This window comes from Sorex araneus, chromosome 1 (assembly GCF_027595985.1).
Source record: "Sorex araneus isolate mSorAra2 chromosome 1, mSorAra2.pri, whole genome shotgun sequence".
Taxonomy (NCBI): domain Eukaryota; kingdom Metazoa; phylum Chordata; class Mammalia; order Eulipotyphla; family Soricidae; genus Sorex; species Sorex araneus.
In genome coordinates, this window is record NC_073302.1 from 98,143,656 (window position 1) to 98,272,279 (window position 128,624).

At 38.7% G+C, this 128,624-nt stretch overlaps 1 protein-coding gene across 1 annotated transcript; it reads left to right on the plus strand.

The window, feature by feature from the left end:
* Window positions 1–586: 586 nt before the first annotated feature.
* On the plus strand, window positions 587–118,146 carry TYR (tyrosinase). Its single transcript, XM_004619043.2, has 5 exons — window positions 587–1,405; window positions 19,074–19,290; window positions 48,674–48,821; window positions 103,096–103,277; window positions 117,859–118,146. The coding sequence occupies exons 1-5, from the start codon at window positions 587–589 to the stop codon at window positions 118,083–118,085; spliced, it is 1,593 nt and encodes a 530-aa protein (XP_004619100.2). The 3' UTR covers window positions 118,086–118,146.
* Window positions 118,147–128,624: the final 10,478 nt, after the last annotated feature.

Consider the following 128,624-nt stretch of genomic DNA (forward strand, 5'->3'; position numbering starts at 1 on the left):
ACCTAGAAAAGCTACTTTTCTACTGATAATTTATATAAGAAAAATTTTAAATAAATAAATTGTCATATAATCAGATATAGTCTCTAGACTTTGGGAAATGATCTCTAAGCTTAACAAATTTTTTTCAAAGTTGATTCTACCAATTCTGAGGCCTATTTATGTCTCTGAGAAACAACCACTTTGTTCCAGAGATGTTTAACACTGCCTTATCTTTCTAATAAAAGAATCCCAGTGCCTGACTTCCCATTTTCAGATTCAAATAGTTGATTTTTAGTCAGTTGGATTAGCTCAGGTCAGGTTGATTATTATTGCTACTATTATTATATCAACAAGAATTAAGCCATTCTTAATGGATATTGCTTTTTGTATCCTATCCAACTGATGGGGTACAGGCCAGCTCCAAAGAAAACTTAGTCATGTGTTTTCCAGAGAATGAAAGCTTAAGACTGAGTGTTTGATGTTGAAAATGGGAGTGGTGTTATATAGGTCTTAGCCAAATCATGTGATAGTCACTGTAAGGAAACGGGACACTGAAGTGTGTGGTTCAATTCACCAGCCGCTGCAGACTGTGAGGAACTGAGCGAGAATGCTCCTGGCTGCTGTTTATTTCCTGATATGGAATGTCCAGACCTCTGCGGGCCACTTCCCTCGAGCCTGTGCCTCTTCCAAGAACTTGGTGGAGAAGGAATGCTGTCCAGCATGGAGAGGGGACGGGAGCCCTTGTGGCCAGCTCTCCGGCAGGGGGTCTTGTCAGGATATTCTTCTCTCCACTGCCCCGCTTGGCTCCCAGTTCCCCTTCAAAGGGGTGGATGACCGGGAGTCTTGGCCCTCCGTCTTTTATAATAGGACCTGCCAGTGTTTGGGCAACTTTATGGGATTTAACTGTGGAAACTGCAAGTTCGGCTTTGGGGGAGCAAACTGCACAGAGAGACGACTCTTGGTGAGAAGAAATATTTTTGATCTGAGTGTCTCAGAAAAGGATAAATTTCTTGCCTACCTTACTTTAGCAAAGCACACCATCAGTCCCGACTACGTCATCCCGACCGGCACCTACGGCCAAATGAATAATGGATCGACGCCCATGTTTAGAGACACCAACATTTACGACCTCTTCGTCTGGATGCATTACTATGTGTCCAGGGACACGTTTCTTGGCGGATCGGAAGTCTGGAAAGACATTGACTTTGCTCACGAAGCCCCGGGGTTTCTACCTTGGCATAGACTTTTCCTGCTGCTGTGGGAGCAAGACATCCAGAATCTGACCGGGGATGAAAACTTCACTATCCCTTACTGGGACTGGCGGGATGCAGAAAACTGCGGCGTTTGTACGGACGAGTACCTGGGCGGAAGCAACCCAGAAGACCCGAACCTGCTGAGCCCAGCCTCGTTCTTCTCGTCTTGGCAGGTAAGAGGAGACCAAAGCGTAGAGGAGACTTGGCAGTAGTTTCCTCAGATGGCTGTACACTAACCCCCTTATTCCTCTTACCAAATGCAGAAAGAGATACACTATTAAGTACCTTCACCTATATGGACAATTAACAGTTAGATAAATATTTGTGTAGTATTATCTATTTGGTTCTTAAGTCATAATAAAGTAAACTTGGTTCATTACTACATTCACCTTGAAAATACTAAGAATGGATTACGTATTTGTTGAATAAATGAAATATTTAATGTTGATATAAATTGCCTAAATCAATACTTCTGAATATTTTACAATAAAACTTTTACAGTGAACAAATTAATATTACAAGCTCCTGACCTTATGTCAACCACATTTAACAGAATTTGCAGAAAAAGATATGGAGAGGCATCATTTCCAAAAAATCCGACGATTATTACCATCAAGAAAGTTGGGGCAGGGGCTGGAGCGATAGCACAGCGGGTAGGGCGTTTACCTTGCATGCGGCCAACACAGGTTCGAATCCCAGCATCCCATATGGTCCCCTGAGCACCGCCAGGAGTAATTCCTGAGTGCAGAGCCAGGAGTGACCCTTGAGCATCGCCAAGTGTGACCCAAAAAGCAAAAGAAAAAAAAAGAAAAAAGAAAAAAAAGAAAGTTGGGGCAAACTATATAGATTTACTCTTCATTTTAAAAGTAGATGAGAACTGAAGGTCCACCTAGATACATGATAAAATAACTAATGTTTTTGGACACATAGCTTATCACAAGTATTTTTGTGGATTTGATGCTCTAATATTATTTTTCTATCTTAAATACTAAAGCAACTAAGTATACATATATTAGGTAACATCACAAAATTACAGAATCACTGAGTAGCAGAGATAAAACTTGTTCTCGGGTAACCTGACTATAAACACTGCACAATATTTTTAAGGATGTGAGGCTATGATCTGCTAGCCTAAGGTTGGGTTATTTTATCTCATATTTCTCACTTATAGGAGTCAGCTGTTTTTTTTCCCTACAAATGTCCAGTCTTATAAAGTATTATGCAAGGTTAAAGATACTTGTTTTGAAATTTATTTATATTCCTTTTAAATTATTCTTTGCTATTTTGGATGTATTTGGGGGTGTTGACTGTAGCTGGCAGTGTGCTGAAGCTACTCTAGGCTGTGCTGGGGCCACTCTAGGAAGCACTTAGGGGACCAAGTAGCACCGGGGATCATACTCAGGCTTTCCAGATGCAAAGCATAAACGCATCACTTCCATTAAATTATCTCTCCCGTTACCAGTGATGCTTCTTAGTTATTTACCATCTTGAGGCTATCATATAAAGAATGCACATCTGCCTCTTTGCCAAGAATTTACTACATATGCTTTATCATTATTTTCCTAATATTTAAACAAAATAGAATATGCTTAAAAATTTATTGCTTAGAGTATTTTGACATATAAATGATTTTCTCTCACCTTTCTCTCATGCTAAATTCACATCTTCCAAATGAAGCCCTTCAGCCTCCTTGAAATGTGGTCACTGTGTAATTTCTGGTGTCACAAGTGTCAGAAAATTACTAAGAGTAATGAATAGATTTGTGTGGAAGAGATGGAACAAAATGTACTTAGAAACTATTTCAACAAGGATTTAGATATACCTTAATCTATACAGCAAAATATGTTCACCAGGCACTCACATCCTGTTTAAAATACTGGATGTAAGCTATTCAATCATTTGTAATGCTTTCCTAGCTCAGAAAAAATAGAAATTATTTAAAATTATATAAAAAATTTTAAATAAAAATTAAAATTATTGAAATAAAAATTGTTTAAAAGTCAGACTATTGGCATCCACACTAGAATACAGTGATAAGGTGCTCACCTGGCACATGGCTGACCTAGGCTCAGTCCCTGACACCTTATAGGGTCCGTGAGCACAGCAGTGGTGATCTCTGAGTGTGGAATAGGAGTAAGCCCTAGCACCACTGGGTGGGCCCCACCACCAATAAACATGTAATAATATATACATTGAGTTTTATATGCACTAATTGATGTTTAATTATATAAGAAGGCATTATCTGATGATGCCCCAAATTTCTTTTTTTACTAGTTACTTATTGATTGTTGAGTAAAAATTTGCTTTACTTGCTTGTGACTAATTTTATTTTAAAAGAAATAAAAGTATTGGGATCTGTGAGTCATCAAAAGACAAAAGCTATAAATATTAAGTTAATGTAATTGTATGGATTAAGTTGCTATTTAGTAGCTGATAGTAAAATTTAGCAGTAAATAGAGAAGATGAACACCATTGTTTTAAAAAAGACAAACAGTTCTAAAGGTGAAATAAATCAGCACACACCTGTAGGTGGTAGTCTATTTTGTGTGTCACAGACCAAATAACAGGTCAATGTGATAATACAGTGGCTAGGGTGCTTGCCTTGCACATGGCTACCTGGGTTCGAATCCCTGGATCCCATGTGGTCCCCTGAGCCCCTCCAGGAGTGAGCCTTGAATGCAGAGCTAGGAGGAAACTGTGAGCATCGCCAGGTGTGGCCCAAAAATAAAATACAAAAAGAGAGACCAAATAACTTCTAGATTCTATAATTTTTTACTATTTTCCAAATTACATAGACTGAGAGACTCTAATGTAAAGCCTCACTTTTTAAATTTATTTAGTGACTTTTCCCACTTGATAAAAACCTACAGTTTAAAAATTTATAGCAGTTATGAGTTCTGTGTTGATAAATGTTCACTACATGTAGCGCAGTATCTATATTTTCTGAAAGATGAATAAGGCCCAAAATGTAAAATCATTTTACCATGATCACATAACTGAGAACTAAAACCCATTACCTGATTCCAATGCTAATTTTAGATCAACATTTTGCTCTCTATTTAAAAGGAGTGATGTGATTTAAAAGTTTTATAAGAACTCAAATAAGTCACTAATTTGTGTAAAATTTGTCTAAGTAGTTACTTAGACTTAATTAAAAATTAGTTGCACAAACAACCTGGGCAGGTATCCTGATATTGTCCTTTAAATTGATGTCACCTTTTAAATATTCCCTGAACTTTCACAAATCTGTATTCCTTACTCAGGTAGATGTGAATTTCATTTCTTACAAGATATGTTGATAATCACTATATGTCGCACAGATTTATAAGATAGATCTTAAAACTCATTAGAGCCCATACTCATTTTCAAACCTATCCAGGTTCACCAAATTGTCAATTACTGCAAGATAGACACCATCTCTATTTTACTTTATATCTAAAGTATCCAGACAATAGACTTAGCTTTATAAGTGTACATTAGATTGAACAAAATTAAATAACCATAAAATGCCCATTCTAATGTAAATATACATTAAAAAAGGAAATTATTGATGGCTATATTTCCAATGTGTTCCTTATATCATATTTCTTTACAGTACTAACTTCCCAAGGTCAAGAACACAATGATGCCAAAAATAAGTGATTTTTCAGTCAAGAATAAAACACTTAATGTGTTTCATTCTAAGTTTCTGAGTACATAGACATCAAAAAATAGAATGCCCAATTGAGAATACAGCACATAATATCATATATGAATATAAGTGATATTGACCTTTCCAGGTACAATTTTATGTTAAATAAAATATATGAAATAAGATTCCATGTGTTAGTTTTGTTAGCTTATATTTAAAACTGTATCTTTTACCAATTTGTTAATTTGTTTGCTTAATACAAAATTCATTTAAACTAGAATCATGTTTATCATCAATTTGAGAGGCCCAATATTTTTTGAAGAATTCTCAATAACTTTCAAATACAAATAATTTGTTCAATATAATCAGATTCAATATTATGCATACAGAGATAAGCTAGACATAAAATGAAATGGTAGACCAGGAATAGTTATAATGATTCAAAATTAGGAGAAGAAATTTTTACCTAGATAACAGTAGTGAATAAAATGTGACTAAGGAGATTATTCATCAGGTGAAAACCACATCTTATGGAAGCAAACAGTGGGGAGAAAAATCCAGACAGCAGAGCAGTGAGTTTTAGGTAACCATAGCAACAGCTCCATTTCTCAAAAAGCTTCTCTTTCTCCCTTATGAAATATTTGGTGGAATGTCATACCGTTTATTTTTTTAGACAAGCTTTTAATGTCATAATACATTCTTTGATTCTGAAAGCATTTAACATTTGAAAGTTTATTGCTATTTCCTTAAATTTAAAACAACGCTATCTATGTTCACTTTCTCACTTTGTACATCTGCTCTTGTCTACCTTCATTTGACTCTGAACACTTAAGGTGTTAAAAAAACAATTCCTTCCTCAAAGAACTATAAAATTCATCACATGAAATCAACAAACAATGTAAAGTCTTTAGTTTTTCCAAAAAAAAATGAGCATTAATTATATGTAGTTGTTTTTTGCATTAATGGAATTGTAACAAAATACACAAAAATTCACAAAAATACAGTGAGAATTTTATAAGCTTTGAAATATATAAGCATATTATAAACTTTGAAGCATATAAATAGTAGATTTGTATAACATTTATCTTTAAGATTCTGGGCAAATTATGAATTGTTCTAAGAATTTTGGATAAGTAAATATTAAAGCATTATTATAAAAAATTTCAGCAAGTCAATTTATATAAAATTATTAGTGTAAGTATCTTAGTGTCTAAGTTTCTGTGTGAAGTTATATCTTGCTAGTTCCATAATTATTAATATCCAAAGAGCATTCAAAACAATTCAGTGGTCAACAGTATGTTCCTTAATAATTACAATAGCAGTGATCACTAGTCACTTGAGTGGGTGCAATATGTGAATTGCTTTTTATATTTAAGATTATTTATCTTTATAAAAATTCTTGTCCTCACTGAGATACCTGACTCATTATGTAATATCAGAGATATTTAATACTGGGATATTATATAATTGCTCCACATTGATGCAGTTTATGAACAGGGAAAGCTTCTTTCTGACTGCAGTCTCTATTATCACAGCACTGACAGCTTCTGATAGCACACCTTCCTTTCTGTATAAAATAGAATGATACTTTGGAGTAAATTTTCTGACTATTTCTGTAATCAGGGTAGAATTTCTCCTGGCCAATCTATTTAAACACTGAATCTCTTAGGCATTGGCATCTCAGTTAAAATAGATTCATTCCAATCTCTCTAATGAAACCCAGTTAGAGATTTATTAAGTATCAGGCCCTGAGAGCCAGCGTAGGCCCGAAGGTCGTTTGCCTTGCACACTGGCCAACTTGAATGGGCAGCTGATTTGCTTCTGGAGCCCTGCCAGGTGTAATGCCTGAATAAAGTCAGGAGTAAGCCATGGACAGTGCCAGGTGTTGCCAAAGAGAGAAGGAGAGATCCTGTAAGTATCCTCAAACGTTTAATTGATAAAATAGGAGCCAGATGAGAGTGCAGTTGTCAGGTGCTGGCTTCTATTCTGACAAGGCATGTTATCCTGACACACAGGGTCTAATTTCAGACCTTACCTGCTAATTAAACTCTCAACCTTGGAGGGTTAGTGTTTGGGCATAGTCCCTTTCTTCCTGGAACAGTGGGCCCTGGGAAGGCGGTAATGATTTTCAGGCACCCAGTTAGGATCCTGATTTGGTTTCTTGTTGCAGGTATTTCTGTGTTTCGTTGTCTTACCTTAAAGTAGATGAAGTAGAACCGGGACATCACCAAACAAGAAGTAGTAGTTTAGAAGAAGGGCAGAAAATGGGAATGTGATGAGAAAAGTCAGTACATAGAGGACAGTTTTTGTGATAAGTGGAAATTATCAAGTGTATAAAACTGAGCACCAGTAGAGCTGGGCAATAGTATAGCAGATGAAACCTTGTACATGATTGATCTGCTTTGGTTTTGCTTTTGTTTCATTTGTTTGTTTTTGGGCCTCACCTGTTGGTTCTCAGGACTTACTCCTGACTCTGTGCTTAGAGATCACTCTTCTGGTTTGGGGAGGATTCTCTGAGGTTAAGGGAATTGGCCATGTGCAAGGCAGACTCCCTACCTGCCTTCCTCCATGCTCCTACCCCCAGCACCTGGTTTGATACCCACAAGTTCCTCTTGTCCCCAGAACACACTGAGTGGGTCGCCCAGAGGATTCCTGGATTTTGACCAAACAACACCCCCCCAAAACAAAAAACAAAACCCCCAAAATAAAAATAATGAGGACCAATAAGGATTATTGGGTTTTGGGAACTTGCAATGAAGTTTTATAATAAAGTCTTTTATAAAGAATAAGAGAAGCTAAAGAATGCTACCTATTAATATAAATGAGTACTAAGAAGTCAGGTTTCATAAGATAGCTGTTAGAATTTGTGTCTTTAAGCATTCAAATTCTTATTGAAATATTGGCTTCCAGAATTTTATTGTCTGTGTAGCAGGAGGTTACTTAAATTCTAAAAATTAATGAAACTTAGAGTCTCATTAATTAAATATGAATAACAAAAATGCTGGTTTTAGTTATTTTATCATAAGTACAATTTATTCAAACTATATTTTTTAATGCTTGCTGTTTTCAGGCATAGTTTTATGTAATGTGAGAATAATAGTGAACAAGATAAATACATCTGATATTTTTGTTGTGCTGATAGTTTTCTAGGTACTGTTAGGAAGTTTAATGATGTATATAATTTTGCTCTATCAATATTGTACTCTAATACATATAAACACTCCTATTAGTAAGTACTTTACGTAGCTTTTCTTTTATTAGGTAGAAGCTAGGGTATATATGGATGTAATAAAACATAATAAGCAATAAAACAATTACATAGCATGTTAGAAAGTGCTAAGCACACTGATAATATAGAATGCAGTGGTACACGGTTAATGTGTAACTTTCATGTGGGAGAAACAATCTGATTCATAGTATATTTCAATTTCTGCCAATAAATACTCCAATATTGGATCCCAAACCATCACTGTGCTATCACTTAAGATCTTAGTGTTGAAAAAACTCTGAACTGTTAATTTTCATATACTTAGTGCTCACCAGCTCTAATACTATGTATGAATGTATATAAATGGACATAGTATTAATATATGGTGTATTCAATATGCCCCAAACAGTAACAATAACAGGTCTCATTCCCCTGACCCTGAAAGAGCCTCCAATCATCCGGAAAGACAGGTAAGGAGAGGCTGCTAAAAATCTCAGGGCTGGGACAAATGGAGGCATTACTGGTGACCACTAGTGACAGTGATATAGTGAAATATTATATCAGGATATTAAATAGATGATTAGGGTACATCTCTTTTATATAATAAAGTTTATAACAAATGAGCCAGAGAGAGGTAGGGGTTAATGTATATACTGTGCATGTGGATTACTATGGTTCAAACCTCAAGCACCACCTAATCATACAAGGTTCACATGGGGCTTGTCTAGAGGTAATCCCGAGCCCAATTGGAGTGGCCTTGGTAATCCTGGCAGTACAGGTTCTGAGAGACAGCATCAATGCATCATTTAATTTTTTTTACTGAATCACAGTGATATACACATATATAAAGTTGTTCATGATTGGGTTTCAGTCATATAATGTTCCAACACCTGTCTCTTCAACCCTGTACATTTCCTATCATCAATGGTACTAGTTTCCCTCCCACCCCACATAACCTTGCCTGTCTCTATGGCAGGTACTTCCTCCCTGCCCCCTGAAACCATATATCTCTCTGTCTCTCTCTGTTTCTCTCTCTGTTTCTCTCTCTCTCTTTCCTTTTGGGCCTTATGGTTTGCAATACAGATAATGAAAGTTAATCAGGTATATCCCTTTACCTACTTTCAACACTTAACTCCTTTCCAAAATTACCATTTCCCACTATTTTTTTTCACATTGATCCCTCCTCTAGCTTAACTGCCCTTTGTGCCCCAAATACTCTTGTGGCAAGTTTCCAACCACAATCATTGACCGGTCCTCCTGGACCCTGATATTCAAGCAATGCATCTTTTAACCCACACATTGAACTGGTTGGTTGCAATCATCAGGAAAGGTTCTGAGACTCGTGAGCATAGTTTGGGGGTCCCCTCTCCCTCAAAAAAGATATGAAAGTTATTCATTTATATGTCTAGGGTAAAAGTGATCGCGCCTCTCCTCCTAAAAGTGCAGAACTTCATTACAAAAGAATGCTCAGTAAGACCCAGACAAATGAGAGGGTCACAGAAGAGTGAGCAAGGGAAAAATGAGTAGGAAATAAGGTTTGCTTAAATATGGTCAGAGAGCCTGCTGGAAATAATAAACTCACAAGATTTTATTTAAAATCTCAAACAGAGTTTAAGAAAAACAAAAATGAAGGCATACAACTTGAGCCTGGCACCAACTATTACTGCTTTAACTAAGCTTAAGAAACTAGGAGAAAAAGAAATTTCTGTGTATTGGAGATGGTGATTGAGTGTGTTGGCCATCCAGTGAAGCTTTTAGGTAGAATAATGGGGATGCTCCAAATTTGTTCTGAAGAGAGGATCTGGAAAATGATTAGTATAAAGTTCTTCTGTCCTTTGTAGGCCTAATATCAGAACACCATTAATAAAACCCAAAGAAACTTTAATAGAGCTATCTCTCCTTGGCTTGTCAGAAATTTGACTTTTGCTGCCCAGATTCTGCTTGCATAATTTGTAGGTAAAGGACAACTACTTACTCTAGTTGGCCAAAGTTCTAATTCACAGGTGGACGGTATTTCTTTTTACTATTCTAGGTTTTTATTTTTTTTAATTTATTTATTTTTAATTAGTGAATCACCGTGAGGGTACAGTTACAGATTTATACATTTTTGTGCTCATGCTTCCCTCATACAAAGTTCAAGAACCCATCCCTTCACCAGTGCCCATTCTCCACCACCAGTAAACCCAGCATCCCTCCCACTTTCCCCAATCCCATCTCCCCCCACCCGACCCTGCCACTGTGGCAGGGCATTCTCTTCTGTTCTCTCTCTCTAATTAGCTGTTGTGGTTTGCAATAAAGGTGTTGAGTGGCCACTGTGTTCAGCCTCTAACCCACATTCAGCCCACATTACCTTTCCCCCACATGGCCTCCGACCGCAATATACTTGGTGATCCCTTCTCTGAGTTGCCCTTTCCCCAGAATGTGAGGCCAGCCTCCAAACCATGGAGTCAACCTCCTGGTACTTATTTCTAATATTTTGGGGTGTTAGTATCCTACTCTGTTATTCTATATTCCGCAGATGAGTGCAATCTTTCTATGTCTGTCTCTCTCTTTCTGATTCATTTCACTCAGCATGATACTTTCCATGCCGAACCACTTATATGCAAAATTCATGATCTCCTTTTCTCTAACAGCTGCATAGTATTCCAATGTATAGATGTACCAAAGTTTCTTCAATCAGTCATCTGTTCTAGGGCACTCAGGTTTTTTCCAGATTCTGGCTATTGTAAATAGTGCTGCAATGAACATACAGGTGCAGATGTCATTTCGACTATACGTTTTTGCTTCTCTGGGATATATTCCCAGCAGTGGTATTGATGGGTCAAATGGGAGCTCAATATCTAATTTTTTGAGAATCATCCATATTGTTTTCCAAAAGGGCTGAACCAGCAGTGTAGAAGGGTCCCTTTCTCCCTACATCCTCTCCAACAGCGGTTGCTTTTGTTCTTTTGGATGTGTGCTATTCTCTGTGGTGTGAGGTGGTATCTCATGGTTGTTTTGATCTGCATCTCCCTGATGATTAGTGATGTAGAGCACTTTTTCATTTGCCTTTTGGCCATTCATATATCTTCCTTGGGAAAGTTTCTGTTCATTTCTTCGCCCCATTTTCTGATGGGGTTGGATGTTTTCTTCTTGTAGAGTTCAACCAGTGCTTTATATACCATTGATATCAACCCCTTATCTGATGGGTATTGTGTAAATATCCTTTCCCACTCTGTAGATAGTCTTTGTATTCTGGTCACTGTATCTTTTGCAGTGCAGAAGCTTTTTAGTTTAATGTAGTCCCATTTGTTGATCTCTGTTTTTACTAGATTGCTTAGTTCCGTGTCATCTTGAAGATTCCTTTATCTTCAATATCGTGGAGGGTTTTGCCGACCTTGTCTTCAATGTACCTTATGGTTTGTGGTCTGATGTTGAGGTCTTTAATCCATTTTGATCTGACTTTTGTGCATGGTGTCAGGTCGATGTCTAAGCCCATTCTTATACATGTGGTTGTCCAGTTGTGCCAGCATCATTTGTTAAAGAGGGTTTCCTTGCTCCACTTCACATATCTTGCTCCCTTTACAAAGATTAGATGATCATACATTTGGGGTTGTGTGTAGGGATATTCCACCCTGTTCCATTGGTCTGCGGCTCTGCCTTTGTTCCAGTACTATGCTGTTTTAATTGTTACTTCTTTGTAATAAAGTTTGAGGTTGGGGAGGGTGATGCCTCATCGTCTTTTTCCCAAGAATTGTTTTAGCTATCTGTGGGTGTTTGTTGTTCCATATGAATTTCAGGATTGATTGATCCGTTTCTTTGAAGAATGCCATGGGTATCCTTATAGGGATCGCGTTAAATCTGTATAATGCTTTGGGGAGAATTGCCATTTTGACAATGTTTATTCTCCCTATCCATGAGCAAGGTATATGTTTCCATTTCCTCATGTCCTCTTTTACTTCATGGAGTAACATTTTATAGTTTTCTTTGTAGAGGTGTTTTACTTCTTTGGTTAAGCTGCTTCCGAGGTACTTGATTTTCTGGGGCACGATTGTGAATGGGATTGCTTTTTTCATGTCCCTTTCCTCTGCCTCATTGTGTGTGTATAGGAAGGCCATGAATTTTTGGGTGTTGATTTTGTAGCCTGCAATTTTACTGTCTAAGTGTATTGTTTCTAAGAGTTTCTTAGTAGAGGCTTTAGGCTTCTCTAGATATAGTATCATGTCGTCTGCAAATAGTGAGAGTTTGATTTCTTCCTTTCCGATCTGGATGCCCTTAATCTCTTTTTCTTGTCTAATAGCTATCGCAAGTACTTCCAGTACTATATTGAAGAGAAGTGGTGAGAGTGGGCATCCTTGTCTTGTGCCTGATCTTAGAGGAAAGGCCCTTAGTTTTTCCCCGTTGAGGATAATGCTTGCCATAGGCTTGTGGTAGATGGCTTCGACTATCTTGAGGAAAGTTCCTCCAAACCCCATTTTGGTGAGGGTTTTCTATCATGAAACGATGTTGGATCTTGTCAAATGCTTTCTCTGCATCTATTGATATGATCATATAGTATTCTAGGTTTTTAAAGTCAATTTTAAGTCTACTATTGTTGAGTGAGGACTCTCCTCTCATAGCCCTCATGGTTTTGTGTTTCATGCTTAACTTCTGTCTTCCTAACAATTTCCAGGATTACTCTTACTGGTTTATCTTTGCTACCAGATTTGTATTCAAGTTTTCCTCGTTCACTCCTCTTTCCTCATAGCTGTAGATTCTTTATCATACACAATCTACAGAACAAGCTAAATGTTGCATTAAGCTGTCTTACTTATTATTATTTTTTTTTATTTTAGGCACTGTGGTTTACCACATTAACCCTATTAATTGTAGGGTTCCATGAATAACATGTTCTAGCACCACACCCTCTACCAGTGTCCAGTTTCCTCCACCATTGTCCCAGTGCCCTAGCACATCCTATTCCCAGACACAATCCCTATAAGAGGTTCTCTTCTATAGACAAGTTCTCAGTTTCCGGAGCTTTGGGGTGCTGGGTATTTCCCAAATATGTTTCTTTCTATGCCACGTATAAGATTGCCTGTCCCTCTCCTACTGACTGAATTCACTCAGCATGCAACTCTCCAGATACATTCACATAGAGAAAATTGCATCATTTCATTTTATAGTTGAGTAGTATTGTGCTATATACCATAGATTTTGTTATCCATTGATCTGTCAGACTTTGGGTTTTTTCCATATTTGGACTTCTCTGAATAGTGCTTTAATATCATAGGAGTGCAAATATCTTTTCTGAATAGTTTTGGGATACTTGAGATGGTAGAAATGGAATTACTGGGTTAACTAGAAGCTCAATTTCTGTTGTGTTGAGTAGTATCCTTATTGGGTATCAAAACACTGGAGCAGTCAACGCTCAACAAGCAGTGAATTACATTTCCCCACATCCCTTCCAATACTTACTGCTTTCATTCTTTGTGGTGTTTCCTAGACTCATTAATATGAAATGATATTTCAATATGAGTTATTATTTTTGCATTATATACTGTTATTTTTGGTCACGTGTAATTTTTCATATACCATATCCACCTGTATGTCTTCTTTGGGGAACTTCTGTTCATCTTCCTCCCACTCCACTCCCACCCCCATCTATTTTTATGAAGCTGGTTGTTTCTTTCTTGAAAGGTTCTACCAGTGTTTTAGATATCTTGCATGTTATTCAGATGAGAAAACATTTTCACCAGTTCTGTGGTTAGTGTTCTTATTCTGGTCAATGTTTCTTTTGAAGTGCAGAAGCTTCTTAGTTTTATGTAGTCACATGCACTTATATTTGTTAGCATTTTCTTGCTAAAAATATTAAATTATTAAAGATACCTATAGATTAAAGGTCATGATGTATTCTACCTATGCATCTCAATATAATTTATAGATTTAGTTATTATATTCAGGTTTTTAATCTATTTTTATTTTATTTCAGTGTATGATTTTAGAAGGAGGTTTAAGTTCAAGACATGCATCTGACTGACCCGTTTCCTCAAGACCATTTCTCAAAGAAGTCTTCTTCTATTCCTTTCATACTTTTTGCTTCCTTGTTTAAAATTAATGGATAATATACCTGATAAATGTATGCCCATGGACTCTTGATTTTATTCCATTGGTATGAAAGTCTGTCCTTATTTCAGTATAATGCTTTTTAATTACTACAATTTAGGAGTAAAATTGGAGAAAGAAAATCCTCACATCTTCTCTTTCCTTCAAGTTGCCTTGGCTATTCAGAAGATTTTATTTCTCCATTAAACTTTTGCCATAATTTTATCCATGTCTTTTAAATATGTCATGGATATTTTAATAGGGGCTGCATTTAATCTGCATAATCTTTTTTAGAAACATTTTGCCTCATTTTTAGTGGATTATTCATAACAGTCAATACAAAATAAATTGGTGAAAGTCTGTGTTTTGTGGAAATATGTAAGCAAGCTCTATGCTAGTCGCTATTCCTCTGCTTCCGGGACCATAACTGGAACGTTCTACTCAGAACGTAGTAGAAAGACCAAAACTCCAAATGTCTTTTTAAAACTTTTATTTTATTTTTATGTTATCCACAAGATTTGATTACATTTAATATTTGAACATAAATCCCACCACCATTACACCTTCCCAACACCATATTTCCATCCCGAACCCCAAACATTGCCCCCAAAGCTGTATAATGTTGTGAGCAAGATTGTCATTTAGATGATCATTCAACTTTATGAGTATGTGGTGTGTTTCCATTTTATTGTGTCCCCCATTATTTCTGTTAGTGGTGATTTGCAGTAATTTTTGTATATGTACTTGATTTCTTTTGTGAGGCTAATTCCTATGCATTTACTTTTCCAAAAATTATAGCTGTTAATAAATTTTAAAAAATTTTCTCTCTTTCATTTTACTGTTTGCATTTAGAAAAACCATGGATTTCTTGTGATGATTTTGTGGCTTGTCACTTACTGTACTCTTCAGGGATGTTTAGTACTATGTACTTAGGGTTTTTACTTAGTGTCATGTCATGTGAAAGTATTTAGAATTTGTCTTCTCTTCTTATATGGATGTACTTAATATCTCTTTCTTGCCAAATTGCTACGGCAAAGACTTCAGATCCTGTAATGAATCACGATGGTAAGAGTGGGCAACACTGCCTTGCACCTGATCTTGGAACATTTTCAGTTTTTCAAACTAAGTGCATTATATTCTGTGGGCTTATAGGAAATGGCTTTCACTATGTTCTGGAAAGTTCAACTTTCATTTTCTTCAGAATTTTTATTATGAATAGTTGTTGGATCTTGTCAAATTCCTTTTTGGTGTCTATCATATGATCACTTTATTTTAATTTTTCATTGTATTGGTACGTATATTATACTGGTTGATTTGGATATATTAAACCAACCCACCATTTTCATGATATATTATGATCTTTTTAATTGTTTGCTAATATCTTGTTGGTGATCTTCTTTGATTCTATATTCTCAGTGATACAGGTCTGTTGTTTTGTCATTTTTTCTGATTTTACATTCTGCTTTCTGTATTAGAATAGTGTTTTCCTCATAAGAAGTTGTCAAGGGTTCACTCTTCCTTCAGACTTTGAAAGAGCCTGTAAACTCAGACCATCTAGATTTGAGCTTTTGTTTGGGGAAGATTCTTGATTATCATTTATATGTCCTTGATAGTAATTAGTCTATACAATTGTTCTGTTTCCTCTTAATTCAATCTTGGAAGGCTTTCAGAGTCCAAAAATCTATCATTTTCTTCTTGGTTTTCCAGTTTTACAGCATACAGAGTTTTGAAGTAGTACCTGAAGATCCATCTAATTTCTATGATATATGTTATGGTGTCTCCCCTTTTACTTTCTGATTTGAAATGCTAGAGTTTGCTCTTTCTTTGGGAGTCTTTCCAAAGGTCTGCAGTATTTATTTTTTTAAAGTACTATCTCTTGGATTTGCTATCTTTTGAGTTACATTTTTCCATTGTATTTGTTCCTGCACATTATTGTTTCCTAATTTCTGCTTGCTTTGTGATCCTTTCTTGGTCTTTATTCAGGTGCTTAAGCTGTTCAAATAGGTTGGCCTTCTCTTGCTTCCTAATGAACCTTTGTATTACTAATAACTTTCCTTTCAACATCACCTTTACTGTGTACCACATGTGCTGGTAGCTCATATTTTCATTCTTATATATAAATCCAGGATTGTTTTGACTGCGTATATGATTTCATCTTTGACTCACTGGTTGTTCAGCATTGAGTTGCTTTATTTCAGTGTGTTTGAATTTTTTACCTCTTTTCTGTTTGTGATAAACTTCAGGAAAGTTGACACTTTGATCTTCTTGATTTTTTTAAGATATGCATTTTAAGATATGTCCTAGTATATACTCTTTTCAGGGGGGAAGATGGGATTGCAGACCTTACTCCTGACTCTGCAATCAAGGATCACTGGTAGGGCTCAGGGAACAATGTGGAGTACCAAGAATCAAAGCTGGGTTATTAGCCAAGTCAAGGCAATTGCTTTACTCCTGTATTTTCTCTCTGTTCACTACCCAGAATGTGTTTTATTCTGGAGTATTTCCCATGTGCACTGTAGAAAATTTATATTCAACATTTGGGGAATCTAGTCCTACATACGTCTGATAAGCCCATGTTTTCCATTTCAACCTTCAAATTCATTGTTTCCTTGTTGAATTTTAGACTAGTTGATATATTCAGAGGTGATGAAACTATGTTGAACTCTCCAAACACTATTGTATTGATGTTCATGACTTCTTCTAGGTCTGTTAGCAGTTGTTAAAATAATTATCTATCATGAGACACATATGTATTTAGGAGTGAATTTTCTGTGAAGATTCCAGAAATATGTTTACTATCCTTGGCCTTGCCTTTATTCAAACCTTAATTTTAGGTCTTATGATTTTTATTACCTTGGCTCCTTTCTGTAGTTTTTGAGTTTTTATAGTAATACATGACTGGAGCTAAGATTAACTTAATATAGCACTATGTGTTTGGGAGCTGCCACTTCCGAGTTTATGGGTTTACTGAGAGAGTCCCAGAGTGTTTCCTGTAAGACTTGAAGGAGGAAAAGTCAAAATGTTATCCTTCCTTTCTGGCATTGGATGGAAATGGTCTCTTAATTGACATTGTTTTTCTATGGCCTCTGTTGTTCTGAGGGCTTGGGGACAAATGTCAGGAATGTGTCTAGATTGCAATTTGATTGACTCTAATATGGTATCACTGTAATGCTGATTAAATTAAAAACCACACTAGGATAAAATGGGTACTCAATGGAAGCTCATCTTTCTGGCTGTGCTTGGGAGACTGTATGTTGTGCCAACCTAAACAGGGCCAGCAGCATGCAATGCCCCTGTGGTAACATTCCTCCCTGGTGATTTCCAGGCATGGCTTTATATGGCTCTGGGGGCCTCTGAGCAGTGCCAGGGCTCTGGGGCCGCCCAAGCTCCTGAAGTCCAAGCAACACTCACTGTGGGCCCCAAGCCAAACTGCTGGGTTCGAAACACCATGTTGCTGCCTGGGAGGCTGCACTGCCCACTTCCCAGATAAATACAAAAGGGAAGATGTGCAAGGGAAAGATTTCAGAGGGGCGATGTTTCTGCTTACAGAATAGTAGCACTGTAGCACTGTCTTCCCATTGTTCATTGATTTACTCTCGGTAGCTTGCCTGGCTCTCTGAGAGGGATGGAGGAATCGAACCCAGGTCAGCCACGTACAAGGCAAACGCCCTACCCAATTGCGCTATTGCTCCAGCCCATAGTAACACTGTAGCACTGCAGTCCCGCTCCAACAGGAAACAAAAACATCTCCATTGTGAGACTTGTTGCTTCTGTTTTCGGCATATCAAATACTCCACAGGTAGCTTGCCAGGCTCTGCCATGCAGGCAGAATACTCTCGGTGGCTTGCTGAGCTCTCCAAGAGGGACGGAGGAATCGATCCCAGGTTGGCCGCATGCAAGGGAGACGCCCAACCCGCTGACCTATCACTCCAGTCCAAATAAATATCTATCAAATAGCAAATGTTGAAACAAGCAGTTTAGGATCAGAGATATAGTGCACGGTGTTTAATACGCTTGCATTACATTCACCCACACTGGTTTGATCCCTGGCATTTCAGATGGTTCTCCAGGACCTGCCAGTAGTAGCTCCTGAGCACAGAGCCAGGAATGAGTCTGGAGCACTGCCAGTTGTAGATCCAAAAGAAATTAAAACAGAAATTATCAAGCAAAAGTACTATTCTGAACATCCAAAAATAGATAATGGGATACTTTCTGATAAAACGCTCAATGGTAAACATTTCATTGTTTTTGATATTACATATTAATAAAATTTATTCATATCATGAAAGTTGTACATATTTCACTGTCTCTGTCACTGTCATCCCGTTGTTCATCGACTTGCTCAAGTGGGCACCAATAACATCTCCATTGTGAGACTTGTTTGTTACTGTTTTGGGCATGTTGAATATGCCACGGGTAGCTTGCCAGGCTCTGCTGTGCGGACGAGATACTCTTGGTAGCTTGCAGGGCTCTCTGAGAGGGGCGGAGGAATCGAACCCGGGTCGGCCACATGCAAGGCGAATGCCCTACCACTGTGCTATCGCTCCAGCCCATACAAATTTCAGTGTTTATTATTGATAATACTCACATAATAGGGACAAACTATCTAGAAAGATAGCTGTTTCTCTTTCTGTCACCACTAGGCTCAAAACTTGATATAGTGCTTAAAATATAATGCATATTTGATAAAACATTTTGAATTAATTTCTAATCAAATAAATATTTGATAATTATATGATGTATAAAATATGAAATGTAAGAGTAGAATGTTATTTTAGGTTTTACCTTTGATATTTATTGTGAAACTTTAAAAAAACTGTTTCTAGCCAACAATTTAGAGAAAATATTTACCCTGTAAACTCAATATAATAATCAGGAAATTCAAGCAACTTCAAATCAGTAGTGTAAAAAATATTAAACAGGAAGCTGTTCTGTGCAGATCATCTGTAGTCGCCTGGACGAGTACAACAGCCAGCAGGTTCTCTGTGATGGGACCCCCGAAGGACCACTACTGCGCAACCCTGGAAACCACGACAGAGTCAGGACCCCAAGACTCCCCACCTCTGCAGATGTGGAACTCTGCTTGAGTATGACCCAGTATGAATCTGGCTCCATGGATAAAGCTGCCAATTTCAGCTTTAGAAATACACTGGAAGGTAATTTTCTTCTTTTTTCTCTATTTTTTTTCTTTTTTCCCCTAGGTTCATGTTTTCAATCTCCTATTCAAAGCCTAGTATATAGAAATGTCTAAAACTTCATAATTTTCTGAGTTGATAAGAATGTGTAACATAGGTCTGAGATCTTCTGGCCCCGCCCCCCAACCTCCCCCGCCCTCAGCAAAGGTAATATCAGAGGGTGTTGAGTAGGGGCCTCTGCCTGACCTTTCGCTCCACCTCTGCTGGCGATTCAAAGATTCTCTTTCTCTCCTGGATCAGCGGAGACCTAGTGAAGACATCCCCACGGCATGTTACTAATGAAGCCACTCTCGGCAGTTACGCAGGGTTTTTGGGAAAGCTGTCATTCAACTTCTTCCCTTGCATAGCAGAAAGCTACTCATGTCCTGGGCTTCTGTCCTCACAGATGGAGCAACTTGGCTTCCCCTTCCCTTGAGAGGCAAGCTGGAGAAAGCCAGTTAGAACTGGAAATCCAGAGTCATAAAATTCAAAGCATGAGGGATTCAAGCAAAAATCACTAATAGCTTATACCTGAGGGGTAAAAAAGAAGGCAGTCAGTACATAGTACCATTCAATGCAGATAGCAGAGATGCTCAAATTACCTGACTTCCACGGGCGCTTCTCAGTCGAGGGAAGACCGCTCCCTGCCAGACAAGGAGGATGCACTGCTCAGGCTTCGCAGGGCCTAAGGCGCTCTGACACCCCTGATGCCCCATGGGCCTCCAGGTTCCTACCCAGCATTGCTCTCTGGGACCCCGGGGTCCCAAGCAGTGAACAAAACTCACAGACCCATAGCTGACAAAAACTTGAAAAAACATCTTATGAACCAGTTTGAAAGAAGTTTACAGTTGAAACAAATGAAATACTTATTTGTTTCAGTCACTGAAGCAAATAAAACAAGGGTTTTTACAAGCATTGAAACATTTTTTTTAGTTTTATAAAATATACTCATTAAAGGAAAAAGATACAAATTTTAGAGGCTCCCAAAACTCATAGTCTCAACCATAGGATACAGAAGAAAAACAGGTTTCAGTCAAGAGGAACGTAAACAATCCAAATGATCAACTCTTGAAAAGAGAGAAAATAAACTGGACAAATAATGGGCAAAGACTCAGAAATTTTTGTGAAACTGTGAGAGATGCTGTTATGCTCTCAGAATCCTGCAGGACAAGAAGATTCCAAGAGAGTAATAGATATAAAATAAGAATAATTAGGGAACTATGTGAAGCTGAAATTAGTGAAGCCCAATAAAATCAACACAAAATATCATTGCTGAATTTCAGTAAACTGGCAATGAAAAAACTGTTTAGTAACTAAGCAACATCTTACCTATTGTCTTATTTCAATTTATATAAATATAATTCAATACTTTGCCTGGATGTCATATTTTATTGAGTAACGAATTTAAATTCATAATATTTTTTATCTAACAGATGGAACAACAAAATATTTAAAGAGGAAATTATCTCTAGTCAGCTCAATGGTTAAGAATTTTTGTTCCCACTTTTTAAAATCTTGCAGTTCAGTCAAACTCCTGATTCAAGTAATATTGAGCCAGATATTAAGTCTAAAAAATTCATTAAAATAATTTAATTTTTTAAAAAACGATATCTTTATAGAATAAGATAGTCAAGACACTTGATTAATAGGAAAAAAAGCATCTAGCAAATATTTAAGAAATATATAGATGTACTTAGGCATTTCAAAACATATCTCTGCTCAGGAAAAATGGCAAATAATGCATTTCTATCCCTTACCGCTTCCATTTAAAACAAACAAAAATAAATAATTATAAAATATTGAGAGTTCTTCTGAAATGAACTAAAAATATTTCCAAGTAATTGAATTACAAAACCTATGCATTTTTATTTTTTCGTTTCTTTTAAAAAATATTTTTCCTTTTTTTCAACTTTTTGTGTTTCAGGAAAATTGCTTTAAAAATATAAGCACTGTAGCACTGTGGCACTGTCATTCTGTTGTTCATCAATTTGCTCGATCGGGCACCAGTAATGTCTCCATTGTGAGACTTGTTGTTACTGTTTTTGGAGTATTGAATATGCCCTGGGTAGCTTGCCAGGCTCTGGCATTGGGGAAGAACTCTCGGTAGCTTGCCAGGCTCTCTGAGAGGGATGGAGGAATCAAACCCAGGTCGGCTACATACAAGGCAAACACCCTACGCACTGTAAAATGTTACATCTATACATAACATTGATTAGTTAAAATTTTCATCTTTTTAGAACCAATAAACTGAATACCAAAGGCAATGATTATTTATTTTTGTTGGTTACATATATTTAGGGTGTCAAAGTGATAAAATACTTATTTAGCTATACACTACAGTGTAAATTTTTAGTGAAGCATTAACTATGTAATCCGGGGTATAATGTATGAAATAAGATTATCTCTCCAATGCCATGAATGTGGTTAAATTCTATTTCCTTTAAGATAAAAAGCAAAGCAAAACAACACATCAATTTTTTTTTGGGGGGTTGCCCATTTAATCAATGTTACTGTGGTAACAATTTGCCAGATTTTTACAGAAAAGTTGGGCCTCCCTTTTTATAGCATGGGGGGGTGCATAGTGGAGGGGGGAATAAGTTGGTTAGATTGTTTTAAAATTTTTTTTTTTAAAAAAAGACGTTATAAACTGGAGTTAAGAGAATTTGAACCAACTTCCACACACCAGGTAGCAACACATCAATTTTTAAAACAAATCAGGAACCAGAGAATTCGTATAATGGATAAGGTCTTGCTTTTGAAGTAGTGACCCAGGTCCAGTCCCAGAAACTGCATATAGTCCCATAAACTCCTGGTGGGCTCCACCCTGCCAGGAGACGCGAGCACAGATTCAGGAAGAAGCCCTGAGCACAAGCATGGCATCCACTCTCCTGAGTAAAAAATTAAAATGAAAACAAAATAATTTCACACACTGCAAAACTCTAGAGAAACTCTTTAAGATGTGATGTATTGTGCTTTAAGAGGAAAATTATAAAATACAATGTAAAATAAAATAAATTATATGCCCTAGGTTTATGTCACTGTCATCCCGTTGCTCATCGATTTGTTTGAGCGGGCACCAGTAACGTCTCTCATTGAGAGACTTATTGTTACTGTTTTTGGCATATTCAATACACCACGGGTAGCTTGCCAGGCTCTGCTGTGCGGGCTCCATACTCTCGGTAGCTTGCCGGGCTCTCTGAGAGGGGCGGAGGAATTGAACAGAGGTCGGCTGCATGAAAGGTGAATGCCCAACCACTGTGCTATCGCTCCAGCCTAGGTTTATGTAACTTCATAAATACATCAACTTAAAAATTAATATATAACACTTGTTGAAGTGCTATGAAATTTAGTCATTTTGATAAATAATTTATCTGCCTTTTATCAACACAACCCTAACTGATAAATTCTATTTATTAACATCACTTTGTATGCAATAATATAACAGAAAGACAAAATTTTACAGAAATATAGGTCACAAAAATGAGACCTTGGATTCAAAATAATTTCTGAATTTTCATAATCTTATTAAACACTGTTCTTAATGTGGTATTCTATAATCCTTGAGAAAACATCATTTGAATTCAAAACACTGGAGTGTGGGTAAACATTCACTGACACAGCATGCCCTTTTTATCAATAAAATGGAGATAACATTTTTTTTTTTTGCTTTTTGGGTCACACCCAGCGATGCTCAGGGGTTACTCCTGGCTTTGCACTCAGGAATTACTCCTGGCGGTGCTTGGGGGACCATATGGGATGCCGGGGATCGAACCTGGGTCGGCCGCGTGCAAGGCAAACGCCCTACCCGCTGTGCTATCGCTCCGGCCCGAAGATAACATTTTTTACTACTTCTGGGTATCTCTTTTTTTTTTTTAACATCTTAATTCTTCTTTTTTTTTTATTTTATTTTTAATTAGAGAATCACCGTGAGGGTACAGTTACAGATTTATACACTTTTGTGCTTATACTTCCCTCATACAAAGTTCGGGAACCCATCCCTTCACCAGTGCCCATTCTCCACCACCCGTAAACCCAGCGTCCCTCCCACCCTCCCCAATCCCATCTCCCTCCCACCCCACCCTGCCACTGTGGCAAGGCATTCCCTTCTGTTCTCTCTCTCTAATTAGCTGTTGTGGTTTGCAATAAAGGTGTTCAGTGGCCGCTGTGCTCAGTCTCTAGCCCTCATTCAGCCCGCAACTCCCTTCCCCCACATGGCCTTCGACTACAATGTACTTGGTGATCGCTTCTCTGAGTTGACCTTTCCCCGGAACGTGAGGCCAGCCTCGAAGCCATGGAGTCAACCTCCTGGTACTTATTTCTACAGTTCTTGGGTGATAGTCTCCCACTCTGTTATTCTATATACCATAGATGAGTGCAATCGTTCTATGTCTGTCTCTCTCTTTCTGACTCATTTCACTCAGCATGAAACTTTTCATGCCCATCGACTTAACTACAAAATTCTTGACCTCCTTTTTTCTAACAGCTGCATAGTATTCCATTGTATAGATGTACCAAAGTTTCCTCAACCAGTCATCCGTTCTGGGGCATTCGGGTTTTTTCCAGATTCTGGCTATTGTAAACAGTGCTGCGATGAACATACATGTGCAGATGTTGTTTCAATTGTACTTTTTTGCCTCTCTGGGATATATTCCCAGCAGTGGTATTGCTGGGTCAAATGGGAATTCAATATCTAATTTTTTGAGAGTCGTCCAAATTGTTTTCCAGAAGGGCTGAACCAGTCGGCATTCCCACCAGCAGTGAAGAAGGGTCCCTTTCTCCCCACATCCTCTCCAACAGCGGTTGCTTTTGTTCTTTTGGATGTGTGCTAGTCTCTGTGGTGTGAGGTGGTATCTCATGGTTGTTTTGATCTGCATCTCTCTGATGATTAGTGATGCAGAGCACTTTTTCATGTGCCTTTTGGCCATTCGTATTTCTTCCTTGGTAAAGTTTCTGTTCATTTCTTCGCCCCATTTTTTGATGGGGTTGGATGTTTTCTTCTTGTAGAGTTCAACCAGTGCTTTATATACCATTGATATCAACCCCTTATCTGATGGGTATTGTGTAAATATCCTTTCCCATTCTGTGGATAGTCTTTGGATTCTGGTCAATGTATCTCTTGCGGTGCAGAAGCTTTTTAGTTTAATGTAGTCCCATTTGTTGATCTCTGTTTTTACTAGATTGCTTAGTTCCGTGCCACCTTTGAAGATACCTTTATCTTCAATATCGTGGAGGGTTTCGCCGACATTGTCTTCAATGTACCTTATGGTTTGTGGTCTAATGTTGAGGTCTTTAATCCATTTTGATCTGACTTTTGTGCATGGTGTCAGGTCAAGGTCTAAACCCATTTTTTTGCATGTGGTTGTCCAGTTGTGCCAGCAGCATTTGTTAAAGAGGCTTTCCTTGCTCCACTTCACATCTCTTGCTCCCTTATCAAAGATTAGATGGTCATACATTTGGGGTTGTGTGTAGGGATATTCCACCCTGTTCCATTGGTCTACGGCTCTGCCTTTGTTCCAGTACCATGCTGTTTTAATTATTACTGCTTTGTAGTAAAGTTTGAGGTTGGGGATGGTGATGCCTCCCATCATCTTTTTCCCAAGAATTGTTTTTGCTATCCTTGGACGTTTGTTATTCCATATGAATTTTAGGATTGCTTGATCCATTTCTTTGAAGAGTGTCATGGGTATATTTATAGGGATCGCATTGAATCTGTATAATGCTTTAGGGAGTATTGCCATTTTGACAACATTGATTCTCCCTATCCACGAGCAGGGTATATGTTTCCATTTCCTCATGTCCTCTTTGATTTCATGGAGTAGCGTTTTGTAGTTTTCTTTGTAAAGGTCTTTTACTTCCTTGGTTAAGCTGATTCCGAGGTACTTGATTTTCTGGGGCATGATTGTGAATGGGATTGCTTTTTTCATGTCCCTTTCCTCTGCCTCATTGTTTGCATATATGAAGGCCATGGATTTTTGGGTATTGATTTTGTAGCCTGCAACTTTACTGTATAAGTCTATTGTTTCTAAGAGTTTCTTAGTAGAGGTTTTAGGCTTCTCTAGATATAGTATCATGTCGTCTGCAAATAGTGAGAGTTTGATTTCTTCCCTTCCTATCTGGATGCCCTTAATCTCTTTTTCTTGTCTAATAGCTATCGCAAGTACTTCCAGTACTATATTGAAGAGGAGTGGTGAGAGTGAGCATCCTTGTCTTGTGCCTGATCTCAGAGGCACAAGTTTTTCCCCGTTGAGGATAATGCTTGCCGTAGGCTTGTGATAGATGGCCTCGACTATCTTGAGGAAAGTTCCTCCAAACCCCATTTTGGCGAGGGTTTTCATCATGAAAAGATGTTGGATCTTGTCAAATGCTTTCTCTGCATCTATTGATATGATCATATGGTTTTTATCTTTACTTTTGTTGATATGCTGGATTATGTTGATTGATTTCCGAATGTTAAACCATCCTTGCATCCCTGGGATGAATCCCACTTGGTCGTGATGTATGATCTTTTTGATGAGTTGTTGGATCCTATTTGCCAGTATTTTGTTGAGGATCTTCGCATCGGTGTTCATCAGGGAAATTGGTCTGTAATTTTCTTTCTTAGTGATGTCTTTGTTTGCTTTTGGTATTAGGGAGATGTGTGCTTCATAGAAACTGTTTGGGAGATTTCCTGTTTTTTCAATTTCCTGGAAAAGTTTGAGGAAAACAGGCAGCAGGTCTTCTTTAAATGTTTGGAAGAATTCGCCAGTGAAGCCATCTGGGCCTGGGCTTTTGTTTTTGGGGAGGTTTTTGATCACAGCTTCAATTTCCTTAACATTGATGGGTCTATTCAGGTATTCCAAGTCTTCTTTGTTCAGTCTTGGGAGATTGTAAGAATCGAGGAATCCATCCATTTCTTTTAGGTTCTCATGTTTTGTGGCATATAGACTTTCGAAGTAGTCTCTAATGATCTTTTGAATCTCACTGGTTTCTGTTATGATGTCCCCCTTTTCATTTCTGATTCGATTTATTAGGGTTCTTTCTCTTTCTTTCTTTGTGAGTCTTGCTAGCGGTTTATCAATCTTGTTTATTTTCTCGAAGAACCAGCTCTTTGTTTCATTGATCTTTCGGATTGTCTTTTTGGTTTCCATGTCATTAATTTCTGCTCTAATTTTTATTATTTCTTTCCTTCGATCTGGTTTGGGTTCCCTTTTCTGGTCCTTTTCTAAGGTCTTGAGTTGTGAAGTCAAGCTGTCTATGTGGGCCCTTTCTTCCTTCCTGAGGAATGCTTGGAGAGCTATAAATTTTCCCCTTAACACGGCTTTAGCTGCGTCCCATAGGTTTTGGCAGCTCGTGTCTTCATTCTCATTTGTTTCTAGGTATTTTTTGATTTCTTCCTTGATTTCCTTCCTGACCCACTCATTGTTCAACATTGAATTGTTTAATTTCCAAGTGTTTGACTTGATTCTCTGTGTCAGTGAGTGGTTAGCTTCTATCTTCAGCGCATCGTGGTCTGAAAAGATGGTTGATACAATTTCTATTTTTCCGATTCTATTGAGGTATGTTCTGGGGCCCAGTACATGGTCTATTTTAGAAAATGTTCCGTGTGCACTGGAAAAGAATGTGTATTCTTTCTTTTTGGGGTGTAAGGCCCTGTATAGGTCTATTAGGCCTCTCTCTTCAATTTCTTCTTTCAGAGTCAGTGTTTCCTTGTTGAGTTTTGTTCTTGTGGATCTATCTAGAGGCGATAAGGCCATATTGAAGTCTCCAACTACTATTGTGCTGTTAGTGATGTCCTCTTTGAAGTCTGCTAGGAGTTGTTTTAAATATTTAGCTGGTCGCTCATTAGGTGCATATATGTTTAAGAGTGTGATTTCTTCCTGTTGAACATATCCCTTGATAAACAGAAAATGACCTTCGCTGTCCCTTTTAATCTTTTTCAACCTGAAATCTATGTTGTCGGATATTAGGATGGCCACTCCAGCTTTTTTACGGGGGTTGTTTGCTTGCAGGATTGTTTTCCATCCTTTGACTTTGAGTCTATGTTTACTCTGTTTGTTCAGGTGTGTTTCTTGCAGGCAGCAGAATGATGGGTTTAATTTCTGGATCCATTTTGCCACTCTGTGTCTCTTGATGGGTGCATTTAGGCCGTTGACGTTGAGAGAGATTATTGTGATAGGATTTTGTGTCATATTTCTGTGGTATTTGTTGTTTTTATGTGGCTCCACCTTGTCTTACAGTAGCCCCTTGAGACCTTCTTTCAAGTTTGGTTTTGAGTCTATGAAGGACCTGAGCTGTTGTTTATCCGAGAAGTAGTGTATGGTTCCTTCAAGTTTGAGTGAGAGTTTAGCCGGATAAAGTATTCTTGGTGAGGCATTCATTTCGTTGAGTCTTTTCACTATGTCCCACCATTGTCTTCGGGCTCGGAGGGTTTCCTCTGACAGGTCTGCTGTAAATCTGAGGGGTGCTCCTTTGTATGTAATTTCCTTCTTTGACCTTGCTGCTTGCAGAATTGTGTCTCTATCCATAGCATCCGTCATTCTGACTATGATATGCCTTGGAGTCTGTTTATTCGGGTCTCTTTTTGCTGGTACTCTTCGGACTCCTTGTATCTGGATGCCTGCCTTCTCCAGCTCTGGGAATTTCTTAGCAATGATGTCTTTGACTGTGTTTTTTTCATTGGGGTTACTTCCCTGTGGTTCTGGTACTCCAATGATTCTTATGTTGTTTCTCTTGAAGTCATCCCCCAGGGCTCTGATTCGCTCTATAGCCATTTTGAGGTCTTTGGCCATGATTTGTTGTTGTCTATAAGCTTTCTGCAGCTCATCTTCCAGGTCGCTGATTCTTTCTTCAGCTGTAGTCATTCTACTGTTGAGGGCATCTAGTGAGATTTTTATTTCATCTACCGATTCCTTTATTTGTGAGATTTCCGTTCGAAGATTTGAAATTTCTGCTCTCATTTCTGCTCTCATTTCTTCCTGAATTTTCTTGGTAGACCGTTCCAGCGCTTCATTCATCTCCTCCCTTAGTTTATTGGATGTCTATTCCATGGTTGCTTGGAGTAGGTCGACTCTCCTCCAGATCTCCTCTCTAAATTGTTTATCTGAGAGGTCATAGATGTGAGTAGCCCCCATTGATGTTTCTGGAATTTTTTCTTCTCCCTCTCTTGGTTGAGGGGATTTTCGCAGCTTCTTCATATTGTTACGGAAGTATAGAGTTGGAGCTCTGTAGTTATTTGTTTCTTTTTCCTTCTTGTGGAAAGAAGGTTTTCTGATCGTGCTAAACTTCCCTTATTAACTGAGAGCTTTTATAGTGTCAGACTAAGCTAATGGCTATTTTGTGTGTTAGAGATTGCAAAAGTGAATTTTCAAAAACATACAAGTACTGATTGAGCTGAGGTAACAAAGAATAACTGGGGCCGCGTTAGCGTTGGCCGCTCTGAGAGGAGGCCACGCCCACTTTTAGACCACGCCCACTAACATACAGGACACGCCCCCAGTGTCTTCCTGCGAGGGCGGGCCGCAGTTAGGGGGCCCGGGGAGGAGCCGGGGCGCAGAGGACACGGGCTGGGGCGGCTGGAAGGTCTCAGGGAGTCCAGGCGGCGGGAAGCGGGGCACTTCTGGGTATCTCTTAACTGTGAGACAACTCTGTTATATTACAGTGAAGGAAAGCCTTTTAAAATTCATTTAAACATTAAAATCATGTTATCTTTTATTAGTAGTTGTCAAATTATCTTTTTCTTTTCATCATATAATCTCTCAGAATCTTATAACAGTGACATTACAGAGATCTTGAAAGTTCATGACCTTGAATTTTTAACCTGAGTACTTGGTAAGTATAAAATGATGTGAAAATTTAAAAAATGAAGTAGAACTATAAAAAATAAATCACTGTATTACTGTATAACTGTCATATCATTGTTTGTCAATTTACTCGAGCGCCACCAGTAAAGTCTCTATTACACTCAGCCCTGAGATTTTAGCAGCCTCCTTTGCTCGTCTTTCCCAACGACTAGAGGCTCTTTCAGGGTAGGGGAATGAGATCTATCATTACTGTTTTTGGCATATGGAATACGCTACGGGTAGCTTGCCAGGTTCTGCTGTGAGGGCAGGATATTCTCGATAGCTTACTTGGCTCTCCGAGAGGTATGTATATATCTTTTACTGTATTTGGGATATGAATATGCCACGGGGAGCTTGCCAGAGCCTCCCATGAAGGCAATAGACTCTCGGTAGCTTGTCAGGTTCTCCAAAAGGAGAAGTAGGCTATTAAATGTTTCGTGGCCACAGTGCTTCTGGGAGCTTGGTTTTATTGGTCGTTGATGAGATTACATGACGCCGGAGGCAGTTTCTGGGTGTGACTGTCCAGCTACTGGAAAATGGGGGATCTGGGTGGAAGAGGCCCAATCCCGATATGGGCAGCCTTGGAGATCTTGGCCCTGGGTCCCGCACACATGCGTTCCTCTGCCAGTTCCTTTATACATGAGGCTCGTTTGTTTGTTTGTTTATTTATTTATTTATTTATTACATAAAAACTAAATAAACTGACAAAATTATCAATACTACAGACATATGTGCATTATGGTAGTTATCCTGGTTAAGAAATATTGCTTTCTTTTTTTTTAACTTTTTGTGTCACATCCAGCAATGCACAGGGGTTACTTTTGGCTCTGCACTCAGGAATTACTCCTGGCAGTGCTCAGGGTACCATATACGATACTGGGAATCGAACCCGGGGTGGCCATGTGCAAGACAAATGCCCTACCTGCTGTGCTATGGCTCCAGGCCAGCATTGGTTTCTTGTACAACAAAAGTACTTATGGTTCTAATTATATCAATAGTCTATAGGCAATTGCTTTATGAAGATATTTTTCTCCTTTTATTAGAGTTCACTTTAAAGTACTATATAAAAAAAACTTAGATAATGTATTTTTAAAACACAAATGACTACTTTGCATATTGAAACAATGCAGATCTAGAAAATCCAGAATTTGAGAGCAAAATTTGCCATCCTCCCTCCACACTTCCATCATTAGACCTTCATTCTGATACATCCATACTAATCATACCTCAAAAGGGATATTAATTGAATGTCCATTTTCCTTTCTAATTTTAAAAAATGTAATCACCATTGTGTAATCTCCGGGCAGCTAGAGGGAGAGTCTGGCCTCTCTCCCTTTTGCCGGCCACATTCGGTGGACTCAAGCCGCTCACCCACCCGGAACTGCCCATGCAATGTGTGGACAAAGGAGGAAATGATGAAGGAGGGAATCGGGCTGGTTGATGATCAGTTACAATTTATTCCCACATTCTCCCCACACGTCTATTCCAGTTTCTCTAAACCCCCCAGTCTAGTCTCGCACTACCCCTTATTCCTGTCTCCTCCTGTCTCTCCCGTTCATCTCTCCATGCTCCCTCTCACAGCCATGTCTCCCTCTCTCCATGCACCTGCTCCTGCAGTCTTCCCCTACACTCCTCTCCCTCTGTACCCCTGCTAGTCTCTCAGTGCTCCATCTTGTTGCCCTGCTCTCTCTCATCTCTCCCCAACTCCCCAGCATTGGGGACAACACCCCCCCACCCCCACTGTAGCAAAATAAACATAGGAAAGCCCTTCCTGGGGCTGGAGCAATAGCACAGCGGGTAGGGCATTTGCCTTGCACGCGGCCGACCTGGGTTCGATTCCCAGCATCCCATATGGTCCCCTGAGCACCGCCAGGGGTAATTCCTGAGTGCAGAGCCAGGAGTAACCCCTGTGCATCGCCGGGTGTGACCCAAAAAGCAAAAAAAAAAAAAAAAGTCCTTCCTTTGCTCACGGACAAAATACCACTTAAGGTGTTTTCTCTTTTCCTTAGTCCTGTCACTGTCTCTGTCACTGTCATCCCATTGTTCATGGATTTGCTGGAATAGGCACCAGTAACATTTCCATTTGTCCCTGTCGCATGCTAATGTAGTCCGATGGCTTATTGGGGGCTCTTTTAGGGTAGGGGCGTGAGGACCGTTGGTGTTACTGTTTTTGGCATATCAAGTAGTACAGTAACTTCATCATCATCATCATCCCATTGATGGTTGATTTTCTCAAGCGGTCTCAGTAATGTCTCCATTCGTCCTAGCCCTGAGATTTTAGCAGCCTCTCTTTACTCGTCCTTCCCAACAGTGCCAGATTGGAGGCTCTTTCAGGGTCAGGGGAATGAGACCCATCATTGTTACTGGTTTTGGCAGATGAATACTCCACAGGGAGCTTGCCAGGCTCTCCCTTGCAGGCAGGAAACTCTTGGCAGCTTATCGGGTTCTCTGAGAGGGAGAACTAGGCTATAAAATGTTCTTATAGGCTTCTGAGAGCTTGGTTTTATAGCCTCTGGATGTTGGCCATTATTGGGATTACACGGCACCGGGGCAGTTTCTGGGTGTACTGCCTAGCTACTGAAATGGGGGATCTGGGTGGAAGAGGCCCAGTCCTGATCCGAGCTCTACTTCTTAATATTAGTTATTTATATGGACACAGTAAGCAATACACTGAGCTTGTAGGGTGGCTCTTCTGGGAACATCTTGCCACAGACTCAGACTACACTGCTCAGGCCGGAATAATCTTTCCTAACCCTAGCAGGTCTGAATTTAGTTATTACTTTTTGGATTATGAGAAAATTTGTTCATGACCATGCTCTTAACTTATAGTTTAGCATTATGGCACTTTGGCCAGGCCCATTTTGATGGCAGGGTAGCACATAACTCACCGCTTTCCCTGGGTCCATCCAGTCCCTCATTGTGACCCTGCTTTTGGGATGATAGGAAGTAAGGGCAACTGAGGCTTAGACCGAGAGAACAGATAGATGTCCAGGAGATAATATTATCTGGAGTCAATTAACTCCCAAGTTATAAAAACATAGCATTAACTCTTTCCCTGTGTCTGTACAAAAAGGACACCACTCTGAATTAACTATGCAAAGGACTTAAGGAGAATTGGAAAACAATATTTATTTATGAGTCAACAGAGCACAGAGTAATTGGAGCACTGTGACGGGGGTAACCCAATAAAACTAAGCTCCCTGTGGCATGGCAGAAAGGACAAACCAATATTATCCTATATACCATGAGATATCCAGTTACAAAATCGTTCATGATTGAGTTTCAGTCATACAATGTTCCAACACCTGTCCTTTCACCAGTGCACATTTCCTGCCACCAATGTCCTCATTTTGCTTCCCATCCACCCCAACTCCATCCCACCCCTGTGATCTACCTCTATGGCAGATGCTTTCCTTCTCTCTCTCTTATTTTCTTTTAGGCATTGTGACTTGCTGAAACATACTGAAAGTATATCATGCATATCCCTTTACCTCCTTTCAGTACATAGTTTTTGTTCAGAGTGCTTATTTCCAACTATCACTGTTATAATGGTCCCTTCTCTATCCTAACTTCTCTCCCCTTCCCACTTTGTGGTAAGATTCCTACCATGGACCAGTCTTCCTGGCCCTTGTTTTTAGTTTATTATTCACATACTATGTTTCTGTTGTTGTTGTTGTTGTTGTTGTCGTTGTTTTAATGTCCCTCACTGTATCACTGTATCTCTGTATTCAGGTTGCTCATTGATTTACTTGAGTGGGTGCCAGTATTGTCTCCGTTTGTCCCTGTCACGTTCAGGGTCAGGGAAATGAGACCCATTATTGTTACTGTTTTTGGCATATTGAATATGCCATGGGCAACTTGCCAGGCTCTGCCACGAGAGATTCTGCATCACTGTCTTCTGGAAGCTTTATTTTAGTCTCTTGATCTTGGTCTTTGATGAGATTACATGGTGCCAGGGGCATTTTGTGGGTGTGGCTGCCAAGCTGCTGGAAAATAGGGGATCTTGGTGGAGGACGCCCAGTCCCGATCCGAGCAGGCTTGGAGATCTCAGGCACGGGTCCCGCATATCTGGGTTCCTATGTCAGTTCCTTCATGGGTGAGGCTCATCCAAGCACATGGAGAGTGGCCTTGAGCATGGCTGTGGCTGGGTTCTGGAGGTTTTTGGTTGCTGTTGCTCTGCTTAGGGTTGGGAGGGAAACTCAATCCACCTCCCTCCAAGGTGCCCTGGTGAAGACAATCTGATGTGGGTGCAGGAGCACTCATTGTCCCTCAAATGAGTGCAATCATTGCATGTATAACCCTCTCCTTCTGACTCATTTTCACTCAGCATGGTACTCTCCATGTCCATCCATATTTAAGTACATTTTATGACTTCATTTTTCCCAACAGCTGTGTAGTGTTGCATTGTATAGACGCACCATAGTTTCTGTTCTCAGGCAAATTATGTTGTTTTCAGATTATTGCTATGGTGCATAGTGCTGCAATGAACATGTGAGTGCAGATGGCCTTTCTGTATTGTGTTTTTGGGCCACTAGAGAATTGCTGGGTTTTATGAAAGCTCAATTTCAGGAAGGCTGGACAAGCCAGCATTATCACCAATTGTGAATGAGAGTCCCCTTCTCTCCATCCATGCCAACACTGGTTGTTCTTTAGCATTTGTGCCAGCCTCTCTGGCATGAGATAATATCTCATTATTGTTTTGATTTGCATCTCCCTGATAATTAGTAATGTAGAGCACTTTTTCCTATTCCTTTTGGCTATTTGTGTTTCTTCTTTGAGGAAGATTCTGTTTATCACTTCTCATTTTTGGATGGGGATTTTCTTGTAAAGTTCTTACAGTGCCTTTTAGATCTTGAATATTAACCCTTACATCAGATGAGTGTTGGGTAACTATTTATTTTCCATTCTTTGGATTGTTTCATAACCTGGTCATCATTTACATTGAAGTGCAGAAACATTTTAGTTTAATGTAGTCTCATTGTGTATCTTTACTTCTTGCTTAGTCAGTGGTGTTTCAAAAATGTCCATTTTTTAAGCACATATTTTTCTCCTACTCTATTTTACCTTTATGGTCAAATAGACACAACAATACTTAACTCTAAAGGGAATCTGAAAAATGCAATCTCTAGTTAAAATGTGATCAACTACACAGGATATCCATTATTAAGAAAAAGAGGAAAATTAGTATCAGTGGGGGAAAAGTGACAGTTTTCTCATAATACTTCCTGATGTTTGTTGAAATGTGTAAAATAAAAATCAAGTGCTCCTATAACAATGTTATGTCTACTGAGTTGCATAATAGTATTAAATGGGGTGCCCAAAATATTATTTTATTCCAGGCCATTTAAGTTATTAAATAAATGAGAATTTATTATAAAACCTTAAATTTGGTGTATTAGGTTAACATGCTATATAGTGCTACAGACTAAGTGTGCACTGCCCTAAAGTTAATACATTGAAACACTTCTACATGATTAAGGTATACTATTTGATCTGTGCTGGTTTTATCTGTGCACTATATAGAATATCCAAGGATAAATCCACATATATGTATACATATGTATATATATATATATGCTCAAATAAGTTTTGATGAATTACATGAAAACATAAAATTAAATAAAGAAATTCTTTTCCAACAAATTGTATTGGGAGAATTGGATAACCACATGCAAGAAATTAAAGCTGGATTCATATCTCACACCTTACACAGAAGTCAACCCAAACTGGATCAAAGATCTTGATGTCAGACCTGAATATATAAAATACATTGAGGAAACTCTAGGCAGAATTCTCCAAGACTCGGACCTCAGAGGATTCTTCAAGATATGATGCCATTGACAAAAGCTAACAAATGAAAACAAAACGAACCGGGCTATATCAAACTTAAAAGTTTCTGCAGGGCAAAAGAGACATGGGCTAAAATGAAATGATAGCTAACGGATTTGGAGAAAATGTTTTGCACTCAACATATCAGATAAATGGTTGGTTTCCAGGATCTACAAATTACTCACAAATATCAACAACAACAAAATCTAAACACCCAATCAAAAAATGAGAAGAGGAAATGAACAGACACTTCTCCGAAAAAAGACTCAACAGATGGCCAACAGGCACAAGAAAAAAATGCTCATCATCACTTATTATTTGGAAAATACAAATCAAGATGACAATGAGTATCATCTTACACAGCCAGAATGACACATATCAAAAACACTAGGAACAATGCCTGTTGTTGGGAATGCGGTGAAAAAGAAACTCTCATCCACTGTTGGAATGCCGTATGGTCCAACCCCCATAGAAAACAGTTCGGAGGGAACTCAGTAAACTCATAATTGATCTCTCATATTATGCAGCAGTTCCATTTTGGGGTATCTGTTCTCAGGACAGAAAAACATTAGAAAGAATATATGCACACCATTATTCATGGCAGCACTCTGTAAAAATAGCACAGATTTGAAATAAACATAGATATCCAACAATAGATATGAAAATGTGTATATACACATGAAAATGTGTATATACACAATGGAATCATACAAATATGCAAAGAATGATGAAATCATGCAAGTTAAAGCAACATGGATAGAACTAGAAGATAATCATGTTAAATGAAGTAAGCCATAATAAGGATAAACACAATGATATTACTTATATACTGTTTAGAATCACTGAATGTGGGAATACATAGCCCAGATAAACCTTAATCTTCGTGTACAAGAATGAGAATGAAATAAAGAGTGGATGTGATGAGGAGAAGAGACAAATGAGAGGCGATGGTGGCTAGGTCAGGGAATCCTCAGGCACAAAGGTGGTGTTAAAGAATGATAGAGTCAAATACACAAACCACAGTGTCAACAACACTGAAGTTAAGAGACCCAAACTCTAATATCTAAACTTAGAAAAGTGTCTACAAGAGGGCAAATTGGTGAGCATGAAGGTAAAATGGGAGGTTACCTGGGGACAACTTCCTGTTGCAGGGAAGTTGACAGTGATAGCAATATTTGATGCTGCAATATAGTGTGTCTAAAACTGTGTATGAAAAACTGGAAAAAGATGTCTTAGTAAAACATGTTGATTGGGGGAAAAAAGAAAGCTTACCATACAATATATTAGAAGGTAGGCCTTCAGAATTTATCTAGGATGGGATAAGGTCAAGAAGAAGGATCCCTCACCGATGTATCTGGATACTTATTATAAGTGTCCCAGGAAAGATTGCTTTCCTTCCCTGATCTTTCTAGGACTATATGATTGGAATTCAGCAAGTTCAAGTTCAAGTTCGAATCCTGAATAAGGTTCTCACCAAGAGACTGACCATGCTGACCCCAGATGTCTAGACTTCAAAACTGAGAAATAAATTTCTATTGTTTGTTTTTAGTCACTCACTTTATGGAACCTTGTTTTAGTAGCTTAAAATGTGTAAGACATGGCACTGTAACAAGCAAGTTTAGTGACTCAACCTAATAAAAATTATTATATGTCTTGCTAAACAAGTTCAGCTAGATGTTTTTTGGTTAGTGTATTTGTTTTACAGATGACCATTTATGTGATTCTACTACATCCCAGTTCTCTAATGTATCTTCTGTTTCTTCCTATGTCATACACTTTACTCATAATTTATATAAACTTGATAAACACCCATAGTTTATATAAAATGATAATCATAATAAATCCCTTCATCTCAGTTGTCTCACTTAACATCAATGGTCTCAACTCACCAACTAAGAGAAACAGAGTAGGAAAATGCATTAGAAAACTGAACACGTTTTCTGCCTACCTCAGGACAGTCATGGTAAACTTAGGTTTAGAGTCAAAGATTGGAAAGCAATCTTACAGGAAAACTGTATCCTAAAAAAGATTGTGGTGGCCATACTTCTGATATCAAACATAGGCTTCAAAATTTAGAAAAATGGTTATAGGGGAAAGGGATTGTAATCATTAATGATCAAGGTCTCTAGGCATCAAAATAACTTATATTTCTAAACATGCATACATCTAATGATGTACCATCACTGCTTATAGAATGGAAGAAAAAAAACACAATAATAGTAGGAAATTTTGACACTCCTCAGTCACTATTTCATAGATAAACTGGCAAACATACTCAATAATGAAAGATGGACATTAAAGAAATTAATGAAGATATGGCCCTAAATGATGCAGGGGTGGTGAAATGGGTCTGTGTTCTGCCATAATTCCCAGGTTCTTTAATATTTTTAAAAATGAAAATATGAATAATAAGGATGTTCACACTCAGAGTTAAAAAATAAAACATTTTATTACAAAGTAGAAGGAAAAAAACTTCCCAGTAGGGAGGAAGTTAGTAGAGGACAAATTTAAATGTGACTCAACTTGTGGAATTTTTATAGGAAACCTGGGTCTTTGTGTTATTTACCAAACAGATTATTAGGGGATTCACATTTGTCTCCCAGAGATGAATTAATTTCAACCTTATTTGTTGCTAAGGTAAGATTAGTGTCTTGCATTCTTAACCACGCTGGTTGGACCTATTTGTTTATTTAAGATCTTTTATGTTATATATACTGAGTCCAAGGTCTGGGACAGAATTTATGATCTTAAGAAAATTTAAAATTGCTCAGTCTCAGAAAAAGCCCAGGAATGTTCATGATCCTTTAGAATGGACAGTGGAGCAGCCAATATGAAGCTGCTCAGAGCAGCTAGCAAGAAAGAATCAAGACTTCCTCTTTCACTAGTGGACAGGTCGAAGGCTCTTTACCCTACCCACCAAAATTAAGTTCAGATTATTCTCCAGTGTATATGGTTCATTAGCCCAGAAAATCACATGCTAGGACCAAAAATATGTCTCTATAAAATTGAGTCATATCAGACTATTCAGATACTTTGAAAATGGAAATAAATCAACTACGACTTTTGGAAAAGAAAATGAAGAGATTCCTGGAAATAAATGAGAATGAAGACACGCATAAATGTAACATATAAGACACACCAAAAACTGTTTTAAGAAGAAAGTTACAGCCATGTAAGTGCACATTAAGAGATAAGAAAGTGCCTAAATAAATATCCTAACAGTACAGCTTAGGCTACTAGAAAAATATCAGCAAATAGAACCAAAAGTAGTCAATGGGAGGTAAGTAATTAAACATAGATAAGGAATCATTAAAATTAAAACAAAATATTCATATAATTCACAAAACCAAGAGTTTTAAAACAAATATATATCTGCTATATTGACAACTGTTAAGAAAAAGAAAGAAGGAAAGAAGGAAAGAAAGGAAGAAAGAGAAAGAAATGAAGGAAGGAAGGAAGGAAGGAAGGAAGGAAGGAAGGAAGGAAGGAAGGAAGGAAGGAAGGGAGGGAGGGAGGGAGGGAGGGAGGGAGGGAGGGAGGGAGGGAGGAAGGAAGGAAGGAAGGAAGGAAGGAAGGAAGGAAGGAAGGAAGGAAGGAAGGAAGGAAGGAAGGAAGGAAGGAAGAAAGGAAGGAAGGAAGGAAGGAATCGAAAAGAGAAACATTACAATGGATAACACAGAAATGAGAAAGACCAAAAACTATTTAAAAAATTTAACTAGACAACTTAAAGAAATGGATAAATTCTGGACTTCTATAAGCTTTCAAGATTGAATCAGGATAAAACAGAGCACATAAAAAACACAAATAAGAAAATCAATTCATGCATCAAAAATCTCTCCCAAAACAAAAGCCCAAGCCCAGATAGATTAAATAGCTCAAATTTTCAAGCAAGTTACACTTCCCACAGTCCTTCTCAATCTCTTCCAGAAAGTTTAAGAAAACAGAATTATGCCCAAATTTTTACAGAGCAGATATTACCTTGTCACTAAAAGCAGATAGAGACTGTTTCTCCCATAAAAATAAAATTATAGACCAATTTAACTGATAAGCCTAGATGCAATGATCCTCATCCAAATTTTAGCAAACAAATTCCAACAATATATTAAAAGTATTATAAACACTCATCAGACAGAATGTATCCCATTATGTAGGTCATTTAATTTAATACACCGTATCAATGCAGTTAAAGTAAAAATGATATGATCATAATAGATGCAGAGAAAGCATTTAACAAAACACAACACTCATTTATGTTTAAAATACCTATAAATAAAATGTAATGGAAAGAATTATCTTCAGGATAGTTGAAGCCATTTACTATAAACACACGTTTATTAACCAGAGAAGACACAAAGCAATGCGACCACTCTCACCACCATTGTGCACGATGGTATTGCAAACACAGGTGTTTGCAACTAGGCAAATAATACGAAAGGGATCTAAATTGTGGAAAAAATGCAAACTATCATTTTTAAAGCTGACATAAAAACCTAAAAACTCTATTAAAAATCCTAGAAACAATGAACTTGTACAGTAAAGTAGCAGGTGACAAAACTAACACACAAGTCCATGGCACTTCTATATGAAAAATAAAATGAAACAGAAAAGGAAAAAAATGAAAAAAGTTATCCTCACTATTGTATCACTGTATCACTGTCATCCAGTTGCTCAACGATTTGCTCGAGCGGGCACCAGGAACGTCTACATTGTGAGACTTGTTTACTGTTTTTGGTATATTGAATATGCCACGGGTAGCTTTCCAGGCTATGTCATGCGGGCAAGATACTCTCGGTAGCTTGCTGGGCTCCCTGAGAGGGGAAGAGGAATCGAACCCGGGTTGGCAGCATGAAAGGCAAACACCCTACCCGCTGTGCTATCGCTCCAGCCCTTGCTCCCAATTATGCATCAAAAAATACAGTGCCTGATATTTCAGTTTAACAAAATATGTTAAAGACTTATACAAAGAAAGCTATAAGTTTCTAGGCAAAGAAATAAATGAAGACCCAAGGAAACCAAACATACCGTGGGTGGAATAATTAATACCAAATGACCTTCCTTACCCAAAGCACTATACAGATCCAGTTAAGTCCCTTAAAAAAACTCAGGATAATTTCTGACACATACACCAAATCTTTTAAATTTTATATGGATTAGTAACCCCTACCCAAGCAAACTAAGCAATTTTAGGGGCAAAAATATGTGCTTCTTTGAAACTTTTATTTGTCCAACTTCACACCATACTATAAAGAAAGTATGATACTGGAATAAAAACAGACTCTCAGGCCAATGTCACTGTCACTGTCACTGTCATCCCTTTGCTCATCGATTTGCTTGTGCGGGCACCAGTAACGTCTCCATCTTGAGACTTGTTGTTACTGTTTGAATTAAAAATAAAAAGACAAACCCTAAGGTATTTGGTCAGCTCATCTTCAACAAGTGAGTTTTGCTGTGAAGTAGGTCAAGCAAAGCCTCCTCAATGAATGGTATTGGAAAATTGATAAGTCCAATGTTTTATAAAGAAAAAGAGTTCAGACCGCTATTTTATATCATGTACAGATGTCAATTCAAAATGGATTAAGGACCTTGATATCAGACCCAATATATAAAATATATCTAGAAAAATATGGACGGAAACTGTAGTAAAATTGAATCTAGGGATATCTTTGGTGACTCAATCTTATTGGCCAAGAAAACAGAAGAGGGCTGCTCTGGCAGGCACCGAAAGCCGGAGAATGCTCCAGACCCCAGATTGGGCCAACAACACCGGGGTGCCAGATGGAGAAGGTACAGCCAGCACGCCTTCTCCAGATGGAGCCCCAGCAACACTGAGCTTCTACTAACATGGCTCTGGTATGCGGGACTGGGACATCGCCAAACCTTTCCTGATATACAAAAAAGATGCTCAGGAATGCCTCCACCACCCCTGAGCATCCATTATCCCAGAGGCACAGAAACCAATCTCAGAATGCAGCAGCTGCTGGCAGATATAATCCAGGACTCTGAATTAAGCTACAGCCCCGTGCAGCCCCGGAAGGGGAAGGGTTTCTGTCCCTTGGCCTTTCCCCCCCCTGGACAGCATGGCAACCGCCACTGTTCAGAATCAATTGGACAGAGAGGTAGAAGTTTGCAGTGATGGGATGGGATGCATGGGGAATCTTGCAATGGGGGAGTCAGAGCCGGCCCTGCCTCCAGCCCAAATGAGACCCCAAGTGGTCGCCCATGAACAGCTCCTCCGCTCCTGAACAGCCATGATCCCAGCGCCACAGAAACCAATCTCAGAATGCAGCGGCTGCTGGCAGAAATACCTCTGAACTTAATACCAGAATTCCAAAACTGGGCGGCCGCTTTCGCGACTGTGCAACATCATATGCTCTTTGTTACCAACAATAGAAAACATACAATCTAATGATGCCATTCCGACAGGTCTGACTGTTGGAAGAAAAACTCCAAATAATAATAGTGAGTTTCCTGTCGAAAATTGAATGTAATCAAAGTAAGGAAAGAGTAAAGTGAAAATCATCTGCCACACAGGCAGAGGGGGAGTGGAAGGGGGTGTATACTGGGGTTTTTGGTGGTGGAACATGTGCACTGGTGAAGGGGTGGGTGTTTGAGCATAGTATGACTGAGACTCGATCTTAAAAGCCCTGTAACTGTTCTCATGGTGACTCGATTAAAAAATAAATTAAAATAAATAAAGAAAGAAAAGAAAAGAAAACAGAAGAAAAAAGTGAATGTTACTACATCAAATTAAGAAGCTTTTTCATTGCATAGGAAATAATAAGTAGTATGAAAAGACATCCGTACACTGAGAAAATATTTTTCTATAACAAAAGTTCAAAATACAAATTATATTAAGAACTTGTAAAAGCAACAACAAATCAAAAAGTAGGCAGAATAAATCAATAGAAACTTCCTTGAAGAAGTAATACTGATGGCCAATAAATATATACAAATTGCTCCCTATCACTTTCTTTCAGGTAAATGCTAACCAAGATAGCAATTAGATATCTCTTCACAGTGGTGAGATTGCCCACGTAAAAAATGACCAAAAAAATATGTTGGTATGATGTGGGGAAAACACAACCCTCACTGACTGATAAAATCTCTTTGGAAAATAATATGGACATTTCTCAAAAAATACCATGATAATTGAGTTTCTATGAGACCTGGACTCCATGCCTCACTGTACTAGGCCCAACAGCACTATTTTAAAAATATATCTGTGCCCATATTGTTGCACTAGTCAGAATAGCTAAGCCCTATACACTACACAAGTGCCCAAGAACAGATGATTCAGAAAGAGCTGGTATATATAAACAGAATACTACTTGGCTATTAGGAAAAATAAATTTATGCAACTTGCCACTAAATGGACAGACCTGGAGAGTAGCTATATGAAGTCAGTTAGAAGAAGAAAGATAAATACAGAATAATTTCTCTCACATAGAAGATATAATGAACCATAGTAAGAGAGCAATAAATAGCCAAAAATAATAGGCCTTGAGAGCTGATATGCAGGACCAAACTCTCCTGAATGATCGAAGGTGAGTGGTGGGGGCCCCAGGGAGGGAAGCAAGCACTCTGGTAGTGTTGTGGAGTTGAAATGATATACGTGTGAACTTATTAATAGCACTGTATAAATAAGAAACGTTGAAAAACAGTATGTCAGTTTTCCACATCCTTTGTACATGGTTTATACAATTACACACGAGTGCATATATGCAAATGTTTTCAGTCATACACAATGAGGTTATACAGGGAAGAAATTTATTTGGTATTTAAAATAATGCACAATATAAAGTGATCATGTATGAAATAATTCTGCTAACATTGAGTTCATGGAAATGATTAATCCTTGTGCAAAGGTTCTAAAACAACTATTGAATGAATTGAATTCACCTTAAAGTCTTCTTAACTGAAATATAAAACTGACTTCCATTGTTTGGGAGTTCTCTTCCTTGGATAGAATACTTATATTTCTAACAAGTTCATAAGTGATGGGGCCAGAGTGATAAGACAGTGGGTAGGGAATTTGCCTTACATGCAGTCAATGAATGTTTAATCCCCCGTATCTCATAAGGTCCCCTGAGCCCGCTATGAGTGATTCCTGAGTGCAGAGCCAGGCGTACACCCTGAGCACTACTGGGTGTGGCCCCAAAACAAAACCAGCAGAAAACACGGTTTTAAATGATGCTTATACTGCCCATTACTTTTGTAAACAATAGCAATTTGTGGATAATTTATGATATTAACTGTTGTCTAGAGTTATATGGTAAGAAACAATAAACCAGCACTATGTTTAATTCGGGGCTGGAGCAATAGCACAGCAGTTGGGCTTTCGCCTTTCACGCGGCTGACCTGAGTTCGATTTCTCTGCCCCTCTTGGAGAGCCTGGCAGAGCCTGGCAAGAGTATTGAGCCCGTGCGGCAGAGCCTGGCAAGCTACCATGCGTATTGGATATGCCTAAAACAGTAACAATAAGTCTCTCAATGAGAGACGTTACTGGTGCCCACTCGAACAAATTGATGAGCAACAGGATGACAGTGATGTCTTGTGATGTTTAATTCACCTTACTGTCTCCCATCACTGTATCACTCACTGTACTATTGTCATCCCATTGTTCATAAATTTGCTCAAGCAGATGCCAGTAATTTCTCCATTCATCCCTGTCATGTTCAGGGTCAAGGGAATGAGGCCCATTATTGTTACTATTTTTGGCATATCAAATATGCCATGGGTAGCTTGCCAGGCTCTGCCGTGAGAGATTCTGCATCACTCTCTTCCGGGAGCATTGTTTTATAGTCTCTGGATCTTGGCCATTGATGAGATTACATGGCCCCAGGGGCAGTTTGTGGGTGTGACTGCCAAGCTACTGGAAAATGGGGGATCTGGGTGGAAGAGGCCCAGTCCCAACCCGAGCATGCTTGGAGATCTCAGCCCCGGGTTCTGCACACCTGGGTTTCTCTGCTGGTTCCTTCATGCGTGAGGCTCATCTGAGCATGTGAAGAGTGGCCTTGAGTATGGCTACATCTGGATGTGGGAGGTTTTTTGGCTGCTGGGGCTCTGCTTGGGGTGGGGAGGGAAACTCAACCCGCCCCTCTCTGAGGGTTCCCGGTGAAGACAGCCTGGGCAGGAGATTCTGCGTTGCTTTTTTCGGGGAGCTTTGTTTTATCGTCTCTGGATCTTGGCCATTGATTAGGTTACATGGCACCAGGGGCAGTTTGTGGGTTGTGAACTGTCTCCCATAGTTTGTCGGTGACACTGTCTCCCATAGATGAAGAAATCACATGTCAAATTTGAAGTATTTCCTAATAAAGTGAAATTCTAATTAATTACTTTTGTGACTTTTGAACTAGCACTTTCAGAAAACTTAAAGTTGTATTGAAAGTCATTGTTTTAATTATACCTAAAATTTGCTGAGATCAAGATCTTTCTGATCCACAATATTATATTTCTGCTGTAATTAAATTGTTTTTTATTTTTATTTATTTATCTTTTAAAAATTTTTTGTTAGTGAATAACCATGAGGATACAGTTACAGATTTACATATTTTCATGCTTGTGTTTCGGTCATACAATGCTCGAGAACTCATCTCTCCACCAGTGCCCATTCTCCACCACTGATGATCATAGTATCTCTCCCACATCCCAATCCCATCCCCCCAGCCCCAGTCCGCCTCTGTGGCAGAGCATTCCCTTTTGTTCTCTCCTTTTGGGTGTTGTGATTTGCAATAGGGGTATTGAGTGGCCGGGTAGGGCTTTTGTCTTGCACGCGGCAGACCTGGGTTTGATTCCTCTGCCCCTCTCAGAGCCCGGCAAGCTACCGAGAGTATCCCACCTGCATGGCAGAGCCTGACAAGCTACCTGTGCCATATCAGATATGCCAAAAACAGTAACAATAAGTCTCACAATGAAAATGTTTATGGTGCCCTCTTGAACAAATTAATGAACAAGGGCATGACAGTGTTACAGTGCTACAGAAATTAAATTATAAGCTCCTTTTAAGTACTCAGCCACTAAACATAGCCTCCTCACTTCTTATGTAACCTTGTGAATATAGGTGCTTAGTAATTCCTAAATTTAATAGCACATAAGGAGTAACTTGGGGAGGGTCAGTATAGACAAGTACTCTCCCTTTTTAGATTCTCGAGGGCTAGAAAAATATCTCAAAGGATACTTAGAGAACAAGTATTTTATGAAAAAATTCTGGGTTTTATCCCTAACACTGTGTGAAATGTTGAGTACTTCTGTGAACAGATCCAGAGCTAATGCAGAAGTAACCCCTGAGCAATACTGAGATTATCCAGAAACAAACAAAAATCTTTAGATTCAATAATGTATTTTTTCTCTCTTTCCTTACTTTTTCCCTCCAATTTTATCTATGAAATACTGTAAAATGTAAAAATTAATTAAATACATTTCAGATTATGTCAAATAAATCACTATTACTTTCCTAAATATTTAACGATGAAACTTTTCCACATTTCGAAATATGCCAGAATAAAGCACGTATTTGTAACGCAAATTTCTATAAAGAAAGACACTAAATTAAACTAAATGTTATATTTAGAAATATTTAGATAGTGCCTCACACATTAGTTTTCTAAGTTTTAAGCCACATGCTTTTTCAATGATCAGAATATAAGGAAAGAATAAGCGAGCAGATACCATTGGGCTACACTAGCACGTAACAGGGATGAATGGAGACATTACTGGCGCCCACTTGAGCAAATCGAAGATCAACAGGATGACAAGTGATACAAGTGAAGGAAAGAATTATTTTAAATTAATATAATAAAATAATCATCAGTAAATAATTTAAAAGCATGAGTTCAATATTAGTAGGTAAGAAAATTAGTCAAAGTCAACTAATTTCAATCCTAGTTACAAATTAGAATTACCTGGGGAATTTTTAAGACTCCAGGGTCTAGCCCCTCTCCTAATTTGACTCTGCAAGGGTCAAGTGAGCATTGATATTAGACAAATACACAATTCTCCAGTGTACTAATGTGAAGAAACAAAAGAAAAAAAATATGGATTGACAACTTGAAATCTCCCATTTCCATTACATAAAACTGTGCTTATTAATTTCCCACAGGAATGTAACTCACAGACTTGAAGACATTACACAGAATAATTTGGGCAACTTCCACTGCTCTTCACAAAGAACTTTGAGCCATTTTGGCATCTGTGGATGCTAACAAGGTCCCCACTGGCTTATTAAGTTTCTTATTCATTGAAATTCTAGACCAAAAACAAGGCAATAATATAATATGTCCTTACTGCTACTGAATGAAAATAGCAAGTCAAAAAATTAATTTCATTGTCACTGTCATCCCGTTGCTCATCGATTTGCTCGAGCAGTCACCAGTAACTTCTATATTGTGAGACTTGTTACTGTTTTTGCATATTGAATACACCACGGGTAGCTTGCCTGCCTCTGCTGTGCGGGTAAGAGACTCTCGGTAGCTTGATGAGCTCTCCGAGATGGGTGGAGGAATCCAACCTGGGTTGTTCACATGCAAGGCAAACGCCTTACCCATTATGCTATCACTCCAGCCCAATTTCACTGTACATAGTAAAAATGTATTTCTAGTGAATATCATCAAGTCTATAGAAACTCCAATTCTGTCATACAGAAAAGAATCTGAACTATATTCATTTACATTATTTTCTCTACAGACTGTTTTTCCCCCGAAAGACACAAGTTTTATCTCCTCTACAAATATGGGATAATGATTACACTCATAGTATATGCATCCCTGGGGCTCAAAGAGAATAACCTGTGTGTATGCTACATCTTCCATGGAGCAATCAGTGAATGGAGCATGGCCATGGTCAAGGTCGTGTCCATCCATTCCAATGTGTGCCCTTTGAGTTCCTATGTGGGTGTAACAGTTACACACTCAAATCATATCTGTACACAAAATACATATACAGATATAAACATAAAAGTTGAAAAATATCTCAGGAGGAAGGAAAATACATATTCTTAGGTTAAACTTCTAGAGGAAGTAATGCTGATATAGTCTCTGACATTGTACAGAAGTTGAATGAGAGCATGATCACCAGCTGAGCAGACAAAGTGGACCTGAGTCCCCAGGTGAGAGATAACAAAGCATCAGGTGCAAAGAATGAGTACAGCTTGTTCCCTGCAAGCACACTGTGGTTCCATCACCAGCACCACATATGTCCTTTGAGCACTTCCAAGAATAGTTCCTGACCATAGAGCCAGGAGGAGCATAGAGCCAGAAATAAGTCCAAGCACAGCTGGGTGTGACCAAAAATTTCTTTTTAAATATTCAAATAAAAAGATAAAGATTTACACCTCTTAAAAATGAAGGGGTAGGGGCACAGATAGTATACAGGTTAGGGGATTGCTTTGCACAATGGCCAATCCAGTCTAACTCTGAACCACGCATGGAGCACTGAGCACTGCCAGAAGTGAGCCACAGCACTGTAGATATGGCTTCCAACCTAAATCATGCATTCATTAATAATAAATAGTTAAAAATTAATCCAAGAGGCTAAAAACAAAATAATCTAAATTGCATGAAATGTAGCCAGACCTCCCAATGCCTTTACTTTGTCAATCCTTTGTTTTGTTTTGCAAAGATCAATATGACAGTTACTTATTGTCTGATATAGATTGTATGTTCTTTTGTGAAGCATGACAGCCTTTACTGAAATTTATTTAGGAAGATCTGAGGGGAGATCAAGAGAGAAGTATGTGTTCTAGAGATAACACAGTCTGATATTTCAAAGTCCTGAAATTCTGTGATGTGCAACTTGGCCACATTCTTAAAATTTGGTTTCTTCTTAAAATTTAACTTTCTTGTTGCACTTTTTTTATCTGATTCTTAACCATATTTTTCTTTTGTTTTGTATCATGTCTGAATGCTCTCTGAAATTATATCTATTCTGCCTCTTTACAGGAAGTATATAAAAAACACAAAATAAAAAATATTAAGATCTTCTTTTAGCCTCAGGTTTTTCTTATTTCCAGTGGAGATAATAACTTCAAATTATCAGAGTTGCTGCATAGATTGAAATATGTGAATGATTTTAATGTTAATTTGACACAAATAACATTGAAATAACAGCTGTTCTAATTATTTCATTATTATTACTTATGCAGAAAATGGAGCAATTAAATGGAGTCCTAATTATCTTGGTAATAAATACTTTGAAATATAACAAATTATGAGTTCCTACATTGGTAGAGATGAACTGTAATATGGAAAGACACAAATTTCATGTTTCCTCCAGAACTAGATATTGAGGTTAAAATGACCTCCAGAATTGAAAAGCAAAGAACATATAATGGGCTGAAAATTATGCCCTCAGTGTTGTGACAGACTGAAATTAGGGTAACTATGCTATTTGTTATTAAGAGGGCTTAGTATGCTTCTTCTTCTGTGCCTACAAAGGAGTAACAGATAGAAAGAACAGAAGGGGCACAAGCACATCTCAGCCTATCTATTCTGCTTAACCTGTCCATTGCATGCAAACAAAAGCCATTCACTCTCACGAAATTCTGCTAATTAACACTTAGCAGTAATCTATAATGTAAAAACTCCCAAGTATAATAAATTTTGTTCTTGATAATATTACTTTGAATCATTCAACTTTAGATGTAAACAAAAATGAGATAATCGCTTAGATTTTCAGTCATTAAGGTGAATTAAATTTCTCTTTTGATTTTCATTTACCAACAGGATTCGCCAGTCCTGTTACTGGGATAGCAGACGCCTCCAAGAGCACCATGCACAACGCCTTGCACATATACATGAACGGAACCATGTCGCAGGTACCAGGGTCTGCCAACGATCCCATTTTTCTTCTTCATCATGCATTTGTTGACAGGTTGGTTGACACTTACTCATCCCTGACCCTCTTGGTTTAAAATGTAATGAGTGTGTATCAGATGTGACTTTCGGGACTACCTAAGGGGTCTTCTTGATCTACTGTCCCAGGTGGGGTTCTCTCTGAAACTGATCTTTAACTAAAGACATGCACAAAAATGCTTTATTGAAGAGGAAAAACTGAAGAGGATGAGTAAGGATTAGCAGGGTTAAGAAGGGGGAAGTCAAAGAAAGGTGCACACTCAGCTCAGGGCCAGACTGTCAGGCCTCTAATGACCACAGTGGACAGCTCTTACCGTACAGCAAGGGAATTGAAGCTCCTCCATTCTGGATTTGCACCCAGAGCCCAGGACATAGTTTCTCTTGTTTTGCTTCAGAGGAATACTCACTCCTCTTTGGGTGACTGCGGATGTGGCCCTGCATCCAGGCATCTGCTCCTGGCAGGCCGATAGCACATCAGGTAAGACCAGCGCCTGAACTGCTGCAATTCCTGCCCAGCCTTCTGGATGCCCGCCACCCTCCTGCCTCAGATAACCTAAATAAAAACACTTTCTTCCTTCAGAAACAGAAAGCATAAACAATAAAAATATTTTTAAAACAAATTTTTCCCCTGACATAGTAAATTGTCACTGGTTATGAATCCTCCCGAGGGAGTGTAGTGTCCTCTAGTCCTAATTCTCTACAGCATTACCAAAAGGCAGTTCCTGAAAGTTGCAGAATCCCAGTGAGAAGCGGAGCAGCAGTCAGAGATGGGGGCAGGAGCAGCTGTCTGGGGCACGCACTAATCCACTACAGTTCTCACAAAATAATGATTTCACTTGGGCAATGTAACTGTTTTGTTTTTCCCACATCAGTCTCTTACAAATAAGTAACTGAAGTCTCTGATTCTCAGAATACATAAACTCTGACTCAACCATCATGTTTAAAGTGATTTAGTTATTTTTCTTGCTTAAGCATTTTCCATTATATTTATAAAACATTTAGTGTAAAAAACTAAAGAACGCCGAGGGGGGGCGAGTGCACTCGCGGGCTCTCCGGGCGGCTCTGTCTCACCACCCGCGTTCGGTGCTCTGGAACCGCAGTGTGTGCCGTCGGTCGAGGGCAGGCGACGGAAGGAAGAAGGAAGAAGGCCAAACTGGTTGCTCGATCCGTTTATTTCATTCTCTCCCTCCGCTTCTCTCCCGCTCTCCTGGATCTCTCCCTGTGGATCTGCCCCGTGGATCTGGCTCGTGGATCTGGCCCCCCAACCCACTCTCACAGCCTAGTTAAATCTCCACAGCATCAGGGGGTTGGGGCATACACGTAGGTGTGGTCACCATCAATAGGGTAAGGTTCCTTTTCCTTAGGGGATGCTTCTCCTAGGACTTAATTCTCTTTCAGCAAGAGGATCCACCCAAGGGCGGAGTCCCATGAATGTGTTTCTCTTCTCCTCAGCCAGCAAACATATAAGAATTCATAATATTAATTATTTTGTATGGACACAATAAGAGATGCATTAAAGCTTATAGAATTGCTCTCCTGGGGCCATCTCAATCTCAGACTACAGTGCTCAGGCCAGATCAGTCTTTCCTATCCCTGGCAGGGTCCCAGTCTCATAATTACTATTGGATCATGACAGCATTTGTCTATGATCAAGCTCTTAACTTATAGTTAAGAATTAGGCACTTTGGCCAGGCCCATCTCGATGCCAGGGTAGCACACAACTCACCGCTTGCCCTGGATCCTTCCTGTCCCACGTCGGGACCGTGCTTTGGGGGTGCTAGGAAGTAAGGGCAGCTGAGGCTTAGGTCAAGAGAACAGATGCCCTGGAGGAAAATATCATGTAGAGTCAAATGACTCCCAGGTTACAAAAGCATAACATTTGTTAAGTCTTCCTGTGTCCATACAAAAAGGACTTGCTCTGAATAAACTATGCAAAGGACTCAAGGAGAAGAGAAAAACATTATTTACAAGTCAACAGAACACCAAGAAAGAAGCTACAAATAAACAAAGAGGAATAGGAGCACTGTAACGGGAGTAACCCAATAAACCTAAACTACTGAGGCTATGTTATCCTACAATTTAGGGAATCAGCTTTAATCTAATCATGCATGATACTAGCAGAAAATAAAGTACATGGAGTTCAGATGTCTGCTCCTAGAATTGTTCAAGATGAGTAGAGAAAATAAAATAATAACTATAATAGAAAATTATGAGACATTTTCTTTGTTCTACCTTCTGTAATTTTTAATAATAGCTAATGATAAAAGAGCGTACATTTATGCCTGCCATTATGTTCTGGTAGGCAGAATGACAATTCTTGTTGGTAAATAAAATGGGTTCTATTTCCTGTATTAATGATTAAGGAGCAGAAACATAATTTTATACAATTTTTACTCACATGTCTTCAACCATTCAGAATCCTAGAAATACAAATATATTATCAATTAAGAAAGTGACCTTTTGCCTATAATACTAGCATTATTTATTTCCTTAATGTGGATACTGACAGTGTAGGAAATTAAATAGTATCTCAAGCCAAGTGTTTAGAAATTAGTTTTAATATAAACTATAAGCATTAAGATTATAAAAATCAAATAATATACTAGTCACTAACACCTATATATCAAGAATGGAGGAAGAAACTTAGAAAAAATTTACAGGAAAGATAGTGTTTTTTCTTTTTTGCTTTTTGGGTCACAGGGCGGTGCTCGGGGGACCATATGGGATGCTGGGAATCAAACCTGGGTCGGCCACGTGCAAGGCAAACACCCTACCTGCTGTGCTATCACTCCAGCCCCAAGATAGTGGGTTTTTAAATATTATATCATCCTTGTGAATTCTTTGTGTTTGTCTTCCTTGTGTCTTTCCATAAGCTTGTCAAAATTTTAGACACCAAGATACCCTAGGTAAGGAGTCAGCAAACTATGGTTTACATACTGCATATGTGGCCTGTCTTATTTATACAGAAGATTGTATTATAACACAATTCAACAGGTCTGAGTGATATTCATTCACATGTAGCTAATTTCTGACTACACTGGTGGAGGTAAGTAACTCTGAGTAATATTTCATGAAAAACCCTGGCTCTTTATAAGGATCCCTTATTACTTCAGATAACAGAAATCCATATTTGTAGACCAGATAAAAGAAAAAGTCAGTCTTGAGAAAATGTTATAATAATAGAATTCAATACTGCAGACCATCATGCAGGTGTTTGCCTTTGAAAAATCACTCTCACCTTTAAAAACCAGAATACAGGTCAGAGAGAGAATATAGCTGGTAGGTTGCTTGCACTGCAAATGGCTTACCTGATTTAAATTCCTAGCACCATTTATGGTCCCCTGATCTCCACAGAAAGTGACTCCTGAGAACAGAAACGGGAGTAAGCCCTGATCACTGTTAGGTATGGCCTGGCTTTAAAAATAAAAGAATCATCTAGACTTCTTACAATTCTCTACTAGCCCTAGTATTATTTGTTATTAGTATAATTATAATCAAAATAATTCAAAGTAATAAAAAGAGTCAAGAAAGTTTCTCGTTCAGCCACACCACCAAAACTGGTAAGTATTCTGGGGTATAGTTGGGGAGGAATTATCCAGGAAAACCAAATCTTGTGGCTTGCTTCAGAATATGATGAACTTCTTCCCTCTCTTATATCCTTAGAAATTCATTTCTCTGAAGTCTTTTGGGGGGTGTTGGTGAGAGGGGGTAAGGAGAAGGAGCATGTCTGTCAATGCTCAGGCCTTCCTCCTGGGTCTCCGTTGGGTAATCACTTCTGGTGGGCTCTGGGGACCCTTAGGGTGCCAGGGGTTGATCCTGCATCAACCTCCCTCAATTTTTACCCACTGACCAAACACTGTCCCTAGAGACTCATTCCTCTAATAATACAATTGACACATTGGCTTTCAATTATTCAGAAAGATATTAATTGAGTAGCTGCGATATACTTAATATGTTTTCACAAATACCCCACATTCACTTCTGCCTCTATGATTATTCATACAATTCTCAAAAACTTCAACATAATTTTGGTAAATATTGTCTATACAATCTTCAACACTAGTTTCAATTTTTAACTCCTCCCATGAACTATGCCTCAAATAGGCATATTTTCCATGTTTGTTTGTTACAGCAAAACACACTGATTAGAAAAATCGAAATAGGTACAAATATCTTTTCCCAAATTTCCATCCACTTATGTTTATATTTATACATGATATTAGTAAATGCTATAAATTGAGATAATTATTCTGAGAAAATAGTTATTAAATATTAATCAGCAGAGCACTTCTCCCACTTAATTCATGACACATTTTCTAAATATTTATCTTGGAAAACATAATTTATATTGTTCATTTCTATTATGTTAGTCAAAAATTTTCCTAGATATACTCTCTTTACTAATCTATGAGCTGCTTCAAGCTAGCTACCACATATTACATTATTTTTGACACATTTTTATATCTAATGAATAGGTATATAATATATTCATAAAATAAGTGAATTTTTAAAGACCTAGCAGATTACATTTTCTTTGTTCACATTAGAATTATGAAGGACTAAAAAGAACTGCAGATAATCCCTTTTAAGTGAAGCCCTTTTTCTTCCTTAGGTATTAAAAATTCATTTATTTTTATTTAGGCACCTTAATTCACAATTCTGTAATAATGGTTTCAGGCTTATCATGTTCCAACTCTAAACCCATTGTCAGTGTCAGTATCCCTCTAGCGATGTCCTAATTTCTCATCCCACTCCTGCCCCAGTTCCTTAGCACTCATTTAAAAAGAACTATTATGTTGTCCATATATTACCTCAAGTTTATTGCATAATTCCCTACTGCTCTCCTAGCTTATAAATCTCACACTTTAGTCCAGGGACAAGGGTTGCCATAATTTGATGCCTTCAATTTTCTGCGGGGCTCTATATGCCACCTGTATGTGGGGTTATTTAGTATTGAGCTTACTCCCTCTGACTTATTTCAATCAACATTATACCAGTTCCAACCAAATAGCAGTAAAGTGCATAATTCCATCTTCCCTTTGGCCTCCATGACAGCTTTGTATAATCTTTCTGCTCCCGGATGATTCTTTTTTTCACTGCATCCCTGTAAACACTGATTGCTTCCAAATTATTTTTATATGTCTCATTCTCACTGGTATGACCAGCATCCCTTTGCTTTGACTTGAATTTCCCTGATAATAAGTGATGATCACTCTATTTCATCTGTTTACTGGCCATCCATATGTTCTCTTTGTGGAAGTATCTATTCATCTCCTCTTACCATTTTTATATGATTGCTAGCTTTTGTTGCTATTCATTGCAAGCATTTTACATATTTAGATAAAAGGAGCTTATCTGATGTATTATGTACAAATACTTTCTCCTATTTGGTAGGGTGCCTTTTTATATTGTCTGGAGTTAATTTTGATAAGTGAAACCTTTTAAATTTGCTATAGTACCATTTTTTTTTATTCTGTTTACCTTTGCCAATAAAATAAAATTATCAAAAACTCTGAAATCCATGTTCTGACAAGTTCTGCTTTTATTTTCCTCTATGCATTTTATGAATTATGATCTTGTGTAAACACACACAAAAGGGGACACACTGGGCACAGGGAAGCAGCGTTCTATCTCTCCCGCCACCCCGGGAAGGTTGATGGAGATGATGAAGCAGGCAAAGGAAGGAACGGGAGCTAGGCTGCTTGGTCTCAGTTGCAGTTTATTCCATTCCCATTTCCATTCTCCTCTGATTCTCCTCCTGCTTCTTCCTCCCCTATGCTACTTCATTCTCCTTCTCCTCTGGATCTGGATCTGGATCTAGCTACTCCAGATCTGGCACTGGGGCTGGCCCCCAGCCCACTCTTACAGCCTAGTTAAATCCCCCAGCATGACATAGGTGTGGTCACAATCAATAGGGGTAAAATTCTTTCCCTCAGGGGATGCTTCTTCTAGGACAGATTTTCTTTCAGCAGGACAAGCCGCCCAAGAGCAGAGTCCAATGGGTGTGTTTCTCCTCTCCTTGTCCAACTAACATATAAGCATTCATAATATCAATCGTTCTGTATGGACACAGCAAGAGATGCATTAAGCTTATAGAATTGCTCTCCTGGTGTCATCTCAATCTCAGACTACAGTGCTCAGGCCAGATTAGTCTTTCCTATCCCTAGCAGGGTCCTAGTCTCATCGTTACTTTTGGATCATGACAGCATTTGTCCATGACCAAGCTCTTAACTTGTAGTTAAGCATCAGGCACTTTGGCTAGGCCCATCTCGATGCCAGGGTAGCACATAACTCACCACTTGCCCTAGGTCTGTCTGGTCCCTCGTCGGGACCCTGCCTTTGGGGTGCTAGGAACTAAGGGCAACTGAGGCTTAAGTCAAGAAAGCAGATGCCCGGGAGTGAATAATATTCGAAGCCAATTAAATCCCATGTTACAAAAGCATGTTAACAACTTTCTTTTTCCATACAAAAAGGACATTGCTTTAAAGTAAACTATTCAAAAGATATAGAGAGGAGAAAGACAATATTAACTTACAATACAAGTTCAGTGTCCTAGAAATATCTGACCTTACAAATTAAGAGAGTCTGATTAGGGGAGAAAGCTGATTAACTGGTTGGGGAAGAGAGCATAGAGAAGTGGCTACAGATAGACTACAGATAGAAATGGAGTGACTCGGGAACACTTTGATGGGTGTGACTTGTGGTAAGGGGAACTTGTGGTAAGGGGAACAGGACATACCAATGTTGTCTAAAAATGTTTAGAGATTATTAACAGATAAACCAAATTGTTTGTAGCAAGGGAGAAAGGACAAACCAATGATATCCTCCATGGTCTAATTTAAGTTTTTTCATTCACTTTGAATTTACTTCTGTGTATTTTGTGAGATATGATTCACCTTCAGTTTACTGTGGCCCTCCAGTTTTAATAGTTTCATTTCTTGAAGAGATCACTGTTACTCTACTTCATTCATCTAACTCCTTTGTCAAAATTAACTAAATAAGGGTTTATTTATGGACGCAATACTTATTCCATTGGTATGAGAGTATATCTTTACGCCAGTATCACATTGTTTTGACTACTGTCACTTTGATTGTAAGTTAATGTTTGGGAATTTAATACCTCCCATCTTTTTTTTCTCTAAATAGCTTTGCATATTTATGGAGTTTTATGACCTCATATAATCCATAGTAAAATTTGTTATACATACTTGAAGATTTTTATTTAAACTTTGATGAAAATTGCATTGGCAATATAATGTTTTGGGTAATATGGTTATTTTGACAATGTTATTTTACCTATCTATGAATATGGATTTTCTTTTGCATTTCCTGGTATCCTTTGTATTTCTTTCAATAATAACATACAGCTTTTAATGTAAAAGTCTTCCACATACTTTATTGATTCCTAGATGTTGGTATTGTGGGACACTATTTAAAATAAAACCTCTTTTTAGTTTTTTTTTTTTTGAGATTGTCAGTGTATATAGACCCAACTTCTATTTATTGACTCAGCCTGTCACCACGTTGATGCATTGATTTATTACCTCTTGGAGGTTTTTTTCAGTGAAATGTTTAGGATATTCAAAGTATATTATCATATCACCAAGAAATGGTGAGAGTTAGTGTCATATTTTTCTATTTTAATTCATTTGATTTATGTTTTGCCTTATTGCTGTGGCAATAGCTTCCAAAACTGTACTGAATATAATTACAAAAATGAACATACTTGTTGTGACTCATATCAGAGGAAAGGATTTCAGTTTTTCATATAATGTATGGCAAAAAATGAAATTTCCTATGGGTATTTTGTAAATACCCTATTTTGGAATATATTGTTTATGTTACTAATTTGTTGAGGGTTTTTACATAAATGAGTGTTGAATATTGTCAAAAGCTTTTTCTGCACAATTGTATGACCTCCTGGTTTTTAATCTTTTCTTTTTTTGGTAATGTGTGTTGCATTTGTTGATATGTGTATATTAAACCACACTTGCATTCCTGGAATGAACATACCTGTCACATAGTTCTTTTGATATGTTATTAACGTAATTGTTTTGTTTTTCTAGAATTGTGTTGAGCATTTTTGCATCAATATTCAGTGGGATGTATGTTTGTGATCTATTTTAGTAACATCTCTGTCTTTTAAAAATTATTATTATTATTACTATTATTTTCATTTGAATCACCGTGAGATAAAGCTACAAAGCTTTTGTTATTTGGTTTCAGTCACACAATGCTCCAACACCCCTCCCACAAGTGTACATTTCCCACCACCAATATCCTCCGTATCCCTCCTGTTACCACCCACCCCAGCCTGTTTCTGTGGCAGGCACTTTTCTTCTTAGTTTCTCTCTCCTTTGGGCTATTATGGTTTGTAGTACAGATGAGAGTCCACCATGTTTGGTCCTTTACCCACTTTCAGCACACATTTTCTATCCAGAGTGAGCCCTTCCAACCATCATTGTCATCTCAACTACCCTCCCCCAGCCTTTGAGGCAGACTTCCAACTGTGGACCAGTCCTCCTAGCCTTTGCTTCTACCATCTTTGGATATTAGTCTCATACTATGTTTTATTTTTATATCCCACAATTGAGTGCAGTCATTCTATATCTGTCCCTCTCCTACTGGCTTATTTTACTCAGCATGATTACATGGTGATACCCCAGGGGATGCAAAAACACACAGCATAAATGACATATACACTTGTATGTTTATTGCAGCATTGTTCAAAGTAGCCAGAATCTGAAAACAACCCCAGTGCCTGAGAACAGATGGCTGGCTAAAGAAACTCTGTTACACCCGCTCAAAGGAATACTGTACAGCTCTTAGAAAAAGTGAAGTCATAAAATTCACTTATAAATGGGTGGACCTGGAGAGAATCATGCTGAGTGAAATATTTCTGTCTTTTTAATTAGGGGCACTGTCCTTCAAATCAGGGTGATAGCTTGTAGGGTAAAGGATTATTGGTTGAGGTTTCTCTTTTATAAACCCATTTTTGAATATACAACTCCATTCCCTCCATGTTTGTAGAGTTTAATTTGAGAAATCTGATTTAAACTTTTTGCCATTTATCTTGTATTGAAGACTATGCTTCTTTTTTCTTTTACAATAATGTATGTTTCTCTTTGGTTCTTGCCATTTTGATTACAGTGTATCTCATTGTTCTGTTTGAGTTTATTTAGTTTGGCACTCATGTCACTCACTCAGGAATCAGTGAGCAGTATTCTTTCTCAGACTGGACGTTTTAAGGTATTGTCTCATTCACTAACCATTCCTTCCCTTTGTATTTTTTCTCTCCTGGAATTCTGATATTTCACAGGCTATTCCTCTTGTCTATTAATTATATTGCTCTTATTTACTTAAAAGAACTATCCCCTCTGTTGAGTCTTCCTTGTAAGTGATGTTAAGGACTGTGTCTTCTGATCACTTATTCTAATTTTGACTGATTTTGTTCTACAAGTCTTGCTACTTTCTTCTTTAGTTCCTTCATTTTTTTACTGAATTTTTAAAAAATGATTTCCATCAATTTTTTTAGTTTATTCTTTTTCCAATGATTTCCTCATTTCATTAAATTTTGAAAGGATGAAAGGACTATTGTTCTTAAGTCATCTTCAAGTAGCATCAAAAGTTCTGATGTACCTGAGGATTAATACAAACTTTGTCCCAAATCCAATGAAGTAACTAAATTTCTTCATTTTTCCATTATCTCTGCTGCTTTGCAGATGCTGGAGTGAAGCTCAAAGATCCTGGGGGTCTGGGCCAGAGCAATAGTATAACATGTTTGCCTTGCACATGGCAGATCTGGGTTCAATCCATAGCATTCTTTATGACCCCTAATCCCACTGGGAGGGATCCCTGAGTTCAGAGCTAGAAATAAGTCCTGAACACCTCTGGGTGTGACCAAACAAACAAACAAAAATGGGGATCTAAGCAGGATTCTGATGCTCTTTTTCACAATTTCATTCTAGTGCTTTCGACCTGCTAGTTTTGACAGCCATTTCCTGATCCTTGAGGATTTCTTGGCAGGACTGGTGAGCCAGAGCTAGAACTTATGCATGGAACTTATGAGGGCTAGGTACTGATTAGGGGTTAAGAGAGCATTTGAGGATCACAGAAAGACAAAAAGTGTGTTAAAGACATGAGAAATGGATAAAATGTCCTGAGATAAAAGCAAGGAACAGAGCATTGGTATGCCTAGGAGCTGGTATGTATTCATTAACAAGAAATATATAATTACTAATGAAGAAGTGATACTTTTGAACATACTATATTATTTGATTCAAAATATTACTGAGGATATTTACATTAATGTTGACTCAAAATATTAAACTGTTATTTGTACGTGTGCGTTTTTCTTTCTTTCTTTTGTTGCTTTTTGAATTCTCAGGAGTCACTTCTGGCTCTGCACTCATGAATCACTTTTGGCAGTGTTTGAGAGACCATATGGGATGCCAGGTATCAAACCCAGGTTCGACACATGCAAGGCAAACACCCTCCCTGCTGTACTATTGCTCTGGCCCCATGTGCATTTTTTATTTTTCCTTTTTGGGGTGATGGTCTTGGTCACACCTGTCAATGCTCATAGTTAACCACTGGCTCTGCACTCAGAGAGCACTCCTGGTGGGGCAATATAGGGTTCTGGAGGTCGAATCCAAGTTAATCTTATACAAGGCAAGCACCTTTTCCAGTGCTATCATTCCAGCCTTGTTATTTTTATTTGGTTGCGTGATGCTTCTATTTTCATATCAGGATAACACTGGTATGATAGAAACTACCGGAATTGTTAGGGAACATTTCTTTCCTAATGATGCCCAGACACATTGTGCCCCAGGTCTGGGCAGACGTGGGGAAAAGGATGATAAGTGCGTGGAGAAATACCCTCCAGGAGCAGCTGATGGCTGTTCACTTTATTGCTAAATACACACATATTTTATAGAGACTCTCAGCTTAAGGGGATGGACCAATCACAGAAAATTTAGCATTATTGGCCTATCGCCTCTCCAACTCTGCTTTGCTCTGGTCCAATCCCAATCAAGGTTAGATGCTGCAGTTAGGACGACTTCCTACGCATACGTGACAGTCTCCGTGTCTAGAGCTTATGTGACTAGGAGGGCGAGTGAGGCTGAGAGCTTAACACCTGGTGCTCTCTGACACCCTGTTCTTGCCAACTTTTCCCAGATACTCCCTCTTAAGAGACTTTGCTTTGGGGCCACTTTCTAAGATCGGGTCTTATGTGCACCAGTGTCTGTAACCATGCTCCATAGGGAACAGTCCTTCAATTCTTTGTTACAACTTGAAAAGGATAGTTAATTGGTTATTTTTGAAGGTGTGTTTATGATTCACTTGTAAACCCATCTTCATTTGGTTGCTGAGTTTGGCTAGACATTACTGTTTCAATATACTCAATACTCCATAATTCCATTATATGTGGCATGCAGTTTTGTAATCCTCTCATAATCCTTAATGTTCTGTGTTGTATGTTCAACTCCTTTTTTCCTTTTTATTCTGAGTGTTTTCTCTCCTCTTTCACTTCATTCAATTAGTGAAGGGTTTGTTAACTTTGTTTATTCTCTAAAAGAATTAGTTTTTGCTTTCACTGGTACTTTTATACTGCATTCTTGTTTCCTCTTTCATTCATTTAAAGTTTACCTCTATTTTACTTTCCTCTACCTATGTAGGTTTAATTTATTTTCTTTTCTAGTTCCTCAAGATGTTTCTCTTTCTGTCCAGCTCTTCAGTAGATACCAAAAAGCACTCACTGTCTGGAGTTGGTATCTAACTAGTTGCATGCCTTCCTTGGATTCATTCATTTCAGATCCCATTTTCATTCCCTGCATTGCATAGACATCATTTAAAAAGGTGTGGGTGATGATCGTGGGTTTGCAATCACTGCTGCTCATGGAGGGTCTATGCCAAGTTCGTTCTGGTCTGTGGGACAGCCTGAACTTCAGGATCACTGTGTCCCTCAGGCACCCATGTGCCAATGCTCTTCGGAAGAGCATTGAAGTGGGCCATGGTTTTACACTACCCTATCTGTTCTTTGAACTTAGTTGGTTCCACTTCAGAGGTTCTGTACTAGTTTATTTGTTTGTTTGGTTTTTAGATCATTGTAGCACTTGTAGCACTGTCATCCCACTGTTCATCTATTTGTTCGAGTGGGCATCAGTAACACCTCCATTGTGAGACTTATTGTTACTTTTTTTGGCATATCGAATACGTTGTAGGTAGCTTGCCAGGCTCTGCCATGCAGGCGGGATACTCTTGGTAGCTTGCTGGGTACTACTGGTAGCTACTCTTGGTAGCTCCGAGAGGAACGGAGGAATCAAACCCTGGCCAGTCTTGTGCAAGGCAAATGCTCTACCTGCTGTGCTATCACTTTATATTTTTTATTTATTCATTTCTTTTTTTTTTTTGCTTTTTTGGTCAAACCCAGCGATGCTCAGGGGTTACTCCTGGCTCTGCACTCAGGAATTACTCCTGACAGTGCTCAGGGGACCATATGGGATGCTGGGAATTGAACCCAGGTCGGCCATGTGCAAGGCAAATGCCTTTCCTGTTGTGCTATCGCTCCAGCCCTGTGCTATCACTTTCTATCATTACTTAATTTAATTTCAAACTCTAAGCAAATCTCATTTTTCAAATTCCTCTGGTAGTTATTATTGACTCAGGTTTTAGGGATTCGATATTTTGTTTCTGTTGTTGAATTATGGTGGATAATTTTTTCAGTATACTTATTCAATAATGGCGCAGATAAATTCCAACCTTATATTGGTACAAATCCTTCATTTCTGTCCCACCATAAGCGTTAAAATGTTATCTCTTAGTTTGCTTAAATTTAAACTGTAGCACTAAGATTAGGTATAAGCCAGCTTTCATGCTTACTACTCTGATTTTCTTTTTTTCTTTTGCTCTAGGAATCTGATTAGCATTAACATTTTTAGAGCTAATTATGCATCTAAATAATTTTTTTCTGCATGTTTATCATGTTTAACAGTATTTTCATATTTATCTCAAGGAAAATTTAGATCCTTTAATAACTTGCTAGCTAGATTAGACATGAGTACACCACCTTTATAATTATAAAAAAGTACTTTATATTTTTTAAATGATAGTAATTTTTCATATTTTATAGATGTTTATTTGGGGGCCATACTCAGCAAACTCACACTCACCTGGTTACTCGGAGACCACTTCTCTTGGCAGTGCTCAGGAGACAGAATCCAGTTCTGCCATTTGCATGACAAGCGCCTTACCTGCAGGGCTGTCAGGCTCCAGAAAAATGTTCTTAAATGAAATGTCTTCCTTTCCTCACTGAAAGTGAGTGGGAGGGCACGGGGATTGAGCAGAGCCCCTCACCCTTCATGGTGAGAAGAGATAGAGGCCCAGATGTAGGGTGACTGTAACAAGAGACTGCAACCAGTAGGAGAGCAAGTCCACAACAGAGAGGACCTTTCTCATCGCCTGTTTTCCACATCCCTGCCCTAACGCTGGGTATAAGAGTTTCAGCACATTTCTATGATTCTACAGATATGGGCTTTTGACCTGTTGTGACCTTATTATACGGTGGTCATTGACTTCACAATTCTTTATGTGTTTATTTTCATTCTCCAATATAGTTTCCTCCTTGTGAAAAGAAGATTGTTGTCTTTTGTCTTTTTCTTCTTTTTTTTTTCCTCTTTTTGGGTCACACCCAGCGATGCTCAGGGATTACTCCGGCTCTGCACTCAGGAATTACTCCTGGTGGTGATCAGGGACCATAAGGGATGCCGGAGATCAAACCCGGTTCCCTGCGTGCAAGGCAAACACCCTACCGGCTGCTGTATTATCATCACTCTGGCCCTATCTTTTTCTTCTTAAATGACACATTTTTGCTTCTTTTTTGGGGGGAAATATAAGCTTTATTTGTTTGTTTTTTACTTACTTTTTTGGTAAATATATGTGTTACCTTCTTGATAGATTTTTTTTGTGTAAATAGAAATATGCAGAATATTCATCACTACTAACGTTTTGACTTCTTGAATTTACTAAGAAACTTTCCCGAGTGCCTTGGACATTCTCATCAATATTTTTAGATTATTATGACACTTTATACATTGCAATAGTTAATCTTGTGATTTCAGAACAAATGTAACATTTGGATCCTGCATTCTTGGTTTTTCTCTATGATCCACTATGATGCCAGTGCTACATGTCAAATTATTTTTATTCATTATTTAATATTTTTTCATATCACCTAAGTTTCTTATTAAAACAAAATTATGAGAAAAATATGTTATGAATAATATGAAAAAGTCACATCACAGTTTAGCTTTTCCTATGGATATATCGTTCATTCTTATGTGATTCATTTTTTTGATGGGAAAATTATAGGATAATTCTATCTGGAAAATTAACTCAATATTGAGGCACCTTTTTTTTTTAAACTAGGATTCTTTTAATAAATCTTTTTTTAAAGTGCTCATTATAATACTTTATTAATAGGACTATAGTGTTTTATTTTTGTATATTAGGAACAAACTCATAGGTTCTATTTTGTGTCCTTTTATATAATCATGCAATGAGATTAATAATTTCTTAAGAATAAAGTCAATTTAAATTTCGCAAAGAACAGGCTCAATTGTAGTATAAGACCTATTGTCATTGTGTCTTCCTGCTTTCATTGAGTGGCAATAGACACCACTTATTTTGAATTCCTGGCTAGCAATAAACCTGTGAGCTCTTTCTATAGTCCAAGTCATCCTAAAATCACTATAGTTGGCTGTCTTCAAAACACTGTGCTAATTTTTATTTATTTATTTATTTATTATTAGTGAATCACCATGAGTTACAGTTACAAACTTAGAGGCACCATTTCTTAAACAATTTTCCTGTGTTTTACTTTCAAACATTTTTTTCTCTATCTCTTAATAATTTTCCATTGATTATAAATTCAACAACACGTCTATTGCTATTTAAAAAAAAACTCATTCAAAAAGAGAAAACCTGTTCTTTGTAAGCAATTTGCTGTTCTGCCTATTTTTCATCATGATTTAAAATTCTTGGTATAATTTGAGATTTTAAATGTCTATTTTTCATTATACTGCATTTCTCTTATTTTCCTGTTTTTTTACCCAAAATTCTTGTGCTGAAGTCCATTCCTAGAGCACCGCATGTTACTGTATTTGGAACTATAGTTTGTCTAGCAGTTATATTAAAACCAGGTTATTAAGGTGGACTTTTACTCTAAAATTTTTTGTGACACTTTACAAATAGGAAATGGAGACACAGACACAAATAATATGTCATCATATGGAATCTGTATTTTAAAATGTTATGATAGTTTAGGTGAAAGTGTTCTTGTTTTAATTCACAGCACTTAAGTACGACGTCACTGCACATCACTGCCACCTAGTGCCCATGACCCTCTATCGCAGTCTCTATTTTACCCAGGTCTGACTTTTCTTCCCATTTCATTATTTGCTTCTTGACACTTGGTATTGCTAAGGTGTTGTAAACCTCAGCCACCACCCACATGCTCCAGGCACATGTATGTTCCTTATTCTCAGTTAACCCAATCCTGCCTCCCATTCCGTACTCTAAACCTGACAGTCTCACATTTGCAATCTAGTGTCCAATGACCAAGTTTTATTTAACATCGATATAGTCCATATCCTGATTTGTTTCTCTATTTACCAAATACAAGAGAAAGTATTCTGTTTATCCTTCTGCATCTGCTTATTTCTCTCAGTATGATACCTTTCAATTTCATTGATGTTACCACATAACTTCATTTTTTCTTGTGTGTGTACATATAGATATAGCATGATATCTTTATAGCTATTTGTATGCCTTTTCATACAATAGCATGATTTCTTTATAGCTATTTGTATGCCTTTTCAAATTAATGGTTTCATGATTTTGAGATAGAAATCACAAAAGTGGGATAGCTTGGTCAAGTGGAAGAATCATAAAACCCAAAATGGCCAAAATCATCTCATACAAATCACTGTATCACTGTATCACTGTCATCTTGTTGATCATCGATTTTCTCTAGTGGTTGCCAGAAACGTCTCCATTCTTCCTAGCCCTGAGATTTTAGCAGCCTCTCTTTACTCCTTCTTCCCAGCGGTTCCTCATTGGAGGCTCTTTCAGGGTAAGGTATTTACCTTACCTTATCCTGAAAGGTTGGTAAGGTAGGTAAGATCCATCATTGTTACTGTATTTGGCATACCAATATGCCACGGATAACTTGCCAGGCAGGATGCTTGCCATGCAGGCAGGATGCTCTCAGTACCTTGCCAGGTTTTCTGAGAATGAGAACTAGGCTATAAGAGGTCATTCATAGCGGTGCACTCTGCCACGAGAGATTCTGCATCGCTCTCTTCTGGGAGCATTGTTTCATAATCTCTGAATCTTGGCAGATGATGGGATTACATAGTGTTAAAGCTTGCCAGGGTCTGCCATGTAGGCGCAATACTCTTGGTAGCTTGCCGGGCTCTCCGAGAGGGAAGGAGGAATTGAACACAGGTCAGCCACATAAATGGTGAACACCCTACTGCTGCACTATCGCTCCAGCCCAAGTGGAAACAAATATAAACAAATAGGACTACATTAAACTAAAAAACTTCTGCACCTTGAAAAAGTGACCAAGATACAAAGACATTCCACAGATGGGGAAAGATATTTACCCAAATATTCATTTCATAAGGGTTTAAAATCCAAGATATACAAGGTACTGGTAGAACTTTACAAGATAAAAAACCATCAGATCCCATGGAAAAATGGGGAGGAGAAATGAACAGAAACTTTCTCAATGAAGAAATAAAAATGGCTAAAGGACACATGAAAAATGCTCTACATTGCTAATCATCAGGGAGATGCAAATCAAAACAACAATGGAATATGATATCACACCATGGAGACTGGCATATATCAAAAAGAAACAGAACAACCAGAGCTGGAGTGGATGTGTAGAGAAAGGGACTCTTCATTGTCTGTGGGAATGTTGATTGGTCCAGCCTTTTAGGAAAGCAAAATTGGCTTTCCTTAAAAAGCTAGAAATTGGTTTGCATGCCACCCAGCAATAGCACTTTTGTTTATATGCCTCGTGGGCTCAAAATCACATAGCAGAAATGCTATCTACACTTATATGTTCATTGAAGCACTATTCTCAATAGCCAGAATCTGGAAACAACCTGAGTGCACCAGAACAGAAATTTCTTTAACTAGTTGTTGTCTGTTCTGGTAGATCTAAACAATGGAATATTGTGCATCTGTTAGGAAAAAATGAAGTTATGCAGTTTGCTTACAAATAAATATATCATGCTGAGTGAAATGAGTGAGAAGGTAAAGGATACACATGGAATGATTGGACTCATTCATGGAATATACATTTATATGTATATATATACATATATAACACTGTATCACTGTTACTCTATCATCCTGTTGTTCATTGATTTGCTCAAGCAGGCATCAGTAACATCTCCATTTGTCCCTGTCATGTACAGGGTTAGGAGACTGAGGCCCATTATTGTTCCTGTTTTTGGCATATTGAATACACCATGGGTATGGCTCCTCCATGAGAGATTCTGTGTCACTCTCTTCCGGGAGCTTTATCTTATAGTCTCTGGATCTTGGCCATTGATGAGATTACATGGCCCCAGTGGAATTTTGTGGGTGTGACTGCCAAGCTACTGGAAAACTGAGGATCTGGGTGGAGGAGGTCCAGTCCTCATCTGAGCAGGCTTGGAGACCTCAGCCATGGGCCGCATATACCTGGGTTCCTCTGCCGGTTCCTTCATGCATGAGGCTCATCCGACCATGTGGAGAATGACCTTGAGCATGGTTGTGGCTTGGTCCTAGAGGTTTTCAGCTGCGGGGAGGGAAAATCAAATGTAGGGCTGGAGCAATAGCACAGCAGGTAGGGTGCTAGGAGAGTATCTCACCTGCACAGCAGAGCCTGGCAAGCTACCCGTGGCATATTCAATATGTCAAAAACAGTAACAAGTCTCACAATGGAGACATTCCTGGTGCCTGCTTGAGCAAAATCGATGAGCAATGGGATGACAGTGACAGTGACAGATATATAATGTGAGACCAATACCCAAGGACAGTAGAAACAAGTTCCCAGGAGGACTGGTCCATTATTGGAAACCTACCTCAAATGCTGGGGAATAAGGCAGTTGGGATAGAGAAGAGACCACCATGATAGAGATGCTTGGAAATGATCACTCTGGATAAGAACTGTGTGCTGTATAACAGGTAAAGGAGCAAACATGATAACCTTTCAGTACCTGTATTACAAAATATAATGCCCAAAAGGGGAGAGAGGAAGATAGAGAGAGAGAGAGATTGAGAGAGAGACAGAGAGACAGAGACAGAGACAGAGACAGAGACAAAGAGAGAAAGAGACAGAGAGAGAAAGAGAGAGAGAAACAAAGGAGGAAATTGCCTTCCATAGAGACAGGTTGGGGGGAGGGTGGTGGGAGAGAAACTGGTGACATTGGTAGTGGAAAATGCACACATGGTGGAGACATGGAACAGTATGACTGAAACCCAATCATGATCAGATTTGTAACTCCACATCTAATGGTCACTCAAAAAAATTACTTAAAAACCACCAGTATTGATAATTTTCTCAAGCAGCCCTAGCACGTATAATATATAATTACAATTTCATATTTTTTACATGTGACTTATCTAGTTTTCAAAGCATTATTTGTTGAAGAGATTTTCTTTGCTCCAATTCATGAATTTAGCAGCTCTGTTGTAGATAAATCTAGGCATAAATCTATGGCTTTACCTCAGTGCTCTTAGTTTTGTTCCATTGGTCTGCAGGTCTATCTTTACTACAGTACCATGCAGTTTTTGATTGTTAACACTCTGTAGTATAGTTCAAAGTTGGGCATGTTATCCTTTCTGGGGCCAGAGCAATAGTACAGTTGGTAGGTTGGTATTTGTCTTGCATGCAGCCCATCTGAGTTGGATCTCCAGCACTCTGTATGGTCCCTGAACTCCATCAGGAGTGATCCCTGAGTGCAGAGACAGGACTAAGCCCTGAACACTACTGGGTGTGTTCTCAAAACCAAAATAAATAAAATTATTTTTTAGTCAGTTTCTGAAAGTATAAAAATAATCTTCTAGAAAAGAAGCAATTATACCATTATGATTTTACTCATCCATATTCCCATAGTTGTATATGTTGATGCTGCTGTTTCAGGACTTAGCTCTTAACTATACTGCCTCTGTTAGATTTTTTTGTAGGTTTGTTTTTGCTATATCTTGAAATCCTTGAAGTCTGTCATATGCTCTAACAAAGACATAAAAACCCAACCTGGGACATTGGAGTCATTCAATGTTTATTAGGAAAAGGTGGTTTATAATGACTAATTCTAAGGCAGAAAGCATCTTCTAGTTTATCAGTTCACACACACGAATCACGAAATCCCATTGATCGTTGATTTCTCGAGCGGGCTCAGTAACCTCTCCATTCATCTTATCCCTGAGATTTTAGAAGCCTCTCTCCACTGCCTTCCCAATGATGCCGCATTGGAGGCTCTTTCAGGGTCAGGGGAATGAGATCCAGCTTGTTACTGGCTTTAGCATATGAATACACCATGGGAAGCTTGCAAGGCTATCCCATGTGGGCAGGAAACTCTGAGTAGCTTGCTAGTTTCTCCCAGAGGGAGAAGTAGCTTATAAAGTATTGCTTCTGGGAGCTTGCTTTTAAGTCTCTGGATGTTGGCCAATGATGGGATTACATACACCTGGGTTCCTCTGCCTGTATCTTCATGCGTGAGGCTTGTCTGAACGTGTGGACAGGGGCCTTGAGCATGGCTGTGGCTAGGTTCCAGAGGTCTTTGGCTGCCAGGAGCTCTGCTTCGGGCGGGGAGGGAAGTTAGAACCCATCCCCTCCGAAGGGCCCCGGGGAAGACAGCCAGGCGTGTGGGCAAGAGACTCTCTTTATCAGTTTAAAAGTTTATCAGTTACTTTTAAAAAATAAAATATTTATAAAATATTAGTACTGTAGCAGTGTCATCCCGTTGTTCATAGATTTGCTTGAGCAGGCACCAGTAACGTCTCCATTGTGAAACTTATTGTTACTGTTTTTGGGATATTGAATATGCCACGGGTAGCTTGCCAGGCTCTGTCGTGCGGGTGGGATACTCCCGGTGGCTTGCCTGGCTCTCTGAGAGGGGCAGAAGAATCAAACCCGGGTCAGCTGCATGCAAGGCAAACACCATCACTCCAGTCCATTCAGGCAGGGAATTTGCCTTGCACATCGTTGACCCAGATTTGATTTCTCGTCCCTCTCAGACTGCCGGGCAAGCCACCAAGAGTATCCCACCTGACAGCAGAGCATGGCAAGCTACCTGTGGCATATTCGATATGCCAAAAACAGTAACAACAAGTCTCACAATGGAGACGTTACTGGTGCCCACTCGATCAAATGATGAACAATGGGACAACAGTGCTACGGTGCTTTCTGCAAAGTAGAGGGGGAAATGTTTCAAAATCCTGCAGTACAGTGTTTGATATCCCAACACCAAACAGATGATTTAACATCGCATAGAATATTTAACCATGAAGGGAGAAAAGGAGTGAACACTATAACACATAATCTAGAATCAAAGCTCATTCTTCCTGAAATGGCACCAAATATCAGCTTAGAGAGATTAATAGAGCTATAAAACAGATAAATAAAAATCATAAATAAGAGAGTAGTAGGCTATAAATCACATGATTAAGATAACATATTTTAGTATCTTTCATGCCTCATTTCAAATCCAGTTTGCTGTATCTAACTGCATGATCTCAGTCAAGCAGCTGACTCACTCTCCATAAGCCTTCTTTTTGCAGCCATAAAAGTTGCTAATATTAATAGCTATTTAAAGTGGTAGCTTTCATAATTAACATACGTTTTACAAATTCTTACTATAAAGTTCTTAGCACACAATTATAGAATACAGTATTTCCCATTACAGTATTTACATATATTGAAGAAAATACACATTTAGAAAATGAATAAACATGTAACATAATAAGTAATTTTAAGACACAAAGTATGTTTTATGAAGACATTAAGAACATTTTTTATTTAGATAGTAGTCTAGTCATTGAATTCTGAGTGAGATAAAAATCAGCACTGTTGTTGCAAAAAAGTCAGTTATATATAGAGAAAATAACAGGAAATGGGAAGAAAAACTCCAAGTGCCATTACAATAAGAGTTTGGGTTGTCTTGAGAAGACAAGCAAGGCTAAAGATGTCAAACAAGGAAATTTATGCAAAATGAAGTGGAAGAGATCAACAGAAACCAAAGTGAAGTGTTGCACTGTAGTACTGTAGCAGTGTCATCCCGTTGTTCATTGATATGCTTGAGCAGGCACCAGTAACGTCTCCATTGTGAGACTTGCTGTTACTGTTTTTGGCATATCGAATATGCCATGGCTAGCTTGCCAGGCTCTGCCGTGCGGGCAAGATACTCTTGGTAGCTTCCCAGGCTCTCCAAGAGGGACAGAGAAGTCGAACCCAGGTCAGCTGAGTGCAAAGCAAACACCCTACCTGCTGTGTTATTGCTCCAGTCCAAAGTAAAGTGTAAACACTAAAAAATTTTCTCAGGTTACTATAATAATTTTAACAAAATTATCATTCAAAATGATCCTGGAAGCTGTAAGCTGGATCCCAGCCCCTCCGCAGGGCTCCCAGGGAAGACAGCCAGGCACGCAGACAAGAGACTCTCTGTGTTGCTCTCTTCCGGGAACTTCCTTTTAAGTCTCTGGATGCTGACCGTGGATGGGATTACATGCGCTGGAGGCAGTCTTTGGGAGTTACCATCTAGATACTGGGAAATGGGGAATCTGGGTGGAGGAGGCCCAGTCCCAATCCCAGCAGGCTTGGAGTTCTCAGCCCCGGGTCCCACACACCTGGTTTCCTCTGCTGGTATCTTCATGCATGAGGCTTGTCCAAACCTGTGGAGAGGGGCCTAGAGCATGGCTGTGGCTAGGTTCTGGAGGTCTTCAGCCACCGTGAGTTCTGCTGGGGAGTGGGGGTGGGGCGAAGCTGAAGCCCATCCCCTCCGAGGGGCCCTGAGAAAGACAGCCAGGCACACAGGCAAGAGATTCTCTGCCTGCTTCCCTTCCTACCCCCAGCAGAGCTCCCGGCGGCCAAAGACCTCTGGAACCTAGCCACAGCCATGCTCAAGGTCCCTCTCCACATGTTCAGATGAGCCTCACGCATGAAGGTACTGGCAGAGGAACCCAGTTGTGTTGGACCCGGGGTTGAGATCTCCAAGGCTGCTCGGATTGGGACTGAGCCTCCTCCGCCCAGATTTCCATTTCCCAGTAGCTAGACAGTCACACCCAGGGACTGCCCCCAGGCCGTGTAATCCCATCCACAGCCAGCATCCAGAGACTTAAAAGGAAGCTCCCACAAAGCGGCCAAGTGATATCTTATAGCATACTTCTCCTCTGGGAGAACCTGGCAAACTACCGGGAGTTTCCTGCCCACATGGGAGAGCTTCGCAAGGTCCCCATGGTGCATTCATATGCCAAAACCAGTAACAAGCTGGGGCTCATTCCCCTGATCCTGAAAGAACCTCCAATGCAGCATCATTGGGAAGATGAGCAGAGAGAGGCTTCTAAAATCTCAGGGCTAGGACGAATAGAGACATTACTGAGACTGCTCGAGAAATTCAACAGTCAACGGGATGATGATGATGATGATGATAATGATGATGATGATGAAAATAAACAGATCCTTGACTCAAGAATTGAAGTAGAGGAGCTGGAGAGATAGTATGGAAGGTAGGGCATTTTCCTGATACTCCCTGACATGGGGACATTCTCTAGCACGATGTGCAGACCCCAGAGCCCTATCGGGACCTGTCCCTGAGTGCAGAGTCAGCAGTAATACCTGAGCACCTCCAGGTGTATGACACTCCAAAAGACAAAAAACCAAAAAAGTATAAAATAATTGAATATGGGTTATTCTATTGCATGAGTTCAAGCTAATGACGATTATAATTTAAATCACGGGGACAAGAAAGAAGTCAGTGAAGATGCTTAAAATAGCATTGAATCCTCAGTGTATCAGGAACAAAATCAGCAGGTCATGCTAATGAACTAAGCGATGGTAAGTACTACTTTTAGCTAAAACAAAAATTAAACTGTGTTAAGAGATCTCTTTGGGGATATTAAGTTCTGGTTTTATGAAACTATATCCAAGAGAAAAGACCTTCTAGTTATTTGAACCTTGAAGTAAGTCAAACAGAGGGATTAGAGGGCATGTATATGATAATCTTTACAGGAATATTTAACATCACAAGATAGGATGAGGATATTTGTGAGTCAGAAAAGTAGGCTATGGTCAGTGAATGCATCGTCAGTGAAGAAGGAGAACAATAAGCACATTGACTTACAAAAATTTATGTGGGTAAAATATTTTAAGAATCAGTCTGTGACAAAAATGTCTACACAAATGGAAGAGAAAGGTAGATATCAGGCCTGGTAGCATGGAGCTCATTATCATTCTGACAAACACCAGTTTCAGCAGACAGAAGCATCAGGAACCAAGCTGACACGATTTTGGAACGACTTCCTGAACAATTTGACAAGAATAGACCTAGGAGGATATTAGATCAAAGAAAAAAGCATGATTTTAATTTCTTAAGCATGGGGAGCATTAAAGATTGTATGCTATTGAAAATTTGAAGAAGCTCAGTAGTTCGGAGAGAAAAATCCAAGACAGAGTCTTTATAACTGAAATTCAAGTCCCATGGACCTTCTGTGTCCAGATTGGGTCATCTACCTGGATGCACATGAAAGAGAATCGATGCATGTACACACCTGTAAATTTGCTGCTGGAGAAATTACAGCATTATTTTCTAATTACTTTTATTTCTGATTATTTTTATCATTGAATTTCTATTATTTCATCAATGATTATTTATATCATTGAAATATGAGTAGAAGTCATAGACTATGAATGAACTAAGGACTTACAGGGACTAGAAGAGTTTAGAAAAATTGAAAAAAAAATCATCTTTAAAATGTAGCCAGAGAGATAGTATAGCAGACAAGGCATTTACTTTGCATGGACCTGATCCAGGTTTGAACATTGGCACCACATATGGATCCTACTAGCAGTGAACAAGGGTCTCTATTTCCTTTCCTTACATTCAACATTTCTCAACAGACACCGTCTAGCCGCTTATGAGGCCCCCAGGATATTTCTAGGGGACTGCAGTAACAATAACATGAATGGGAGACAAAGTACAAGACTAGGGGGCAACTTGTAGTACAGTGAAGGGGACACCATATGGGAGGGGGAACAGAAAGAAACAAGAGTGGAAGTAAGTAACAGGAAAAGATATAAAAACTCTGCAGTAGAGGATGTTTTGCACACTGAGAAAAGTCTGAGCTTCAGGAGTGTGGGTTCCCAGCCTGCATTTTTTGTGACTCGGGGTCCTGTTCTGCTCACATAAGCAGCAGGTTAAAAGAAGAATTAAAACTTCTCATTGAGACTTTTCAACTCTCCAAATGCCAACATCTTCCTCCAAATTAATTTTTGTCTCAGACTCAGAAACTTCATATCTCTCACCTGTTAACCTCATACCGCTTCAAATATGCATTTGCCACTTTATAGTCTACTTGTTTTTCCTTGACTAGCATTACGATTTTTGAATAGTTACCATGTGAGTGGCACAAAATTACTATCTGCCCTGGTAGCTTCTGGTCCTCTATTAAAGAATGTGTATCTGCTCTGACTCAAATGGACCCTAACTACCACACTGAAACTTCAAGGTCAGAAATAAACAATTGACTCAGCATTCATCGACTTAGAACAGATAAACTGTTAATCTAGACAGGACCCCCCCCCACACACACACATGCACACACACACACATACACACACACACACACACCAGCCATTGTCTAAAGACTGTCAGTCCACCAAAGAAATAGACCTGGAAACCAATGCACAAATTTCACCACAATTGGTCTAACTTCAGACCATCATGCTAAAGTCTTTAAACTGCCTTACTCATTTGTTGAACAGTACTAATCCTCAATCCTGCACCAGATGGTGTGCATTATTCTCTCTTATTTTCTATGTATGTGTGAATATGTATGCATATCCACATATATGCACATATATACACATATCCACATACATTACATACAAACACGTATATACAAACACTCTTTTTTATTTTATTTTATTGAATCACCATGAGATAGTTACAAGCTTTCATGTTTGGGCCGAAAGTAGATAATGGACCAAACATGATGACCTCTTAGTGTCCGTGTTGCAAGCCATAATGCCCAAAAGTAGAGAGAGAGTATGGGGAATATTGTCTGCCATGGAGGCAGGGGGAGGGTGGGAAAGGGGGGTATACTGAAGATATTGGTGGTGGGGAATATACACTCTTTTGCTATTTTTCTCCTTCTAAATCCTTTAAGAAACAGCATGCAGGGGTGGAGAGTCAGTACAGCATGTAGGGTGTTTGTCTTGCACGAGGCCAAGCCAGATTCAACCCCCGGCATCCCATATGATCCCCCAAGCTCCTCCAGGAGTAATTCCTGAGTTCAGAGGCAGAAGTAACTCCTGAGCATCCTGGGTATGATGAAAGAAAGAAAGAAAGAAAGAAAGAAAGAAAGAAAGAAAGAAAGAAAGAAAGAAAGAAAGAAAGAAAGAAAGAAAGAAAGAAAGAAAGAAAGAAAGAAAGAAAGAAAGAAAGAAAGAAAGAAAGAAAGAGAGAGAGAGAGAGAGAGAAAGAAAGAAAGAAAGAAAGAAAGAAAGAAAGAAAGAAAGAAAGAAAGAAAGAAAGAAAGAAAGAAAGAAAGAAAGAAAGAAAGAAAGAAAGAACTTGCAAAAAACATTTTCACATAAAAGCGTTTGTTAAACCACAACTACTGCGGCAGTTACATTTTATTCTGTTACTTAGAAATTTACAAATCTGGACTTCCAGGCATAACACAGGAGTGAACTGTCTCAGTGACTTGTTGAAGCTCTATGACCTACTGCACACACAACACCTAGAGGGCACTAAATGCTTGTTGAATAGTGGGTGAATTAATGCATACATTCAGAGGAGTGCTTGGTTTTGTCTGAGTCTTTACGGAGTGATTAGCAAGCAAAGAAAGGGAAGAATGTCTAAGCCACACTTCTGTTATTCTGACATTGATCCACAGCGCTGTAGCCAGGACTTGTTTTATTTTCTGCCCTGAGAAAGTTGTGAAATAAAAGCTTCTGATTCCAATGCAAAAATATCAGCTTTGCTTGCTGATTGTTTGTTTGGTGGAAAGTTCCATGAGATACAATTACAAACTTATGAATTTTCATATTTGCATTTTGTTTACATCCTCCACCAATGCCCATTCTCCTCCCCCAATGTTCCCAGTATTGGGAACATTGTATTATAAAACAGATCTCACCACCCCCATCCTAACCCCCACCACCCCACCCTGACTCTGCTCTAACACCAGTAGCTTTTGTTTTTTTTGGATGTGGGACAGTCTCTCAGTCTCTGTGGTGTGAGATAACCTTCTGCACTCTATCCCAACCCTTGCCCCCTCACCCTTCCACTCCCTTCACCCCACCTCCCTGGATTCATTGTCTTCAACTTTTTCTTCCTCAGTATTCTTATCTGTAAAAATTACTGACAGATCTTATGCTTCAGGGCCTTTCCTTGACTTTGCAATACTCTGGATAAGCCTCCTGAACAAATGACAGCAGGCTACACTATACAGTGATAGGGCTTTAGTGGGTCTCTCTGTGGCAGGTTAGTCATGCTTTCAATTGATTAATAAGTAGCTAAGAGATATGTTCAATTCTTAATTAAATTTTTTTCTCTTCTATTCTATTCTATAAATTTTTCTCTTCTATTCAATTATTGCCATTATTGCTATTCTGGGCCAATCATTATCTGGCCAAGTTGGGTCACAAACTTCTCACTGATCTCCAGCAAGATGTGACAGATGGCGTCCTCCCAGCCCATATCATCCAAGTTGTGGAAAATGAAAAGATAGAAGACATCAATGGCTGTCTAAAGAACAGATCGCAAATTATTGAAAACATAGATGCCTGCTTGAGTTTCCTGACAGCTAAGGGAATAAACATCCAGGGGCTGTCTGCCGAAGAAATCCGAAGTGGAAACCTCAAGGCCATTCTAGGCCTGTACTTTAGCCTGTCCTGGTACAAAAAGCAGCAGCAGCCGCTCTGCCCCAAAAGCAGCTCCTCTCCTCTCTGCCATCCAGCACAACCCAGGTGGCCGAGGTCCCTTCCCAGTGCTTCCTCAGTCACAGGTGCCAGCCACTCTCCAAGCCCCGTTTCAGCCTCTCCAGGCTGCACCACCTCAGCAGGCCAAAGCACAAGCTGACATGCAACCCAGACTTCCAGGTCCCACTCATAGGGCATCTGCTTGGGCAGCAAGGCCAAGACACAGAGGGTCAGTATCTCATGGTGATTCACTAATAAAAATTAAAAAAAGAAAACAATTGCAACTAGTCAGAAACACACATTAAAATGTTAACAGATAGTTAATAACTAGGAAATATTTGTAATGTTTGTAAAATTTGGTCCAATTTTGTAAACATATGAAGAACTTACAAAATTCAATAGTTAAAGAAGTTTAATATTAAAAATAGAATGAGAAATTAAGAAAAATATAGTTATTGAGAAACAACAAGATTTTTTACATGTTTTTACTTTTCAGAGATATGATTCCCAATGCATATGAGGGAATGGAGGGATAGGTACATTTTTGTCATCTGTAAATTGAAATATAGCCAAAAAATAATTCTTGGAAGCAAATTTTAAAATAGCTACCAATATTATGTATGGTAAAGATCTCACTTTTCAATTCTGGTGTTCCAATATTAAGAATTTAATCTTTAGATATACTCATAAATGTCCAAAATTGTGTAAACATGCTTATGTAAAAAAAGAGTGACAAAGACAGTAAAAACCAAAATTTCTGTTGAAGTAATTAATAAATTATAGTGTCTTTACAGTGAAATTCTTTCATGAAAAGACACTTATTAATAGATTTCTGTGAGTGCCAAATGATAAACACAACATGTATTAAGAACATTTTAAAATCATAATGAGGGCCAGAGAAATTCAGACCAATTTAAATAGTGAGCTTTGCTGTGACTGAACCAGTCTGTTCCCAGCTCAGTTTATACTGCCTTGATCAGTACTTCCAACTGAGGCACAGAGCTAGAACAGGAACCTGAGAACAACCTGGCATGGCCAAATATCTACCTCCTATATAAAAAAAAATTAAAATAACACAAATTATAATGATATCAGTTTTAATTTGGTGGAGTCTTTAATATTAGTGTAAAGACATCAGTTTTTTCCCAGAATATAAATTAACTAATATACTCTAGGGCTGTAGCATTGTCATCTCATTCATCAATTTGCTCAAGCGGGCACCAGTAACATCTCCGTTGTGATACTTTTTGTTACTGTTTTTGGCATATCAAATACACCATGGGGAGCTTGCCAGGCTCTGCTGTGCGTGTGGGCAGGATACTCTTGGTAGTTTGCCGGGCTCTCTGAGAGGGATGGAGGAATCGAACCTGGGTTGATTGCATGCAAGGCCAAGGCCTTGCCTGCTGTGCTATTGCTCCAGCCCAGCTAATATATAGAAAGTAATTTTTAGGATCTGTTTTATAACATACAATATTTTTTAAAAACATGAAATATGTCATAATATGAACAAGTTTCTAAATTTTGGGGGACATTTTTCTCCATTTATTTTGGATCATTTTTGGCAGTGTTTAGGAGACCATATGTAATGCTGGGGAAGCATCTAGAGATGGCTACGTTTAAGACGGTGTCTCAATCACTGTACTCTCTCTCTCTGGACCCCTTTCACCTAATCTTATTCTTATTTCCTGCACCTACATTATGAAGAATTGCTTTTTCTTACTAAATAGCAGAATTCTGCACGAAATCATAGTAGTTATAACTTGACTTTAATCTTTTCTGGACTTGTTTGTTTCAAGAAATAAATAAGAAAACCAAATGTTTAGTATTCATCACTTATATAAAACGTAAATATTCCCTACAACTGTGTATCTTCAGTTTTACTAGGAAATAATGTATTGACATTTTAAATGTGTAATCAAAAATATTTTAGGAAACTTATAATCAAAACTTTTTTTTTCTTTTTGGGTCACACCTGGCGATGCACAGGGGCTACTCCTGGGTCTGCACTCAGGAATTACTCCTGGAGGTGCTCAGGGGACCCTATGAGATGCTGGGAATCAAACCCAGGTCGGCCGTGTGCAAGGCAAACGCCCTACTCGCTGTGCTATTGCTCCAGCCCCTAATGAAAACTTTGTAAATCTTGTCAAAGTCTTGTTTAAAACTTGACTACAGCTTTGTCCAAATTACACTCTAATTCTAAAGTATTTTTAAACAATATTTTAAAATTTCTTTTATGATTTTTCTGTAGGGGTTCTGAAAATCACAGTAGTATTTTTTTCACCTTACGAACAAAAAGATGTTTGAATGAAATAGGTTTATATTATTAGTTATGGCTGGAGCGATAGCATAGCAGTTGGGTGTACGCCTTTCATGCAGCTGACCTGTGTTCGATTCCTCTGCCCCTCTCAGAGAGCCCGGCAAGCTACTGAGAGTATCAGCTACCCGTGCGTATTGGATATGCAAAAAACAGTAACAATAAGTCTCTCAATGAGAGATGTTACTGGTGCCCGCTCGAACAAATCAATGAGCAACGGGATGACAGACAGACAGACAGATTAATGAAAACAGAACAAATTAAGAAGAAATTTTCAGTCTTTGCTAGGCTTTATATATATATGTATATATAATGTGAATGGCACTAAAATGTTGTTTTTAAAATTGCGTAATTTATAAAATCTAGGCTATTATTAAAGTATTACATTGTACTATTTTATTGTCCTGTCTGTCCTGTCCTGTGTTCCCGTTGTTCATCAATCTGCTCGAGCGGGTGCCAGTAACATCTACATTGTGAGACTTGTTGTTACTGTTTTTGGCATATCGAATATGCCATGTGGTGGGATAATCTCGGTAGCTTGCCAGGCTCTCTGAGAGGGGCGGAGGAACCAAACCCCAGTCTGCTGTGTGCAAGGCAAATGTCCTACCCAATGTGCTACCGCTCCAGTCCGTACTATTTTATTATCTTTTATTTTATTTTATTTTATTATTATCATATATTAGTTTTTTATTATATTACTATATTAATGACACAAGTGAACAACTTGTAGACGACAGATAGCAAGCAGATTGGGCAATAGTTGCCAATATCGTGGATGTCTCCCTTCTTGTACAACAGAACAGTCCTACTGGTTTTCCACTGGGAGGGAACCTTGCAATCAGACAGGTAGCATGTGAAGAGTCGGGCCAGTGTATTGATGAGTACTGGCGGCAGATTCTTCAGGTGTTCGGGTCTGACTTTGTCTGGACCAGGTGCTGTTCGTGTCTTTACCAGCGTGTCGGATTTCAGAAGAGAGAACGCTGGGAACGACATATCTATCCTGCGGAATTTGGTATGTGGGCAGGTGGACATGGCTGTCAAAGAGATCCAAGTAGAAGTCGTGAATAATTTTCTCCATTGCTTTTCTGGAGGATGTGATAGATCCATCAGGACGTTGGAGGCAGTCATCCTGGTCTTGTAGTTGGCGAAGGACAGGCAAGCGTTGCGAATACTTTTCCCGGCTTCTGCTGCACTGGCCAACACTGCTGCTCTTCTCTCTTTGAGGTCTTCCTTTATCACATCTCTGCACAGCTTTGTGAGCTCAGACGTTCGTTAGCTTGTGGTTGCCTGAGGCTCGCGCCAAACCACGTTGACGAATGAGCTCGAGAGATTCCGAAGACAGGTGTCTGTTTGTGGCTTCCTCACTCTCGGCATTCTTCGCACAGACATGCTCCATGTCTGAACCAGTCGATCGTAATTCCTCGTTGATGTTGTCAAGGACGGCATCTTCCCATGTTGCTGCAATAGTGCCAAAGAGCTCCCAGTTGGTGGTCATTCTGGGAGTTGCCTTCTTAGACTTAAATTTTGCAGACTTTTCTCCCCGCTCTGTGAAGTAAAATTTCGCACGAAAGAGACAGTCGTCTGGTCCCACTTGGAATTTTGGGACAACAGCAACATCGGTCAGGCAAAACCTTAGATTGAATATGATGTGGTCAATTTCATTGTGGAACTGTCCACCGGGAGACTCCCATGCCCAGCGTTTAGATTTGGCCTCCTGGAGCTGTGAGTTACCATGGATGGTATTGGTCTACATGATGAATTCAGTCTCTCACCCTGATCGTTCCATTCTAGGCCATGTGTCCCAATGTGGAGTTCTTCAGGCGACCTTCTGGGACCTATCTTGGCATTAAAATCACCAACAATGATCTTGTAGAAGGTGTGGTCTTCTTTATAGAACTTCTCCAGTTCCATGTAGAACCTCTCAATTTCTTCTTCATCGTAGTTGGAAGTTGGTGCATAGACGATGAAGATAGAAACTGCAGGCAGTGAGCCACATCTATTCAAGACTAATCGTCCAATTCGGGTTGTTAGACATTCGAATGAATTGATGCTCATGGCCAAGTTCGTGTTGACAAGGACTAATGCCACCAACACCTCTGTTGTCGCATGTTCCGAGGAACAATTCTTCTCCAGTGTCGAAAATGGCGTAATGTGATTGATGTCTCCTCGTTTTGGTCAGACCAATGATGTCGTACTTGATCTTCTGCACTTGTACCATCAGGTCCTCGATGGATGCTTCTGATGCCAGTATCTGTGCATTGAAAGTACAGACAATCATTTTAGTCTTTCTTCGTTTTGGCAGTCTAGTTCATCCCCGAGATTTTTTCAGCCTCTCTTTGTTCATCTTTCTTAACGCTTCCGTATTGGGGTCTTTTTTGGTGATAGGTAAATGAGTCCAATTATTGTTATTGTTGTTGGCATATCAAATATGCGACGGGTAGCTTGCTAGGCTCTGCCGTGAGGACGAGACACTCTCAGTAGCTTGCCGGGCTCTCCGAGAGGGACGGAGGCTTTTAGGGTGGCCTCCAATCACCCTTCCAGGTGTTACCATGGTTCACACCAAATTTGAACCCTATCAAATATGCTGTGGGAATAATAGGTATTAAGTGTCTTATGGTGTGTCGCGCAGCCGTGCGGCCTCATAGTCCAGAGAGCAACCTGGAGGGTGGTGGTGGCTGTGTAGTGGTTGTAGTGGGGGTCAGCCAGTGAAATATTTATCTTGGGTAGGGTGGGGCGTCTGGGTTGGACCCCTCCCTCAGATGCTGGATATTGGAGGAGGCAGACAGAGGATCTTATTTCCAGGTCTCGTTGAACCTGAATAGAATAGGCAGAACACTAGATGAAGGACAACCATGCGAGCAAGCCAGGTTCTGAAGGGGATTCAACACAATAGACCATATCCACACAGTGACCAAACTCACTGAAGTTTCGAGAGAGTTCAAGATGCCACTCTGTCTAACATTCATCAACTTAAAGAAGGCCTTCGATTCTGTTGAGACTGAGGTGGTCATCGAAGCCCTGGCCAAACAGGACATTCGAACTCAGTATATCAAAATCCTCTACGAGCTGTATTGTGGACTCACCACCAGGATCTCACCATTCTACAAGGAAGTGATCATTGATGTAAAGAGAGGGGTGCGGAAAGGTGATACCATTTCACCGAAACTCTTCAGTGCCGCCCTTGGGAACATCACGCAACGACTAGAATGGGAAGGGGTGGGAGTGAAGTAGACGGTCGGCAACTGCACCACCTCTGCTTCGCTGATGACGTTGTTCTCATAACACCAAACATTAGCCAAGCGGCACAAATGCTGGCCAACTTCGACCACGAGTGTGGAAAGTTCGGATTGCAGCTGAATCTCGATAAGACGATGTTCATGAAAAACGAACTGGTCCCTGAAGCTCCATTTGCTCTCAATGGAATGAACGTCTCCGAATGCAGCAGCTATGTGTACCTGGGTTGAGAAATTAACATGAGGAATGACTCAGTGCCAGAACTGCGCAGGAGGAAGAGAGCTGCGTGGAATGCCTTCAAGAGCGTCAAAGAGGTGGTTAAGAGAACGAAGAACCTCCGACTCCGGGCACATCTTTTCGATTCCACCATTCTTCCTGCACTAACATATGCCTCAGAGACCTGGGCCCTACACAAACAGGATGAGAATGCTATTGGGGTATCCCAAAGAAGAATCGAAAGAGCTATGCTGGAAATATCGTCTCACTCAAGTGACAGAAGGAATCCAGAGTTCTGACCTCCATCGACGGTCAAAAATAAGGGATGCTGTCTCGTTTGCCAAGGCATCAAAAATCAGATGGGCCGGTCATGTAATGCTATTCAGAGATGACCGCTGGACTAGAGCTCTTACCGACTGGATTCCATGGGACATCAGAAGACCTCGTGGCCGCCCACCAACTAGATGGTCAGATTTCTTCGTCAGATCCCTGAATGAACAATTTGAGGCTCTTCCTGTTCCTGGAGCGAGCAGATATCATTGGGCTGCACTAGCTCACAACAGGGACAAATGGAGACGTTACTGGCGCCCGCTCAAGCAAATCGAAGATCAACGGGACTACAAGTGATACAAGTGAAGTGATACTTGTTGTTATTGTTTTTGGCAAATTGAGTATGCCACGGGTAGCTTGCCAGGCTCTGCCTCACATTCTGGGGAGAGGGCAACTCAGATAGAGAAGGGAACTCCGAGTAAAATGTGGTTGGAAGCCATGCAGGGGAAGGGTGATGCATGCTGAATGTAGACTAGAGACTGAACAAGACGGCCACTCAACACCTTTATTGCAAACCACAACACCTACTTAGAGAGAGAGAACAAAAGGGAATACCCTGCCACAGTGGCAGGGTGGGGTGTGGGGATATGGGATTGGGGAGGGTGGGAGGGATGCTGGGTTTATTTGTGATGGAGAATGGGCACTGGTGAAGGGATGGGTTCTCGAACTTCGTATGAGGAAAACATGAGCACAAAAATGTATAAATCTGTAACTGTACCCTCAAAAATTAATTAAAAAATTAAAAAAATATATCATTACATGTAAAATAAATATTTAAAAATAAATACATTAGATTTATTATAGATCTTATTCTATAGCTTTGCAACCCAGTAAGCATTTTGCATGTATGTTATATTTCAGTTCAGAGTAGCCACATTCCAGGAACCATGTATGACTTGGAGCAAACATGTCTTTCTTTAAAGAAAGTTAGGGAAAGAGGGAATTATTATATTTGCCTTTTGCCCCTCCTTTTTTTTTATTTGCGAAGTCCTTTCCCACTCATCATTCAATTTAATAGGAACATGTCTCACCTAAAGGTGAGATTAGATTTTAACAAGTGGATAACAGTACATTAAGAAGAAAAGAGCGTGGGATGCACCAAGGAAGTGAAACTGTAGACGCTGCTGGTGAGAAATGTGTACTGATGAAGGGATGGTATTGGAACTTTGTATGACTGAAACCCATCAAGACCAACTTTGTAAGTGTATCTCATTGTGATTCAACTAAAAAAGTCAAATAAAAAAAAGAGGAAGTCTGAAAAAAAATGCAAATGCTAACAGATTTTAAGGAGGACCTTGTTAGCAACACAATAGTAGTCAGAGACTTCAACACTGCCTCATCACCCCTGATAGATCAAGAGAGTAAAACTCACCAAGGAAACACTGGCTTTAAAGGAAGAGATAGAAGAGAGAGGGATAATAGATCTAACAGGGCTTTACACCCCCAAAAGAAGGACTACACATTTTTCTCCAATGCACATGGAACATTTTCCAAATAGGCCACATGCTGAGTCATAAAACACATCCCAATAGAATCAGGAAGATGGAAATTGTATCAACTATCTTTTCAGACCACAATGCACTTAAGATAGGAGTTAATCACACAAAGACATGGAAAACCAAATCAAACACCTGGAAACTAAAACAACTCAATGCTGAACAATTAATAGCTCAGGAAGGAAATCAAGAAAGAAATAAAAAGATATTTGGAAACAAACAAGAACGAAGGCACGAGCTACCAGAACTTATGGGATGCAGCTAAAGACCTGTTAAGGGGAAATTTATAGTGCTGCAAGCATTTCTCAGGAAGGAGGTAAGGGCCCACTTAAATGACTTGACTTCACAGCTCAAGATCTTAGAAAAGGACGAATAAAAAGAGCCCAAACCAAGCAGAAAGAGAGAAATAACAAAACTTAGACCAGAAATAAATGACAGGAAACCCAAAAAACAAAGAGTAGTGAAACCAAGAGCTGGTTCTTTGAGAAAATAAACAAGATTGTAAACCACTAGCAAGGCTCACAAAGAAAGAGATAAAGAACCCTAATAAACTGAATCAGAAATCAAAAGGGGGACATCACAACAAAAGTCAATGAAATTCAAAAGATCATCAGAGACTACTTTGAAAGTTTGTATGCCATGAAACAAGAGAACCTAGAAGAAATGGATAAATTCCTGGATTCCTATAATCTCCCAAGATTGAACCAAGTAGACTTGGAATACCTGAATACCTTGGAATACCCATTAATATCAAGGAAATTGAAATTGTAATCAAAAGTCTTCCCAAAAACAAAAGGCCAGGTCCAGATAAATTTACTAGTGAATTAATTCTTCCAAACTCTTAAAGAGGACCTGTTGTCAGTTCTCTAATTTTTCCTGGAAATTGAAGAAACAGGAACTCTCCCAAACAGTTTCTATGAGGCACATATCTCCCTAATACCAAAAGCAAACAAAGACACCACTAAAAAAAGAAAACCATAGGCCAATATCCCTGATGAACACAGATGCGAAGATCCTCAACAAAATATTAGCAAATAGAATCCAACAAATCATCAAAAAGTTTATACACACGACCAAGTAGGATTCATCCGGGAGATGCAAGGATGGTTTAACATTCGTAAAATCAATTAACATAATAGATCATATCAACAAAAGAAAAGATAAAAGACATATGATTTTAAAAAACCCATATGATCATATCAGTAGATGCAGAGAAAGCATTTGACAAGATCCAGCACCCGTTTATGATGAAAACTCTCAACAAAATGGGTTTTGAAGGAACCTTCCTCAAAATCGTCAAAGCAATCTGCCAAAAACCTATCGCAAGTATTATTCTCAATGGGAAAAAACAGGAAGTACTTGCAACAGCGGTTAGGCAAGAAAAAAGTATTAAGTGCATCCAGATAGGAAAGGAAGAAATAAAGCTCTCACTATTTCCTGATGATATGATACTATATCTAGAGAACCCCAAATCCTCTACCAAGGAACTCTTAGAAACAGTACACTTATGCAGTAAAGTTGCAGGCTATAAAATCAATACCAAAAAGTCCATGGCTTTTCTTTATGCAAATAAAGAGACAGAGGAAAGAGACATGAAAAAAGCAATCTCATTAACAATTGTGCCCCAGAAAATCAAGTACCTTGAATCAGCTTAACTAAGAAGGTAAAAGACCTGTACAAAGAAAACTACAAAATGCTACTCCAAGAAATAAAAGGGGACATGAGGAAATGAAAAAATATCCCCTGCTCATGGATTGGGAGAATTAACTTTATCAAAATGGAAATACTCCCCAAAGCATTATACAGATTCAATGCAAACCTTATAATGATACTCATGACATTCTTCAAAGAAATGGAGCAAACACTCCTGAAATTCATATGGAACAACAAACCCCCACGAATTGCCTAAGCAATTCTTGGAAAAATAAGATGAGAGACATCACGGTCCCCAACTTCAAACTCGACTACAAAGCAGTAACAGTTAAAACACCATGGTACTGGAACAAAGGCAGAGCTTCAAACCAATGGAATATGGTGAAATATCCTTACATAAAACCCCAAAGGTATGGACATCTAATCTTTGATAAGGGAACAAGAAATGTGAAGTGGAACAAGGAAATACATTTAACAAATGGTGCTGGCATAACTGGACAACCACATGCAAAAAGTAGGCTTAGGCCTCGACCTAACACCAGACCAAAATGGATTAAAGACCTCAACATCGGGCCAGAATCCATTAGATACATTGAAGACAAGGTTGGCAAAACTCTCCACAATATTGAAGCTAAAGGTATCTTCAATGATGTCACACCACTGACCAACCAAGTGGAAACAGAGATAAACAAATGGGACTATATTAAACTAAGAAGCTTCTGCACCTCAAAAGATACAGTGACCAAAATACAAAGACAATCTGCAGAATGGGAAAGGAAATTAACTCAATATCCATCTGATAAGGAGTTGATATCAAGGATATATATATAAGGCACTGATTGAACTCTACAAGAAGAAAACATCCAACCCCATCAGAAAATGGGGTGATGAAATGAATAGAAACTTTCTCCAGGAAGAAATATTAATGGCCAAAAGGCACATGAAAAAATGCTCTTTATCACGAATCATCAGGGAGATGCAGATCAAAACAATTATGAGATATCACCTCACACCACAGAGATGGCACACATCCAAAAGAACAAAAGCAACCGCTGTTGGTGTGGATGTAGGGAGAAAGGGACCCTCCTTCACTGTTGGTGGGAACGCCAACTGGTTCAGCCCTTTTGGGAGACAGTATGGACGCTTCTCGAAAAATAGAAATTGAGCTCCCATTTGACCCAGCAATACCACTTCTGGGAATATATCCTGGAGAAACAAAAATGTATAGCCAAAATGACATCTGCACTTGTATGCTCATTACAGCACTGTTTACTATAGCCAGAATCTGGAAGAAACCCGAGTGCCTGGGAACAGATGATTGTTTAAAAAAACTCTGCTACATGTACACAACGGAATACTATGTATTGGTTAGAAAAGATGAAATCGTGAAATTTGCATATAAGTGGATCAACATGGAAAGTATCATGCTAAGTGAAATGAGTCAGAAAGAAAGAGACAGACATAGAAAGATTGCACTCATCTGTGGAATATAGAATAATAGACCAGGAGTCTAACACCCAAGAATAGTAGAAATAAGTACTAGGAGGTTGACTTCATGGCTTGGAGGCTGGTCTCTCTTTTGGACAACTCAGAGAAGAGAACACCAAGTAAAATGTGGTCGGAGGTCATTCGGGGGAGGGGTGACGCGTGCCAAATGTAGACTAGAGACTGAACACAATGACTGCTCAACACCTTTATTGCAAACCACAACACCTAATCAGAGAGAGAGAACGAAAGGGAATATCCTGCTATAGTGGCAGTTTGGGGTCAGGGGAGTCGGGAGTGGGGAGGGTGGGAGGGACGCTGGGTTTACTGTTGGTGGAGAATGGGCACTTGGTGAAGGGATGGGTTCTCTAACTCTGTATGGGGGAAACATGAGCACAAAAATGTATAAATCTGTAACTGTACCCTCATGGTGATTCACGAATTAAAAATAAAAATTAAAAAAAAAGAAAATCAGAGGAAAGTTTGAGATAACTGAACAACTAAAATTTTTATACAATATTTCAGAAAAAATAGGAATCCCAAGTGAAGGCACATTTATGACAGAATTTGTGTATGAACTATTCATTGCAGCCTACTAGATCCTAAATTAAAAACATAATTATGGTCACAATAGTGATCACAATAGCATTTCTATGAGCAACAGAAGAATAGAGGAGAAATTAAAGGCAAGAGCTAGACCTTGTAATCCTGAAAAAAAATTTTAAAAATCAACAAAATGCAAAATCTATTAGAGAAACACAATAGCAACTAGAGACAGAATAAAGTATGTGAAATATCTAGGGTACAATTTAAATTTCACAACAAAAGAAGAATCTGTAAACCATAGCGCAGTTTCAAAAGAAAGAAAATTAGTCCAAATTGATTTGAGCCAAATGATACCAAGCTTCAGTTACAGGTGCCTTCAATTATGAAATGGAAAACATATTACTGATAAGCAAATAACATATGTATCCATGAAATAATAAGCTCTATTTTAAAAGTACAATTATAAATATAAGGAGAAAAAGATACACTATCTGAAAATTTTATCTTTTCAACAACAGAACAGAGGTTGCACGAAAACAGTCTTGCTCTCTATTGTCTTGAAAGTGCTCTATATTACTAATCTCCCACCACACATTATGTTTCCAAATATACTACTACTTGGATGTGGCTTTTTCCCTTTATTAATTTTAGTAGGGCATGTGAGGGTAATGTTCAGCCATACTGGAAGGTGCATGGGGCTTATTTCTCCGAGCTCAGGAATAACTCCCAGCTGTGCTGGAGATAAAGGATCATACCAGAGCCAGGCTCAACCCGAGGAGACCAGAGGGTGAGCGAGTGTCTCAAGCCTACACAATCTTCCACTTTTTCCATGTACAGAAGTCAGTTAAGTGTTTCCTGCAGGGGGCAGGGGTTTGGGGAGAAGTAGTTTAGTGAAGATGAATTCTTTTAACTGTTATTGGTCTTAAAAGCCTTTCAAATAACTCACTTTCATGTTGGTAGAATATGCTGGTAATGGTTTTTATTTAATTTTCCTATTTACTGCATTGTATACATCACACCAATAAATTTGTCATGTATTATAAAGCACATTTTAAAATAACTTAATTGCAATTTGTGTTATAATATATCTAAGTGCCAAGGTACATATTACTTACATATATGAAGATACTGCACCTCACTTACCACTACCAACTTGCCACATTCCTAATCCATTATCCCTGGGTCACCTCTAGTCCAGTTATTACTCCCTGAGCCCCTCTTTCTTTGCTCTGAGGGTTGGAATCAATATTGTAATTCAAGGTCAAGGGGTTGTTATTATTTGGCATTGTCTTTTCCTTTTTGCAACCACTAGACTCTCCAAATGGCTGAGTAATCCAGTTTTTGTCCATTTCCTCTAACTTCAGTCAGTTCCTTCGACAGTTCAGCAAACTGAATGATTCCATCTGTTCTTTGAGCCGCATAGTATCCCCTTTTATATAAATACCACAACTCCTTTATGTGTTCATCTGTTGCATTTAAGTTGTTTCCCTCACCCTGCTACAGTATTAAGCACTACTGTGAACATAGGCATGCATTTACCTTTTCAAATTAAATATTTTGTGTCTGGGTGTAGACGCCAAAGAGTAGATTCAGTGGGTCATATGGGAGTTCTATTATTACTTTTATGAGCAATCTCCAAACTTTTGTAAATAGGCTGAAACAGATGACAGTTTCAACAGTCAACAAATGTGCCCTGTTCACTGTGTCCCTGCCAACACCGGTTACGTCATGTCTTTCTAATACATGTCATACTCACTGTGAGACTGCAAATTATTGTTTGTTTGTTTGTTTGTTTTTCTGGGATCAAAGCTTTTTATTCACTGGGGGCGTGTGGAAGGAGGGGTGTCTTCTGGGGAGGGTCAGAAGTCAAAGTCCTCGGCTGAAGGGATCTCCGCAGAGCCAAAGAAAAGCCGCAAATTATTGTTTTGACTTGGTTTCTCTGATACCCACATCTGATAAACACTTTTTATAGCCTATTTGACTGATAATCAGACTATCTGCATATTCTCTTGGAAGAAATGTCTATTCATCACCTCTCCCAAATTTTTCATAATTAGTTTTGTTGTTGTTGACATTTGTGATACTTTTGTATATCTTGAATATTATCCTTTCTGACTTATTGTGTAAAAATATTTTCTCCCATTCAGTAGTGTATCTTTTCATTATAACCTGATTTTCTTTTTCCACTTTGATTTTTCTTTTTGTTTTCTTTCCTTCTGGAGTCTAATAATTGAAGATGCCTCTGAGGTCCATATCCTGAAGAGATTTGCCTGCTTTCCTCAGTGTATTTTCTGGTTATCTCAAGGTTTTCTGTCTACTTTGTGTTAGTTTCTGTGAATTAAGTGAAATACAGTTACAATTTTGGGGAAGAGCTATCTCTGCTTCCCAGCATCATTTGTTGAAGAGAGTTTCTTTGCTCCACTCCTGAAACATGTCCTCTATTGTAGATTAACTGCACATAAATCTGAGGATTTATTTCTCTGGTATCTCACTCCTATTCCTTTCATCTGAGAGCCTGTCTTAATTAAAGTACCAGACCATATAAATTGATTATTATAGCTTAATAGAATAATTTAAAATAAGAAATGGAATACCTCCAATTTTCTTTTCTCAGAACTTATTTGATTCTTTATAAAGTTTTGTTATTTTATACAAATTTTAATGGAGATTGTTCATGTCCTAAAATAATGTTATTGTCATTGGTACTTTGATAACATATATTTGAGTGGGGTTTTTTTTGCACTGAATCTGTATAATGTTTTAAAATGTAATTTCATTTAGGCAATGTTTAATCTATTTATTATTTGAATTTTAACGTGACTTTGTAAAAATCAGGTTGTAATAAAAAGATACACTAATGAATGGGAGAAAATATTTTTACACAATAAGTCATTTAAAATTAATGAAATTTAGTTATAATGTGCATTGTTATATATCTGCTTGGGTTTATAATTTTTTGTAACTTTTTGAATTTTCTACATCTGGCTATTAATTTCTGCTTTGGGAAGGTCTTGACTAATTATTCAAATTATTTGTGTAGGTTATATACAAACATTGGCTGCATTAGAGCTTCTAATGTGGCACCGTTAGGAAGGACAAGTAAAGAGAGGCTGCTAAAATCTCAGGGCTAGGATGAATGGAGACGTTACTGCGCCCATTTGAGCAAATCAAGGATTAACGGGAAGATAGTGATAATAGTGATAGTGATATACAAATATTATCTATGTATGTTATATAAATTGTGGAGGTTTTGTAGCACTGTAGCACTGCATTGTTCATCGATTTGCTCGCATGGGCACCAGTAAGGTCTCCACTTTGAGATTTGTTACTATTTTTGGTATCTCGAAAAAGAACTGGAGTGATAGCACAGCAGGTAAGGTGTTTGCCTTGCATGTGCTGACCCGGGTTTGATTCCTCCATCCCTCTCAGAGAGACCAAAAGTATCCTGTCTGCATGGCAGAGCCTGGCAAGCTACCAGTGGCATATTCGATATGCCAAAAAAAAAAAAAAAACAAGTCTCACAATGGAGACGTTACTGGTCTCGAGCAAATAGATGAACAACAGGATGACAGTGCTACAGACAGTGCTAATCATATAAAAATATTATGCTAATAAAATTTCAAATTAATGTTAAATATATGAATCCTCGTATAATTGAATATCATCATCCCTAACTGATGATGAGTAAGCAGCCTCTCCTTACTCGTCTTTTCCAATGATTGGAGGCTCTTTCAGGGTCAGGAGAATGAGATCTATTGTTAGTGTTTTTGGCATATCGAATGCACCATGGGCCACTGGGAATGCTGCTCGGGGCAGGGAGGGAAGCTGGGCAGGGAGGGAAGCTGGAGCCCATCCCCTCTGAGGGTCCCTGGGGAAGACAGCCAGGCGCTTGGGCAAGGGACTCTTTGAATATATGTAAATATATATAAATATATGAATCCTCATATGCGTCTTCACTGGGACCCCTTGGAGGGACTGAGTTGCATTTCCCTTCCCTTCCCGAGCAGAGCCTCGACAGTCGAAAACCTCTGCAACCCAGCCACCGCCATGCTCAAGGCCACTCTCCACACATTTGGATGAGCCTCACACATGAAGGAACAGGCAGAGGAACCCAGGTGTGCGGGACCCTGGGCTGAGATCTCCAAGGCTGCTAGGATTGGGACTGGGACTCTTCCACCTAGATCCCCCATTTTCCAGTAGCTAGGCGGTCACACCAGAAACTGATCCCAGTGCCGTGTAATCCCTCTGGCCAACATCCAGAGACTATAAAACCAAGCTCCCAAAGCTTGGACATCTAATAGTTTAGTTCTCCCTCTTAGAGAACCTGACAAGCTTCCGAGATTCTACTGACTTATGGGAAAGCCTGGCAAGCTATCCATGGTGTATTTGTTATGACAAAAACACTAACAATAGGTCTCATTCCCCTGACCCTGAGAGAGCTTCCAATCGTTGGGAAAGATGAGTAAGGAGAAGCTGCTAAAATCTCAGGGCTGAGTGTAATAGAGACATTACTGGTTCCTGCTCGAGTAAATCAGCGAACAACAGGACGACAGTAATACAGTGGTATGAATCCTACAGTAAGAGTAAGGAGATGAAAAAATTTTTTTTTCCTTTTTGGGTCACACTGGGTGATACTCAGGGTTAACTCCTGTCTTTGTACTCAGGAATTACTCCTGGCGGTGCTCTGGGGACCATATGGGATGCTGGGAATCCAACCAGGGTCGGCCATGTTGGACATGGAGCAGGGCAGGAGCAACTCCTTCATGCCTAGTTCTTGCTTCACGTCTTGTTTTACTTAAACCTTTTTGTTTTTCTTGAAACCCTGCTTCTCCTCCCTGGACATCTGTGAGGGAAGGACAACTGTGCTGGAAACTCGGCGTTGGCAAATAGTTTCATAACTGCTAGCCGCTATCTGTAGAAGCCACCTAGACGCGGACAGGACAAACAGCTGCCAGGATGGTCTGAAACATGTCATAATGACCCACCTGTAACTGTCTGTACTGCTTGAGATGTGTAGTAAAACTTGCAATTTTCACTTATGTTTTTGTTTGAATTTGTAAGTGCGAGCTATGATGTAAGCAATAACTATAAAACTAGCAGCTTTTCCCTTGTTCAGGGTCTTGCTTGAGTCTGCGAGCCTAAAAGCTTGACCTCAGCTAGCTGGCTTCATAAACTCTGCTTGTATGTTACATTCCTGACTCAACTCTCTGTGGATTTGGAAAGGGGGAAATTATAGACTCCAAGCCCTACGGGCCGCGTGCAAGGCAAATGCCCTACTCGCTGTACTATTGCTCCAGCCCCCAAATTTAAAATGTTTTATAGAAAATATGAATAAGTCTATAAAGTTAAAAATGCATTTTATCTTTAAAAGAAAATATTGCCATTAGTTTAAAATATTATTTTATATATTATTCTTATGTATCTACATTAATAAGTATCACTGTATCACTGTCATCCTATTGTTCATTGATTTACTTGTTCGGGCACCAGCAACGTCTCTATTAAACTCAGCCCTGAGATTTTAGCAGCCTGCTGTGGCATCTCTCTCTGCCCCTGCCTTTCTTAAGCTTGTAGGCGTAGCCACGAGGATGTGAGTGAATGCCACACTCAGTGACAGAGTTCTGAGAATTGCTTTAATGCTTCTTACAAATCTGCTTTGAAGACTCTGAATTCCTTAACAGATTCTGTCCATGAATCTCTGCGGTGCTCCTTCAAACATGAATAGTAATGTAGCTGGATATTCTTGATGACTTATTCATTCTTGTTGAGCTTTTAATTTTTTTTTTACTATACCCCTTATTTGCTTCTGGCTCTTATTTGATAGGTCTGTTCGAATCTTGTGAGTATTTCTTTGTGTGTAAGTTCCTTTTTTGATATCATTGCTTTTAGTATTCTATCTTTATGGCTTTTGGTATTCTGATTATAGTGTCTTGGAATTTCCGTTTAGGTTTATTTTCATTGGAATCCTTTGTGCCTCTTGGCTCTCAGTGCCTCCATTCCTCAACTCTGGAAAATTCTTAGCTATTATTAATTTTACTGGGCTTGAGTGATAGCACAGCGGGTAAGGCGTTTGCCTTGCATGCAACCAACCTGCATTTCATTCCTCTGTCTCTTTCAGAGAGCCCAGTAAGCTACCAAGAGTATCCCGCCTGCACGGCAGAGCCTGGCAAGCTACCATGGCATATTTGATAGGCCAAAAACAGTAACAACAAGTCTCACAGTGGAGACGTTGCTGGTGCTGGCTCGAGCAAATTGATGAACAACGGGACGACAGTGCTACAGTGCTATTAATTTTACTTGGTTCTTCATAGGATTTGCCATCCTGTCCTTCAGGGATTCCAAAGGTTCTTGCATTGTTATTCATAACCTCATCCCATAGTTTTCAATGTGTTGTAGTTTCCTTTCAAATATTTTTCCATCCTCTAACGTTTTCTAAAGCTTTCCTGCACTTTATCTTTGTGCTCCTTGATCTTTTCTCAGCAGCTGTTACTCTGTTGCTCAGACCTCTCTTGCATATTTTCTATCACCTACCATACTCTTCCTTTCCATCACTTCTGAATGTAATTTTCTCATTTCTCTCATACTTTTTGTGTTTTGATGACTACCTGCACCATAATTTTTAGGAGCTCATTTAATATCCTCCACAGGGTTTGCTAAATCTATTCTCTGAGAATTTATAAAGCTGATTAGGACTAGTTGAGCCTCCTCAGCTATTATTTATTTTATCTTATTGAACTTAATCAGCTTCTATGACTTTTCACTATTTTGCCGGCTTTGCTCCTGCTGTGCTAAAGGAGAATCTTTGTAGTTATGCCCGATGGAAGTTTTTGAGGGATTAGGATATATGATACTTCTTTTCTCTGTCTCTAACCTTACCCAGTGGCAGGAAGCATAGATGCAATCTATGTAATGTGTGATCAGCAGAGCTGTTGCATTTTCACATACACAGCTGCAGTCAAGGTGGGCCAACTGAGAAGATGGCAGAGTAGGTCAGGCTTGGAGGCTTCTGAGACTCAAAGGGAAGAGAGAGGATTCAACTTCCTATCTGTAAATAACTTGGGACTGTTAGACAGGAGGTTAACCTAATCTGAAGAGTTGGAGGAACATGTAGAGTTTCTGGAGATGTGAAGATGGTCCTTCTGAGAACATTGCTTTTCTAAATTTTCTTATCTTATTTCCCCAATAATATTGTCAGCAGTTTACTTGAAATTATATCACTGATAAATAAAATACCAATCAGGATTCCCAAACTCTAATTTCAGAATGCATTTGTCTGTGACTCACAGAGCTCACACTACAATACTCTACAAGAGAAATAGGCAATAGTGCATGCAGTAGTAATGAGGATAGGTCTGCTGCTTCATGCTTTCCCTAAGAATTTTAAATCACTGGGCAATCTTCTAGGCTCCTACATCTATGTAATTTATATATTTAAGCTTGGGAGGAAAATGTCATTTATATCAGGAGTTGGGAGAAATAGGATGCTATGGATTTGAGTAAGCCAAAGTCAAACCAATGTCCATCACATCTCTTTAAATATTGAGATATTCAGATTCCGTGTTGACAGTTCAATATAATTAAAACCAAGATAATTTGCCCTGGATACATAATAAAGTGCATAATATGTTTGTCTTGGTCACACATAACCTAGATTCAATTTCAGAGATCCCATATGGTCCCCTGAGTCCCGACAGGCTTGATCCTTGAGCACAGAACCAGCCCTGAGTGCTGCCACATGTGGCCAAATGAAAACAAATGAGCAGCTAGAAAAATAGGTTGCACTCAACTTTTTATGACTTTCCATTCTTTCCTTTCAAATTGGTAGTCTACCAATTTCCCAGGAGGTAACACCCAACTCTCAACTCTCAGAGTAACCCAGGGAATGAACTCTGATCCTTGGATACTACTAGGAACCCCACCCTAAGGAAACATCAGCAAAGTGACAGTTCCTCGGCTGATTTCACTTCAAAATCAACAAACAAATTACTGAATTTTGCAATAAAAATTAATTCCCACCCATTAAGTCTATACTGGTATTGCAGGTGGAATTAAAAGGAGATACTATGAACAATTTCATAGCAACAAATGGCAGACCTATGTGAAATTGAAAAAAGTCCTAGAAAGGTACCAGTGAACAAAACTGACTCAAGAATACAGTAGGTAGGGACCTTATACACAACCGACCTGGGTTTGAACCCTGATGTTCCAAATGGTCCCCTGAGCCTACCAAGAGTAATTCCTGAGCACAGAGCCAGCACTCAGCACTTCTGGGTATAATCCAAAAAAAAAAAAAAAAAGAAGAAAAACAAAATGCGAACAGACCAATAGACCTACAAAAAGTACAGATGTTTTTTTAAAACAATAGTAATAAAAAACAAAAAAATGTCATTTAACATTGAAACCCTAAGGACCAAATGGACTAAGTACTGAATTCTACCAAACACTTATTTTGGTTTTGTGTTGTTGGGACACACATATTGGTGCTCAGGGCTTACTACAGATTCTTAACTTGGGGATCACTCCCGGCAGGACTCAGGGAACTACTATAGCTCCAGGCTCAAACCTGAGTTTCTTGCATGTAAGGCAAACACCTACCCACTGTACAATCTCTCCACTCCCCTCTGCTAGGCATTTAAAGAAAAACACTATTTAAAATCACACTATTTAATGAAATCAAACATAGAAACTTTTTCTTATTAATACTAGTTAAAATAATCTGATAACAAAGCCAGGCTACGCCTGCCAAACACCCTCTCCAATAAAAAGTAAAAATAAATTGTATAATTATATTTATGATAAAGAGTTATACAAGAAAAAAATTTTAAAACTAAGGGTTTTAAAATAAGCTATTTTTAACCACAAAGTAAGGGTTGAGGATATAGTATAGGGGTAAGGTGCTTATGTTGCACTTTCTAAAACTTGGTTTGTTCCCTAGTATATGATATCTTGAGCGCCAGCAGTAGTGTTCTCTGAGCACAGAGCCAGGAGTAATACCTGAACTCTGCCAGGTGGGGCCCAATCCTCCCACACAAATCTACAAAAATAGAACTAGTAAAAGAGTACTACAAAATCATGAAGTACAGAATCAAAATATAAAAAGTAGCTGTATTCCCCTTCCCATTTTTATTGAGGTACCTTCATTCAAAATATTTTTAGTGAGAGTGTTTTATGCATACAACCTGTTTCTAAATAACCGTAATGAATGACCTGGAAAAAAAATAAGAAAAAATTCTACTTGGAGTTGCACCACATTTAACACCACATTAAGTAACAAATTTCACCAAATGTATAATTCTTAAACTTGGGTGATATCTCAACAGGCTGGAGAGATGTTTTTCATTCTGGAAACCTAAGTTTAATCCACATCACCTCCTGGTTCTTTGAGCACTGGCAGAAGAGATTCTCAACCCTCCAAGCCAGTATTTACCCCTATACAATACCAGGTATTATCCTCAAATAAAAACAAGCAAAAATCTATGTCACACAAAATATAAGACATAAAGCTTCAAAACAATGTTAAAATAAATTCAATATATAAATCAATGGAGATGCAACCTTTTACATGAATTAGAAATTTTAGTGTCTTTAAAATGTTGGCATTCTTTAAATTAATCTATTATTCACTAATTGACCACTATTAATGTCTCAAGTAAAATAAGTAACAGGTCACTGTCACTGTCATCCCCTTGCTCATTGATTTGTTTGAGTGGGCACCAAAACATCTCTCAATTGTGAGACTTATTTGTTACTGTTTTTGGCACATCCAATACGCCACAGGTAGCTTGCCAGGCTCTGCCGTGCAGGCAAAATACTCTTAGTAGCTTGCCGGGCTCTTCCAGTGGGACAGAGGAATCAAACACGGGTCGGTCGCATGAAAGGTGAATGTCCTGCCGCTTTGCTATCGCTCCAGCCAAGTAACAGGTATTATAAAAATATCATAGAACTCCACTATAAGAAAAAAATAAATGCTGTCATTTGAGACAAAAAATGTGAATATTAAGAGGTTACAGTAATTAAAATAATTCATGTAGATAAATATAAATGTTGGATGAGGTTATTTCACCTATATATGAAATATATATGTGTGATACAATTGTTTTTGCATGACCATTTTTCATAAGGCCGTTCAGTAATTCTTGCAGGATTGGTTTAGTTGTTGCAAATTCTTCCAGCTCTTGTTTATTTTGAAAGATTCTTACATCCCTCCCTCAAGTGTAAATGATAGACTTGCAGAGTCGTAGAGTCTTGGCTGGAAGTATTTGTCCAATCAGTACTTTGAATATGTCATTCCTCTCTTGCCTAGCTTTTAGGATGTCATATGGAAGATCTGTTACAATTCTCCTATTGTTTCCCTTATATTTGAAAGTTTTTTCTTTCTTGCCACTTTAAGTAGTCTGTTTTTGTCTTATGATTTCACCATTTTGATTATTATGTATATTTCCATTCTTTTGTTTGAGTCTGTTATGTTTGGAACTCTTTGGTCCCTTGAATCTGTGAGGGAGTTTCTCAAGATATCAGGGAAGTTCTATTATTATTCCTTTAACCTGATGTTTATCCCCTTTCCCCTTTTCTTCTTCTCCTTGTATTCCTACGATTCAAAGATTCTCTATCTCGATATTATCTATCAAGAGTCTGACATTCCCCTCCATTGGTTTACTTTCCTTTTTTTCACTTCATCATTGTGATGGCTCATATTTTGTGTTAAATATAACTGGTATGCTCCTCTGCATGTTGAATTCTATTGCTGTGACTTGCTATTGTATTTTTTAACTCCTGGAATTAAATCCAGGCCCTGGATCAGTTCATCTTTACGTTGGTTCAATTTTCTTCCAGTGACTGCTAACACAACCTATGACCATTGTATGGAACATAAATTTGAGTTGCTCACCATGATAAGACTTGAGGGCTTCACAGAATAGGAAAGAATATTTACCCAATACCCATCTGATAAGGGATTAATATCCAGGATATAGAAGACACTAGTAGAATTGTATAAGAAAAATCTCCAACCACATAAAAAATGGGAAGAAGAAATGAACAGAAATTTCCTCAAAAAAGAAACACAAATGGCCAGAAGGCATATGAAAAAATGCTCCACATCGCTAGTCATCAGGGAGATGCAAATCAAAACAATAATGAGATATCATCTCACACCACAGAGACTGGCACACATTCAAAAAAACGAAAGCAACCAGTGCTGGCGTGGATGTGGGGAAAAAGGGATGCTCTTTCACTGTTGGTGGGAATGCCGACTGGTCCAGCCTTTCTGGAAAACAATATGGACAGTCCTTCAAAAACTAGAAATTGAGCTTCCATATGACCCTGCAATACCACTTCTGGGATTATATTTCAAGGATGCAAAAAGCAGAGTAGAAATGACATCTGTATCTATTCAATACAGCACTGTTCACAATAGCCAAAATCTGGAAACAACCCGAGTGCCCTAAAACAGATGACTGGTTAAAGAAACTTTGGTACATCTACACAATGGAATACTATGCAGCTCTTAGGAGAGATGAAGTCATGAAATTTGCTTATAAATGGATCGACATGGAGAGTTTCATGATAAGTGAAATGAGTCAGAAAGAGAGGGACAGGCATAGAAGGACTGCACTCATTTGTGGAGTATAGAATAACATCACATGAGGCTGACACCCAAGGACAGTAGATACAAGGGCCAGGAGGATTGCCCCACAGCTGGAAGACTGCTTCATGAGCAGAGGGGAGAAGGCAGATGGAATAGAGAAGGGATCACTAGGAAAATGATGGCTGGAGGAATCAGTCGGGATGGAGATATGTGCTGAAAGTAGGTAATGGACCAAACATGATGACCTCTCAGTGTCTGTGTTGCAAGCCATAATGCCCAAAAGTGGAAGGAGAGTATGGGGAATATTGTCTGCCATGGAAGCAGGGGGAGGGTGGGAAAGGGGGCATGTAATGGGGATATTGGTGGTGGGGAATGTGCACTGGTGGAGGGATGGGTGTTTGATCATTGTGAGATTGTAACCCAAACATGAAAGCTTGTAACTATCTCATGGTGATTCAATAACATTTAAAAAAAAAAACAACTTGAGGCCTGCCGCCAAGATGTGATCCCGGGGCCGCACATGTGTGCGGCCTGTCCGCAGCTGCATGAGCGTGACTCCAGACGCCAGCTAAATTTTTCGGCATGGGCAGCTCCTTGCAGAATGTCTCCAGACTGAGAACTAAGCCAAGGCCCCATGCCCGCCCAGGTGGGGAAAGGTATTTCTCTCTCTCGCCTCTTCCTTGTCAAGCGTGAAGGGCATGGTGACCGCCATATTATGACAACCACAGATGGGGTTTACAAGCTTGCAATGATCCAATACCTGGAAGAAATCTCCCTGGACTTAGTTGCTAAAGTACAGAAATCCAAAACCGACCTCATATCTCTTCACAACAGGTCTGACTCTAGTGGGGTACTCCTAACAATAATAGTGAGGTTTGTGTTGAAATATCGAATGTAACCAAAGTAAATAGAAAGTAAAGTGAAATTTATCAGTTACAAGGTGGGGGGGGGGGGCGGAGGGGCGGGATGGGAGGTGTACTGTGTGTGTGTTTTTTTTTTGGTGGTGGGATATGGACACTGGTGAAGGGATGGTTGTTTCAGCATTGTGTAACTGAGATTTTAGCCTGAAAGCATTGTAATTTTCCACATGGTGATTCAATAAAAAATAAAATTTTTTTAAAAAATTTTTAAAAATTTTTAAAAAAAGCAACTTGAGGGCTTACTTGTCAGGTTTTCTGTCCCTATCTGACAGTACAGGCAAAATCTTTGATTTCACCATTGTTCATAAATATTTTTAAGTGCTACAATTGGAGGACGAGATACCAGGTATCTGAGGTCTGACCTAATTTGTTATTTTTCAGTGAGCAGCACTCTTTGTAATCTATTGGTCTAAGGAGGTCTGTCTCCAGGATGTTACTTCACTAGTCATGCAGTTCAGTGTCTCATATATTTGTTCGTATAGAAAGGTTGAAATTGACATATTTGAGTAAATACATAAGACCCAAGAATGCTTGGATTTAGCAAGGTTGAAAAGAGGGTTTCGCAACAGGAAGGGGTGGCAGACAGCACAGGAGTCAAGGGAAAAATTAGGAGGTGGTCCCTTGAAGCACCTGAATAAGAAAAGAGTGCAGTCAGCATTGGCTTTTGGGGTCCTTCAGGGTGTGCCCTGGGTTTAAGAGGGATTTAGGAGTGGTTCCCTCAGTCCTAAGGACACAGGAAGGGGTAGCAAATGACATGGAAGTTTCTGGGCACACTCTGAACTCCTGAGAGATTTTTGTGAACAAGTGCTCATTTCTCAGGTTAAATAAAATGACCATTACTGTCAAACTCTCCTCCCTTATATTGATCTAACAAGTCTACTATCAACTTGAATAAAGCCTTGAAGTTTTGACTTTCTGTTTTAATAAACAATTAAATAAGTGTCTTGCATATCAATGGACACATATTTTACCTGGAATAGAATACCATGTCTCCTGTCCCACTTATATCATCTGGATACATACATAAAATGTTCCAGAAATTAAAAATGGAACACAGACATTTTTACTGCTATCAAGTAGAGATTTAATTTATGCCATACTTTTTTCTATAAAATGAGATCAATCAGATATCTGTCTTCTTGATTTTGGAGGGTTTAAATAAGCAAAATATATTTATTTTTGTGTTTTGTGAATTTATTTAGCTTTCATTTTTTCCAGGGGTAGATTATAAGATCTAGAGCAGCACAATGTTATGCAATGTTGAGCATTTATTATGTGGTTGGCAATAAGAAGAGTTTAGAAAGTAGGCTTCCTAATACACACATGCATATGCATATGTATGTATGTATGTGTGTAAGTATATATATGATATATTCTATATATGTATGCATGTATATATATGATATATGAGAATATATATACACATATTCTCAGTCAGGTGGCACATAGTTATTTTCCTGTAGTTGCATTTTGTTGTAAATAAATAAATGTCTGCCTCAATTTGTGTATGTTCCCTCACTGAAAAGAAAAGTGAGGTGATTATGAGATGGAATTACTAGAAGAATAGAATGCTTAATTAGTTAGTACATTAGCACTTTGTTTTCTTTATATTTTCAGCTCTATGGACAAACCCAGGATCCTTAAAAAAGGCAGGGAGTAACAAAAGCATTCAAGACCTGCTAAGTAGGATGAAGGAAAATAGAAGAGAAAGAGGGATTGTGATAATTCAAGGAAGAAAGCCAAATAAGTCACACATAACTGGATTTGCTTCTTAGTTTCTTTCAAGCTTATTCATTATTTTCTCTTTCTCTTTCCTTCTTATGATTCCACTGTATCTCTTTTTGTCGAGTACATTGTGCTTCTGATCTTGGTTTGCATATTTTTCTGTTCTGTAAGCATAAACTTATGATTCCATAGAGTAGGGCAAATACTGATTAATTAGTACAGGTGAGTACTGAACAAGCAGTTTATATTTCAAGATTAGTGTCAGCAGAGTTCTTTCCACCTTGCCTTAGAGAGAGAAAATAGGGGCATGAGAATCTAGTAGAAGCACCTGTCTTCTCACAACACAGGCAGAAACATTTCCATTACTCCATCTGAGAACACATAAGAGCAGTCTCAGAAGTGCTCACAGAGTACCTCGGGCTTTCAGGCGCGAGTCTGTGATTAATCCAAGCATCATATATTTATTTTTGGTGACAGCAATTAGGATGCAGACTTAGGTTCTTTTTAGTCAACCACTTTCCCTACCTGTGGTTATTGTGTGCAACAGAAACTAATGTGGGCGGTTTAAACAAGAAAATAATTTTCTGAGAAGATGTTGAGTAGTTCAGTAACGTAGTGAGTTTAAAAACAGATAAAAAATTGGGAAGAGGGAAGCCAGTGTAGCAAGTAATTTTTTAAAATGCTATAGAACACAGGATTTCCCCTGGACAAAGCAGATTTTGCTCAGCCCTTCCTCCAGCCTCTAAATGCTGAGTATTGATCCCACACTGCATTGCGTGGACATAGAATGTTCTTCCTTCTCCTTGCTCCTTTATCCCGTCATCTCCTGTTTCCAGGTCTAGTATGGCACATCAGTGATTGAGGACTGCTCCTTTATGTCAGAGTACACTAACTGCAGGGGAAATCGGTAAACCAGAAAAAATGTTCATAACCTCTGTCTTGGGAAATGAGTTCTTTCTTCCCGGAATCATGAAGCAACAATATCACCAAAAGTAACAAGGGAATTGAAATTATTATTAAAGTCCCTCACAATGACCAAAAATGACCAAATTCCTGTCCTGCGTCCAATTTTGTTTATGGCATTTTCCTTCGGTTAACTTTATCTGAGAGAAGAAACACTGGTGGGGTGGTGCGGGGTGGGGAGGACACACGGGGTTGTGCTCAAGGCTTGCTCTTGGCTCAATGCTCCAGGGCCTCTCTGGGTGGGGCTCAGGAGATCATGTTCATGCCAAAGTTCAATCCTGGGTCAACGTGTGCAATGCAAGGCCTTGACCTCTGTCCTGTTTCTCTGGACTGTCAGTCAACTAAATAAAAATTCACTCTTGTTCTGAAATATATTGGAAGTTCTAAGGTTATCATGTACATTTTACTCATTTTCTAGTGAATATGTTAATTATCCAAGGTTTTCTTAAATAATATTTCTTTCAAATAAAATATCTTTAGAAATAGATTAAACTTGTTCTTTACACAAATTTTCAAAACTTAAAACCAAATTTTGTATATGTCTATTTCCTGAACTTTTATGCTGCTTGTTGCTTCTCTTTAAGAATACATTACTGAGTCTGGATGATCCTCTCCTCTGCAGTATTTTTGAACAGTGGCTCCGGAGGCACCAACCCCTTCAGGATGTCTACCCAGAGGCCAATGCACCTATTGGACATAACCGAGAATCCTACATGGTACCTTTTATACCACTCTTCAGAAATGGTGATTTCTTTATTTCATCCAGAGATCTGGGCTATGACTATAGCTATCTACAAGACTCAGGTAAAGTCCATTTTTCCCCATATGAATTACTGAATCTAATGAACCATTTTAAAAATGCACAAAATATTGTTCTTCAAATGTTTTCTCTGAACATTTTAAATTGAAAAATATGTTACAACCTGTAATGTATTGCTAATTTAGAAGTAGATGAACCATGTTTCAAATGTATTTCAATTTATATCCATTCTTATTAATATGGTGGTTCTGTGTGTGGCCAATAGGAGAAAAGTACAATTTAAATGACAAAAGAAAGAATTTTGAGACCACTGAGTGACCTCCTTGGGATATTTTACTTTAATTTCCTAAATATTATTTTCATAACTTATGATCAGACTTCCTCAAAATGTTACTGTGAAAGTTAAAAACCAATATTCTAATGATACTGGTATAGTACAGCAAAAGATAAAGACACTTTAGTATTATGTTTGAAACTTCTTCTAAGGTGAACAGTAAAAAAATTTAAGCTTGTTTAATAAAAATGATGGTAATATTTACATAATGATAATTGTTATGGTTATACCCATAGTAGTAGTAGCTACATCCAGTCTACATAATATTACTGAGCATGTCAGTATTATGTTGGTACACTAAAAACAGATAGTTATATTTCCTAATACTGCTAATACCTAGGAACCTGTTACATGCATATTTTTACATACCATGTTATAATCATATATTTCTGTATTACATATATTGAGAGGTGAAATACAATTTCAATTTGAAGGCAGATGATTGGGGAAGTAATATTTTCAATTAAGTGTAAATTTTATTTTATTGTTGATTGAAGAGTGATACCACAGAACCAACATAGAATAAAGCTTACCAGCATAAGTTGAAGTTTCAGTGAAAGTTATTTCTTTGGGGAGCTGTTGAGGGTGAACAATGGGTAGAGCACTTGACTTGCACAGGGGTCACCGGATTGGATCCCCAATAACCCATGTGTTCTCCTGAGTCTTTCATTAATGATCCTTGGGTGCAGAGCCAAGAATAAATTATGAGCACTGCTAGGCATAACTCAAGAAATAAGTAAATTAATAACAACAAAAGTTATTTCTCTCAAAATTTAATTCTTAATGTTTTAAACATATAATATAAAACATCAATATAGGCCAAGTGGCAACTGGAGCCCCGCCCCCAACTCTGCACCCAGGTCAGGCCCACTGCCTTTAGAAGGCTTCTGGGGAGTCCCCCACTGGAGCTACGGGAGGGAAATCTAACATCAAAGGAGCTACAGAGTCTTGAAACTAATTTTTCAAGGAGCAAATTAACACCTTTCTTAACCAGCAGTGTAAGAGAGTCCCTTTTGCCGCACATCCATGCCAACAGCGGTTGCTTCTATTCTTTTGGATGTGTGTGAAAAGCCATTTATATAAACCAGTTAACTGTAGAAGCAACAGCCCTATACAGTAAAATGGCAATACAGTCCTTTGCATCAATAATTTCTTTGAATATCAATGGACTGAACTGTACCATCTAAAGACACCAATTAGAATAATGAATCAGAAAGCAAAGTCCATCCATTTTCTGCTTCCAGGAAACATTCTAAAATCACAGGATAGACATAGACTCAGGGCGAAATGATGGAAAACAAACAGTAAACAGATAAAATCTGGCACAGACATATTTATATCAGACCAAACAGCTTTAATTTAAAAAAAAGGTAATTAGAGATAGGGATGGGCAATACGGACTGGGTAAAGGAACAGTAGATCAAGAAGCACTATAATTAATATATATGCACCAAATATAGGGCCAGCAAATTGTAAAATGTTTTCGCTTACAAACTTAAAGAAAACATGTTTGAAAAAACAATAGTAGTTAAGGACTTCAAAACTCCACTCTCCCTGAAGGCATGGGTTCCCGAACTTTGTATGAGGGAAGTATAAGCACAAAAGTGTATAAATCTGTAACTGTACCCTCACGGTGATTCTCTAATTAAATATAAATAAATTAAAAAAAAATAAAAAATAAAAAAAAAAACTCCACTCTCTCAACTGGAAAGATAAACTAGACAGACTGCCAGTAAAGACATAAGAACATTGAAGAGTTAGAAGAGATGGGATTAATGGATTTATACAAAGCCTGATTCCCTCAAAAGGCCAAATACACATTCTTCTTAAGATAGGTCACATATTAGACCACAAGACAAACCTACATAATTTCAAAAATTTAAAAATCATGGCAAGTATTCTATCAGACAACAATGCCACAGAGATAGAAATAAATCATAAAAATATGTGGAAAACTGTAACACCTGGAGACTAAGCATCATGCTGCTAAATATGTTGCAACAATGTTGCAGTAAGGTTTAACTTGACAGTCCAAGGCATTTAAGACATGCACTAAAGAAATATACATTTTGGGGAGGAGGTTTTTGTATTGTGGCCTGCTGGAGAGGTGGAGAGCAGCCTGTTCAGCCCTCTTTTATTAACTAGGTTGATGTTTTAACCAATGATATTCAGCCACATAGGCAGAATATGCAAATTAACTTAGTCCACAGAAACAGTATCAAAGTCAGTTACATTGCCGGAAGTATAGTCAGTTAAAGTAGAAGTAACAGAAAAACAATGTTTACAGCCAAGCCTAGCTAGGCATGAGATTATGGGATGTTGTATACCAACATTTGTATACCAACATGTATACAACATGTTGTATACCAACACAGAACCAACAACTGTTCTGTGTTGGCAGGAATTTGGTGGAAAAAGAACTTTATCCACTGCTCTTTGTAATGTTGTCTGGTTCAACCCCTGTGGAAAACATTATGGATAGTTCATAAACTTAAAATTGAGCTAACCTTGTATCACTTGCATCATTTGTCGATTTGTTCGAGCGGGTGCCACAAATGTCTCCATTCGCCTCTGTCATGGGCTAGTATAGCCCAATGGTGTCTGCTTGCTCCAGGAACACGAAGAGCCTCAAACTGTTCATTCAGGGTCTTGACGAAGAAGTCTGACCATCTCATAGGTCTTTTGACATTCCGTGGAATCCAGATGGTAACAACTCTAGTCCAGTGGTCATCTCTAAATCACATTACGTGTCCAGCCCATCTGATTTTCAATGCCTTGGCAAACAAGACAGCATCCCTGATTCTTGATCATCGATGGAGGTTGGAACTCTGGATTTCTTCTCTAACTTTAGTGAAATGTGATACTCAAAGCATAGCTCTTTTGATTCCTCTTTGGGATACCTGAATAACGTTCTTATCCTGTTTTTATAGGCCCCAGGTCTCTGAGGCGTACGTTAGTGCAGGAAGAATAGTGGAGTCAAAAATATGTGCCTATAGCCAAGGGTTCTTCATCTTCTTAACCACTTCTTTGACACTCTTTAAGGTGTTCCATGCTGCTCTCTTCCTCCTGCACAGTTCAGATGCTAGGTCATTCCTCATGTTGAGTTCTCAACCTAGGTACACAAAACTGCTGCATTTGGAGATGTTTATTCCATTGAGAGCAAATGGAACATCAGGAACAAGTTTGTTTCTCATGAACATTGTCTTCGTGCGATCCAGCTGCAGTCTGACCTTTCCACACTCACTGCCGAAGTCGGCCAGCATTTATGCCACTTGGCTGATATTTGGTGTTACAAAAATGATGTCATCAACGAAGTGGAAGTGGTATGTTTGCCGACCATCTATCTTCACTCCCATTCCTTCCTATTCCAATCGTCGCATGATGTTCTCCAGGGTAGCACTGAAGAGTTTCGGTGAAATGGTGTCGCCCTGCCGAACCCCTCTCTTTACGTCAATGATCACTTCTTTGTAGAATGGTGAGATCCTGGTGGTGAATCCGTAATACAGCTCATGGAGGATCCTGATACATTGAGTTTGAACGCCCTGTTTGGTTAAGGCTTCAATGACTGCTTCATTCTCAACAGAAGCAAAGGCCTTCTTAAAATCAATGAACGTTAGACAGAGCGGCATCTTGAACTCTCTTGAAACTTCAATGAGCTTGGTCACCATGTGAATATGGTCGATCGTGACAAATCCTTTTTGGCACTTGGCTTGCTCAAATGGTTGTCCTTCATCTAGTGTTCTGCCAATCCTAACTAGGATGACTTGAATGAATAATTTGTAGATGACAGACAGCAGGCAGATCAGCAATAGTTGCCGATGTCATGGATGTCTCCCTTCTTGTACAACAGGACGGACATGCTGGTTTTTCATTGGGACGGAGCTACCCAGCAATTCCACTTTTGGGAATCTACATTCAGGACATAAAAACATTCATTCCAAAGGATAGATGCATTATTATACCATTGTTTATTGCAGTACTCAGTACAATAGCCAAAATTTGGTATCAACCTAGATATCCAAGAAGAGATCAATATATCATAAAAATATGGAATAATATGGCATATATGATGGAATACTATGCAACTGTAAGGAATGAGGAAATCATGCAATTTGCTGCAACTTGGATGGAACTGGAAGATATCATGTTAAATGTTACACATAAGCCAGAAGAAGGACAAGCACAGCATGATATCACTTATATATGGTATTTAGAGTAACTTGAGGAAATACAATGTTTTAAATAGGGTGTGCCTCTATCACTCTTAGCCCCAAGAGAAGGGAGGAGAAGGAGAAAAATAGAGGAAAGGGAGAAGATAAAGATTAGAAACAGTGGGGGCAGAGACCAAGGGGACTCAGGCACATTGGGGATGTTCAGGAATGATAGAGCTAAATATGAAAACTACAGATCAACAACACTGACATCTCTAGACCCAAACTTTTACCAGGTAGAATTCATCCCAGACATGCAAGGATGACTTGATATATGAAACTCAATCAATGAAATACACTAATGCCAATACAAATGAAAGTACAAATTAATAGATTATCAATCATGTATTATAGTATTTATTATGCACATTTGCTATGCATATTTCTCAGTTTGTGCATTTTTTCTATTCTATAATCATATTTAATAATTACTTGAAGAAAACTTTCAGTCAAGTACTTTGAAAACATTGGTAAACAACTGTATTTTGGCTTCATAAAACATATCCTAATGGAGGAGAAAGACTAAATAATCTGCTTACCTAATTATTCACATATTGAGATCAACTATGTTTCAGTATTGTTTAATGTCAGAATTTAGCTATATGGCAGAATGTAGTAAATACTAAAACAAGCATTTTGATTATTATTTTTTCTGTACTATTAAGATAATAAGATCCATTAATCAAATTTAAACAAACAATAATAAAATTTTATTTAAGTTCACATTACTATGACTCTAGCTTGTAGACAATTTGGTAGCAATGACAAAGTACATTGAGGGATGACATTGAAAATTTTTTCTTGAAAAACTTCAAGAAAATGCTATTATACTTCATTAGTGTAGGGGTGAGGGTAGACTACTCTCAGTGAAGAAGGAGAAAAAGTATGAACAAATTTCATATTACACTGACAAGTCAACATTTAGAGAGCTTAGAAGATTATTTCTATGTTGGGTATGGAAGTATGGAAGAAGAGTTTTAAGGTACCTTTAAACTCTTTGGCCTATGAAAGTGATGAATGTTGTGCAATGTACTGATTTAATAACTATAGGAGCAAGACTAAACACAGAGTGAATCTAAGGGATCTTTGTTATGTGGAGAGTGTGGTAACATGAGATATCAGAGTATGTCTCTGGCCAATTGCATAAATAAAAATTATGCAAATAATTAATCTAAAAAGTTGTCTATAATTCAAATACTAATGAGAGCTATATCAGCATATATTTTTAAAATTTTATTTGAGGCACCAATAGTGTTAATTTCATGCAGACAACATTCCAACTCCATACCCTCCACTGTTGTCCACTTGTTATATCATCCAATCTCCCTGGTTTTAAATAATGATGTAAATTTTATTTTCTAAGTAAATAAAAGATCAGAAAGTGTATAATTTTAAGTCATGGAGTCATACTGTTGCACTGCCGTCCCATTGTTCATTGATTTGCTCGAGTGGGCACCAGTAACTTCCCCACTGTGAGATTTGTTGTAACTGTTTTTGGCATATCGAATACGCCGAGGGTAGCCTGCCAGGCTCTGCATGCGGGTGGGATACTCTCCGTAGCTTGCCAAGCTCTTTGAGAGGGACGGAGGAATCGAACCCAGATCAGCTGAATGCAAGACAAAGGCCCTCCTGGCGCATATGCTGCATGAACCCATGTGCTGCTTGCGCCTATGTGGCTGAGCAAATGTGTTGCCCACATCTCCCCTCTTGAGATGTGAACTTTCATGCTTTCATGTCTAGTGCTAGGATGTGTGTAGAGCTCTCTCCACCCTTGGAGAAGCCGCGTTTTCTCTTGAGCACATTACTCTTACTATTCTCTCTTCTACTTATCCCTTCCTCCTTCACACAAAAAGCCTTTAAATAAAATCTGTTTACTTCAAAAAAAAAGATATTTTTATTTCTAATCCCTATATGCTTTCACATGCATTTTCTATAAGATTTTTCCCAACATCCAAATGTATCCTGTTTACTGAAAAGACAACTAAAATAACTAGATGAGAGAAGAAACAGGAGACTTAAATTTATGTTATGAAGTTACATGCTGCTAATTAAATTTTCAAAAATAAAAATAAATTTATGCTTCCTGTTTATCATACTTTTTATACATATATAAATACACAGAAAATGTTAGAGTATTTGCTCTTAAAATATGAAATTTTAATTATCTATCTTTTATTTCGCAAATTGTTTTATTGATTGTTCAGTTTTACTTTCAAGAATTTAAAGCATATCTCTACATATAAAGCATATATCACATATATACATATATGTATGTAATATAAAGTATATATGTTACTATTATGACATGTTTTATATGTATATACTGCATATATAGCTGTGTGCAGTGCATGCTGCTGCTTTTTGTTTGGTAGCTACTTTTTGCTTGGCATGATTTTCTATCACTATTTCGTACTGAAATTCTAACTCATTTCTTAAATGAGTGCAGTGGTCTAGGACACTTCACTGACCCCTCAGAGAAGTACAAGGGGTTCTGCCCATGACCGCATTGAATCTTCTATATACTTAGAACACTTCCTCTTGAAGTCATTTCCTGCCTTGCTACCCATTAATCACCTCTTCTGGTTATTGTTACTTTTAAACTAGGCACTTTGCTTTATTTGTTTTATCTAGTATGTAGACTACCCTCTGGCTTCTAATGTATTTCAGAGAGCATTTGATGAATGAATGAATGAAAAAAAGTAATGAACACAAGAATGAAAATATCAAAAACATACTATTCAGGAGGTTGTGATTATACCTAAATTAAAAATGCATTAAAATAATTATATCACATAGATAATTACACCATGTCAAAAGGGAACAAAGTGTTTCAGAATCTGAAAGAGAAAGTTAGTGACCCAATGATCTAAGAAGATTTGATAAAGAAATATAATTTATTTTTGGCCACAGATGGCAGTGATCAAGAGCTTCCCCAAGATCCATGCTGAGGGTTGGTCCTGGCAGTGCTGAAGGAAGATACACGCTATGTCAGAAATAAAATCTGGACCTCTCCTGTGTAAAGCATGAGTCATCATATAGAAAAGATTTCTGTTGTTGGATCTGGAGAGTATAAATACAGATAAATTTACTTTGGAATGATAGAAATCAATAACATTTAGAATTTTTTCTTATATGTTATGAGCTAAGGTATATTTTTTATTTTCAATATTAGAAGAAAACTCTGTTAGATCTTTATTTTATTAAGTCAGGAAAATAGTAATTAAGTGCCTATATGTTTGCTGTATGGGTAATAGGACACATGAATTTACTTGGGAAGTATAGAGCATGTGCACAAACTAAATAAAAGAATGACTAAACATTAACATGAAAGAAGAATTAGAAATCGACTGAATGAAACTGAATGAAACTGACTGAATGAAACAAAGACAAAAAGATTCTCTCTTTTAATATTGGAAAAAGAAATAGTTTTTAAAAATTCTTCTGATCCAAAAATATTCCTATTTTAATGTTTCTTAGCATTAATCATTTTATGATGAACAGTGGGACTCATTTTAAATTTGATTCCTGACTGCTGCACAATCTTTCCAAAATATTTTATATATAAGCTTTGTTATCCCAAAATTTGCTAATAGGTTTTAGGTTGATTTTAGTTTTGATTATTATAAATAATATTACTATGAAAATAATGGTGCAAAATTTTTTTTAGAATTGCTATTTTAGTAAACAAGTCTGTTTTATCCTAAGTTTGTAAATCACATTTTATTATATACGAAGTTATCATGCAATTCAATTCTTAATCATCCTAAATTACTATACAAAATATAATTATTTTATTTGAATGTCTGAAGTGAAAATGATAGAAACTCACATGGAAGTTTTTGTATGTTATATAACATAAATTTCAGACACCAGATCTGTTCCTTTCTTGTAGTTGCATAAGACCTAGGGTTTGCTTTGGACATATGAATCATGATGAATCACTAACAGAGTATCTTCCTTCCAGTTAATCAAAGAATAAAAAGGAAAATAAAAAATATATTTTTCTTCCTAAGGGAACTGGCTTCAAAGTACATGCATTACCTTATCTCAGGACTTGAGTCATGAGAAACAATCATCACTATTTGCTGAAAGATGTACTCTCTCTTCCCATTGCACTACAAAATATATGAGCATATGCATAAGACAGAGTATTTTCAATGCAGTGAATAATTATAACTTATAAACTTTGAGGGGAAAATCATGCAAAAACTGTGTCTATAGCAATATTTTTATTTAAAATGGTAATAATTTTTAATTATGAAAAATTATTAAAATCAAACTACAAAACAATATTTAAATAAAAGAGGACATGAGGAAATGGAAATACATCTGCTGTTCATGGATTGAGAAGATTAATATTATCAAAAAAAATTAATATTATCAAAATGGTAATATTCTCCAAGCATTATATAGATTCAATGCAGTCCCCAAAAGATACTCATGTCATTTTAAAATATATATTGATAAAACACTCCTGGAATTTGTATAGAACCATATTCCTACTCCCCTGAATATCTGAAGAAATCCTTGGACAAAGAAGATGGGAGGCATGACTTTCCTCAACTTCAAACTGTAGTACAGTGTGGTAGTACTTAAAACAGCATGGTACTGGAATAAAGACAGGCCCTCATCTCAGTGGAATAGATTTGAATAACCTGAAGCAGACCCTCAAGTATGTGATCAGTAAATCTTTGATAAAGAGCAAAAAATATGAAGTGGAACAAGGTAAGCATAAGAGGCTTTCCTTGGGAATGGTGTTGGGAAAATTGATCAGCTACTTGCAAAAAAATTAACTCAGACCTCTTTCTAATGCCAAAACATAAAGTAAAATAAAATAAAAATGATACCAATTAAAGATCTTGATACCAGACTTGAATCCATAAGGTACATAGAGGAAACATAGGCAGAACTCTCCATCACATTAAAACTAAAGACATCTTCAAGAATAAAACATAAAACACCACTGAACAAGAAATTGGGAACAAAGATCATCAAATGGAACTACACCAAATAAAGAAGATTCTGAATTTTAAAGGAAACAATCACCAGCATATAGAGAAAATTCTCAGAATGGGAAAAAAAATTGCCCAACACTCATCTGATACCAGGTTAATGTCTAAGAAATATAAGGTACTCATAGAACTTTACAGGAAAAATCATCCAACCCATCAAAAATTGGGGAGAAGAAATGAATAGAAACTTTCTCAAAGAAGAAACAGAAATGGTCAATAGACACATGACAAAGCACTCTACATCACTAATAATCAGGGAGATGCAAATAAAAACAACAATGAGAGATCTCACACCACAGAGGTTAGCACACATCAAAGAGAACAAATAGTTCTGACATAAATGCAGAGAGGAGACTCTTATTCACTGCTAGTGGAAATGCGAATTGATCCTGTCTTTCTGGAAAATAATATGGACATTCCTCAAAAGCCTAGACAATGAGCTTCCATATGACCCAGCAATACCACTCCTGCAGATACACCCCAACAGCCTAAAACACACAACAGAAAAGCCATCTGCACTCTTATGTTCATTCTAGTACTAGTCTGTATAAAAATAAAAAGAAAAGGCGCGGGCGAGGGAAGGGATGCCTCACCGCACGGAGCCAGGCACAGGGCCTAGGGCAGCAGCCGTCTCTCCCGCCACCCGAGTTCGGTAGCCTCCGGCCGCTTCCCCCACCCCGGGGAGGTTGATGGCGAAGATGTGGCAGGCGAAGGAAGGAACGGAGCCAAGATGGTTGGTCTCACTTGCAGTTTATTCCAATCTTCCCTCTATACACTCTCCGTCTTCTCTGCATTTTTACGCGCGCCCTACCTTCTCTCTGAACCCCCTTTTATTGATCATGGCCCTTCCAAAGGGCGCAATACATTGACGTCACCAAAGCACCGAAAGATCTTACAGGAAGGACATTGAGGCAACATAATTCTCTTGTATCTGCAGGCCCTTAATCTAGGCCCCCGGAAAGAAGATACAAAAGCAAAACCAAAGCCTTCTTTGGGCTGAAAGCACTGGGATTTACATTCCAAAGACTAGGCTGGGCCAGAGCCTGGAATCTACAAAGTCAAGTCAATTCTGGCTAGCACCTTAGATCCGGGTCAAAGATCAGCTAGGTTTTCAGTGACAAAAGATTTCTGTAACAAAACTCCAGAAGGCAGCTGGAAAAGGGAAATATTCCAACACTAGTCACAGTAGCCAGAATCCAGAAACAACCGAAGTGCCTGAGAACAGATGACTGGATAAAGAAACTATGGCACTTCTACACAATGGAATATTGTGCCGCTGCTCAGAGAAAAAGAAGTCCATGAAATTGCTCATATGTGTATGGACATGGAGAGTGTCATGCTGAGTGTAATCAGAGGGACAGGGACAAACATAGAATGATTGATTTCATTTGAGGGATTAAAAATGTAACAGAACCATGCCATGTGAATGGTACCCAAAGAGAAATAGAAACAAGGGCGAGGAAGATAGTCCCTGGTAGGAAGTTTCTCACAGAAGGGGATAGGGAATGCAGTTAGAACAGAGAAGAGACCCACAATTACAATGATTGTTGGAAATTAACTCTCTGGATAAGAACTGAGTGCTGAAAGAAGGTAAAATGATATGCATAATACTCTTTCAGTGTTACAAATCACAGTGCCTTGGATTATCACTTGAATGAGTTCATTCAAGTGATACTCTTTCAGTATTATAAACCACAGTGCCCAGAAGAAAACTGAGAGAGATAATGAGAAAGAGAGAGAGAGAATGAGAGAGAGACAGACAGAGAGAGACAGAGGGAGACAGAATGTCTGCCATGAAGCACAGAGGCAGGCTTTGGGGGTGGGGAAAGGTGGGGAGGGGCAGGTGGAAGGGAAACGGCTGGGAAATGTGCACTGGTGAGAAGACATGTATGAATGAAACTCAATCATGAGCAGCTTTGTAACTGTGTATCATATGGTGAGTCAATTAACAATTTAATAAATAAATGGAATCATAGTTATGGCAAGAGAAATATGCAAGAAAGCCAAGGCATGTACCTCACTGGTGTTTGATCTCTGACACCAGATAGCTTTTGAGCAGCACCAGGTGCAGCCCCGGATATCCCCCAAGCATTTCTAGGATGACTGGTGCTTTCAGGTACCATAGGACAATGATGGCCACAGCCTCTGAGCCTCACTCCCAGTTGCCCTGACTGAACAGCCACCTGAGTACCCCCTATCCTGGAGTGCACTTGGGAGACCCCTCTTTACAAAGAAGAAAGTTACGGATATGGATTTGGCTCCAAATTATACTATTTTGTTAAACAGATGAGAAAAAAAGAATTAAAGAGCTTGAAACAGTATCTATGAGAAAATTCTCATATATAATCTGATATTATAATAATTTCTAATTGTTTAAAGATATAATCAGAGTAAATAGCAGAAAGTGTCGCAAGTAGTTGATGAGAAATAGGAGTAAGGAGAGATATATGTGTTTGGAGTAAGGGAATTTTATATTTCTTCTTATAAATATCTTTAATAGGGGCCGGAGCGATAGCACAGCAGGTAGGGTGTTTGCCTTGCATGCGGCCGACCCGGGTTCGATCCCCGGCATCCCATATGGTCCCCCGAAGCACTGCCAGGAGTAATTCCTGAGTGCAAAGCCAGGAGTAACCCCTGAGCATCGCTGAGTGTGACCCAAAAAGCAAAAAATAAATAAATAAATATCTTTAATATATTCAAATCTACATAGAAAACATCTACTATGATCTTTTATATTCTGTGTTTACAGAGTAACTATATGCAGATATTAATATACTTTTTTACTCAAATATTACATAATTTACTAGTCACCATAATTATATTTTTATTATTATTTTTTATTGAATCACCATGTGGAAAGTTAGAGCTTTCAGGCTTAAGTCTCAGTTATACAATGCTCAAACACCCATCCCTTCACCAGTGAACATATTCCACCACTAGGAACCTCCCCCCACCCTCCTACCCCTCTCCTGTGTAGCTGATAAATTTCACTTTACTTTTCTCTTTACTTTGGTTACATTCAATATTTCAACAAAAAACTCACTATTATTGTTTGGAGTTCCCCCCTCCCAAAGTCAGACTTGTTGAAAAGCAAGCATTTGATAATTTGTTTTATATTGCTGACAATTAAGAGATATGAGGTCACGCGGTTTTGGATTTCTGTATTTTAGTAACTAAGTCCAGAGAAATTTCTGCCAGAAATTGCATCATTGCAAGCACGTAGTCATCATAAAATGGCAGCCGGGGCTCAGTTCACAGTCTAACGATGTTTCTGCAAGAAGCTACTGGTGCCCAAAGTAGTTTAGCTGGCCTCAGGGGCCATGGTTGTGCAGCAGCGGAGAGCATAATTATATTTATGAACTTTAAAAAAATTTTTCCTTAGCTGCCATTTGCCTAAAATATGTATTCATGAGAAGCATATTACTTTTGAACATTTTAAATTAACAGGTGCGTAGTACATTTTTATCTATTTTCAACAGTGCTTTTTTAAAAAATATATTATTTGATCTCATATTTATAATGTATGCAAGCATAGTTTATTGTTTCAGGTAATGTTTAGTAATGGCTTTTGTAATTTATAAAAAACAAATGATTCTAGGGGCAGAAAGGTCCCCTGGGGACTCAGAGCCAGGACAGTCTTTCTGCACAATGGCATTTGCAGATGTGCTTAAAAACAGTAATAATTACCAGAATGTTAGAGGCTAAGTTATTTCCTTGCTTGGAGCTATTTAAAAATACACTAATTCAAGTATGTTCCTTCAAATTCTAAAATGTCTTAAGGCGGGGACAAAAGAAATAGTGCACAGGTAAGGTACTTGCTTTGCATACAGCTGAGCCGGGCACGAGTCCTGGCAGAGTGGATGGCCCCCTGAGAAGCACCAGAAGTGATTCCAGAGCACAGAGCCATGAGTAACCCTGGTCACTGCCAGGTGTGGCAAAACATCCCCTTTCCTTGTGAAAACTGGAAAGCTTTGAGCTCTATGAATATAGATGTTATTCTCCTGTTCTGATGGTTCTGAGAAACCTTTAAGAAGAGGGCAAGAGGGAAAGTGGCGACACGGGCAAAGGAAAGTAGACACAATTGACAGGAATTGGTATTGGAAATTGTACACCTAAATAAATCAATCATGAACAGCTTTGTGACTCTGTTAGCTGTAGTGATTCAATAATAAAATGAAATAAATTAGTGATCTTATGTTAGCATTCAGTCTTTTAATTGTCAAATACTGTATTGTTTTGATTATTGGTATAGCAATATTCTGGAGATCATCAGAATTATTTTAAGTTCAAGAGAATAATCAGTGAAAATAATTACTGTGGATTCAGACTATCTATGAGACACTGTAACTTACATGTCAGAGGCTATTTTGAGCAGCTTTTCTCATGGGGCACATATGGCTCCCTTTGTGCTTTCAGGACATTCCAAGAGGCCACAGGTGAAAATCACATAAATTGGAGGCTACATCACAGATTGTGGGCAACCGCTGGTGGGGAGGAATAGCATCCCAGGAGCAAACCAAGCTCCAAGGAGGCCCAGAGCATCATCAGGTGTAACCCAACAAGACAAGACAATAAACCCAAAACAGGGTGCCAGAATAAAAGAAAATCTGACAAACACGGGTATAGAAACTTTAAAACATTCCAAAAATGGATATGATTGACTACCTTTTTTTATGAAAACCCTTAAGTTTAGTTTTGTGGGTTTTTTAAAGCTTTTATTTTTTAATTTTTAATTTTTATTTTTGGATCACACCCAGAGATGCTCAAGGGTTACTCCTGGCTCTGCACCCAGGAATTACAGAATTACTCCTGGCGGTGCTCAGGGAACCATTTGGGATGCCAGGTATGAACCCGAGTCGACTGCATACAAGGCAAATGCACTACCCGCTGTGCTATCACTCCTGCCCCGGGTTTAGCTTTATTAACTGTAATTTTCCCAAGTCCTTATAGTTAGTATACAGCACACTGACAACTTCAGTATCTGATTCCAAAGCACCGTGTTAAGCTGATGATGGTGCTGATGCTACCGCTGGTGACAGTGAAAGTAGTGGATGTCTTTCTATTTCAGATCCAGACACGTTTCAAGATTACATCCAACCGTACCTGGAGCAAGCTCGTCGCATCTGGCCGTGGCTCCTTGGGGCGGCTGGGGTGGGGGCTGTCCTGGCCGCTGCACTGGGGGGGCTCTCGTGCCTCTTCTGTCACCCTAAGAGGAGGAAGCTCCCTGCGGAACAGCAACCTCTCCTCATGGAAAAGGGGGATGACCACCACGTGTTCTATCAAAGCCGCTTGTAAGAGTCCTTAATAAAGAGCTTTTAGAATGAGCCTGAAAGCCTGTCCTCAAGTGATGTACAAGTCCCACGAGGGGATCCTGATAGAAATCTCTGGTCTTGGCCTACGAAGACCACCGTCAGCTCGAAGTTCAATTCACCACTGAGGTCAGTTCACCATCCAGTTCAAAGTGCACCACCCGCCAGTTTGCACACAACACACCTTGGTTCTTTGCTGTTCTTGCTTCCTCGCTCACTGTTTTCCTCAAGCATGTTTCCCATGAGACCATGCCACTCAGTAATGAGTAACTGCTACTTGTATCAATTAAAATCTCTCAGAAAATGTTAGAATCATTATCGTGTCCCCTAATTTTAATGGTTTGTTTCTCATCCTTTGTATCTCCTCTTTGATATTAATAAAAGAGTAACAAATTATAGACTCTTGACTGAACTTGACACATTTTAGTTTTTCTCAGAAAGGTAATGTATCTATTCCTGCTCAAGTATATGTTACAGATTTCAAGTTAGGACATATTTCAACTCTTTCCTACTATAGTCCTGAATATTCATTCGGAAGTAATTATGAACAAGACCTCTCTCTATTAAAATACAACTAGATGCCTGTCTCAAGATATGTCCATAAAATGTGTTCATATGATATTATGAAAATAACTTTTTGCCCTCCAAGAAAAACATTATTTTACTAAAGTACCTCTAAGATGAAGCAAAACATTTGCAGGTTGAGAATAATTCATTGAATATCATTTTCTGTACACTTATAATGTTTTTTTTAGCTATTAAGATCATAAATTGGATGCTAATATAATCCTACTATTTGAAATTTTGGGTCCAGTTGAATTTTTTTCCCAAAATTTTAATATATCAAATTGCTGTGATTTACAGAGCAGAGTTATTCATACCTGGGTTTTAGACATGCCACGTTCCATCACTGACCCCTCCCTTCAACTTCCCTTAACAGTATTCCCAGGGGCCCTCTTTGACTCACACCCTGGTGTTGTTTGAATCTATTTTCACTTGGTACTCTTTGGCCATATTGGAGCGATAGCATAGCGGGACTGGAGTAGGGCATTTGTCTTGCATATGGCCTACTCAGGTTGATTCCTCCATCCCTTTCGGAGAGCCTGGTAAGCTACTGAGAGTATCCCGTCCGCATGGCAGAGCCTGGCAAGCTACCCATGGCGTATTCGATATGCTAAAAACAGTAACAACAAGCCTCACAATGGAGATGTTACTGGTGCCCGCTAGAGCAAATCGATGAACAATGGGATGACAGTGCTACAGTGCAACTTTTTGGTCCTCTTGAATCAGTCTACCATCCAAGAGTGAGTAAGTTCTCAGCTATAAATCCCCTCATCATTTTTCTTCCTTTTCATTCTTTTCATCTCTTTGTAATCGTGTCATTAGGAGATTATTCCTCTTGCTTTATTCCATTAATTACCATGTATTCTTTTCAATTCTCTGATTTTCTTCTCTTTTGTCAGTTCCCTATCAATGCTGGCTTGTATTTTGTCTTCAAGTTTATCTATATTGTTCTCTACTTGTGCAATTCTGCTATTGTGGCTTCTATTGTGGCTTCTATTGTGTTCTTTAATTTCTTCAATTCATTTTGTATAAATGCACTGAATCAATTATTCTTTGAGTTGACTGAATTTCTTATCTGTTTATTACTTAATTTCACTGGCTTGCTTAATTTCCATTGATAGTGTAATGAATATTGAGTTCAAGTCCTCCTCAACCATCCTGTAGCATTTTAATGGACTTGAGGATTTGCCCGGGTCTCTATCTCTGTCTGATATAGTTGGATTCCTTAGTTTCTCCATTGTTCTTTGAGTTTTATATGGGTTCATTTTGGAGCTTGAGAATTCCAGCTACTTGTCACAGGGGGAGGTTGGACCCAAATTTCCAGTTACTTAAAAACTGATCTGATCAATTTATACCAGAGGGGTACTGGTACTATCTATGTTGTAATCATTTCTATACTATGTATTGCTGTTAGCGTATGACTAGGAGGTTTATCAACTAGTTGCTTTATTTTGTTGACTGAGATAAACTACTGTGTATAGTCAGTGAACTATGGCTCTTGCATTCCACTGGTTTCAATATGATGTATGTTCAGTAATAATCTACTGAGGACACTAACATGTCAGTGTAGTTCTGCAGTTGGAGAATTAGACTGATGTAAAATAGAGTGACCCCTAATCTAGGAAGCAGTGAAAAGAGCCTCTTAGGACACCAAGCTCAAAACTTTCGGAGCCTGGCTGTGGCAAGTTCTTTTGAATTTCTAAAAATAGGGCAAATTAATTTTTTTTTTCTTTTAAAGAAGCCTCTGTTCTCTGCTTAATAAATTCTTCTCCCTCATATAATTACTTTAAATCAAAAACAATAAGTAATTGAAATTGCATGTATATTATAACTATGTGTAGCACAAAAGGCCAGTATCAGTGAGGGTGGCGGTTATATGGAATATATTTTTAAAAAGTGATCTAATAATCAGAGTTTTCCAAAACCAAAATGTGTATCCTTGGAAATTTCCACTTATAGGATGAACTGCTAATTTGACTTGATTCTTATAAATAAAGTTCAATTATTGAGTCTACAGTCATACCAATTTAAGTATTTGTATATACTCTCGAGCTCAATCCCCAATGTAGTTTGTCATGAGCCTCAGGCAATCACAATAACATCCAAGCTCGAAAAGTTGTGCAGAGAAGTGATAAAGGAAGACCTCAAAGAGAGAAAAGCAGCAGTGGTTACTGATGTGGCAGAAACTGGGAAAAGTATTCGCAACGCTCACCTTTCCTTTATAAACTACAAGACCAAGATGACTGCCCTCAAACATCCTGATGGATCTATCACCTTCTCCAGAAGGATAATGGAGAGGATTATTCACAACTTCTACTTGGATCTCTTTGACAGCCACATCCACCTGCCCACATACCAAATTTCGCAGGATGGATATGTTGTTCCCAACATCCTCTCTTCCAAAGTTTGACAAGCCATTTCACCAGTAAAGACAGATACAGCACCCAGTCCAGACAAGGTCAGACCCAAACACCCAAAAAATCTGCTGCCAGGGGGCTGGAGTGATAGCACAGCGGGTAGGGCGTTTGCCTTGAACGCAGCCGACCCGGGTTCGAATCCCAGCATCCCATATGGTCCCCTGAGCACCGCCAGGGGTGATTCCTGAGTGCATGAGACAGGAGTGATCCCTGTGCATCACCGGGTGTGACCCAAAAAGCAAAAAAAAAAAAGAATCTGCCGCCAGTACTTGTCAATACACTGGCTCGGCTCTTGACATGCTACCTGTCCCTATGCAAGGTTGTGTCCCAATGGAAAACCAGCAGGACCATTCTGTTATACAAGAAGGGAGACATTCATGACATTGGAAACTATCACCCAATCTGTTGGGTCTGTTGTCCGTTGTCTACAAGTTGTTCACTCGAGTCATCCTGAATAGAATAGGCAGAACACTAGACGAATGACAATCATGCGAGCAAGCCAGGTTCCGAAAAGGATTCTGCATGATCGACCATATCCACACAGTGACCAAGCTCATCGAAGTTTTATGAGAGTTCAAGATGCCGCTCTGTCTAACGTTCATCGATTTAAAGAAGAGTTCAAGATGCCGCTCTGTCTAACGTTCATCGATTTAAAGAAGGCCTTTGATTCTGTTGAGACTGAAGTGGTCACGGAAGGCCTAGCCAAACAGGGGGTTCAAACTCAGTACATCAAGATCCACCATGAACTGTGTTATGGATTCACCACCAGGATCTCACCATTCTACAAGGAAGTGATCTTTGACATAAAAAGAGGAGTTTGGCAGGGTGATACCATTTCACCAAAACTCTTCATTGCCACCCTCAAGAACGTCATGCGATGATTGGAATGGGAAAGAATGGGAGTGAAGATAGATGGTCGGTGTGAGGAACTGGCCCAGGACAGACCACAGGAATCTATTTAGCTTTCTTAAGTCTCTTTTTACAGGAGCCCACATTGTAGAATAACTTTTCTATCTGTCCCTGAGCAAGGAATTTGGATACAGGTACCCTGGGTCACAAGAAGGGTGGTGGTCAGACCAGATAACCAGACCCATATTACACGACCCCTATCACAAGACCCAGGACTGCCCCCAGAACCGGGACATTCCTGAATATTGGCGTGAATACTGATCTCTAAAACCATAGGCTAAGGAGTGATGTCCTTTTAAATGGATTGGTTAAGAAAGTTTGTAATATTACAAATCTAGGCAGCCTGGAATGCCTTCAAGAGCACCGAAGAAGTGGTTAGGAGGACAATGAACCTCTGGCTCCAGGCACATCTTTTTGACTCCATTGTTCTTCCTGCACTAACATACGCCTCAGAGACCTGGGCCTTGCAAAAATAGGACGAGAATGCTATTCAGATATCCCAAAGAGGAATGGAAAGAGCTATGCTTGGAGTATCACATTTCACTCAAGTGAGAGAATCCGGAGTTCCGACCTCCATCAATGATCAAGAATCAGGACGCTGTGTTGGGACTGGACTGAGCTACCAGGGCGAGCCCATGTAGACTGTACCATACTACAGACAGGAACATAGGGACCCATGAAAATGGGCGAGATTTCTCGTGTGTCCTGACTGGTTTGGATGAAGCTGAACATTTTCCCCCTTCAGAAAAATAATTTCAGTATATTGAAAAGAACAGTTTTCCTTCTCTCACAGAAGCCTGGCTAGTCTTTGATATGCAGATGATGTTAGCAGGCCTGACCTTTGATATTGTAAATTGTAGGCTCTGGCCCAGCCTAGTCTTTGGGGATGTAGATTTCAAGTTCTGCCTAGTTTGTATTTGACATGTAGATTTCTTGTAGCAGTCCAGTCTTGTCTTTGGGATGTAAATCCAAGTGCTTTTAGCCCAAGGAAGGTTTTGGTTTTAGTTTTGTATCTTCTTTCTTTCCGGAGGCCTAGATTACTGGCCTGCAGATACAAGGAAATAATGTTGCCTCAATGTTCTTTTTATAACATCTTTTGATGCCTTTGGTGACGTCACTATATTGCGCCCTTTAGAGTTACCATGATCAATAAAAGGAGGTCCATGAGGCCCTCTGCCTTTGCTAAGAGCCATAGAGAGCCTTAGTCCTCCATGAAAGACATTTCTTCCACGTGCCTTATCTCAGCGCCTTGGACCGCATGAATATTCACACAACAACGCTGTCCCGTTTGCCAAAGTGTCAAAAATCAGATGGGCCGGACACGTAATGTGATTTAGAGATGACTACTAGACTAGAGCTTTTACCGACTGGATTCCATGGGGTGTCAAAAGATGGTGTGGCTGCCCACCTATGAGATGGTCAGACTTCTTCGTCAAGAGCCTGAATGAATGTTTTGCGGCTCCTCATACTCCTGGAGGGAGCAGATACCATTGGGCTACATTAGCACGCAACAGGGAGGAATGGAGTCGTTACTGACGCCCCTGATGCCCGCTCGAGCAAATTGAAGGTCAACAGGATGACAAGTGATACAAGTGTATGCTCTATAATAAGTAACTATGACTCTACTATAGTATTTCAGAAAGTCTCACTTTATTCCAACTTTCACTATTTACATTAAAGCTCATTTATTCTGCCTTGCCATCCATGGTGTCTTTGTGCCTTTATGCCTTTATGCCTAGCTTGTATTTTCTACCAAGGCTTTCAAAAATGTTCAGTTTGGCTACTCGTCCCCATTCCAGTCTCATCACTGAACATTGTGTCTAGCCCTGTTGATGTGGTGCCATAAAGACAATTTTGCTCAGGAACACTGGTATCACTTGCCTTGCCCTCCTGAGCATATAGTTTCATCCTGGCACCTACACGCATCCTGAGTGTAATCCTAGCAACAGTGGTACCTGTGAGATGCCAGCACCACAGCACAGTGTTTGATCTCTGAAGCACTACACCTGTCTGTTAGCCGCATAACCAAGGTATGCAACTCCTTAGTAGGTACCACACGGGTGTTTGAACTCCAGGTAAATGAAGGGAATGGAGCAGGAGCATATAAACAAGAAGGGAATGGAGCAGGATCATATAAACAAATAAATATGTTTTAGAATGAACTTTTAATAAATGAGATAGACAGGTATCTATAGCCCAGACTCTCAGGAAGCACATGGTTTTTATTCTAGATGTTAAAGATTATACTTATTGGAGCCCAGTGAACTGTATGGTAAAATTAAAATCTAAGATTCCACTTTTAGAAGTCTTAGAGAATGGTGTTCAGATGATTTATAGTATTTTTAAATTATTCTATTATTTAAAACAATTCTATTATTTAAAAAAGCAGAAAAGCTTGATTAAAGTCAAGACCCTATCCTTTAAAAATGGTTACATTGTACTTAGACCAGTACATTTGCATTTCAAAAATTATTTTCTTTGACGAATTTTTTCAAAATTTGTTTGCTACTTTCACCTAGAAAAAAACAGTAATTTGCATTACTGCTAAAATGATGTGATTGGCTCCAAGAAATTGGGTTAACAAGCTTAGTTTGTCAACATACTTTATTTTTCTTAACTCCGTTTGTTTTCAGACTTGTTACTTTGCTTAATCATTGATTCTATGGAGATGTAATATATAAGATATGGACTCAAACAAGTGAAAAATCCCCCTGCACCCCCTCCCCCTGCCACACACAGATTGAAATAAATTAGGAATAGCGTTTGAGAGCTGTACTCAATATAGTTGGAAACTAGAGAGACAAATTATAATAGGAGGGAGAATATTAAGAAATTTGAATAATAAATCTCCATATTGTTTGAAAAAGAGGCTGGACCAAGTGAGATTCCCACCAGCAGTGAATGAAGGTTCTTTTTACCACATTCCAACATTTATATTTTTATTTTTTAAATATATGCCATTCTCACTGGTGTGAGGTAAAAATTTATTGCTGTTTTTATTTGTGCTTTTCAAATACTAAGTTATAATGAGTAGTTTTTCTTATATTGTAGATTATCTGAATGTCTTATACATCCAGACAGTGCTCACCAAAGCATTTACAGATCCAATATGTCCCCTACAAGGGCATTCATGACATTTTTCAAAGAAATAGACAAAACACTCCTGAGATTCATATAGTACAATAAATCCCCACAAATAGCTAAAACAATCCTTGGGAAAAAGAAGATGGGAGACATCATCTTCCCCAAATTCAAACTATACTACAAGGCAGTAGAAACTAAAACAGCATGCTATTGGATTAGAGATATACCCACAGACCAATGAAATAGAATTGAATATACTGACACAGACCCTCAAATATATGATCACTTAATCTTTGATAATGGAGCAAAAAGTGTAAAGTGGATCAAGGAAAGCCTCTTCAACAAGTGGCTCTGGAAAAACCAGACCACTAAATGCAAAATACAAAACAAAAACAGATGAACACATATCTCTAACACCATGCACAAAAAATCAGATAAAAATGGATTAAACATCTCAGTATCAGACCTGAATCCATCCATATGGTACACGGAGGAAAACACATGGGCAGCACTCTACATGGCACTGAAGCTAAAGGCATCTTTAAGGACGAAACATCACTGTCCAAGCAAGAACATTGAATGACAATCTGCAAAAAATTCTAGAAAAGGAATAGCACTTATTGCGGTCGTGGCCAGTCTAACCATAGAGGTTATTCATATGGATGATTTGTTTCACCTAAAGGACAAGATGTATTAGACAGTTATTTAAATAATATTAATTTTTGAAAAAAAAGGTTTTATATCAGGTTGTATTGCTAATCATTTTTATAAAGAATCTTAAGTATTCACAAAAAGCATTTTTGTTATATAAACTTTGCAATAAATAAAGTCATTATTTTATCAGGAGATAATTCTTTCTCTATCTCTAAACTTACACACACCTAGGTTCCTCTGCTGGTACCTTCATGCATGAGGCCTGTCCAAGCGTGTGGAGAAGGACCTCCAACATGGCTGTGGCTAGGTTCCGGTGGGCTTCGGCCACTGGGAGCTATGCTCAGGGTGGGGAGGGAAGCTGGAGCCCATCCCCTCTGAGGGGCCCCAGGGAAGACAGCCAGGCATGCGGGCAAGAGACTCTCAGCTTCCCTCCCCACCCGGGCAGAGCTCCCGGCAGCCGAAGACCACCAGAACCTAGCTACAGACATGCTGCCCCTCTCCACACATTCTGGCAGGCCTCATGCATGAAGGTACCAGCAGAGGAACCCAGGTGTGTGTAATCCCATCAACGACCAACATCCAGAGAGAGACTTAAAAGCAACCTCTCAGAAGCTTTGAGGCCATGCAATATCTTTAGCCTACTTCTCCCTCTGGGAGAAACTGGCAATCTTCTGAGAGTTTCCTGCCCACATGGGACAGCCTTGCAAGCTTCCCATGGTGTATTCATATGCAAAATCCAGTAACAAGCTGGATCTCATTCCCCTGACCCTGAAGACCCCCCAGTGCAACATCGTTAGGAGGGCCGAGTCGAGATGGACTTCTAAGATCTCAGAAAAAGGACAAAATGAGATGTTACTGATCCCGCCCAAGAAATCGGTGATTAATGGGATTTTGTGATTCGTGATCTCTAAACTTGAATATTATGTATTGTTTTAATTCTCTTGAGGCTCAAGTTATCTACTTCTTTAACATCTATAATGGCATTGATTAAATTTTTTTCTCAAAATTACATGTTAAAATTGTGTTATGCATCTTATAAATCAATTTTATCAGCTTATAATAAAATAATAACTATCATATGCTGATATTTCAAGATACCTATAAATGTTAATTAATTATAATTGACATTATATTTTGTAGCATTTTTAGAAGAGTTTTATTCTTTTTTTGAGATTCATTTAATTCTGTTCTCATATTTTTAAATTAAAGTATGATTTACAAAGTTATTTATAGTTGAATTTTAGACATACAATATTGCAGAACCAATCCCACCATCAATGCCAGCTTCACTCACCAATGTTCCCATGTTCCCTTCCATTTCCTCCTCCCCAAGGTTGCCCTCTTGACAGGCATGGCCCCATTAAAACTTTGTATTCCTTTATCTGTGGTATTATGAAATACCACAATGAGGGTATCATTCTGTGTTTATCCTTCTTCTGGCTTACTTCATTTAATAAGATGTCTCCCAGTTCCATCCATACTGTGGAAATTTGCATGATTTCATCATTCCTTAAAGCTGTGTAGCATTGCATTATGTAAATTCAATATCTTCATGATTCATTTATCTGTTGTTGAACATCTAGGTTGATTCCAAATCTTAGCTATTGTATTGAATTATACAATGAATAATGGTGTTCATACATTCTTTTGAATGGATATTTTTATATCCTGGGATAGATACCTAAAAGTGGAATTTGTGGGTCATATGGAAGCTCAATTATGAGTTTACTGAGTATCCCTATGCTATTTTCCACAGGGATTAGGTGAGATAATGTTCTCACCAGCCCTGGATGACGATTCCTTTTTGGCTACATCCCTGCCAGCACAGAATGTTCCCAGTGGTTTTGATGTGTGTAATTCTCACAGGCATAAGATGACACTTCATTGTTGTCCTGATTTGGATTTCCCTAATATAAATTAATGATGAGCATTTTTTCATCTGCCTGTTGGCCACCTGTTGCTTTTTTTCAGATAAGTGTCTGTTCATATCCTCTCCCTATTTGTTATGAGGCTTTTAAACTTTTGTTGATCTTGTTTGAAAGCTATCTCTGCATCAAATCTTAGATTCTATGACTTTTATCTTCTGTCTTACTGATGTGGTATATTATGTTAATTGATTTACATATATTTTACCCTCCTTGCATCTCTGGGATGAATTCCACTTGATCAGAGTGTATGATTTATGTGATATGTTATTGAATTTGGTTTGCAAAATTTTTTTTGAGGATCTTTGTATCTCTATGTTCATCAATAATTTGGTCCGAGACTTTTTTTTTGTAATATCTCTGTCAGCTTTGTGTATCAGTATAATGTTAGTTTCATAGAAAGATTCCTGTTTCTTCAATATTTTAGAAAAGCTTAGCAATCAATGGCAGTAAGTCTTCTCTAAAGGTTTGATAAAACTCACCCATAAACCCATCTCTGTCAGAGCTTTTATTCTTGGGGAGATTCTTAATTACTGTTTCAATTTCCTCACTTGTAACTTAGGAACTTGTATGGACAGATCTGTTTCATCTAGAAGGACAAGATGTGTTGTGTAGTTACTTAAATAGTAAATAGTAACTGTTCAGGCTGTCTGCTTCCTTAAGTTTGGGATGGCTTCATGTTTCTAGGAATCCATCTATTTCTTCTAGGTCCTCCTGCTTTACAGAGTAGTGTTAATTCGAATTTCACACGTTGTCTTGGATTTCTGGGGTTCCTTTGTAATTTCTCCCCTTTTGCTCCTGATCCAATTTAGTTGAACGCTTTCTCTTTTGTGTCTTTTGAGTTAATCAATTGTTTATCTTCTCTATTGTTTTGAACAATCAGCTACTGGTTTCATTGGTTCTTTGGGCTGCTTTCTTGGTTTCTATGTTGTTGGTTTCTGCTCTAGAATTTCTTATTTCTTTTCTTCTACT

Bases quoted from the DNA above. Each gene is read 5' to 3' on its own strand.
- TYR (XM_004619043.2), top strand. From the start codon at position 587: ATGCTCCTGGCTGCTGTTTATTTCCTGATATGGAATGTCCAGACCTCT. The intron at 48,822-103,095 runs GTTGGTTGACAC...TCTCCTCTGCAG, and splicing joins CATCATGCATTTGTTGACAG to TATTTTTGAACAGTGGCTCC. The intron at 103,278-117,858 runs GTAAAGTCCATT...TTTCTATTTCAG, and splicing joins TAGCTATCTACAAGACTCAG to ATCCAGACACGTTTCAAGAT.